The sequence below is a fragment of the Salmo salar genome, chromosome ssa03 (assembly GCF_905237065.1).
Source record: "Salmo salar chromosome ssa03, Ssal_v3.1, whole genome shotgun sequence".
NCBI classification, from domain to species: domain Eukaryota; kingdom Metazoa; phylum Chordata; class Actinopteri; order Salmoniformes; family Salmonidae; genus Salmo; species Salmo salar.
This window is the reverse complement of record NC_059444.1, coordinates 67,986,360-68,112,682: the sequence shown is the minus strand read 5'-3', so window position 1 is coordinate 68,112,682 and position 126,323 is coordinate 67,986,360. Positions and strand designations below refer to the sequence as shown.

Genomic DNA, 126,323 nt, shown 5'->3' with positions numbered 1-126,323 from the left:
TGCGTGTTTTTCCCTTATGTTGTATTTGAGTTCGGGACTACCATATTAAACGTTTTGTGTCACTGGAACTTCCTTGCTCTCCTGCTCCTGATTCCTGCACCCCCCTCCTACTAGGAGGCATTGTAACAACATCATCACTGATCAGCACCATTGTATACTGTATAAAACATAAAATACATCTGTTCCCAAGTATTCCCACGCATAATAGAGAGACACATGATCGTATACAAATGTAAGCAAGGTTTGAAGTAATCATGTTTGTGTCAAATATTATATCTGTTAGGAATTATTTTATGTTCCAGCCCCTCGATCATCTGTTCACGAAATAATCTGCTCACGGCTGAATCTAGTTCATGATCCCTGGTATAGACTATATTATTGAATATGCTCTGAGCTCACTGTGTCTGTCTGTGTGTGTGTGTAGGTGGCAGCATTGTAACCAGTCGGTGCTCTGAGACATATAAGACCGGTTCGGCCCGAGTGAGTTTCCTGGGGATTCCCCTGTGGTCTCCATCAGAGAGCCCCAGACTGTAATTCAGGTAAGTATCTCTCTCTCTCTCTCTCTCTCTCTCTCTCTCTCTCTCTCTCTCTCTCTCTCTCTCTTCCTCTCCCCTGTCTCACTCCTCTACTCACACTTTCTCTCTCTCCCTCCATCTGTCTCTCTCCTTCCTTTGTAAACTGTAATGTAATGTGACCATGATTGAATGCACTTTAAAGATCACTGTACAGCCTGACACTCCTCTGTCTTGCTTCCCCCCTACTTTTCCCTTTCTCTCCTCTCCAAAGGGCCAGCTGGTGCAGCCTGGTAAGTGTTGGTCGTTCCGCGGGGCCCAGGGCTCCATGACTGTGGTTCTGTCTCACCCTGTCCACAACACCCACGTTACCATGCAGCACATCTCCACCGCTGTCTCTCCCACCGGACACATAGACAGCGCTCCTAAGGACTTCGCCGTCTACGTGAGTCACCTCTGACCCCTGTATATTTCATCAGAACCACACAGGAATGTTTTTGGAGTGTTATGCTGAGTACCTTTAATTAACTCTCGCTCGCTCTCTCTCTCTCTCTCTCTCTCTCTCTCTCTCTCTCTCTCTCTCTCTCTCTCTCTCTCTCTCTCTCTCTCTCTCTCTCTCTCTCTCTCTCTCTCTGTGTAGGGCATGACTACTGACAGTGAAGAGGGAACCCTGCTCGGGACTTTCATGTTTAACCAGGCTGGGGATCTTATCCAAACATTTAAACTGCTTGTGAGTCAGACACAAAGAGATATTAGAGATACACATAGTAGAGACCCACTGGGCACAGACTGGTTGAATCAATGTTGTTTCCACATAATTTCAATAAAATGATGTTGAACCAAAGTGGAATAGACGTTGACTTGACGTCTGTGCCCTGTGTGGATACACATGGTAGAGATATACATGGTAGAGATACACATGGTAGAGATACACATGGTAGAGATATACATGGTAGAGATACACATGGTAGAGATACACATGGTAGAGATATACATGGTAGAGATACACATGGTAGAGATATACATGGTAGAGATACACATGGTAGAGATATACATGGTAGAGATACACATGGTAGAGATATACATGGTAGAGATACACATGGTAGAGATATACATGGTAGAGATACACATGGTAGAGATATACATGGTAGAGATACAGATAACATGATTCCAGACATTGACACAGATTATTCCAATTTCATTTGCCTTTAAGCAGTTTAACTTTTGGGGTGATTGTTTGTGCAACAGGCGGGCTGATATAATAAAAGTGTTACAATTATTATAACAGTGGACTTCTCTCTCTCAGAACCCTAACAGTGTGTATCACTATGTGGAGCTCCGTATCCTCAGCAACTGGGGTCACCAGGACTACACATGTGTGTATCGCTTCCGGGTTCACGGCAAGATGCCTTCTGCGTGAGACAGATCCTCTGTGTGTGTGTCATCCATCCCAACCCCAGTGTGTGTGTGTCATCCACCCCAACCCCAGTGTGTGTGTCATCCACCCCAACCCCAGTGTGTGTGTCATCCACCCCAACCCCAGTGTGTGTGTGTCATCCACCCCAACCCCAGTGTGTGTGTGTCATCCACCCCAACCCCAGTGTGTGTGTCATCCATCCCAACCCCAGTGTGTGTGTGTCATCCACCCCAACCCCAGTGTGTGTGTGTCATCCACCCCAACCCCAGTGTGTGTGTCATCCACCCCAACCCCAGTGTGTGTGTCATCCACCCCAACCCCAGTGTGTGTGTCATCCACCCCAACCCCAGTGTGTGTGTCATCCACCCCAACCCCAGTGTGTGTGTCATCCACCCCAACCCCAGTGTGTGTGTGTCATCCACCCCAACCCCAGTGTGTGTGTGTCATCCACCCCAACCCCAGTGTGTGTCATCCACCCCAACCCCAGTGTGTGTGTGTGTCATCCACCCCAACCCCAGTGTGTGTGTGTCATTCACCCCAACCCCAGTGTGTGTGTGTCATCCACCCCAACCCCAGTGTGTGTGTCATCCACCCCAACCCCAGTGTGTGTGTGTCATCCACCCCAACCCCAGTGTGTGTGTCATCCATCCCAACCCCAGTGTGCGTGTCATCCACCCCAACCCCAGTGTGTGTGTCATCCACCCCAACCCCAGTGTGTGTGTCATCCACCCCAACCCCAGTGTGTGTGTCATCCATCCCAACCCCAGTGTGTGTGTCATCCATCCCAACCCCAGTGTGTGTGTGTCATCCACCCCAACCCCAGTGTGTGTGTCATCCACCCCAACCCCAGTGTGTGTGTGTCATTCACCCCAACCCCAGTGTGTGTGTGTCATCCACCCCAACCCCAGTGTGTGTGTCATCCACCCCAACCCCAGTGTGTGTGTGTCATCCACCCCAACCCCAGTGTGTGTGTCATCCATCCCAACCCCAGTGTGCGTGTCATCCACCCCAACCCCAGTGTGTGTGTCATCCACCCCAACCCCAGTGTGTGTGTCATCCACCCCAACCCCAGTGTGTGTGTCATCCATCCCAACCCCAGTGTGTGTGTCATCCATCCCAACCCCAGTGTGTGTGTGTCATCCACCCCAACCCCAGTGTGTGTGTCATCCACCCCAACCCCAGTGTGTGTGTCATCCACCCCAACCCCAGTGTGTGTGTCATCCACCCCAACCCCAGTGTGTGTGTGTCATCCACCCCAACCCCAGTGTGTGTGTGTCATCCACCCCAACCCCAGTGTGTGTCATCCACCCCAACCCAATAATATCTTATTTTTCATACCGGAGTGTATATTTTGCCTCTAGCAAAGATGTCAATCTAAATAAAATCTCTATTTGGTCGATTCTGGGGTGATTTAATGTGTAAGAACTCACATGTATAGTGTTGACACACACGATAAGATGCATTGATGCTCCATATCCACCAGGGGTCATTGATGATGAGGCAAAGACTGCCAGAGTGTCACGCACCACCACTATAGGCTTCTATGTTGAAGAGTCACTAAATGAATGTGGGAGGAAATGTATTTCTTGGTCCATTGTCTTGTCCTGGGGATCACACATAGGTAGGCTACTGTGCAGTAATAGCATGGGATTGTGTTATTGGATTTGCCATTTGTTTTATGTTATTGAACTTCTATTTGTTCCATTTTGCAGGTGTGTGTGTGTGTGGTATCTGGGTCAGGTGGAGTTTTAGAATGCTTACAGTAACTACATGGAGGGAGATGGCCAATATGTAGCTATTGTACACTGCGGTCTGTTTCTTAGTGTGTATGTCTATTTGTGATGGCCTAGAGAGGTTAGAAAAAACAATGCTGGGACTGGATGGGTGCGACCTTGCTGTGATGGGAACCAGAGCGGATGTGAAAGGGATGTGTCAAGTCGAGAGAGAAAATCTCATGAGAGTGTGAATCGTAGCTGTAAGAGACAGAGGAGGATTGTGCAGATTATTCTGCCTCATATATGATAAGCAGGTGCTTCTAAATGCATGTCCAATTCACCTCTATCCTTATATGCAGATAACTGACAAAATAAAGTAAACACCAACATAAAGTGTCTTAACAGGGCGTTGGGCCACCACAAGCTGCCAGAACAGCTTTAATGAGCCTTGGCATAGATTCTACAAGTGTCTGGAACTCTACTGGAGGGATGAGACAACATTCTTTCATGAGAAATTCAATCATTTGGTGTTTTGTTGGTGGTAGAAAATGCTGTCTCAGGCACAGCTTCAAAATCTTTCATAAGTGTTCAATTGGGTTGAGATCTGGTAACTGAGACACACACACACACACACACCCTTTATTAAATCCCCTATGCTCCTTTGAGACCCCTCTTTTAAAGTCACTGAAATCTCTTCTTCTAGCCATGGTAGCCCAAACGTATTTGATTTTATTTAACCTTTATTTAACTAGGCAAGTCAGTTAAGAACAAATTCTTGTTTACAATGACAGCCTACCTCGGCCAAACCCTAACCCGGACAACGCTGAGCCAATTGTGCGCCGCCCTATGGGACTCCCAATTACGGCCGGTTGTGATACAGCCTGGAATCGAACCAGGGTCTGTAGTGACGCCTCTAGCACTGAGATGCAGTGCCTTAGACTGCCCGAGTGGCAACTGGGCAACATTTTTATACATGATAAGCATGGTTTTCACGTCCTGACCGTAGTAAGATGTCATTTTCTATAGTAGTGTAGGGCAGGGCGTGACAGAGGTGTTTTTGTGTTTGTTCTATGTTTTCTATTTCTATGTTGTAGTTCTAGTTTGTCTATTTCTAGGTTGGGGTTTATTGGGTTGACCTTCAATTGGAGGCAGCTGGTCCTCATTGCCTCTGATTGGAGGTCATATTTAGTAGGGGTGTTTCTGCATGTTGTTGGTGGGTTATTGTCTTTTGAGTAGTGTGTTGTCCTCTCTACGTCATGGTTTGTTTTCATATTTTCAAGCTATTAGTGTATTGCATTCAGTTTCACTTTTAATAAATATGTGGAACTACGAAAACGCTGCATCTTGGTCCGCTCCTTCAAACAGCCGTGACAATGGTGGGATGTTAATCACTTAAATAACTCAGGAACCGCACCTGTGTGGAAGCACCTGCTTTCAATATCCTCCTGAGACAACTTTTTGGGGTGAAAAAAAAACATTATCAAGAACATTTAAAAATATATATATATTGTTATTTATCTTTTATTGTAAATGCAAAATTGTCTTCTGTAGTGGTCATTAGGACATAAATATGAACATTACAGTCAATGGGTAGGTAAAAAACAGAGTTGCAGCATGCGGATGTTCACTACAGAGGACATTTCTTGATGAGCTCTTATTTAGCTCTTAATGTGACAAAATTATTAGAGTCCTGACAACTCACTTAACTATTCTTGAGATATTCACTTACTAGAAACAATTTTAATATCAAATTCACAATCTGATTTCCATAAAATGTGCAAATTTTGACGGCAGCCAGAACCAGTAAGATAACGTCAAGGTCCCACCCCCACACGTGATATAATTGAAAAGCCCAGAATGTCCTCTCAAAGTGACAACAGGACTTAATAGGGTGGCTTGTATGGCCTCAGATAAGGACCAAGAACTGAAGTCCACTAAAGAGGACAACATTTATTGCTGGGTCTCAGGAGGCTATACTTTGTATCCCTCATTTACTCAAGTGTTTGCTTTATTTTGGCAGTTACCTGCATATCCTTACATATTGGGCATAGTAGTTGAATGAACTATCACTATTCTGGATATTTCTGTTGTTGGTATTGTATCTCTATACAAACCTGCAAAGTCAGTTGAATACAAAATACTCTATTTGGTGTGTTGGCTATTTGTTTGTGTTTGCTTATTCATGTGTGTGGGTCAGAGAGACTGGTGTTTTGGGTGTGGTGTGTGTGACAGGCTTCACACGTCCACCCCGTGTGTTTGGGTGTGTGAGTGCCATAGTGCACTTGTGAGTATGAGTGTCAGTAACTCCAGAGTTTTTCTTTTTATATTTTTTATTTTAGAAGGAAATATATTACAATTCATACATATCACATTCAACATCAATGCGGGGTAGAGAGCAGAGACCTGAGCCACCGGGCCAAAACAACAGTCCCTTCATACACATAGAGATCCACTCCATCAGAGTTTAGAATACAGGGATACAGTGCCTTTTTCTTTTACATTTTGTTGTGTTACAAAGTGGGCTTAACATTTATTTAATTGTCATTTTTTGTTAACGATCTACACAAAATTCTGTGTAATTTCAAAGTGGAAGAAAAATAATAACTTTTTCAAAACAAATTATGGAAAACAAAAAACGAATAAATATATATCGATTAGATAAGTATTCAACCCCCTGAGTCAATACATGTTAGAATCTCCTTTGCCACGGTTACAACTGTGAGTATTTCTGGGTAAGTCTATACGAGCTTTGCACACCTGGATTGTACAATATTTGCCTATTATTCTTTTTAAAATACTTCACGCTCTGTCAAGTTCGTTGTTGATCATTGCTAGACAGCCATTTGCAAGTCTTGCCATAGATTTTCAAGTTGATTTAAGTCAAAACTGTAACTAGGTCACCCAGGAACATTCAATGTTGTCTTGGTAAGCAACTCCAGTGTATATTTGGCCTTGTGTTTTAGGTTATTGTCCTGCTGAAAGGTGAATTTGTCTCCCTGTGTCTGTTGGAATTTAGGCGGAACCAAGTTTTCCTCTAGGATTTTGCCTGTGCTTAGCTCTATTCCATTTCATTTTATCTAAAAAAATCCCTAGTCCTTGCCGATGACAAGCATTCTCATAACATGATGCAGCCACCACGATGCTTGAAACTATGGAGAGTGGTACTTAGTAATGTGTTGTGTTGTAGTTGCCCCAAACATAAGACTTTGTATTTGCCACATTGTTTGCAGTATTACTGTAGTGCCTTGTTGCAAACAGGATGCATGTCTTGGAATATATTCACTCTGTCATTTAGGTTAGTATTGTGGAGTAACTACAATATTGTTGATCCATCCTCAGTTTTCTCCTAGCACAGCCATTAAGCTCTGTAACTGTTTTAAAGTCACAATTGGCCTCATGGTGAAAGCCCTGAGCGGTTTCCTTCCTCTCCGGCAACTGAGTTGAGAAGGACGCCTGCATCTTTGTAGTGACTGGGTGTATTGATACACCATCCAAAGTGTAATTAATATCTTCACCATGCTCAAAGCGATATTCAGTGTCTGCTTTTTTTTATCCATCTACCAATAGGTGCCCTTCTTTGCAAAGCCATTGAAAAACCTCCCTGGTCTTTGTGGTTGAATCTGTCCTTGAAATTCATTGCTCGACTGAGGGACCTTACAGATAATTATATGTGTGGGGTACAGAGATGAGGTAGTCATAAAACAAATATGTTAAACACTATTATTGCACACAGACTGAATCTATGCAACTTGTTATTCCTGAACGTATGTAGGCTTGCCATAACAAAGGGGTTGAATACTTATTGACTCAAGACATTACAGCTTTTCATTTTAATTAATGTGTAAAAATATCAAACATAATTCCATTTTGACATTGTGGGGTATTGTGTGTAAATCAGAGACACAAAATACAAATGTAATCCATTTTATATGCAGGCTGTCACACAACAAAGGTTGAAAAAGTCAAGGGGTGTGAACACTTTCTGAAGGCAGTGTACATCATTTTACTACCATCAAGGCCCAAAATATAAGTGCCTTTTTAGGAACTCATAACACTTTTGCTGGATCAAGATTAGCGAGATTCGTGACAGTGACGCAAGTGCTTTTTAACACTATGACTGATATCTTAGCTGTGAATGAGGGGAAGTGTTAAGATGGGACCACACAGAGCAGTCACCTCCTCTTCACTCATCTACAGTATGACAGATGATAAATGCTAAATAAATAAGGATACATGAAATTTCCATGTGGTGGTGGTGTTAGGTTATTATACTGTAATGTAGTGTACAGGGAGGTATGACTGCCTTGGATACCATAGAGTTTCAGAGTTCTCACACCCCCTGACCTCCCATTATCCTTTCATAGTAAGAGAGAGACTAACATCACATGATAGGCTTCTAGGCCGTATACACAGGACTAGAAACAGAGTGAAATGCCATGAAGAAAGATTTAGAGAGAGCGAGAGAGTATAACAGGAAGGCAGAGCTTCAGAGCAGCCACAACACATGGATGTGTCAAGAGATGTCTGGTAGTAGGCATGGCCAGGAGACCTCTTCAACAAATGTCATCTATTATTACACCACGGGTTGCTTTTTTGTTGTTCTCCAAATCTAGAGTAGTCACAAGCTCCTGTCCTCTCACTCACCTTCTCACCCTTTGCCATGCAACGTGAGAGAGAGAAAGAGGGGAAATGAATTTGTGAGATGGGTGTGTGGGGGAGCGAGTACTGTTGGTGACAGAGAAAAAGAAGATGTGGACCATGAGAAAGTACACCCAGCCCCCTGACTGAAACCACAGCCACCAACAAACCACATATACAGAGATACAGTGTCACGGTCGTGTGTAGAGACGGACCAAGGCACAGCGATGTTGAGTTCCACATTATTTATTATAGTGAACAAAACAAATAAAGAAACAAACAAAACGTGACTAAGTGATGCACAAAACACAAAAGAATATCCCACAAACAGAGGTGGGAAAAACAGCTCCTTAAATAAATATAAAAACGATTACCAGCTGCCTCTAATTGGGAATCATACAAATCACCAACATAGAAATAATAACCTAGAGCCCCACATAGAAATAATAAACTAGAATACCCCCCAGTCACACCCTGACCTACTTCACCATAGAAAAACAATTGCTCTCTATGGTCAAGGCGTGACACACGGCCAGCTGTAACCATGGCCTATTGCTGACGGCAGCCCTCTGACCATCTCCATCTCTCTCCCTCTTACTCTCTTTGCATGTTCATTTGTTGGATATGTTTTATTGATTAGTGTGTGGTAATGTGTGATTAGTGAGGCAAATTTGGACTACTTGTTGCTATCAGCGATGGCCTTTTTTTCATTTGATAATTTCCTCCTGTGGTTGCCACATGCAGGGAAAATGTGCAAGTGTGAAAACGCCTATTGTTTGTCCTCTATTCTGTATCGGACGATTTTGTTTACAGAATTTGGATGTCTTTACTGTTTGTATGTCTTCAAGAGTGTGTCCTGAATGGTGTAGCCTGTGTGACTATATTCCTGTGCGTGACCATTCACGTTTGTGAGTGTGTGCACTGTATGCATGCACATGTGTATGTGACTTCGCCTGTTTGCATTGGATTTTGCCTGCTTGCAGATGCACAATAATGTGTGGTATCTGTGTGTGTGTGTATTCAGGTGTTTGTGTCTCTGGGAGAGCTTAAGATCATCTCTGGTTGATGTGTTAAAACCACAATAGTCAGTGACATTGGGCTGGGCCCAGCTCTCGCTTCTCTGGCCTCACACCCAGCTCTAGAAAAAAAAGACGGGTTCTTTTCTTGTTTATTAGATACAGACAAGTTGTTTTGCATCATATCTTTTTGCTTTTTTAGTTTTAATATAATCTTAATTTAGTATCTATTTTCAATCAATAATTAATACAATTCATGAGTTGACAATATTTTTAAATACACATTGCAAAATAGAAGGCACACATTTAAAAAATACTTCAATTTGTTGATCATTAGAGATAATCATAATAAATACTGATAATAAAAAGGTCCTGTAATTATTGATTAAGTTTTATTTGTATGCAGTCTATTTAATGGTACTCATTTAGAGCATTTTTTTAAAATTAGAGGTGGGTAGCCACCAGGGAGGGAGGTGGGAGGTGGCCGGAGTACTGGCATGGTTTGGTGGGTCGTCATCATGAGCTTCCATTTGAGTGGACCTGACTGCTGCAGGACCTGTGTCATCAAGGAGGGGAGAGTCTTGGGATGACTCGTCACTGACGGACTCAAAGCTGTCATCGTTCTCCTCGTCACTTGTTCTCTGGTGTGCTGTCAGACTGACTGCAAGACTGGCTGTTACTATCGGGTTCGTGTTGTTTCACCTCTCTCTGTTAACTTGTCCCCTTCTTCCTCACCTCTCTCCGCTCCCTTGTCCCCTTCTTCCTCAACTCTCTCTGCTCCCTTGTCCTCCTCCTCCTCACCGCTCTGCTGCTCAGCTTGTTAGGGGAGGGAGGGATCTGGGGGTCATCGGGCTTGTCTGCTGGCTGAGTTAGTTGTTGAGCTTCAGGTTCTGCTCCCCTTCCACCATTCTTTGCTCTGTTGCTGTAGGCTTGTGGACAGTTGAAGTAGGTGTGCCCATCACCATTGCAGAGTGTTCACTTGCTTTCATTCGTGCACTCTCTGGACTTGTAGCTGAACTCACTGCATCTCCAGCACTTGACAGTCTTGCAATCCTTCAACTGGTGGTCACTGGCTTTACAGACATAGCAGCGGGTGGTCTGTCCTGGGTAGAAGATTCTGCAGCTGTGTGGCCCCAGCATGATGTTGTTGGATATCTCTACAGCTTCACCATCTGTTCCTCTCTTGGTCTGGACCTTGTACCTCCTTAGGCCATACCATATCCCATTGTTGTCTATTGGTTTTAAGGCAAGCTGAAGGAGAGTGCAGTAATGTTGCGGATACAGTTCTATGTCATGGTCAGAGACTCTTCCTGTCCGAAAATTACCATTATAGTCTTCTCATCCATGTTGAATGGGGACTAAAAATAGAACTGTTTGGCAATAATGACCATCGTTATGTTTGGAGGAAAAAGGGGGAGGCTTGCAAGCCAAAGAACACCATCCCAACCGTGAAGCACAGGGGTGGCAGCATCATGTTGTGGGGGTGCTTTGCTGCAGGAGGGACTGGTGCACTTCACAAAATAGATGGCATCATGAGGGAAAATGATGTGGATATATTGAAGCAACATCTCAAGTCATCAGTCAGGAAGTTAAAGCTTGGTCGCAAATGGGTCTTCCAAATGGACAATGACCCCAAGCATACTTCCAAAGTTGTCAAAATGGCTTAAGGACAACAAAGTCAAGGTATTGGAGTGGCCATCACAAAGCCCTGACCTCAATCCTATAAAAAATGTGTGGGCAGAACTGAAAAAGCATGTGCGAGCAAGGAGGCCTACGAACCTGACTCTGTTACACCAGCTCTGTCAGGCGTAATGGGCCAAAATTCTCCCAACTTATTGTGGGAAGCTTGTGGAAGGCTACCCGAAACGTTTAACCCAAGTTAAACAATTTAAAGGCAATGCTACCAAGTACTAATTGAGTGTATGTAAACTTCTGACCCACTGGGAATGTGATGAAAGAAATAAAAGCTGAAATAAATCATTCTCTCTACTATTATTCTGACATTTCACATTCTTAAAATAAAGTGGTGATCCTAACTGACCTAAGACAGGGAATTTTTACTAGGATTAAATGTCAAGAATTGTGGAAAACTGAGTTATAATGTGTTTTAGCTAAGGTGTATGTAAACCTCCGACTTCAACTGTATGGAGGTTTGGATGGTCAACAAGAAAAGAGACTTTGTGAAGCTGCATTAAACCCCTATCCTCTGGGGCTTATATACCTCTGTAGGCCGAGCTAACTTCATCCACAGCCTCAAGTTTGGATTAGTAGAGAGAGACAGACAGACAGAGAGTGACAGAGAGTGACAGAGAGTGACAGAGAAAGAGGCGGCAGGTCAAGGAGACACAGGATGAGCAGTAGAGGGCGTGGCAGGAGCAGATGTAACAGTACCCCCCCTCTACGGATGGGGAAAGGCCAGTGACGAAGTCCAGAGCTATGTGTGACCAGGGGCGAGTGGGTATGGGAAGAGGGAGAAGCAGACCGGAAGTGGGTTTAATGGAGGTTTTGTTCCGGGCACAGACCGAGCAGGCTGAGACGAACTCCCGGACCTCTCTCTCCATGGTGGGCCACCAAAAGCACTGATGCAGGAAGGCGAGAGTCCGGTTCATACCAGGGTGAAGAACTTCAGAGCGAACTGAATTTGGAACAAACAGAGCCTTTCTAGGAACGTTACCTGGGTCAGGCTGGTTTTGCTGAGCCTGGCAAATACGGGATTAGATCTCCCAGGAGACGGTGGCAACGATGCAGGTGGATGGCACAATGGTCTCTGGCTCAGGAACCTGTGTCGTCGGCGGTGAACTGGCGGGAGAGGGCGTCAGGCTTGGTATTGCTAGATCCGGGGTGATAAGTTGAATCTCCCAAAGAACAATACCCACCTGGCTTGCCGGGATTTCAGACGTTTAGTGGTCTGGATGTAGGACAGGTTTTTGTAGTCCGTCCACACAATGAAAGGGAGAACCGAGCCCTCCAGCCACTGATGCCATTCCTCAAGAGCTAGTTTCACTGCCAGGAGTTCCCGGTTACCGATGTCAAAATGTGCAAACCCCAGGAAACGCTGTAGCTGTTTCAGATTCGAGGTCGCAGGCCACTCTGTGACTGCCCTGACCTTGGCAGGGTCCATCCTTAACTGTCCCTGTGCAATAATGTAACCCAGGAAGGACACAGAGGAAGCATGAAAATCACATTTCTCAGCTTTAACAAAAAGCTTATTCTCCAACAGCCATTGGAGAACTTGGCGAACGTATTGCTGGTGAGCCTCAGGGTCCTTAGAAAAAATTGGAATGTTGTCCACATAGACAAAAACAAAGGGTCCAATCACATCCCTCAGTACATCATTAACCAGGCTCTGGAAAAAGGCAGGAGCGTTAGTGAGACCAATAGGCATGACCAAATACTCAGTGTCCAAGTGGTGTGTTGAACGCCATTGTCCACTCGTCCCCCTCTCTGATGTGGACAAGGTGGTAGGCATTCCGGAGATCGAGTTTAGTGAAAGCTGTGGCACCATGGAGGGGGGCAAAAGCAGAACTGATGAGTGGCAAGGGATACTTGTTCTTCACAGTGATATTATTCAGCCCACGGAAGTCTGTGCACGTCCTCAGTGACCCATCCTTTTTCTTTACAAAGAAAAAGCCAGCCCCTACCAGAGAGGAAGAAGGCCTGACATGTCCTGCAGCCAGGGAATGCTGAATGTACCCCTCCATAGCCTCTTGCTCGGGGCGAGAGAGGTTATACAACAGGCTACAGTGGAGAGGAGCTCCAGGCTGGAGGTCAATAGCGCAGTCGTACGGCCGATGAGGCGGCAGCGAAAGGGCGTGGTGCTTGCTGAACACAGGAGCTAAATCGTGATACTCTGGAGGAACTGATGACAGGTCCGGAGGTTCTGGAATGGACTGGGGCACAGACAAGGCAGGGGCAAGGGCAGAATGTAGACAATTCAAGTGACAAAATGAACTCCAAGTGGTTACCTTTCCAGCGATCCAGTCGATCTGTGGATTGTGCAGCTTTAAATAAGGATGGCCAAGAACCAGGGGAGAGTGAGGGCAGTAGATTAAGTGGAGACTGATCCTTTCCTGGTGATTCCCAGAGACACATAGGATGACAGGGACGGTTCTCTCACAGACACGGGCGAGGAGCTGTCCATTGAGAGCGTTGGCATCGAGGAGTGAATTGAGTGGAACAGTGTCCAGGCCCAACTGGATAACAACACCTTGGTCCAGGAAACTCTCGTCGGCACCTGAGTCGATAAGGGCAGGCAGAGGAGAGTGCCGTCTAGCAAGGGTCTGGGGAGAGATGGACCAGCAATTTGGCTCAACAGTATATCCTCCACAACTGCTGAGCCACCCCCTTTTGCTTCGCTGCAGTGAACAAGTGGAGACAAAGTGACCAACCTGGCCACAGTATAGGCAGCCCCTACTGCTGATTCGCCGCTGCCTCTCTTCAGGAGAGAGACGGGCCCGGTCGGCTGCATGGGTTCGGGTTCTGCCCTTTCTCTCCGACGCTCAAGGGACGGTTGTCAATGCAGATGGTGAGAGAGATGAGCTCCTCGACTCCATCAGGCTCATCAGCCTTGACGGAGGGACAGGAGTCGCTTAGCGGCATCCTTACTGCAAACAGGGTGGTCGAAGACTCTCCTCATCACCTCCGTGAAGCTGGAGTAGGAGGAGCAGAAGTGGGATGTTTCTCCCACACAGTTGTGTCCCAAGAAAGCGCTGCTCCACAGAGGCTCCCAATCAGGAAGGAAATCTTGGCTTGTTCGCTAGCATAAGCGTAGGGCTGTTGTTCGTGTAACAGTGGACATTGTACCAAAAAGGCTCTGCAAGCAGCAAGGTTGTCATCGTAACACTCGGGGGCCGGAACAAACGGCTCACGGAGTAGAGGAGAACAACTAGGGGCTGGTTGCGAGCTGTGGGCGAAGGTTCAGCCCTGCAGGTCCGAAAGGCTCTGTGAAAACTCTGTGACGTGCTCCAGAAGGGTTTTCAGGGCTTGGTGATGTTGCTCGAGCAGGGCGCCTTGGCCGGCGAGGGTTTGGTGGAGACGATCTGAGTCTGTTGAGTTCATCTCTCTGGCCAGATCATACTGTTACACGGAGCGGAACAGGTGAACCCAAGAGCAGACTCAGACGAGGAGACTGGGATGAGGTAACCAAGGTATTTATTGAAACACAGGGGGAAGATGGAGCGCAGGCCAGGGGAAGCTCGGGCGGGTTGCAGGAAACCAGGTGCGGAGGCTGAGGCTGGAGCGAGAGGTGATGGGACAGGGTATGCAGGTCCGGAGGGGAATCCAAGGGAGCAGTAGAGTGGGAGATCCAGGACAGGGTAGCAGGATTGACATGGGACTGGAGACAGGGACCAGAGTCAGAGCGGGCAGAACTGTAGCGGAGACGAAAACCATGTCAGGCAAGGGAAAACAGGCATAACAGGATCTAAACAGGAACAAACGGCTAGAAACGCAGACTGACTGAGCAGAGATTACGATCTGGCAGCGTAGAAGTGGCAGGGCTGAGTATTTGTAGAGGTCTTGATTATGGAACAGGTTGCAGCTGGTGGGGATCTGCTCTGACTCCAGCACACCTGTCTCCGCCCACACAATCACACACACACACAGAGAGAGAGAGAGAGAGAGTGAGAGAGAGAGAGAGAGAGAGAGAGAGAGAGAGAGAGAGAGAGGGGGAATGGTGGCAGGTCAAGGAGACACAGGATGAGCAGTAGAGGGCGTGGCAGGAGCAGATGTAACACACTGGGAGTCGAGCAGTAGGTTTTCAGCCACGTACTCTCTACTAGGAGACAGGCTAAAGAAGTCCTTCCAACAAGATTGGGAGCCATGACGGAAAATTTGCTCAGTTGTGATAAACGAGGGGGACCACGGCACCTAGACCTAGATCCTAACATTGTGTATTCACTGGTTGAGTCCAACCCCAGGTCGCTCTCTGACCAGAGAGAGTCTTGTGTTTGCATCCTCACCTGTCGCTTCATTCGTGCTTGTGATGCTGGTTTCATAACCAAAGCCTTATACAGACTGCTTCATTGGAGCTCAGAGCCAGGAGCATACTTGAACGCAAGGGAACATATCACAGTGGAAAGCAGAACAGGTGAGACAAAAACAAAGAAAGGAAAAGTACACTAAATGCCAACCAGCCATAACCACCTTCCCCCTCCCCAAACCCCTCCACCCCAGACCCCCAAGATTCAGGTTCCTAGAAAGACAAGAGCAGCAGCAGGGGAGCAGAGGGACGGATGTAGGAAGAGAAGCCCCTGAACCCCCCCCCCATCAGAGATGAGACACAAACCCACCGAGCCTACCACCCCGTCTCAACAACCTGCCCCCCCCTCGCCTGCACTCCTTGAAACCCTGGGGAGAAGGCTGCCAGCCTCCCGCCACAGTAACCACAGCGCTCTGCCAAGCTCCACTCCAGAACATCAAGGCAGTCGCACACTCAACTCCACTGTCTGCTGCTCACAGAATACAATACAATGAGTGTACAAAACATTAAGAACACCTGCTCTTTCAATGACATAGACTGACCAGGTGAATCCAGGTGAAAGTTATGATTCCTTATTGATGTCACTTGTTAAATCCACTTCAATCAGTGTAGATGAAGAGGAGGAGACAGGTTAAAGAAGGATTTTTAAGTCTAGAGACAGGTGAGACATGGATTGTGTATGTGTGAAATTCAGAGAGTGAATGGGCAAGACTAAATATTTAAGTGCCTTTGAATGGGGTATGGTAGTAGGTGCCAGGTGCACCGGTTTCCGTCAAGAAGTGCAACGCTGCTGGGTTTTTGAAGCAGTTTCCCGTGTGTATCAAGAATGGTCCACATGGGAGTCAACATGGGCCAGCATCCCTGTGAAACACTTTCTACACCTTGTAGAGACCATGCCCCGATTAATTGAGGCTGTTCTGAGGACCTCTGACCTGTTTCAATCTAAGGTGTCGTGTGCTGAGTCATACAGTGATCTCCAATGTAGTTTCCACTGTAATTCAATGGACATCAGCTATAATACAGTTATCTTTGCCATCTCACTTCTTTACTTCACTTGTTTAGTAAAATCCTGTCATCTTCTAGCAGCTATTTTCATCTTTGTTCTAGTGTGGGAGAGTGTTTCTATTTCTGTGGTGGAGATCACTTAAATTACCTCAGTCACAGGAAGAAAGTTGTGTGGGTTGTGTATTATACACATGGCACACTGCATAGACACCAGTCATGTGTGTGTCAATAACCTCCCATAGCAAGATTACATGGTTAAAGTAAGGTCCCTATTTGTAGTGAGACTAAGGTATTTAAACACAATCAAGTGACCTTAATGTACACACTTCCTACCCTCAGTCAGACTGTTGCTACCGGTATCTCCAAATTACCTGTGACTCAGTAGCATAAAACATTGACTCTCAGATCAAGATGGACAGGTTTGAATGTGTGCTTGGTCCTTTCTTGTGTACGGTAGCAGGATCAGTCCTCTCTAGAGGTAAGACAACAGGCAAGGTGCAAACAACAAGTTGAACACCGAGCACGTGTTTCCATTACAGAAGTTGGTTAACAACTGGGAAAATCAGATTTGTTTTATTCAATCAAAAACTAAAACAAAGAAAAACAGTTTATCTAGCTGATAGACTATTTCTGATTAGAAAATCTCTGGTGTAGATTAGAATAAATCTTGAAAAATAACCAATATTATGCATCATTGTCACATACTGTAATTATGTGTGTAAGAGCCAAATTAATGTTACAGTATGAGCTTAATAGATTAACATTTTTAATTTCTAGCCTTTAGGTAAATGCTTTGAATTGTACGCTGAGAGGTATAGACTTTGAATGCACTGTAAAGGTTGGCTGGTGTTTTCTTTTTGTTGAGCTTTCCCACAATCCTTTGTTCAGCAACTGCTTCAAAATCAAACCAAATCAATTGTTTTCTGTCATGTCATCAGTTAATGGGGGAGAGGGTAAAGAAAAGGGGATGTTACTGACACCAAAGAGATAGCAACCACTCCAGATTCAACTGTACATACAAGTGGTAAGTTAAAGAATTCAGCCTTCCTCCAGATTTCAACTTTATAATGAGATTAGTGTTGTTTTGCATGATTTTTATAGAATTTGAGGATCAATTCAGTACAGATATTAATCATTTTAATACTTTTAACTGACGAGCAATAAAAAATATTAGATATTTTTATGATTGAGCTTGACTGGAAACTGACCAAAATAGGTTATTGTTTTTGCAAAAGTTTGTGTCGTTTATTAATATACAGCTAGGTGATCAATGGTAAAAAAATATATTCTGATAATGTGTAGAATTGTGAATATCATTAGGAGAATTGCAAAGGAAATATGTTACATTTGTAATTTGATTGCATTGTATGGTAGGATTGTATGCTATTTTATGTATGATTTGGTTACGTGTCATATTTAGAAACTTTTGAAAACTTATAGAGACGTAGATCTATTTAGTAAATAGCTCCAAATGTATTTATCACAACAGATCGTGAGATTTCAGTTTGAATTGCTTGACATTAAAACAATGCCGGAGTAGAGTAGTCCTCAGAGAAAGACCTGCTTTTGAAAGTTTTTTGTTTTAAACAGTGTGCAGGTGGCTTTGACGCATTTCTTACCCAAACCACAGGATTTGGCATTTTAACTGAATATTTATCAACAGGTGTGTGTGTGTTTCACATTTACATATGAAGATAAGGAATACTAACGCAGAGCAACATGAGTGACATTACAGTTCACTATAAGTGTGATGTGTGTAAATGTGTGCCAATCTGTAATTGTATATTTTCACAGAGCAATTTTTAGAGATAATACATTTTTCAAAAATTTGGTGAATGACTATGTTACATTACGTGGAAAATGCATTAATGAAAGTTAATGTTATCAAAAATTGTATTATCTCTAATTTCACTATCTCTTACAGTAGAAACACATATTTATATATCAAACTTTTTTATGTGCATTACTGTGCATTACTTAGTTGCAGCAAAATGTCATTACGATCCAAACACATTTCACATTCTCCAGAAATTCTGTAAGTGAGGTGAATGATTCTGTGGATAAATATACTGAGTGTACAAAACATTAGGAACAGGTTCTTTTTTCATGACATACAGTAGAGTGACCAGGTAAATCCAGGTGAAAGCTATGATCCCTTAACGATGTCACTTCAATCACTGTAGATGAAGGGGAGGAGACAGGTTAAAGAAGCCATGAGATAATTGAGACATGGATTGTTTATATGTGCCATTCAGAGGGTGAATGGACAAGACAAAACATTTAAGTGCCTTTGAACAGGGTATGGTAGTAGGTGACCGGTGCACCGGTTGTGTAAAGTACTGCAAGGCTACTGGGTTTTTCACACTCAACAGCTTCCCGTGTGTATCAAGAATGGTCCACTACCTAAAGGACACAACTGTGGGAAGCATTGGAGTCAACATGGGCCAGCATTCCTGTGGAACGCTTTTCACACCTTATAGAGTCCATGCCCCGACGAATTGAGTGCAACTCAATATTAGGAACGTGTTGTTGGTGTTGTTTGGTATACTCAATGTATGTCTTTAGGGCATTGGTATTTGTAGAAAAATGAAATTAAAAATCTATAAATAATATTAGTTCGTTGTTGTTCTTTAGTACAGAGGAACACTTTGTCAAATAATCTGTCATTAAGTTGTGAATGAATTTTGAATGACCCCTCGTCTCTTGTCTGTTCTGTAGGTATTTATCTCTCTTATGCTCTGCACCTTCCCCTTGCCTCAGCTCTGTCATGCCTCGCTCATTCCTGGTCAAGAGTAAGAGACCAGGATCTCATCCCCCTTGCTTCTCTAAAGGCACCAGACTCACAAACCCTGACCAGCCACAACCTCATACAAATCATCACGACAGGCAGAACAGGGCATGGCAGGAAGTAAGGTCCCCACATCGGAGCCCCTTCCAGGAGGACCAGGGCAACCTGTACTCAGGGTCAGAAGTCAAGGACACCCTGGACTACCCCTGTCCTAGCTGGGATGCCATGGCAACCAGACCACACAGCACCTCGCCAGCTGACCGCTGCACCAGCTGGTCTGCAGGTATCCGACGCATCCTGACTTTATGGCTCTACATTCTATTTATTGTAAATAATAAATAAGTAGATGTAGATATTTGTATTTATTTGTATTCCATTGCGTTAAACACCTCAAATTGCCTCAATTTGATTTTCATAACCATCTTTATCAAATCCAAATTTATCAAATTTCAAACTCAATCTACTAGTATGCCACTTACTCCGCAGAAACCCAAGGGTACGATGGTGTCGAGCCTTCCGAGTCTGCCCTGCCCTGGTCCCTACACTGGCCCCGGCGCCCTGACAGAGAGAGGGAGCTGGAGAAACTGGTCCATGTCTTACTGTGCCACAGGACACATATGGACCTCAATTCCACCAACCCATGCCCCCTCTGTGAAAAGGTAAGAAGAACCAGCAAGGGTCAGGAATTACAATATAATCAGAACAGCACATCCACCCTTATAGGGTGTATCGACCAAAAGTGTGTGGTTCCAAACCATGCAAACCACTTCAGGCATGACTAAAATAGAATAAATGAGATACTGTTTGGTGTTTGTGACCTGAGACAAGAGTGACAGTAGAGTGGTAGAAATTGTACTCGACAGGGCTCTGTGACATGTCAGAAAATGACATAACAGCAGATTAGTTTGATGTGAGAATAGAGGCTGTGAGGGGTAATTGTGTTGAATATGGTTGACATCTCTGGGAGTATGAGCTACAGCTGCTGTTACTCTTAGCTTTCTCTTTTCTCAGGTTTTGTCCTCAGGAGCTGTACTGAAGACTAATTTACTCAGGTCACATGCATGCGTGCATGCAGTCCCATTGGCCACATCAGCCAAAGCCCCAGAGCACCCATACGAGTTAAAACAAACTCTGGGCATGTACGGAAGACCAAAGGTATATCTGGCAGAAGTACATTGGTGGAGGTCTCTCCACTTCCCAACACAAACTATATAAAAATACTAAATGGTAAAATCCTAACCACATCTCTGTTAATGTGTGTGTTCCAGGAGCGTAGCTATAGCTGTAAGGTGTGTGGGAAGGTATTCAAGCGCTCCTCCACCCTGTCCACCCACCTGCTCATTCACTCTGACACCAGGCCCTACCCCTGCCAGTACTGTGGCAAGAGGTTCCACCAGAAGTCAGACATGAAGAAACACACCTTCATACACACTGGTATATGTATATACTGTATCTTATACCATCTATTGCATCTTGCCTATGCCGCTCGGCCATCGCTCATCCATATATTTATATGTACATATTCTTATTCCATCTCTTTAGATTTGTGTGTATTAGGTAGTTGTTGGGGAATTGTTAGATTACTTGTTAGATATTAGCGCACTGTTGGAACTAGAAGCACAAGCATTTCGTGACACTCGCATTAACATCTGCTAACCATGTGTATGTGACCAATACAAATATATTTTATTTGATTTTAGGTGCGGGGAGGTACACTGTAAGGACACATACACAAATGAGCATAGTGTGTGTTGAACATAGGTCAGCTGGTGTGTGTACATTATAGTACAACTGACATACACATTTTGCAAAGGTCGCTTACATCTGACGTTAGGATTCTGCCCTACACACTGGCTGCTGTCACAGAGTATCTCTCTTCTTGAATTCCATGTCATGTCCTGCTGTCTGTCCCTGTCTGTCCTGCTGTCTGTCCCTGTCTGTCTCAGGTGAGAAGCCTCATGTGTGCCAGGTGTGTGGCAAGGCCTTCAGCCAGAGCTCCAACCTCATCACCCACAGCCGTAAACACAGCAGCTACTGGCCCTTCAGCTGCACGCACTGCCAAAGCAGCTTCCAGCGCAGACTGGACCTACAGCGCCACCAGGAGACGCAATGTGTCCATAGCAGCATGTACACACAGAGCTGAGGCCACAGGTATAATGAAGATTTGTATTACACAAGTACTGTATGTAGCACAAGAATGAGTGCTTTGTATAGAGATTGTTGACCGGTATTTGCAGTACTGTTTTTATATGGTACTTTGATCAGTGACTGAGGCTAAGCACATTACTTGTGTTCAAGTTATTTGGGCATTTGTTTTTGTGGATTTGCTTTCGCTCACAGCTTTTCAGGTTGACCGTTTGGATAGTGCCTTGAGGGGACCTGATCACTTTGTTAACATCTCTAGCAATGTCATATATAGTGTACGAGCTGGATTCCATCCATAGCGCAGAAGTTCAGCATTTTAGCCGGTTGAAATGTAAAGGTAATTTTCGATTGAGCCAACATATGCAACGTTTACCATGAATGCTGTCTCCGCCAACACGGAAACTTTGCCTTTAAATGTCAGTCACACTTTAACGCTACGGATTGAATCCAGCCCTTTAGGCCCTGGTCTCTACTGTGCTGTATGTCTAAAAGACGCCTTATTAAAAACCGGTGGTTTGTAGAGTGACAAAGCAAACCCCTATTTCCCACTGTAATTATCAATTTTCCTCAGAGAGCCATTGCAATTGTAGCTCCCATTGTTGGTGTATGAATGAGGCTGCCATTTTCACTTCACTGTGGCAGCCCACCCAAGGGGATAATAATATACATTCAGGCCATGTGGAACATGACTGCAGTACGAGCAGAGAGAGACAATGATTATGTTGAAATGATGCTCCACAATTATGAGACAACGTGACTGTATATTTTCAGTGTCACAGCCTGGTCAGCATGAGTATATATTAAAAGAGATTTAGATATAAAAAATTAAATACTCTGTTTAAGTTTAGAATTTCTGGGGCGTCATTCATTGTTCTCACCCGCACTTTATTTGAAGATAAAACACAAAAACTCAGTCACAGATATTTAATTTAAATAGCAACAGCACAGATAATATCAAACAAAGGGTCACAGTTACAACATAGATATATACAATAAGGATCTGGATAATGACAATTCCCCTCACACATATTCTACTCATGACATATATTTGACTTCATGTGTTCCTCCTCTTTAAACTCTGTAGTGCTTATTTCTGTTTTAACATTAGACTAGGTTCAGATTGATGCTCGTCCTATAGCCAGTAATCACACCATTCCATTCTATGAGCCCAGGTTATGACATTGTAGATACAGTGTAATGGATCAGATGCACTGAATAGTATTTCTTCCAACACTTTGAGGAGTTGCTGAGGCCATGTACGTGTAGACATTCATGTAGTCTCAGTCTTTCAGACCTTTACACATCTCATTGCTACAAGCATGTGTACACCAAGTATACAAAACATTAAGGACACATTCCTAATATTGAGTTGCACCCCCCCCCCCCTTTTGCCCCCAGAACAGCCTTAATTAGTTGGGGCATGGACTGTACAAGGTATCGAAAGCGTTCTACAGGGATGCTAGCCCATGTTGACTCCAATGCTTCCCACAGTTGTGTCCTTTAGGTAGTGGACCATTCTTGATACACACGGGAAACTGCAGGGGGTGAAAAACTCAGCAGCGTTGCAATTCTTGACACAAACTGGTGTCCCTGGCACCTACTACCATTCCCCATTCAAAGGCACTTAAATATTTAGTCTTGCCCATTCACTCTCTGAATTTCACACATACACAATCCATGTCTCAATTGTCTCAATGCTTAAAAATCCTTCTTTAACCTGTCTCCTCCTCTTCATCTACACTGATTGAAGTGGATTTAACAAGGGACATCAATAAGGGATCATAACTTTCACTTGGATTCACCTGGTCAGTCTATGTCATGGAAAGAGCAGGTTTTCTCAATGTTTTGTATACTCAGTGTATATGTATTTACACACACCAGACATGGGTTCAAAAACTATTTAGGGTATTTCAATTACTTTCAAAGACATTTCGAAGTAAGTATCTGTATATTTTTCAGTACTTAAATATTGGAATGAATTTGGAAATGCTCAACTATTTTCAAATACAAATATTAAAATACTGCATGCATTTGAACCCAGGTCTGTTTGGTCCTTGGGTTTTTGAAATAATGTATTTGAAAATAATTTCTGCTATTTATAGGAAGTTATTTTTAAATACTTCAAGTAAAAATAGCTGATTATTTGAAAATACAAAAATACACAGAAAATAAGTATTTAAATAACAAATACTTAAATACGCATGTATTTCAACCCAGGTCTGACACACTCACAGACACACACCAGGTGTTTCATCTTCTGTCCCACTTTACCCTCCGTCTCAGATTTACCAGAGGAAACACTGAAAATGAGATAGAGAATGATAATATTGTATTTCTTACACATGATACGAGATATCACTATTGCAATCTGCAGGTGCTTGACTAATTCACAAAGGGCGCTAGTGACACCATGATAAGTCTATAGAATACTAGTCTAAATTTGACATTCTCTTTACTTTGTGGTCTCCCAGCTGCTGTGTGTGTTGTTCCACTCTTATCACGTTCCATCTCACCTCTACACAGAGCTGTTGGAAGAGTCTAATAAGGCAGGGTTAGTATTCTCGATCAGGCCCCCTCTTCTGGTTGGTGGAGGAGCCCCTGCAACCAATCACATGTCAAGTGTGTCACTAACATTTATACATGGTGAATAAACCCAGTATTTCTCTCAAATAGTAAGAAAGTTGTCATAGTATCTTCTCTTACACTAGGTTAAATAAAATCAAATGTTATTCGTCACATGCTTCGAAAAAACAACAGGTGTAGACTAACAGTGAAATGCTTACTTACGGGCCCTTCCCAACAATGCAGAGAGAAAGAAAATAGAGAAATAATAAAATGAGTAACGATAACTTGGCTTTATATAAGGGGAACCAGTACCGAGTCGATGTGCAGGGTTACGAGGTAATTGAGGTAGATATGTACATATAACTAGAAATAAAGTGACAGATAATAAACAGTAGCAGCAGGTATAGAATGTTCTCTGTTCATTTGTGAATATGGTGGTATAGCTCAGTATTTTGGCCTTTGGTCCAGGATAGACTTTAGGAACTGTCCTGTGTGGTTACCTGTGTGAGAGTAGATGTACCACAGCGCCCCCATCAGGCTGATGCCCAGAAGGAAAGCAACAAACACAATCCCCAACACTGAGCCTGTGTCTACCCCAGAGCCTGGGTGACAAAAACATGGGAGGGAAAAGTAGTAGTTAAGCCAAATCCCAGTTACTATCACTGTTGTGATATTACACACGTGTAGGAACATCCAGGAGTTGATATTATGGTTAGGGTTGAACCGGGTGTGGACATGAAGCTAGGGTTAGGGTTGAACCGCTAGGGTTAGGGTTGAACCGCTAGGGTTAGGGTTGAACTGCTAGGGTTAGGGTTGAACCGCTAGGGTTAGGGTTGAGGCTAGGGTTAGGAATGAGGCTAGGGTTAGGGTTGAACGGCTAGGGTTAGGGTTGAACCGCTAGGGTTAGGGTTGAACCGCTAGGGTTAGGGTTGAACCGCTAGGGTTAGGGTTGAGGCTAGGGTTAGAGTTGAGGCTAGGGTTAGGGTTGAGGCTAGGGTTAGGGTTGAGGCTAGGGTTAGAGTTGAACCGCTAGGGCTTGGAATGAACCGCTAGGGTTAGGGTTGAGGCTAGTGTTAGGGTTGAACCGCTAGGGTTAGGGTTGAGGCTAGGGTTAGATTGAACCGCTAGGGTTAGGGTTGAACCGCTAGGGTTAGGGTTGAGGCTAGGGTTAGATTGAACCGCTAGGGTTAGAGTTGAGGCTAGGGTTAGGGTTGAGGCTAGGGTTAGATTGAACCGCTAGGGTTAGGGTTGAGGCTAGGGTTAGATTGAACCGCTAGGGTTAGGACTGAGGCTAGGGTTAGGGTTGAACCGCTAGGGTTAGGGTTGAGGCTAGGGTTAGATTGAACCGCTAGGGTTAGGGTTGAGGCTAGGGTTAGATTGAACCGCTAGGGTTAGGGTTGAGGCTAGGGTTAGATTGAACCGCTAGGGTTAGGGTTGAACCGCTAGGGTTAGGGTTGAGGCTAGGGTTAGATTGAACCGCTAGGGTTAGGGTTGAGGCTAGGGTTAGGGTTGAGGCTAGGGTTAGATTGAACCGCTAGGGTTAGGGTTGAACCGCTAGGGTTAGGGTTGAGGCTAGGGTTAGGGTTGAACCGCTAGGGTTAGGAATGAACCGCTAGGGTTAGGGTTGAGGCTAGGGTTAGGGTTGAACCGCTAGGGTTAGGGTTGAGGCTAGGGTTAAAGTTACTTACTGCTGTGGGCTGGGATAGGCTTGGGTAGCTGAGACACACTGGGCATTTGACCTCTCTGACCTAGAGAGAGAAAAAGAGAGTTGGATAAGAAGAGAGAAACACCCTTTTACAGAGTGAAAGTGAATTACTTCAGGCCCATGTAATGAGGTGGACCACACCACCAATGACCATCTACTACTCACCAGCAGGTGGCGCCAGCTGTCTGGCCACACCAACAGGCTGATAGACCAGCATGGGTCTGGAGAAGTTTCTGTACTCACACTGACAGAGAGAAGAGAGGAATATAAGCAGTGGCGGATTTAGGTATAGGCGACATTGGCATCCGCCCAGGGCGGCATCTTGCCGTGAGCGGCACGGGGTGCCCGCGCAAAAAAAATCGAAATGGTGACATTTGCACGATCGGTTTTCTATCGCTCATTTGCACGTCACGTCAATAATATCATGTCACCGTGTGAGACTGTGGGTCAATTAACCTTGTCGGTGTGGGCGCCCTGATTCTAGTCTGTGAGCTAGGCAGGCTACTGCCTGGGAAGGTCTCCCACTCAGAAGTTCGAGATGTGGAGGGGGGTATGTTGATCTCAGGTCTCCCCACTGGAAGCCCGAGGTAGGGGGAGCGGGGGAATCTATCAAATAGTGCACCTCTAACTTTGTACAGTACTAACGCAATTATTAAAATCAGTCACACTACGAAATGCTACTAAATAAATCACAATTAATTCATAATACTGTGAATATATAGTTTCACAGACATTTTTCTGGTTTGTGCAAAATCATTAAGAATAATATAAAACCAGTCTGCACACCACCAAGGTGAATTGGTTTAGACTTGACTCTTTGTTGACAGTGTTGGGGGATGGGTAATGTATTGATGCACTGGTGCCAAATCAACACAAATTTGTTTCCATTTGTCTTTGTTACTTCATTTTGATATTAGTCTTATTTTTGTATACATTTTTTATACTTATATAGTTTTAAATGTTAGGATTATTTATTTGTGATGTGTTATTCCAAATGTCTGAATAAAAATGCCAGTGCAGAATGGTTCTTTTTTGTTGTTGCTGGGGGTGGGGGGTGCTGAAGGGAGCCATACAAGCTGGAACCGCCACTGAGGGTAAGTCATTACTATTAGTCATTAATACTACTAGCCATTCTGAATATAGAACATGTACTGCACCTGTTGGTTGGGTAGTCTAGATACGAGGGCAGGGATACGGAGGCCCCAGGGATTCAGACAGCCACTCTGTATTATGGCCGTTGGAGGCCCCTGGGTCACTGACTCAGGGCCACACAGACGGATGCGACAGTGCAGGAACTGGACAGAGTTGTTGTAGATGGGCCGAAGGACAAAACTGAACCTCAGCCTGTGTATCTGGTCCTCCTCTCCTCCCATTCCTCCATCGCTCTCCTTCCTTTTGGCTCGTCCTCCTCGTCCCCTCTTCCCACCGTGTTCTCTTTTTCTCAATCCTGCTTTGTTCCTCCAAGCCCTTCCTGGATGCCTGAATGATAGGACTGTAGGTACCTCCTCTTCCTCTTCATAAAATTCCTCCTCATCCTCCTCTTCCTCCTCATCCTCTTGGCCATGTGTCATGTTGCTGAGTGTCAGTGAGGAGTCAGTGGAGCAGCTGTCTCTAATGACTGACCAGCCAGGGGACACACGGGGGTCTGATAGGGGAGACACCATGCAGGACCGCACCTCCACACCCCCACCAAGAGCTCCCTTGGCGGAAAGCTTGGCAAAAACAGTCAGAGAAAATATGGGTAACACATTACTTTACCATGGTCTTATTACTGAGTTGATATTTAAGTATTGTAATTACACTAGTACTGTAATTTGTAGTACTCTGTTACAACCTGCTGTTACAAGCTCTAGTGCTGTAATAGCAGGGCTACAGAGTTCTTATAGAAAGGACTTATTGTGACATATCTAGATGTGATTATAATAGCCTTCTGGAGGAAGTCTTCTCTGGGCTTGAGGCAGCTGATACTGTAGAAGACTAGCAGAGGGAGAAACACAAGTAGCACTTGCAGCAGGAGCTACATCAGCAGCTAGACAGACAGACAGACAGACAGACAGACAGACAGACAGACAGACAGACAGACAGACAGACAGACAGACAGACAGACAGACAGACAGACAGACAGACAGACAGACAGACAGACAGACAGACAGACAGACAGACAGACAGACAGACAGACAGACAGACAGACAGACAGACAGACAGAATTAAACACACACACATAGCTAGGCAAACTGACCTCCACATAGACACGGTTGTCAGCGGTGATGGTACAAGGACCGGTCTGCCTCTGCTCATAGCCCTCTGTAACAAACAGCTGCAGTGAGACCAGTGGGCCGGCCCTGGCCCTTGGGAGGGGCTCCGGCCCCTGCAGAGTGGGCTGCTCCACAGGAAGGCTTGGGACACTGGGGACTGCAGCAAAACAGCTGAACTAAGAGGACAATGGAAAAGAGGGAGATGTATGGAATGATAAGGACAAGCATAGATATACATGTCTCTGTCTCACACACACAACAAACACACACTAATATGTGGTGAAAATGGACCACACACACACAAACACACAACCTGTATCATCTCACATGTATGACCAGTGGAGTCCACTCTGTGGGCTCCTCGTCTGTCTCATTGCCCACGGCAACCAGAGGCTTGTTTCTCCATAGCAAAACCTGAGAGGATGGATAGACACAAAACATGGCAAGTCATGTACTGTAAGAGTTGAAACACTAGAGCAGATAGGTCAGTGAGAGGTCAGTGAGAGGTCAGTAGATATATTAGCAGATCGTAGTTCATTCACATGCTACATGTCTGTCTCACTGCCTCCCTCCTCTCCTGCTCCCTTTCCTCCCAGACCTCCATCACTCCCACTACCCTCCCTCCCTCCCTCCCTCCCGCTCCCTTTCCTCCCAGACCTCCATCACTCCCACTTCCCTCCCTCCCTCCCTCCAGCCCCCTGCTCCCACACTCCCGTCCCCAGGCCTAGCTACACTCAGGTTGATCAGCAGTGTTCCGGACACTAGGTCACCCATGTGGCGCCTGGGGGAGATAAGACAGACTACTTACACAACCTCAGGGGCCCTTCAGATCACACTAACAAACAACAACACAATTACAGCACTGCTCTTCTACTCTCGTCCTCTGCCTTTCTACGGTGCATCTCTCGCCATCTCTCTCAATCTCACACACAGATACAGACACAGAGACACACACACACAGTGTGGGGCTCCATAGTGACCTCCATCTCCCCCTCCCCACCTAAAGAGAAGCCCATCCCTGCTCTATCTCCCCATCAGATCTGCCTCTCTGATGAGGCTGCCGGACGTCCCAATTACACAGCTCTTTCTCTTTCTGCTGACCTTGTTTAGCACAGAATCACTTGTAAACGACTGCACGCATGGTTCAATTACCATTTTGGACTCCATTTTGGTGAGACAAAAACATTGCAAAACATGGTGAGACAAACATTGCAGAAACATTTCACAAAACATGTTAAAATGTTCTCTGCAGATATTTTACCCCTTAAAACCACCTCTCTGTCTTACCGCGTTTTTGTACTGTACCCCTCTGGGCTCTCCCTGCAGCAGCCCTTCAGTCCCACAGGAAATGACCGGGAATGCCAACAAGAAATGGCTGCTGTTGGACTGGGCCAGGCACTGAGGATCCCGCAGTGTCACCTCTGACACCGGGAGAGACAGGGTCTGTGTGAAAGAGAGCATCACAAAAGCTACACTAAGTACCATCATAAGAACCTACAATACACTGTAGGTCTACATGCAGTATATTGGTATTTGTATGCCATAACCTCGCTAACAGGCTAACACACTAAACTACCAGTACAACCATAACCTCGCTAACACGCTAAACTACCAGTACAACCATAACCTCGCTAACACGCTAAACTACCAGTACAACCATAACCTCGCTAACACGCTAAACTACCAGTTCAACCATAACCTCGCTAACACACTAAACTACCAGTACAACCATAACCCCGCTAACACCTAACACGCTAAACTACCAGTACAACCATAACCTCGCTAACACGCTAAATTACCAGTACAACCACATAGTGAAAGTGACCTGCAGAATGTGTCTGTCCACGGCCACGTTGAGTCGTCCGTCCTGACACTGCACACTGACGGCCTCCCAGCCCCCACTGGTCCTTCCACCTCCCTCACTCAGCCACTGTCTCAGCCTGCGCTCCTGGACCCAAGGGGGCCTGCCATCCAGCATACGCACAGGGGGGCCACCTTCTGTGGGAAGGGAGAGAAAGAGAGAGAGGTGTGCTAACACACAGAACAGCACCTTTTTAGGGATAACATGACCTTCAATATAGGGAGACAACATAATTAATCAGGAGAAACACCAACACAAACACACTGTTAGGAAACACAAAATAAACCATCCAGTTCACTCACACAATGAGGGACACAAGAGACACACACAGGTCCTGACCTGTCCCTCCCCCAGCCAGTCTGATCACAAAGTGATTGGCCAGGTCAGCCTCTGTGTATGAGGCCACTTTGGGAAAGCCACTCTGATTGGCCCAGCTCAAAAGGTCATGGGTGGTAGAGAGGTCAGAGGTGAGCATGCTAGTCAGTGTCAGGCCAGGCTCTGGAGGGTAGAGTGGGGACACGCTGTTGGAGGACTGAGAGGAAAGAACAAGGGAGATAGAAAAATGGTCAGAAAATGCATAAATGGGATGTTTGTATTACAAGATAACCTGGCAAGCCCTGTCAAAGCCAAGTTGAATGTGTTTATTTAACAACAAGATAACCTGAGAGATATGTCCATTGATATTTTGAACTCACTTTGAGGTTTTGAAATCACGTTTAGCTTGGCCTTCACTCAATGATTGTATTGCTCCTTTCATTTATTTAGCTATTTTGTCCATTTCATCATTATTTTTTACTTATAACACTTTTATGACTTGTATACCAAACTCCAGAACAGGTGAAGGACCCATTCTAGCCCACATAATAAGAGAAATACCATAATGTGTCAAGTTTTACTGGATAGGGTCCTCACATAGACAGAGATGTGTCCCCGGAGCCCTGGGACTGTGAGAGCCCAGTTGACTGGAACGGCACTAGTGAGGATCAGCACCAACTTGTGCCACCCAGCATTGGCCACTGGGGGCACCAGAGAAATAGTCACCTCCACCTGCAGAGAGCTGGGATAGAGGAAGAGACAGGTCACTGAATAGCATAGACAGGGAGAAACTGCTTATAAAATGATTAAGGGATAACTCAATAGCTCAACATTATATTACTTGAACAGCTTCAGAGATTGATATACTCCACATGATTTTCTTCAAATGCTGGAGACGTCCTAAACTTACCCACAAAGCCCTGACCCTGCTGAATGGAGCTTGATGACATGTACTTCTGGGTCGCCTCCGCCAACTGGAGCACAGCCCTGTACTTCCTGTGGCTGCAGGTCAGAGGTCAGGTAGTTGTGTGACAGGAACAGAGACTGCAGCTGGCACACGCGGGGCATGGTGGTATCTGGAGGGCAGAGGGGAGACTTGGTTGTAGAGGGAGAGAGGTCAGAAAGACCAGGGTCGTGTATTAGTTGTATGTGTGTGTGTGTGTGTGTGTGGGGGGCTGGCTCACCCTCGCCCACGCGGACGTAGACGCGGTTGGCACTGGCTGTGTGTGTGAGGGAGGACAGGGAGCCATGGCGATACATTGCCCAGCGCAGCAAAGCCTGCGGACGGAAAGGCAGAGAGGGCACAGGCTGCACCTGCACAGCCAGACTGTAGGGCTGCACTGTAGAGTTAGGAGAGACCTGGGGCAAAGGGGGGGTACTGTGGTTACAGAGAGACACATGACAACACATAGTAATAGAAACATTCATTTGTGGGGGCCTATGTTTCTAAAACAACACACTTGCACAGACATACACACAAACACACGGGAGGGGTCAGTACTTTTATCCGTTCCTCACGGGAGGAAGCAAATACTCTCATCAAAACAGTTTTTTTGGGGGGTGAATGACAGATGAATGACTAAAAGAGGTACACACACACCACACGAGCATGTCATCACAGACTGACCTGCACCAGCACAGGCAGATCCGGGGGTAGTCTCTCAGCCTCCAGCCACCAGCGCACTGGTTGCTTGGAGCTCAGTACCAGGATGAGGGTTTGACGGGGGGGATGAGTCAGAGACAGGGGTCTCAGGAGCACAGTCACCTAGAAGGGAGGAGAGGGGGTCAGGGCAGGGAGGAACAGCGTATTGGGAGTGGGTGTGGGTGTGTCCTACTGTGAGGAACAGAGAGGGAGCACCTGTTTGTCAGGGCTGCGTGTCCCTCTCCCCACAGCGATCACATGGGTCTCTTTCTCCCCGCTCTCTCTGGCTGCACAGCCCGGGCCGGCCTCAAAGCGCTCCAACAGCCCCTGCACAGGGTGATGCTCCCCCGCTGGAGACAGAGAGCACTGCAGTTCCCCACAGTCAACTGCACAGTTGTAAAGACAACCAGAGGTCAGTCAAATGGAGCTACGGCTGTATACTCTGTTTACAGGGAACATTGAGGACAAACTAATATAGATTGGGTCTCTGGTGGGAGAGATAAAATGAAAAAGAAAACACTTGATGTCCCTGAAAAAGACATCACAGTGAGACCATCTGAACTTGGTATGAGGTTTGGTAATAGGCAGGATGGAAGGGGTCAGCAGCAGACTCTCTGCTCTCACTGACAAACAGGAGCAACACGTCTCTGTCAATCCACCACATAAACACACTAGTGCTCCACTCGACTGCTCTGGTCTCAGACAAGCCCTCTCACTCAGCCTCTCTGTCTACGTCTCAGTCTGTCTCTGGTTCTTGCTCTCTTCTTCCAGTCAGTGGCTGTTGGCCCACTATTACTAAAAGACAGCTTGTTGTTCTCGGACTGAACAGAGCTAACTGGGGAGTGCCCCCTGACTGAACTTTCAAAGTTTTATTTTTACGCCTCTGAATATTCCACTTTCACTTTGCTAAACCAAAATCTGACATTTGATACATAGCTCTTTGAAGGCAGAGTCACTCTGGGAGGTACTTTTGAGAGAAAGTAGTAAAGTTGTACTATTCAGTATGGAAACATCCCGTAGAATTAACAGTACCTCTATAACTGTCTGCTACCTCTTCAAAGAATATCTTAAAGAATCCCACAGCACCCCCCCCATTTAAAAAAATTAGAAATAAAAATGGCCTTTCATGAACCCCCCCCCTAAAATGTCAATGTAAATGTCTTGTTTCCCTTACGTGCTGTTCTCTCCCCCAGTAGCAAGAGGCAGAAGAGAATCCACCCTGTCGCTGACACCATCATGACTATTCTCCAGGAGTGAATTCAATGGGAGAGTCCCTCATGCGACATCCTGAGGGGGAAAAGAGAGTGATTAATGCAGTGGTCTAGACGGAGTCTTTAACAAGAGACCAAGTTCTCTGTGTCCATAATGTTATATTGGACAGGCTGAGAGAACGGATGGATAATATGTATCCAAATAGAGGAGGAACAAACACTAGAGCAAGGACAGAGTTTACAGAGGGAACAAACAACATAACAACGTCATCTGTCCCACTAGATTCTCATTATCACTGCATTATCAGAACTTCCTCATTCTTCTCCCATTCTGGACAGTATCACACTCTTGGTGAAATGTTTCTTCTCTGTGTTCTGCCAATTGCAACTCTCAAACATTTGTCAATAACATGCTTTAAAGGCAAATCTGTGATTTCAAAACTCCTGACTGATAAGATGAGGGAGGGGGCTGAGGAAAAGTAAGCACTCTCAAATTGATAGGAGCTTTGTATACCATGCAATCAGGTCTAACATTCAGTGAGATTGACACGATAGTATTAAACATATTTTTACTCCATTGTTTGTTTATATAGAATACAAATAGGTCTGTACATCTTTCCTTAGCCTTGTTGAGTACACAATGCAATATGATCAAAGGTCATATACCCACTTATCTCATAATTGTCATGTGCATATCTTTATTCTGCTTCTGATAGTGACACACATCATATAATGCTGTGAGACAGAATTGGAGGTCATTGTTCGGAACCAGAAGACCAGTTTATTGTCCTTGGGTGGGCTCCCGAATGGCGCAGTGGTCTAAGGCACTGCATCTCATTGCTAGAGGCGTCACTACAGACCCTGGTTCGATTGCAGGCTGTATCACAACTGGCTGTGATTGGGAGTCCCATAGGGAGACGCACAATTGGCCCAGCGTCGTCTGGGTTATGATTTGGCTAGGGTAGGCCGTCATTGTAATTAAGAATTTGTTCTTAACTGACTTGCCAAGTTAAATAAATACAAAAAATAAGGATCAGAGGACGTTCAGACAACAAACACCGACTCATTGAATAATGACATGTCATTAACTGGCGCGAAAAACGCATATCTCTTCTACTCAAACTTTCCCAGAAAGAACTCACCACGAACTGCAAAATAACGGCTAATGGGGCCGGAAACAATAATTGAACAATTGATTGGCCTTTATGGGTACTATGATGTTGCAGACGAATAAACTATATATTTTTCTCTAACAGTGTCATTCAAAACAGTTTTTATATTATTTGTCTCATGTTGCTGAATCCCTTGGCTAATTCATGACAAATATTTAGAACGTCATTCGAAGAGAAAATGCATTAGCCCAGTCAGAATTCACTAGAAATAATAATAATAAAAAAAAGAATAAAATAGTCAATAAACCTACAATGATTCAATTTAAACGGACCACAACTCACAGCACTTCGAAGATCTCTCCTGACTTCTGAATACAGGCTATAATAAAGTCGTAACTCACCGGTGACAGTTCCCGTGGAGCTGGACGTTGAAAGCAGACTGGAGATCAACTATTTATTATCAGGTTAAAACCATTCAATCATTGGTTAAGACCAGTGACCACAGGACTGTATTGGCGTATATCACAGTGGGCTACACACCCTCTGTCCCCTCTTTCAATACTAGAGAAAATAACAGAAAATTGCCTTTACCAAATCTATGTGCTGCTTCAGGCGTCCAGAGACGCACTGGATGGCATTTCAGATGGGGTATTGCCTTGACATCATACTTTCCGATAAGCCAAAGAAATCAAGAGTTAAGACAGTTTATTGTTTTTAGAGGTGGGATACGGAATTTAAAGAGATTGCCGCGAAATAGTATAAAAGACAGGGGAGGAGCAAGGAATGGGGCGATAGACGGGAGAGAGAAAAGAGAATAGGTTCTAAAAACGCACAGAAACGTAGAAGGCAACAGGAAGAAGAGAGTGACAGAGGACGAAGCGTAAAGGGGAAGAGGAGGGCTGGTGGGAGGGTAAATAAATAGGAACGGAAGGCTGGACTTGAGAAGTTGGAGAGGCAAAGTGAGAGAAATGCAGAGGAGGAGGGAAAGGAAAGAGAGATAAATGAGAGATGGAGAAAAATAATTTGACCATAAAGCACACTGTAATTATTTGTATTCATTGTACAATTTTAAGGCTTTCAGCTGCAACAGGATTGTGAGTTTGCGCAACAAAATAGCATTCCAGTTGATTCAACATAGAATTGTTTGCATATTTCCCAGTGTAAAATGAAACGCTTTATGACAATACATTACATATATCATAAGGATTTTCTTTGAGGGCCTAGTTACACCCTAGCACAGTGGTCTGAAACTCCTGGTTTATAGGCTGTATTAAGCCTGCAAGTCACATTCTGGCTTGCAAAGTTTTGTTTAATCCCTTTTAGAATCCAGCCAGAGTGAGGATATCCAACAATTGGAACATTTATTTACCTGCAAACTGCATTGAGAATGATGGCCAGGGTAGGCGTATGGAAGATGAATTATTAAGACTACTAACAGCTTGGATTAGATTAGAAAAATGTATGTTATTTATGTTTGTGTAGGATAAGATTAATGAACCAATCAATGCAAAAACACAGGTATTGAAACAAACAATATTTAAAATCAACCTGCGATAGAGCATGCTGGGAAATGGTTTTGAGTAGTTTTGAGAAAACATACATTTGTAATTTTACTCAACAAGCTTGTTCAAATTCAGCTCACTTTGAGCAGAGTTTGTTGATTCACCATACAACTGTAAGGCTGCAATAGCATTGTGTGTTTGCTCAACATTTGGGCATATAGCTGAACCAACATACAGTGTTGCCTTTCAAGGGCACACATGAATTAGTAATTCCACTCAACAAGTTTTTATACATTCATATCACTGTGAGTAAAGATTGTTGAGTGAATCAAAGTTCACACATTAGTTAAATTTCATGTCCTTCTGGGGTTTTTTCATTTTTTTACTGTGTAGGCTAACATATATTTTCTCTGAAGTGTGGGTGAAATTACACAGATTTCTATCCAAATTGAGAAAGTTCAGAAAGAATTCAAAAAGTACTCAATATGTATAATGTAATGATTGTGTTTAACATGCATTTTTAAGTCCTCTTTGCTCAATTCTGTTTCGCAGGGAAACTCTTATTTCATGCCATGAAATTGTTGTTGGATATGTTATCACTGATATGTTTTCTGGTTGATTTATATCCCAGATACACATTTTTTATCTGAAATAAATAACAATGTTTCCAGGCTGTCCAGTACAGTATTTCATATTCAATCTAAATGTAAATGTATCATGGGGAAATTAGTATGTTTGTTTTGTGGACGACAATTTCTAATGTTCGTTTTCTTTGGTCAAGTTGTACTCTACTCTCTCCAGATCAGTCTGAGAATAGACCAGTATTTTAAATCTTAAGCTACAAACTGGGGCCATTTTGACCCCAGGGGCATATTTTTGTTATTACGGCCCAAAGTTTGTTTATTAAATTCCTCAAATATTTTATGACTTTGTCAATCAACTTGTTCTTAATAAATCTAAATAATTGTTTAGTGTTTCTGTATCAATATGGACTATTTAAAAATGTAAGTAATTTGGGATAATTTTGACCTCAGCCAAAAACATATACTTCTGCCTATAGTAATTGGATAAATACCTTTATTTGAATCTAGGTTTCTCTGGAGACATAATAACAAGTTAACCATACCACCAGAGAGTGGAGGGGGACCTGTTAACCATACCACCAGAGAGTGGAGGGGGACCTGTTAACCATACCACCAGAGAGTGGAGGGGGACCTGTTAACCATACCACCAGAGGGTGGAGGGGGACCTGTTAACCATACCACCAGAGAGTGGAGGGGGACCTGTTAACCATACCACCAGAGAGTGGAGGGGGACCTGTTAACCATACCACCAGAGAGTGGAGGGGGACCTGTTAACCATACCACCAGAGAGTGGAGAGGGACCTGTTAACCATACCACCAGAGAGTGGAGGGGGACCTGTTAACCATACCACCAGAGAGTGGAGGGGGACCTGTTAACCATACCACCAGAGAGTGGAGGGGGACCTGTTAACCATACCACCAGAGAGTGGAGGGGGACCTGTTAACCATACCACCAGAGAGTGGAGGGGGACCTGTTAACCATACCACCAGAGAGTGGAGGGGGACCTGTTAACCATACCACCAGAGAGTGGAGGGGGACCTGTTAATCATACCACCAGAGAGTGGAGGGGGACCTGTTAACCATACCACCAGAGAGTGGAGGGGGACCTGTTAACCATACCACCAGAGGGTGGAGGGGGACCTGTGTCAGGGATTTTGACTAGATAGACAGATCATCTGCAGAGCTCCGCATGTACTCTCCTAAGATGTAACTTTTCTATACCATGCATCATATGACCGTGTTCAAAACCAAAATGACCTTATTTTTTATATATAACATTTGCCAAAGGTATACAAGGTCTGGCAATGGTATCAATACTTGATAGAACTGAAATACAGAACTCAGATAGGCTCTGAATCTACATAGAGAGCTGTATTGGTGTGTATATCCCCCGAAATGTAGTTATTTTAGGGCCTATGGTTATAAATGGTTATAACTAGGTAAGACCACATACATGCTTAGTTGTTGTTAAAACAGCTGATAAAAGTATGTCAATGCTATGAATACTTGGTAAAACTATAATACAGAAACCAGCTACCCTCTAAATGTACACATAGTGTTGTATTGGTGTGTATTCTCCAAAAAAATACTTATTCTACTGAAAATACGATATAAATACCAGAATTCCTATAATATCCTCCAATATTCTATATGTGCAACTTGGAAGTATATGTTTGGTGCTATATACTTTGGTTTGTAGTGACTTAGATGTGGGCATGCTTTTTGCTATAGTTTTGGTCATTGTCTCTCAGAATCACTTTTTGAAGTGAATTGAATCCTTTTTTGTCAATAAAATGAATTTAAAATGTTGCTTTACTGCCCCTTTAAAGTATGATAATTTTTACCACATGAATATGACACAATTAATATTTACTTAAAAATTCTGAAAACTAAATGATACTATAATTAAATTACGGTAAATTAGCTTTTTAGTACTAATGTGGATTGTACTATTGTGGAAAATTCTGAAAACTAAATGATACTATAATTAAATTACGGTAAATTAGCTTTTTAGTACTAATGTGGATTGTACTAATGTGGAAAAAGCTGCACATTTTATAAAGGAAAAATGCATATATATGTTTGACAGAATATGCTGATTAACTGTAATTTTGCTAAAATAACAGTCTATTCTGGTCATATTTTATTTCAGATAACATGTATCAAATGTTTTATGATGTTTTGATAAAACATAAGTTGATATTTTGCTGTGATTGATGCTTTTTCCAATAGTTTCTTCTTGGGGTCAAAATGACCCCAGTTGGTATACGATGTCTATCAAATATTATGCTGGTAGCTTGAGAATAAAATGAGCAGACATGCAATCTATCTATGAAAAGAAGTATGGCCACGGAAATTAAATGAAAATTCCAGTCTTGGCTGCAATTTATGTGAACATACACTATGTACTGTAGAACCTAAAAAGGTTATTCGGCTGTCCCGATAGGAGAACGCTTTGAAGAACCCTTTTTGGTTCCAGGTAGAACCCTTTTAGGATCCATGTAGAACCCTTTCCACAGAGGGAAAACATCACCATTGCTGACTTGTTTTCATCCTAACCAACTCACTTTTCAGTCTCAGTCAGGCCTTCTTTAATTTCCACCTTTCTATGAATAGAAAATGCATCTTTCCTTCCATAGCCGTCCTTTTCTTGTAGGCTAGGTTCTCTGTTCACTAGAAGCTCTCAGTACATCCTCAATCTCCTTTACACAGCTAGAGCCAAACCACCCCTGTCTAACTTGGTCACAACACTGTCCAGCTCATTCCCACCTACTGTACAGCTCTCAAGAACAGTAAACCCCTAGTGAAATCTGTGAATGTCTGGAATGAGGACAGTATAGAATCACTTAAGGGATGTTCTGTGTCCAGATTGGGACATTTTTCATGAGTTAGACATGCACAAGTTAGCAGAGGTTGTCACAGACTACATACATTTCTGTGTTGACTCTGATACCCCAAAAGACAAAAGGCATACCCAAACAACACACCCTACTTCACAAATGAGGTCAAGGACTGGAACAACTGCAAGAGGCAAGAAGCAAGAGGCAACCATTCAAAATCAAGGACAAACAACAACTGAAATGGGTGCAAAAGGAGCTCAACCAAATGCTCAGAGAGACAAGGAAACAACACATGGAATCAGTGGGAACAAATAGTTCCTTACAAAGAACAAAAAAAAATTGTGGGAATCGATGAGAACAATCACCAACATGAACCCTGCAAAATAAATCCTTGCACACACCAGATGAGCTGACCAAAGCCAATGAATTAAATGTTTTTTTTATACAAGGTTTGATGTACATGACTTCTCTGTTGAGTGTGATAATGTGATTGGCTCCATTGTTATTGATTATTGTGTTCATAGGTTGGAAATCAACCCTATAATTGTCACTAGAGTCTTCAAGCACACCTGTAAAAATAAGGCAAAAGATCATGGTGTGCGAGCTCCGTTCAGATGTGAACCCTGTGTTACATCCTTAGCAATTTGCCTATAAGAAAAGTTGTGAGACAAGATGATGCAATCAACACCATAGTGCATCTCATTGTTAAGCATCTGGAAAACCCCAAGGCCTATGCTACACTGTTATTTCATGATTTCAGTTCAGCGTTTAACACAATACAGCCACATGTCCTACTCAGACAGTTAAAGCAGACAGGTGTTAACCCCTGTATCATAAGGTGGAACCACTCATTCCTGACTAGCTGTACTCAACAGGTTAGTGTTAACAGTATCCTCTCTGAGGCTAGAGACATTAGCACAGGGGCCCGCAGGGTTGTGGGAGTTCACCCATCTTATTCATACTGTACACAATTGAATACACTAGCAGTAATCCTAATAACTATATTGTCACGTTTTCTGATGACACCGCCATCCTTGGTCTGATGTATAAAGATGCTGATACTATCGTGTACAGGTCAGAAATTCAAAGGTTTGTCAAGTGGTGTGATGAACACTATCGTATCCTCAATGTAAAGAAAACAGAGGAGATGGTGTTTGACCCCAAATCTGTTGCCAACCACCTGCCTGTGGTTGTCCACAATGCTAACATAGCACAGCTTAGTTCCTACAAGTAGCTGGGTGCACACATGGACAATGTACTGAACTGGAAGGTCCAAGTAAAGTGTCTGCTGCAGAGTGCAACAGTGCCTCCACTTCCTAAGAAGACTCAGGGTTTAGGGATTTGACCAGAAAATAATGTAAAACCTACTCTGGCAATAGAGTTATTTTTTCAGAGTTGTGTAAGCTCAATTTAGTGTTGATATTTAACTCTGCTTCATTGGGTTTCACTCTGTACAGTATTAATTCAAAATAATTATTTTTAATCTCTGCAGTGTTGTTCAGTATTCTAGAGTTAATTATTTAGAGTAATGTTTACTCTCAAATCAATCGCAAGAGTTAATTCAACTCCTATATAGTTAAACAACACTATTTTGGGGTTTATATGGTTCCATTTGAGGTGTAAGGGTGTAAAGTCTAATTTGCATATTTCCTAATGTGTCATATTATGGTGGCTAGCAAAAAGGGAGGATGTCCAGCAATTTTACATCACCTACAACTTACATTCAGAATCTATGTCAGCGCAAGGCAGAGCGTACTGTTGCTAGAGGCTACCTACATCATGTAATCTGAAACAGCCTTCTCAGTAATGGATGCCATAAACCCAAACACTTTCAGATTAGTTTAAGAAAATGCATGTTACATATCATTGAGTAGCATTAGATCAAAAACAATCAATGTACACGCGAAAACACATATTGAAACAAACCATTTGTAAAAATCTACCTGCAACAGAGCATGCTGAGAAATATGACAATGACGCCCCTCCCACATCTGTAGATACTCCGTAGTTTTAACTCCCTGTCTCTGGTTACTCTTAAAGGAGTTCAAAATATACAGTCCCAATTAACTCCAGTTATCAGCACTAACTCCAGGGAACGTATCACTCTGTTGAGGGTTAAGATAACTTCAGTAGAGTCAATTTAATTCTACATTTCACCTCTCCTTGATTTACTGTGTAAGTGTGTAGGTCTACTTCTACATTGTGGACTGACGCTTTGTGGACTTCTGCACTTTTGGATTGACGCTATTGGCCCAAAACTCTACTTAAAAATGTAATTTTGTGAGTGGGTGGTTTCTGAAAAGTGGACAGAGTTAACAAGTCTTGACAGAGTCCAGATATAATGGAACACCATTACCTCCTTGGATACAGGCCAGATTGTCCAATCCCAAATCAGAATTCTCCACTAAAAGCTAATATTTGTTCATTAAATGGCTCTAAATATTTTGAGTGAAGACTGATGTTTCGGTCAAGAGGTACTGCCAGTCACATTTTAAAATGTTTGCTTTACCACTAATGAACACAGCGCAAAGATGTTCAGAGAACCAGGAAAGAGCCAAATGGAAATGCAGACAAAGCGTATGAGGATGGTTAATGTGAGTGGGACTCTGAGGCAGACCAAGCCAGGGAAGATATCTATAATTGCATGCACTCGTCTCTCTACGCACCATTGCTAGTTAAAGGCCCACTATTGCTCCAACAACCACTTATCTGTCCTGGTTTCTTATGTAAAGAGATCAGAGTACATTGGACTGGCAGACTTGATAGACTGAAGAACATGCAGCAGGGGCATTTGAGCTGTAGAGCCTTCAGCAGACCACGTTGGTGACGTTGATGTGTAGCAACCTGATGCTCTTTATCTACACCTGTTTGTCATTGCGTTTAGCATATTTTCTGGATCGGTGACATTCATATTTTTCCACATTGGTTCTAACAATGACAATAAGGCAGTTATTGTTGGTCTGTTCCTTAAGGCCATGTTGGTCTTCACTGGCGATGGTGTCCTAGACTGCTACAGTGTGTCCGACAGACAGAGAGAGAGAGAGAGCGAGAGAGAGAAAATGGGAGACTCCTATCTCTTCCTGGTAATGGTTTCTTATATTGGCTTTGACCAGAAAAGTGCAGGAAAAAATGAAACCGCAGTCTCCTTTTAAACTAGGCTCCAGTGAAGATGGGAGGCAAGGAAGGAGTGAGGGAAAGAAGGACAGAACGAGGGAGGAGAGAAGTGTGTTCCAGGAACACCCTGACCCCCCCACTCCCACTGCTTGAGTGCCCCCTCTCCACACACACATCCACACGTTCATCTCTCCACACACACATCAACACGATCATCTCTCCTCATCTAACCCCATCCCCTCCACATCTTTTCTCCCTTTTTTTAATCTACAATGATGTTCCCTGTCTCTCTTTTTTTCCCTTTTCTGCATCAAAATGATAATCTGACACATTATTCCCCCTGTCTTTCATTCTCCTGTTCCTCTTCTCCAGGGCACAGTATTGTCATTAGCACATTGAATATTAACAATGGGACCACATCCTCTCCTGCTGTACAGTATCAGACTCAGCTCTGTTCTCAGGGTGCTAGTGTCGCTCCTCTTTCTTTGTCCATGCCATATGCCACCATCTCTACACCTACCTGCAGTGGTGGCCCACTGTGTCACAGTCTTTGTCTACTTTCTTGCTGGTACTCTCTGTTTCAGACATAGTTCCAGCCCCCTGAGATCACTGAGCACTGCTGTAACTATTGTTCTGTGATGACATAATATGATGACTTATTTTTAATTTGTTGTATTTTACCCCCTTATTTTCCCCAATTTCGATCTTGTCTCATTGCTGCAACTCCCCAACTGTCTCGGGGGGGCAAAGGTCGAGTCATGCGTCCTCCGAAACATGAACCGCCAAACTGTGCTTCTTAACACCGGCCCGCACCAATGTGTTGGAGGAAACCCCGTTCAACTGACGACCAAGGTCAACCTGCAAGCGTCCTGCCCGCCACAAAGAGTCGCTAAAGCGCGATGAGCCAAGTAAAGCCAAACCCTCCCCTAACCTGGATGACGCTGGGCCAATTGTGCGCCACCCAATGGGACTCCCGATCACGGCCGGTTGTGACACAGCCTGGGAACGAACCCGGGTCGGTAATGACGCCTCTAGCACTGCGATGCAGTGCCTCAGACCGCTGCACCACTATGGAGGCCCTGCTATGCTGACTGTTTCATTCTCATCCATTTCATTATATTGCATTACGTTGACCTTAGGCCTAGTCATTCATTGTTTATGTGAATCTACAGCAGAGAGACTCCAAATTCCACAGTGTGTTTCTGACCTGGAGAGAACACACACACACACACACACACACACACACACACGGAAAAGAAAAGGCCCTGCTGTAGACGTGTTTGGCCCATTAGGACTGATAGTGTCTTCATGGTATACCCACTACTGCTAACAGTGTCTGGTGATGTGCAGCACACTCTGCTCTGTTCTCCTATTACTCAGCATAATAAACAGAACGGAAGGCATTAACATTGCTTTAAAACGAGTTCAGACAATCCTGGATGACAAACAAATGTAGTTATATTAGTTTGGATTCTGTGAGACAATCCATTAACTATATACACTACTGTACTCATGTTGTAGGTTTTATATCACAAAAATAAAAAAAAATAAGTTCAAAGAATTCCTGCTAATGTGGCTGGCTGAATGGTAATTGGGCTGAAGAGTCACAAAGCTGTGAGTCAGTCCATTGGGTTCACATTTTTACTAAGTCACAATTCCAGACAGAACATCGGCTTGAATGACAAATCAAACACCAGAATGAAACGAAAATCACAGAAAACAATTCGAAAAATTATTTTAAATGATTGAGGATAAAACTCACTGCCGTACCGAGCGAGGAGAGTAGAGGAGTATCCCATTTGAAGACGAGGGGTAACATGACATGGTGAGGACCCAGCACAAACACAGAAAAACACCTCAACCTTCCACCCTCATCATCCTCACTAGCATCCCTTGACATTCGTCCTACACTGAATCTGCACCCCACTCATCTCCTCAATTTCTTTGGAACACTTGACCTTTTCTATGGCTCCACCCTGTGGTCATTTATGAGAGGTGCAGGACTCTAGACGACAGCAATGGGAACAGAATTTACACACAGAAACAGTAAGCAGCCTCAAACGATAAAGGGAGAGGAGAGATAGCAGGCAGAGAGGCAATAGAGAGAGGTCAATTTGAGAGTAATCATATCTGATGATCCCTGTACCAACTGTACTGTCTTCTACAGAGAATATCCTTTTCATCTTTTAAGTGGGCTCCATTCATTTCTATAGGGAAATAATATGTCACTCAGTTCCAGTGTTGCTATGCTGCACAGACACTGTGCCCCAGCACTCATCCACTGAGCGTTACATCATCCGGATTATCTTCATGTATCATCCGATAAAAGGCCCTCCAGAAATCCATAGAGGTCAGTAGATCCCTGACAATGTATCTCCGCAGCACGCATTCACATCCTCCGGTAACTTTCTTCTGCCTCTTCACAGTTCAGACAGGACAGAACAGCAGTAAGCCTCTCCTGGTAACATCCCTCTCGCAGTGCAGAGTCCCTCGTCAGCTCCACTCACAGTCTAAAGGGAGAGTCTGACCTTGACCCTTAGCAGAGGTCAGAGACGTAGTCAAAGTCTTTGAAGCAGTCCTGGTCCTTGCGGGAGAGGGTGCGGCGTTCGCGGGGCGGCGTGAGGGCGGGGGTCTCGGCGGTGAACTCCTCGTCAAAGTTGCTGACGTCCTCCCTCCCCCTGATGTTGGGGACGAACGGGGGCGGGAGCCGCCTCTGCAGCAGCGCTTCCCAGTCCATACTCTGAGAGGGGGAACAGAGAGACCGGATTGGTTCATAGAATCATCTATGCAGCTGAAAACAGCAGCCCGTGACGTGACAGTATCACATAGAGTTGGAGCAGATGCTGGAGCTATTTAACAGGCTCACTGATTACATAACAAGAGTTTAATCAGTGGTTTATAAGGAATGTTAACTAATGACATGTGTGTCTGTGTTTGAGGGAGAGAGAAAGAGAGAAAGAGAGCGAGAGAGAGGGAACTTGAGAGAGAGAAAGAGAGCGAGAGAGAGGGAACTTGAGAGAGAGAAAGAGAGCGAGAGAGAGGGAACTTGAGAGAGAGAAAGAGAGCGAGAGAGAGGGAACTTGAGAGAGAGAAAGAGAGCGAGAGAGAGGGAACTTGAGAGAGAGAAAGAGAGCGAGAGAGAGGGAACTTGAGAGAGAGAAAGAGAGCGAGAGAGAGGGAACTTGAGAGAGAGAAAGAGAGCGAGAGAGAGGGAACTTGAGAGAGAGAAAGAGAGCGAGAGAGAGGGAACTTGAGAGAGAGAAAGAGAGCGAGAGAGAGGGAACTTGAGAGAGAGAAAGAGAGCGAGAGAGAGGGAACTTGAGAGAGAGAAAGAGAGCGAGAGAGAGGGAACTTGAGAGAGAGAAAGAGAGCGAGAGAGAGGGAACTTGAGAGAGACTCACCCTAAAGAGAGGCTGTTTCTTGACCTCATCAGCATCTTTCTCACCAGAGCCTAGGCGCCGCTCCGGGTTCCTCCTCAACAACTGGCAACAGAAAACAACAAACACCTCAACCCAGACATAACAACTCACATCACAGACCCAACATCAGCTAGCAACACACACAGATGGCAAACAGCTGAAAAAACATCAGAAACACTTTCACAGAAAACCCACTGACTGAAAACTAGAAGCAAAATGGCTCCACCATTACAGTTACCAAACTGACCATGTCAATCAATGAGATTCTCTCTTGCTCCATTGGTGATTGGTGGGATGTGAATGTTGGGGGAGGAGCTTACCCGTCTCATGATGGCGATGGCCTCTGTGGAGAGGAAGCGAGGGTAGCGCACCTCGTCATTCACTATGCTGTCAAACACCTCCTCTTCATCATCACCTGGGAATGGAGACTGACACACACATAGACCACACTGTCACGCTCACAGCCACCCATTTAACCTATTATGGCGTCCCGGTGATGTGGCCGGGGAATGCCACTGTTTGGAGTGTAAGCCACACCCCACAACCAGCATGTTTAGGCTGCAGCAAGCTAGGCTGCAGTGCCAAGCCCCACACCTGAAGCCACTCAGCCTCGTTAGGCTGCAATACACCTGGGGCATATAAGGTGCACGTTCAGTTCAGCACGAGAAGAGGAGCTACTGGCTGAATGCTGCAGGCTGAGTGTTACAGACATTTGGGAAAAGCTCCTGGCTGGATGCTGACGGCTGAGCTCTATAGACATTTGTTTGAAGCCCATGGACATTGTGAAGCTGGGTAGCAGCCCAGCTAGTTTTAAGTTCAGTTAAGCCCTGTGTGGGAGAGTGTTGTGTTTTCAGTTACAGTTTGAGAACTATCTTTGTGACCATTTTATTTTGAATAAATATGCCAGCTTGGCTTAAGTTGTGCCTCTGTGTTGGACTTCTGTCATTATTACTCATCATTGCCATCCAACCAGCCATGCCTAGTGAGTCGTTACACTATATTAGTTCATGTAACATATGGCTCAAACACACACCACTTCATGTAATATAGACTAAAGTGCTGTATTACCATAAAGGCTTATAGTATATATTACTGGCTTAAAGTATATAGTTCTTTAAAGGTGAGGGCTTAACTCATTAAAGGGATTCTCTGGTACTTTTGTATACTTTTTAGCCAGTAGTTCTGAAAGTGGTCCCCTGAAATTGCCCCTCTCTCGCTCTGCTATGGGTGCATCTTGCTAGCTGTCACTCATATGGCGAGGGGCTGAAGCTCATTGGTTGAACTCGATTTTGCTAGGGGCTGGACCATGTGAGGGGAAAATGGTGTAGCACAGCTTCCAGAACTAGGGATTTCGTGGCTAATTGATTTAAGACAGTAATTCTCCTAATTAATTATGCATGTATGAACTACACATTGACACATCCAGCCCAAAGCTGGAGGTTTAAAATATACTTTAATAGTCGCCAAAGTTCCAGAGCATGTCTAAATAATAAGGCTAGATATGTATGAGGTCATATTTATATAATTCTCTGAAGAGGTTTTTAGAGTCAAGTCTCTTACCTCTCCCACCAGCATCTCATACACCAGTACTCCCAGGCCCCACCAGTCCACTGCCCTGGTGTAGGAGGTGTCTGTCAGAATCTCTGGAGCCAGGAACTCAGGAGTACCACAGAATGTACTGGTCCTGTCCCCATAGCCCATACCTGGGGAAGTAGAGAGAGATCAGGAATGAGAAGGGAAGAAAAGAGAAGCAGTGAGAGAGAGGTTGTTGTGAGAGAAAAACAGAGAGAGGAAGGAGAGCGAGAGACACAAACTGTGTCAGAAATATAGAAAAACATGAGCACATTAGCAAAAAGAGGCTTCAATAAAAAAGACTCAAAAGTACTCCAAACTACAACCGCTATGACCTTGCATCCTTACAGAGCTCTGGAGACATGATGAATAAGTTATAGAGAACATACCCTCTTTGCAGAGCCCGAAGTCTGCGATCTTCACATAGCCCTGTGTATCCAGCAACAAGTTATCGAGTTTAAGGTCCCTGAGGAGTAGGGATGAAGATTCATTCAAAATTGATGAGTACTCTGAGGATGAAGGGGTAGGAGGATGAGAGGGTGCCTGTCTTTCATGTCTACCCAGAATACTCACCGGTACACAATCTTATGGTCATGAAGAAACTGCAGGCCCAAAACCACACAGGCAGCGTAGAACCTGCAGGACGAACAGACAAACAGACTCACACACAAATAGTCAAGACATACACACACGACAGTAACAGCAGAGCGTGGATGTATATGAGTACGCATACAGTACACAACCATATGAACACAAATATACATATCTCAAAGCATGCCTGCTCCTCCCCCATGTTCCGTTACACATTCAGTAGAACACACCAACACACAGCGGTACCCACACGGCTCGGGGCTCTGTAAAGACGTCTGTGTGGATGTGCATCATGAGGTCACCCCCAGCTGTGTACTCCATGACGAAGCACACGTGTTCTGGGGTCTGGAAACATGCAAACAGGTTGACCAGGAAGGGATGGTGGGAGCTGTTCACCGTCTCAAAAATACGCTTCTCACACATCAGACTGAGGAGAGGGAGAGAGGAGAGGGAGAGAGGAGAAGGAGAGAGGAGAGGGAGAGAGGAGAAGGAGAGAGGAGAGGGAGAGAGGAGAGGGAGAGAGGAGAGAATGATAGAAGACAACAGGAAAGAGAGGCAATTGTCTAATGTCAAGTACAGTATGTAAACACACAGTTAACTTGTACAGTGTATATGTTTGCCATGGTTTGTTGCTGATCAGTTTTGTGTTGACAATCATTTTGTGGCACACTGTATATAAAACTAGACAATCCAGTCATAGTAATTTCACCATGATGGAGGTCATATATTGTCAGAGAGAGGCATGATATAGTTGGCCTTTGTTCTGTCTTGGCCTGTGTTGCATTCTAGTGTTGATCCATACCTGTCCACTTCGTCCCGCGCCACAATGTCTCCCTTCTTCAGGGCTTTGATAGCGTACACACTGCCTGTCCTCTTGTACTCTGACAACAACACCTGGAAAACACCAGTGGTTCATCTGAATCTCTACCTAAATCCTCTGGATGGACAACCTCCTAACAAAGGGAGGATATTTGAAATGTGAGGACACATACTTTGCCAAAGTGTCCCCTGCCCAGCACAGCGATCAGCTTGAAGTCCTGCAGACACAGAGGGCCTTTGCTCTGTCTAATACCAGGACACAAAGAAAATAATAATGATCACAATCACTGAAATAGCGTTTACTTTACCATGTTGAATGGTCATCTGCTAGCTGAAGAAACAGGATGCAGTATTATCTGTTTTGTGCCGACCTAGCACTTCTATAGAGAGCATGTTGCTGTGTTACATGTCTCCGTGGCTACAGTAACGTGTTATGGAGGAGGTCAGGTCATGTGGCCATATTGTGAGTGGGTGTGTTTCCCCAGCATCATACTGTGGGGGCCATATTGTGAGAGGATGTACTCAGGTGTGAGTGTGAAGACACACTGTGCCAACTCTGCATGGTGCTGTACCTGCGCAGGGAACTCGTGGATAGGGTTCTGGTTGGCCGCTCATGGGCGAGGTCCGGAGGGGACAAGGGCTCGATCACAGGCTGTTCCTGAGAGTGAGAGAAAGAGAGAGAGATATAAAGAGGGAAGAGGGATAGATAGAGAGAATGAGGAAGAAGGTGAGAGAGGGAGAAGGAAAAACAGAGACAGGGCAACAGTAATTTTGTCCCTCATCATTATTAGTAGCCAGTTGCCTGCTGGCTGGCTGCTCAATCCCCTCTCCTCTTCCTCGTTCCCTCGTTACTGTTAATTAGTTCTCTAAAAACACCAAAGTAACTAATCCAGTAATCCCCCAGCCCCACTGACCATACCATCTGTTACCAAGGCCCTCCCTTCCTCCGCATCTCTCTCCCTCTCCCTCCCTCTGTCCCTCTCTCTCTGTCCTCTCATGACAATCATGTTTTTTTTACACACTGGGAATCTAATACAGATTGGGCTTTGATCGAATTAAAGCTCCTTCAATCCAATTTGGTCTAATTAGTTTGGATTTCTCCCTTTCCCCTCTTATTGTTACCTCTCTCCTCTCCTTCCTCCCAGGCCCTGCTCTGTCTAGCTCCAGATTCATCCTAGGCTAATAGTCCAATATGACTGAACCACTGTTTTCTAGTCAAAGGCTTTCTGGAGGGAATGGCCAAAGGGAATGTGATACTACAGAGATGGCTATCAGATGATTATCACTCCATTGCCACATCCTCCCTCTCTCCTTCCCTCATCCTCCCATCCCTCTCTTCATCCCTTCCTTCTCTTCTTCTCACCAGGTGGGGTGTGTCAACAACGTCTCTCCTGATCTCAGGTCTCGGAGGAGAGTCGCTCTCCAGAGTCAGCTTCTCCACTGAGATCTCCCTACGACACACACAGAAACACCCGTCAACAGTTTCCCATGTACAGTATATGTTGTGCTTGCTGTCTGAAGCATTAAAGAGGTGTGAGAAAGGGTATCTCTGTGTGTGTGTGTGTACAGTACCCAGAATGTGAGCATGAGTGTGTGTGTGTACAGTACCCAGAATGTGAGCGTGAGTGTGTGTGTGTGTACAGTACCCAGAATGTGAGCGTGAGTGTGTGTGTGTACAGTACCCAGAATGTGAGCGTGAGTGTGTGTGTGTACAGTACCTAGAATGTGAGCGTGAGTGTGTGTGTGTACAGTACCCAGAATGTGAGCGTGAGTGTGTGTGTGTACAGTACCCAGAATGTGAGCGTGAGTGTGTGTGTGTACAGTACCCAGAATGTGAGCGTGAGTGTGTGTGTGTGTACAGTACCCAGAATGTGAGCGTGAGTGTGTGTGTGTGTGTACAGTACCCAGAATGTGAGCGTGAGTGTGTGTGTGTGTACAGTACCCAGAATGTGAGCGTGAGTGTGTGTGTGTGTACAGTACCCAGAATGTGAGCGTGAGTGTGTGTGTGTGTACAGTACCCAGAATGTGAGCGTGAGTGTGTGTGTGTACAGTACCCAGAATGTGAGCGTGAGTGTGTGTGTGTACAGTACCCAGAATGTGAGCGTGAGTGTGTGTGTGGGGTGTACCCAGAATGTGAGCGTGAGTGTGTGTGTGTGGGGTGTACCCAGAATGTGAGCGTGAGTGTGTGTGTGTACAGTACCCAGAATGTGAGCGTGAGTGTGTGTGTGGGGTGTACCCAGAATGTGAGCGTGAGTGTGTGTGTGTACAGTACCCAGAATGTGAGCGTGAGTGTGTGTGTGTACAGTACCCAGAATGTGAGCGTGAGTGTGTGTGTGTACAGTACCCAGAATGTGAGCGGGAGTGTGTGTGTGTACAGTACCCAGAATGTGAGCGTGAGTGTGTGTGTGTGTACAGTACCCAGAATGTGAGCGTGAGTGTGTGTGTACAGTACCCAGAATGTGAGCGTGAGTGTGTGTGTGTACAGTACCCAGAATGTGAGCGTGAGTGTGTGTGTACAGTACCCAGAATGTGAGCGTGAGTGTGTACAGTACCCAGAATGTGAGCGTGAGTGTGTGTGTGTGTACAGTACCCAGAATGTGAGCGTGAGTGTGTGTGTGTACAGTACCCAGAATGTGAGCGTGAGTGTGTGTGTGTACAGTACCCAGAATGTGAGCGTGAGTGTGTGTGTGTACAGTACCCAGAATGTGAGCGGGAGTGTGTGTGTGTGTACAGTACCCAGAATGTGAGCGTGAGTGTGTGTGTGTACAGTACCCAGAATGTGAGCGGGAGTGTGTGTGTGTACAGTACCCAGAATGTGAGCGTGAGTGTGTGTGTGTACAGTACCCAGAATGTGAGCGGGAGTGTGTGTGTGTACAGTACCCAGAATGTGAGCGGGAGTGTGTGTGTGTACAGTACCCAGAATGTGAGCGTGAGTGTGTGTGTGTACAGTACCCAGAATGTGAGCGTGAGTGTGTGTGTGTACAGTACCCAGAATGTGAGCGTGAGTGTGTGTGTGGGGTGTAGCTGGGAACGTTGTTTCCAGTAGGGATGGTGTTCCTCAGTAGGCGGACCCAGGTGGCGATGTCAACATTCATCTGACGAGCACGCAGGAACGATTTACCTGCAACATACCCAACACACACACACAACATAAACACAAGGCAATAAGATATACTGATAAACACAAATCCCCCTGAAATGCAATCTATCCTCTTCACGCAGAAACTTTTAACATGGTTTACTCAATCCATTAGGACTGCCCAGATTGCACTAAAGAAGTTTCAACCCTGACACACTCAAGTTGTCATACTCCAAAGCATTAAACCACCTAAACCCATCAGATGAATCCACAGCACTGCTAATTCCAACACTAGATGGCAATACAGAGCACAGAGATACAAAGTTACAAAGTGGGTTCTGGGTGGAGGTTGCATGTAGTCACATATCTAGGACCTCCCCCAATCCTAAAGTGACCCATTAGGGGTGAAACACTAAACTGACTGTAGATCAGTGTCTAGGGGGCAACTCCATGCTACTCAGTGGGGAAGCAGTGGGGCGTCAGTGAGATGATGCAGGTGTGAGCCCTATAGCGATGCTGGGATACATGGAGCCAGGCTTGGCAGCTGCTGACAACATAAAGAACAAGATGGGGCTTTATCTAAGAGTTTACACATACTAACACAACACACTGTTCTGAGAAAAACTTATCTTACCATGCTGTTTGGAGAAAACCTTTTGTCTCTGCAGTCTTGGGCCTCTCTCTATGACTGGGTTGAAGAACATTACCTGAAATACACATATCAGTGGAGACTCCTCAGAGGAGAAAGGGGGGGACCATCCTCCTCAGTGAATTTAATAAAAAGAAAAAAAAAGTGAAACATCTAAAAAAGTTATCCTTTTTAGAGAAAACTATACTACATATATTCACGTAACCACATAATTGATTAAAACACACTGCTTTCCAATGGTCTACAGTAGCTTCAACAGCACTCTGTAGGGTAGCACCATAGTCTAGCCGGTAGTTTCCACCCTCTGGGTACATTGACTTCAATATAAAACCTAGGAGGCTCATGGTTCTCACCACATTCCATAGACTTACACAGTAATTATGACAACATCCAGAGGACGTCCTCCAACCTATCAGAGCTCTTGCAACATGAACTGCAAGATAATTAATCTAGTAAAGCATAAACTTCAGCTAGCTAGCACTGCAGTGCTTAAAACAAATGTAATGAGTAGTTGACTCAGAGGGAAAAAAATTGAACAAATACATTTCTTAAAAAATGAAGAAGCAAGAAAGAGATATTTCATATTTTTTTCACTTTCACTTACTTAGCTAGCGAACGCAGCTAGCTAGTTTAGTCTACTTAAACACCCGGCTCAAACAGAGAGGGATGCCATGTTCGCTAGCTGGCTATGGAGATCCAACACTGGAACTCTTCCAAGTCAAGGTAAGCTTTTGGTTTTATTCATTTACTGCCACCGGTGCCCGCCGGTGTAACTGTTAAACTGCTTGCTGACTACACTGTATGTAGTGGGTTAACTAACGCGTTAGTTTTAGTAGCTATGTTGACTATGATGTTAGCTAATAATGGTGACAATGATGTAGGCTGTGTGTAGCGGTTATGATATGAAGGTTTGGCTCAGAAAATATATTTTATATTTGAGATTCTTCAAAGCAGCCACCCTTTGCCTTGAGGACAGCTTTGCACACTCTTGGCATCCTCTCAACCAGATTCACCTGGAATGCTTTTCCAACAGTCTTGAAGGAGTTCCCATATATGCTGAGCACTTGGCTGCTTTTCTTCACTCTGCGGTCCGACTCATCCCAAACCATCTCAATTTGGTTGAGGTCGGGGGATTGTGGAGGCCAGGTCATCTGATGCAGCACTCCATCACTCTCCTTGGTAAAATTTTGCCCTTACACTGCCTGGAGGTGTGTTGGTTCATTGTCCTGTTGAAAAAGAAATTATATTCCCACTAAGTGCAAACCATATGAGATGGCGTATTGCTGCAGAATGCTGTGGTAGCCATGCTGGTTAAGTGTGTTTAGAATTCTAAATAAATCACTGACAGTGTCACCAGCAAAGCACCCCCACACCATAAAACCTCCATGCTTTACGGTGGGAAATACACATGAGGAGATCATCCGTTCACCCACACCGAGTCTCACAAAGACACGGCGGTTGGAACCAAAAATGTCTAATTTGGACTCCAGACCAAAGGACAAATTTCCACCGGTCTAATGTCCATTGCTCATGTTTCTTAGTAAGCAAGACTCTTCTTCTTATTGGTGTTCTTTAGTAGTGGTTTCTTTGCAGCAATTCACCATGAAGGCCTGATCCACGTAGTCCCCTCTGAAGAGTTCATGTTGAGATGTGTCTGTTACTTGAACTCTGTGAAGCATTTATTTGGGCTGCAATTTCTGAGGCTGGTAACTCTAATGAACTTATCCTCTGCAGCAGAGGTAACTCTGGGTCTTCCTTTCCTGTGGCGGTCCTCATGAGAGCCAGTTTCATCATAGCGCTTTATGTTTTTTGCGACTGCACTTGAATAAACTTTCAAAGTTCTTGAAATTATCCATATTGACTGACCATGTCTTAAAGTTATGATGGACTGTCGTTTCTCTTTGCTTATTTGAGCTGTTCTTGACATAATTTGAACTTGGTCTTTTACCAAATAGGGCTATCTTCTGTATACCACCCCTACCTTGACACAACACAACTGATTGGCTCAAACGCATTAAGAAGGAAACAAATTCCACAACTTAACTTTTAACAAAATGCATTCCAGGTGCATTCCAGGTGACTACCTCATGAAGCTGGTTGAGAGAATTCCAAGAGTGTGCAAAGCTGTCATCGAGGCAAACGGTGGTTACTAAAAACTAAAATATATTTTTATTTGTTTAACCCTTTTTTGCTTACTACATGATTCCATATGTTATTTCATAGATTTGATGTCTTCATTATTATTCTACAATGTAGAAAATAGTCAAAATAAAGAAAAGCCCTTGAATGAGTAGGTGTATCAAAACTTTTGACTGGTACTGTATAGTTCAGTATTGAGCAGGGATGTATGTGTTGGTGCGTGTGTGTGCATGTTCGCATGTCTCTGTCTGTGTATGCGTGCATGTGTGTATGTGCGTGTGTATACACGTGTGTATTCATGGCGGGGTGTGTGTACCTCTGCCAGCAGCAGGCCCTGAGGCTCCAGCTCCAGCTGAACTTTGTGTCTCTGGTTGTCCAGGAAGTCCTCCAGCTTCAGGTACTTGAGAGCACACAGGGAGCGGTAGTCCCTCCAGTACACTGCTATCTCCATCTCCCTGGACTGGGACGAAACACAGGTCAACACACATACTGTTTCATCCATAGCTGTACATACACTTCTTTTCACGCTCTCTCAATTCTCAATGTGCCTCTCTCGCTCTCAATTCAATGCAAGGGGCTTTATTGGCATGGGAAACATATGTTAACATTCTCTCTCTGTGTGTGTTGTGTTAGTGTAATGTAATATCTTACTCTCTCCAGTTCTACAGTGAATGTCTGGTCCCAGGCCTGCTCTCCCACTGTCTTCCAGCACGTCTGTCCCACCACTGTGTTCTCCAGCTTCAACACCGCACTCACCGCCGCTGTTCAACACAATACCATAACACATGTTTAGAAACTCACTACACAACACAAATGGACAGATATATGAACCCCCTCCACACACACACACTTACAGGAGAGTTCGTCGGTCTTGCCGGGGATCCTGAGGCTCATGCTGCTGGTGCTGCGGCTGTAGAGACCACTGAGTTTGAAGGAGCGTCCGTCCCCTGGGCTGTAGCAAGGCAAGACCACCGGGGTTCCTCTACTGCGCCCCGGGACCACCTCCAACACCCCCACACAGCCCAGCAGACGCACCTGCAGGGTACCTAGGAGCGAGAGAGAGAGAGATGATATGTGATGTTTGAGTAGAAGTGAGAGAATCATACCTGGTCAGTGATAGGGTATAGAGAGGCTGTAAGAGTCAGTAATAAACTATAGAGAGGCTGTAAGAGTCAGTGATAGGGAATAGAGAGGCTGTAAGAGTCAGTGATAGGGTTTAGAGAGGCTGTAAGAGTCAGTAATAAACTATAGAGAGGCTGTAAGAGTCAGTGATAGGGAATAGAGACGCTGTAAGAGTCAGTGATAGGGTATAGAGAAGCTGTAAGAGTCAGTGATAGGGTATAGAGAGGCTGTAAGAGTCAGTGATAGGGTTTAGAGAGGCTGTAAGAGTCAGTGATAGGGTATAGAGAGACTGTAAGAGTCAGTGATAGGGTATAGAGAGGCTGTAAGAGTCAGTGATAGGGTATAGAGAGGCTGTAAGAGTCAGTGATAGGGTTTAGAGAGGCTGTAAGAGTCAGTGATAGGGTTTAGAGAGGCTGTAAGAGTCAGTGATAGGGTTTAGAGAGGCTGTAAGAGTCAGTGATAGGGTTTAGAGAGGCTGTAAGAGTCAGTGATAGGGTATAGAGAGGCTGTAAGAGTCAGTGATAAACTATAGAGAGGCTGTAAGAGTCAGTGATAGGGTTTAGAGAGGCTGTAAGAGTCAGTGATAGGGTATAGAGAGGCTGTAAGAGTCAGTGATAGGGTATAGAGAGGCTGTAAGAGTCAGTGATAGGGTTTAGAGAGGCTGTAAGAGTCAGTGATAGGGTTTAGAGAGGCTGTAAGAGTCAGTGATAGGGTATAGAGAGGCTGTAAGAGTCAGTGATAGGGTTTAGAGAGGCTGTAAGAGTCAGTGATAGGGTTTAGAGAGGCTGTAAGAGTCAGTGATAGGGTATAGAGAGGCTGTAAGAGTCAGTGATAAACTATAGAGAGGCTGTAAGAGTCAGTGATAAACTATAGAGAGGCTGTAAGAGTCAGTGATAGGGTTTAGAGAGGCTGTAAGAGTCAGTGATAGGGTATAGAGAGGCTGTAAGAGTCAGTGATAGGGTATAGAGAGGCTGTAAGAGTCAGTGATAGGGTATAGAGAGGCTGTAAGAGTCAGTGATAGGGTATAGAGAGGCTGTAAGAGTCAGTGATAGGGTTTAGAGAGGCTGTAAGAGTCAGTGATAGGGTATAGAGAGGCTGTAAGAGTCAGTGATAGGGTTTAGAGAGGCTGTAAGAGTCAGTGATAGGGTATAGAGAGGCTGTAAGAGTCAGTGATAGGGTATAGAGAGGCTGTAAGAGTCAGTGATAGGGTATAGAGAGGCTGTAAGAGTCAGTGATAGGGTTTAGAGAGGCTGTAAGAGTCAGTGATAGGGTTTAGAGAGGCTGTAAGAGTCAGTGATAGGGTATAGAGAGGCTGTAAGAGTCAGTGATAGGGTATAGAGAGGCTGTAAGAGTCAGTGATAGGGTTTAGAGAGGCTGTAAGAGTCAGTGATAGGGTTTAGAGAGGCTGTAAGAGTCAGTGATAGGGTTTAGAGAGGCTGTAAGAGTCAGTGATAGGGTATAGAGAGACTGTAAGAGTCAGTGATGGGGTTTAGAGAGGCTGTAAGAGTCAGTGATAGGGTTTAGAGAGGCTGTAAGAGTCAGTGATAGGGTATAGAGAGGCTGTAAGAGTCAGTGATAGGGTATAGAGAGACTGTAAGAGTCAGTGATAGGGTATAGAGAGGCTGTAAGAGTCAGTGATAATGTATAGAGAGGCTGTAAGAGTCAGTGATAGGGTATAGAGAGGCTGTAAGAGTCAGTGAGAGTCAGTGAGTGTTTAATTGCTATATTGTAATTACTTCGCCACCATGGCCTATTTATTGCCTTAACTTACCTCATTTGCACTCACTGTATATAGACTTTTTGTTTTATTTTGTTCTACTGTATTATTGACTGTATGTTTTGTTTATTCCATGTGTAACTCTATGTTGTTGTATGTGTCGAATTGCTATGCTTTATCTTGGCCAGGTCGCAGTTGCAAATGAGAACTTGTTCTCAACTAGCCTACCTGGTTAAATTAAGGTGAAATAAATACAAATAAATAAATAAAAATTGCAGACTGATTGGTGACTGATTGGCGACACCTGTGAATAGGGGAGAAGGAAAGAAAATACAGACAGGATACACACACAGGATACCTGTATCCGTAACAGTCAGTGATAGGGTTTAGAGAGGCTGTAAGAGTCAGTGATAGGGTTTAGAGAGGCTGTAAGAGTCAGTGATAGGGTTTAGAGAGGCTGTAAGAGTCAGTGATGGGGTTTAGAGAGGCTGTAAGAGTCAGTGATGGGGTTTAGAGAGGCTGTAAGAGTCAGTGATAGGGTTTAGAGAGGCTGTAAGAGTCAGTGATAGGGTATAGAGAGGCTGTAAGAGTCAGTGATAGGGTTTAGAGAGGCTGTAAGAGTCAGTGATAGGGTTTAGAGAGGCTGTAAGAGTCAGTGATAGGGTATAGAGAGGCTGTAAGAGTCAGTGATAGGGTATAGAGAGGCTGTAAGAGTCAGTGATAGGGTATAGAGAGGCTGTAAGAGTCAGTGATAGGGTTTAGAGAGGCTGTAAGAGTCAGTGATGGGGTATAGAGAGGCTGTAAGAGTCAGTGATAGGGTTTAGAGAGGCTGTAAGAGTCAGTGATAGGGTATAGAGAGGCTGTAAGAGTCAGTGATAGGGTATAGAGAGGCTGTAAGAGTCAGTGATAGGGTTTAGAGAGGCTGTAAGAGTCAGTGATAGGGTTTAGAGAGGCTGTAAGAGTCAGTGATAGGGTTTAGAGAGGCTGTAAGAGTCAGTGATAGGGTATAGAGAGGCTGTAAGAGTCAGTGATAGGGTTTAGAGAGGCTGTAAGAGTCAGTGATAGGGTATAGAGAGGCTGTAAGAGTCAGTGATATGGTATAGAGAGGCTGTAAGAGTCAGTGATGGGGTATAGAGAGGCTGTAAGAGTCAGTGATAGGGTTTAGAGAGGCTGTAAGAGTCAGTGATAGGGTTTAGAGAGGCTGTAAGAGTCAGTGATAGGGTATAGAGAGGCTGTAAGAGTCAGTGATGGGGTATAGAGAGGCTGTAAGAGTCAGTGATAGGGTTTAGAGAGGCTGTAAGAGTCAGTGATAGGGTATAGAGATGCTGTAAGAGTCAGTGATGGGCTTTAGAGAGGCTGTAAGAGTCAGTGATAGGGTTTAGAGAGGCTGTAAGAGTCAGTGATAGGGTATAGAGAGGCTGTAAGAGTCAGTGATAGGGTTTAGAGAGGCTGTAAGAGTCAGTGATAGGGTATAGAGAGGCTGTAAGAGTCAGTGATAGGGTATAGAGAGGCTGTAAGAGTCAGTGAAAGGGTATAGAGAAGCTGTAAGAGTCAGTGATAGGGTATAGAGAAGCTGTAGGAGTCAGTGATAGGGTATAGAGAAGCTGTAAGAGTCAGTGAAAGGGTATAGAGAAGCTGTAAGAGTCAGTGATAGGGTATAGAGAAGCTGTAAGAGTCAGTGATAGTGTATAGAGAGCCTGTAAGAGTCAGTGATAGACTATGAGTGTATGTACCAGTGAGTGGGGAGGGCTTGCAGAGGGTGCTGTACTGGTTGTGTACATAGGGGGTTCCGTGTCTGGAGCTGAAGGCTGAGGAGGAGGCCAGCACCAGCTCTTCCTTGATGAGGCAGGCCTTGGGGTGGTCGTCCGCCAACTCCAGCAGATGCTGCTCCAGAGAGCTTCTCAGCAGGTCACAGCGCTGGGACGACTCACTCAGACCACACTGGGCCTGGGGGGAGAGAGGAGAAAGGGGGGGTTACAATGGTGTGAGTGTTTGTGTGTGTGTGCATTTAAATGTGCCCTAAATGGTGTGTGTTTTTTGTGTGTTTGTGTGTGTGCATTAAATGTGCGTTCATGTGTGAGATCCATACAGTAGTCTTGTGTGTGAACTCTGACCTCTGACATGGCCTTCTTGTCCTGGACCTTCCCTACTCCCAGCAGCCTCAGCATGTTCTTGGCTCCCTCAGCCATGGCGTGCTCCACACGGTAATGATGCCACAGCTCCTCCACACGCAGCTCCACCCCACACGTGTCTGGCTTACCTGGGGAGAGTGATAACAAACCATTTACTGACCCCTTGGCTTTTTACATATTTTGTTGTTACAGCCTTATTCTAAAATTGATTAAATACATTTTTCCCTCATCAATCTACACACAATACCCCATAATGACAAAGCAAAAGCAGGTTTTAAGACATTTTTGCAAATGTAAAAAATATATATAATAATTAAACATGACATTTACGTAAGTATTCAGACTCAGTACTTTGTTGAAGCACCTTTGGCAGTGATTACAGCCTCTTGTCTATGACGCTACAAGCTTGGCACACCTGTATTTGGAAAGTTTCTCCCATTCTTCTCTGCAGATCCTCTCAAGCTCTGTCAGGTTGGATTGGGAGCCTCGCTGAACAGCTATTTTCAGGTCTCTCCAGAGATGTTCGATCGGGTTCAAGTCCGGGCTCTGGCTGGGCCACTCTGCGTTGTCTTGGCTGTGTGCTTAGGGTTGTTGTCCTGTTAGAAGGTGAACCTTCACCCCAGTCTGAAGTCCTGAGCGCTCTGGAGCAGGTTTTCATCAAGGATCTCTCTGTACTTTGCTCCGTTCATCTTTCCCTCGATCCTGACTAGTCTCCTAGTCCCTGCCGCTGAAAATCATCCCCACAGCATGATGCTGCCACCACCATGCTTCACCATATGGATGGTGCCAGGATTCCTCGAGACGTGACGCTTGGCATTCAGGCCAAATGTTCAATCTTGGTTTCATCAGACCAGAGAATCTTGTTTCTCATGGTCTGAGAGTCCTTTAGGTGCCTTTTGCCAAACTCCAAGCGGGCTGTCATGTGCCTCTTACTGAGGAGTGGCTTCCGTCTGGCCAATCTACCATAGAGGCCTGATTGGTGGAGTGCTGCAGAGATGGTTGTCCTTCTGGAAGGTTCCCCCATCTCCACAGAGGAACTCTGGAGCTCTGTCAGAGTGACCATCGGGATCTTGGTCACCTCCCTGACAAAGGCCCTTCTCCCCCAATTTCTCAGTTTGGCTGGGAGGCCAGCTCTAGGAAAAGTCTTGGTGGTTCCAAACTTCTTACATTTAAGAATGATGGAGGCCACTGTGTTCTTAGGGACCTTCAATGCTGCAGAAATGTTTTGGTACCCTTCCCCAGATCTGTGCCTCGACACAATCCTCTCTGAGCTCTACGGACAATTCCTTCGACCTAATGGCTTGGTTTCTGCTCTGACATGCACGGTCAACAGTGGGACCTTATATAGACTGGTGTGTGCCTTTCCAAATCATGTCCAATCAATTGAATTTACCACAGGTGGACTCCAATCAAGTTGTAGAAACATCAAGGATGATCAATGGAAACAGGATGCGCCTGAGCTAAATTTGGAGTCTCATAGCAAAGGGTCTGAATACTTACATAAACAAGGTATTTCTGTTTTTTATTTGTAATAAATTTGAAAACATTTCGAAGAACCTATTTTCGTCTTGTCATTATGGGGTATTGTGTAGATTGATGAGACATTTTTTTTAAATCAATTTTAGAATAAGGCTATAACATAACATTTGGAAAAAGTAATGGGGTCTGAATACTTTCCGAATGCACTGTATACAGTTATCTTTCATAATATGATAAAGTAATCTGAACTGAAAATCAAAATCAAGATAATGTGAGATTTTGATGGGGTTTTGATGGATTTGTGTGCGTCTGTGTGTGTCCTAAGTTAGGGATGGTTCATGACTTATGAGGCTAAATGCCCTGCAGCTCTGATCTATTCTTAAACCAAAGGAGGGAGGGAGGTAGAGAGAAGACGGTAGAGAGAGGGAAATAGACACAGCAATCCAAATAAAGATATGGGCCTAAATCTGTATCTTTACTTCCTGTGCTTTTCTCATCTTCTCACTCTCTTTCTCGTTCTCTCTTTCCGCTTTCTAATTCTTACTATTTGTTTCCTTATCTTTCTCTCTCTACCTTTTCCCTCTGTCTCTAACCTCGGGTAAATGAAGCATGACTTTTTGCTGTTGGACAACATCATGGGGATGCAGGAACATCAATAAGGCCTTAACCTGGGCTCTGTGTGGAAGTGAGCCTGAGTGTGAGTGTGGTGTATGGAGTGGAGCAGGTTATAATAATGTCCACTCTGCACTTCAGAGGAGGGCATTGATCTGTTACCCACACTTCATAAAACATTTAACGATAGATGTACAGATTAGAGACAGACAGACACAGGGGGATGAAAAGACAGACAGTCAGACAGGAAGACGGACAGACAAGCAGGCAGGCAAGCAGGCAGGTAAGCAGGCAGGCAAGCAGGCAGGCAGGCAGAGACAGACAGTCAGACAGACAGACAGATATTTACCCTGGATATCTTCAGTCTGCTCAGTGGCCTGCATGGCCTTGCGGATCTGCATGCGGATGATGTCGATCTTGGTCTTGCTGTCCTGCAGCATCTGCTGGGCCGTCTGATGCATCTTCTTGTCCTACAATCAACACCGTACAGTGAGGACAGTGAAATAGCAGACAGATCACAAATACACACCCCTGCTAACCTTCACTACTCAGAGAAGAATCAGGCTGGGAGAAGATCTGACTAAAGACATGAACTCAGAAGAGTGAGAAAGAGAGATTGTGGAGGGGCTGGCTGTATTGTACATAGGCTACAGTAGATGTATATATTAGAGGGGTTAGGTGGTCCAGTCAGATCCAGTACCTTGGTGACTCCATTGGCATAAATGGGGATCATGTTCTCTGCTCCCTGTTTGCACTTGAGCTCGATGTTGAGCTGGCGCTCCAGAGCCGTGATCCGTTCCTGATTGGCCGAACGGCTGCGCGCCCCGGGAGACTTGGGGGCATCTGAGGGTCAAAGGTCATGGTATTAACTGACAGTTATTATAATCATTAACAATGGCCAACATGTTTCTACATTCAACTTTTGTTTGAATCCATCCAATGGTATAAGGCTACGCTCCATTCGCTTCATAGTACCATCCCTGTCAGTGATACCTGTGTTGTTGTCGTCCCCTCCTTTGACCACAATGTAAGCGTCCAGCTCCTGTAACTTAGAGTGCAGGCTGTCCAGTCTGCGGTTGGAGCTGCGGAGCTGGCTGTCCACCTGCTGGGCATTCTTCTTGTCTGTGGTGGCTCTCCTCAGGTTATCTGCTCCTTCCTTGATCTTCAGCTCCTTCCTGATCCAGTCAAATCACAGGGACTTTTCATAAATTGTAGCATCACACAATGAGTAGTTAATCAATACATCATAGAAATGATTGAAAGGTAAATGAGTAATTAAATAGTAATGCTAACCTGATCTCCCGGCGGATGTGATCCCTCGCTTCGTCCAGCCGCTGCTGAATGCTGGAGTCAGAGAAGTCTGAGCTCTGGTCCAGACCCAGCTGCTCCAGCAGTAACAGCCCACCTGGGTCACTCTGAGAGGGGGAGAGGAAGAGGAGAGGGGGAGAGAGAATGGATAATAGATTAGCATCGGTCACATACATTGCGACATGTATTGTGCCAAGATGATATTGCGGTGATAGCAGAGAGACGATAGACAAAGGTCTGCTGTATTTCCAATTCAATGCAAAACCACTCTCTGGGAAAAGGGCCTAATTAGGGGTTTTGGAGGAGTGGAGGTGCAGGGGACTAGGTTGTGTTCACCTTTGACACCAGATGTCTCCCACACAGCCCTGTAGGTCAGAAGGTTTAACTGAGCAGCACTAAACTGGCAGCAAACATTAGGATAGACAGGAGCATTTATCTGTACATGGAAAAGAGAGAGAGAGAGAGAGAGAGAGAGAGAGAGAGAGAGAGAGAGAGCAGGCTAATGTGTTTCCAATGGGTCCCAGAGGCAGGTGCCCAAACCAAAGAGCCCAACATTTCAGCTCACATCCTGTGTGACTGCAGTGCAGCAAAGAGTAGAGGTAATGTAGATTCATGGCTAGAGTAGATATAACAGAGGCCAAGACAGCAACAGAAAGGGACAGACGGAGTCAGTGACGTAAAAAGGACTTGTGACAGAGAGAGGAGCAGTCAGTGCGAGGTGAGCGCTTCCCTTCAGAAAACTGAGTCTCTAAGAGCAGCGGAGTGAGACTGAGACGTTAAGTGAGTCAAGGCCTGAGCGCTCACGTCCCCTCCTGCTGGTAACCAGATCAGAGCAGATTAGGGCAGAATTAATCGAGACTAAAATCTATCAGGGCTTGTTCCTGCTCAGAGCCACTGATACACACAGACACGCTGTCAGCACGCCAGCTCTCAGCCAGCCACACAGAAACAGATACAGCGTGATAGACATTAGGCACAAATACACACATACATGCATGTAACGGCATTGCATGCACACACACACACACACACACACACACATACATACACACACACACAAAAACCGGCATGCAACACTATCACAGTAAATCCCCAACAGCAGACATTAGCAACAATCAAACAGAGACAGCTCATTATTAGAGTTGAACAGAGCCCAGATCCTACGACATGGAGACAGACAGACAGAGCAGTCCCTCCTCTCATAACGACTGACTGACTGCTGTAGGTCACTCAGAGACCTGGCCCTGGCTCCAGCCTGCAGATCTGATTACAGCAGCGTCCCTATTGGGTAAGTTCAGCACCACGCCAGGCATAACAGAGCAGAGCCCGGCTCCTACCAGGCAGACTCTCATTAGAACCATAATCCATCTGCAATACAATACAGGCTGCAGCCAAGCCAAGCCAGCCCTCATGGCCAAGCCCAGCTATTGGGCCTTCGAGGGCTACTTACACAGGCTATTAAACAGGAATCATTGCACAACAGCAGTGCAGAGTAGTCATGGTAATCTGGGAATATTACTCATAGCGGACCTGATGGCCTAATGTTGTGTCAAACGGCTCACTGAAATGTTTGGCTATTTGTTGTGAAGGAACACAGCGTTAGATATACAGGTGAAATAAACTCAGCAAAAAAAGAAACGTCCTGTCACTGTCAACTGCGTTTATTTTCAGCAAACTTAACAAGTGTAAATATTTGTATGAACATAACAAGATTCAACAACTGAGACATAAACTGAACAAGTTCCACAGACATGTGACTAACAGAAATGGAATAATGTGTCCCTGAACAAAGGGGGGAGTCAAAATCAAAAGTAACAGTCAGTATCTGGTTTGGCCACCAGCTGCATTAAGTACTGCAGTGCATCTCCTCCTCATGGACTACACCAGATTTGCCAGTACTTGCTGTGAGATGTTACCACACTCTTCCTCCAAGGCACCTGCAAGTTCCCGGACATTTCTGGGGGGAATGGCCTTAGCCCTCACCCTCCGATCCAACAGGTCCCAGACGTGCTCAATGGGATTGAGATCCGGACTCTTTGCTGTCCATGGCAGAACACTGACATTCCTTGCAGGAAATCACGCACAGAACGAGCAGTATGGCTGGTGGCATTGTCATGCTGGAGGGTCATGTCAGGATGAGCCTGTAGGAAGGGTACCACATGATGGAGGAGGATGTCTTCCCTGTAATGCACAGCGTTGAGATTGCCTGCAATGACAACAAGCTCAGTTTGATGATGCTGTGACACACCGCCCCAGACCATGACGGACCCTCCACCTCCAAATCGATCCCACTCCAGAGTACAGGCCTCGGTGTAACGCTCATTCCTTCGACGATAAACACGAATCCGACCATCACCCCTGCTCAGACAAAACTGTGACTCATCAGTGAAGAGCACTTTTTGCCAGTCCTGTCTGGTCCAGCGACGGTGGGTTTGTGCCCGTTGTTGCCGGTGATGTCTGGTGAGGACCTGCCTTACAACAGGCCTTCAAGCCCTCAGTCCAGCCTCTCTCAGCCTATTGCGGACAGTCTGAGCACTGATGGAGGGATTGTGCGTTCCTGGTGTAACTCGGGCAGTTGTTGCCATCCTGTACCTGTCCCGCAGGTGTGATGTTTGGATGTACCGATCCTGTGCAGGTGTTGTTACACGTGGTCTGCCACTGCGAGGATGATCAGCTGTCCGTCCTGTCTCCCTGTAGCGCTGTCTTAGGCGTCTCACAGTACGGACATTGCAATTTATTGCCCTGGCCACATATCCAGTCCTCATGCCTCCTTGCAGCATGCCTAAGGCACGTTCACGCAGATGAGCAGGGACCCTGGGCATCTTTCTTTTGGTGTTTTTCAGAGTCAGTAGAAAGGCCTCTTTAGTGTCCTAAGTTTTCATAACTGTGACCTTAATTGCCTACCGTCTGTAAGCTGTTAGTGTCTTAACGACCGTTCCACAGGTGCATGTTCCTTAATTGTGTATGGTTCATTGAACAAGCATGGGAAACAGTGTTTAAACCCTTTACAACAACGATCTGTGAAGTTATTTGGATTTTTACGAATTATCTTTGAAAGACAGGATCCTGAAAAAGGGACGTTTCTTTTTTTGCTAAGTTTAGTACTGTTGGTATCAACACGATCACAAGTTGTGGGCCAAATGGCCCTGTCAGCTGGAGCATGGTGTTACTGTCCTAACAATACCAAGGCTATAGCTTCATTGTGCTCCCAGCCCTGTCCTTCTCTGCAATAAAATCATCTAGAGATGGAGGTAGAGAACATACAAGGAGAGAGAAAGATGAGGGAGGAATAGAGCCTTGGTAGGACTAAGACAGGAAGAACACCCACTTGTTGAGCAGAACTGAGACACACACGACACACTAGTTTGACACACACACTCGTCTTAAAATGAACAGCCACTAATAGTGAGGCAGGAGGTGAGCAACAGTGGCACAGAGGAGAGAAGAATAGCAGAGACAACAACATAAGATGAAGGAGGAAAGGGCCGGACCATTAACCATGTGACTCACTACTATACAGTTGTAGCCATTTAGCAATGCCCTCCAGTGGAACAATACAGAGAAATTTAATAGAGGCAGTTCTCCACTCAGATGGGGCTGAAAACAATGTGACAATACTAAAAGCAGCCCTGGCATGAGTCATCAGAAATGGCATGGACTGAGAAGGAAGTGAACATGAAGCAGAAAGCGGAGAGGAAACTCACAAACACATTGTAGTGTGAAAGGCAGCCATGTTGTATGGTGCCCAGACAGAGTGTGCCTACCGAAGACTCGGCATCCCCCTGGTCCTGTTCAGTGTGAGTGGGGTGGTCTGCAGCTGTGTGCTCCCCTGGGCAGCCCGCCAAAGCTTCCTCGCTGGCCATGGCCCACCCTGGGTCTCTCTGTGTTGCCCAACCCCTCCCCTCTGCCCCGTTACACACTCTCACACCAGAACCGCCACTCAATGTACACAGAGCTATTCCTGCCTCCTCAAATCCGGGATGTGCTTCCTTCCCGCCAGGAATCAAAAGAGACTCAATCTGAAGCAAGTGAGCGAGGAAGAGGTAGGAAGAGAGAGAGCGACACAGCCCCAGCCCCACCCCACTGCTTCCTGTCCTGCTCTCTAGCCTAGAGAGAGAGAGAGCGAGAGACTAACAGTAACACTACAGAAACACACACATACAGAGGAGAGTGGTGTGGTTTTGTAAACGAGTGAGCAATGCCACTTTGCTTCCTGCTGTTGGCTGCTCTTAGCATAGCGACAGGCTGCTGTGATAGACACTGATCACATGAAACACACTGCCAGATGCTGTGTGTGTTTCAAGTTTCATTAGTTGGGATACACCTGGTGTACACCATCCAAAGAAATGCTTACTTGCAGGTTCAATCCGGACAATGCAACAACAATAAGAAATAATAAAAGATAAGAATAGGAATATAAAGTAAATGGCTCAGTAGAATAGAATAAACATTTTAGCATAAGTATAATACAGGAAGGTACAATTTAGAGTCCAATATTTATATATGTTTTGGGGAAGGGGGGATTCGGGGACAAGTGTTTCAATTGTGCAGTATGGAATCATAACAAGAGTCTGGTAGCAGCAGTTGTGAAGTGTGTGTAGAATTAATGTGTGTGTGTGTGTGTGTGTGTGTGTGTGTGTGTGTGTGTGTGTGTGTGTGTGTGTGTGTGTGTAAGTCAGTGCATGTGTGCTAAGGTGTGAAGAATCAGAGCAGGTCCAGTTCAAGTGTTCAACAGTCTGATGGCTTGTAGATAGAAACTGTCTCTGAGCCTGTTGGTATCAGATCTCATGCTCCGGTACGTCTGCCTGACGGTAAGGGAGTGAACAGCTCATGACTGGGGTGTGTGGGGTCCTTGATGATGCTGCGGGCCTTCCTCAGGCACTGTTTCGAGTAGATGTCCTGGATGGGTGGGAGCACGGGGATGTACAGTGCATTCAGAAAGTATTCAGAACCCCTTGACTTTTTCCACATTTTGTTGCGTTACAGCCTTATTCTAAAATGGATTACATTTATTTTCTCCTCATCAATCTACACACGATACCCCATAATGACTAAACGAAAACGGGTTTTTAGATTTTTTTTTATACCTTATTTACATAAGTATTCAGACCCTTTGCTATGAGACTCGAAATTGAGCTCAGGTGCATCCTGTTTCCATTGATCATCCTTGAGATGTTTCTACAACTTGATGAGGTCGAATTAGTTTTCTGTAGAACTAGACAGAATTGTGTCGAGGCACAGATCTGGGAAAGGGTACCAAAACATTTCTGCAGGATTGAGATCCCCAAGAACACAGAGGCCTCCATCATTATTAAATGGAAGAAGTTTGGAATCACCCAAGATTCTTCCTAGAGTTGGCAGCCCAGCCAAACTGAGCAATTGGGGGAGAAGGGCCTTGGTCAGGTAGGTGTTTCACTGTGGAGATGGGAGAACCTTCCAGAAGGACAACCATCTCTGCAGCCCTCCACCAATCAGGCCTTTATGGTAGAGTGGCCAGACGGAAGCCACTCCTCAGTAAAAGGCACATGACAGCCAGCTTGGATATTGCTAAAAAGCACCTAAAGGACTCTGACCATGAGAAATAAGATTCTCTGGTCTGATGAAACCAAGATTGAACTCTTTGGCCTGATTGCCAAGCAACACGTCTGGAGGAAACCTGGCACCATCCCTACGGTGAAGCATGGTGGTGGCAGCTCTTTGGCCTGAATGCCAAGCAACACGTCTGGAGGAAACCTGGCACCATCCCTACGGTGAAGCATGGTGGTGGCAGCATCATGCTATGGGGATGTTTTTCAGCGGCAGGGACTCGAAGACTAGTCAGGATCGAGGGAATGATGAACAGAGCAAAGTACAGAGAGATCTTTGATGAAAACCTGCTTTAGAGCGCTCAGGACCTCAGACTGGGGCGAAGGTTCACCTTCCAACAGGACAACAACCCCAAGCACACAGCCAAGACAACGCAGGAGTGGCTTCGAGTCTCTGACTGTCCTTGAATGGACCAGCCAGAGCCCGGAATTGAACCCAATCGAACATCTCTGGAGAGACCTGAAAATAGCTGTGCAGTGACGCTCCCCATCCAACCTGACAGAGCTTGAGAGGATCTGCAGAGAATGGGAGAAACTCCCCAAATACAGGTTTGCCAAGCTTGTAGCGTCATACCCAAGAAGACTCGAGGCTGTAGTAGTTGCCAAAGGTGCTTCAACAAAGTACTGAGTAAAAGGTCTGAATACTTATGTAAATGTAATATTTCCGTTTTTTATTTGTAATAAATTTGCTAACATTTCTAAAAACCTGCTTTTGCTTTGTCATTATGGGGTATTGTGTGTAGATTGATGAGGGGAAAAAATTATTTAATACATTTTAGAATAAGGCTGTAACATAACAAAATGTGTAAAAAGCCAAGGGGTCTGAATACTTTCCGAATGCACTGTACTGGGCCATCTTCACCACCCGCTGAAGGGCCTTGCAGTCATTGGACGGAGCTAATCCCGTAACAGGCCGTGATGCAACCTGTGTGTGTGTGTTCATTTGGGGGAGAGGTGAGAGGCACAGAAGGATGTAGAGAGCACAGCTGAGTGAAAACGGTCAAAGGCCAAGATATCACAACCAGGAAACCACAAAAAGCTTTCAAATCAGTCACTGAAAAAGCAGTCATACATAGTTAATTACACCTAATAATAAAAGCTAAGGGAATCAATAGCTATTCTTGTCTTTTGTCCAAACAGGGAACCATTGACGCACAGCAGTCGTTGTATGTATCATGTTACAACAGAAGCATGTTGGTCATAAATAGCATCAGGCCACATGGAGAAGAACACCCATGGAGAGAAACAGAGGCACAGCTGCTTCACAGAACAGGGAACAGGAAGTGGAACTAAACTATGTCACAGGCTTTGTATCATGAGAGTGAGAGGGAGGGAGGATTAGGGATGCAAAATGGGAACTTACAATAAATTCCCTGGTTTTCACGCAATCCCAGTTGGAGGATTCTGGAATCAGTAGGGAATAAGCAGGAAATCCAGAATCTTCCAAACAGGATTTCTGGAAAACCAGGGAATTTATTGACAGTTCCCGGAATTGTGCAACCCTAGGGAGTAAGGCTGGGCGATATGGGCTAAAAATCATATCTCAATTTTTTTCCCCAAATGTTTATATAATTGTGTTTTATGACTATTGCACATTTGATAAAACACAGACTAGATAGCTAATATAACAGTATTTGTCTAAAATGCTGATAGCGGTACGCGGTAATGACAAACTGAGCATGAATTTTCCAGAATCAATGTTAGAAGTGTCTGCTCTGTGCGTAATTTGAGTAGTTGAGACATACAAACGGTATCGCTAAAGGTTAACTTATCCCCTATTACAATAAAATAATGTCTCAATGTGTCATTATGACCAATTCTGTTGGACCAAAACTCAAATGCAAATAGCGAGATGAAACTGCATGTCAGAGAGGAAGATGTGATCTCTCAACTTTGTTGGTGTGAGTGGCAGGGGGAGGGTCTTGGTGTGTGTAAACAGAGAGGAAGATGCGACGTGAGAGGTTTCACTCTCGGCAAAATCTGTCCAAAATAAGCCCAATGCGTGTAAATGGGAAGGTGCACACAGCACAGAAGGCGCGAAGGAGACAAGATCAAAAACACAACATGAGAACAAGCGGACTTAAACAACATAAAAATGAAGCCCTGACTCAGAGGCTACCCTAGGTCACTTTCAGGATGGCTCACAGCCATGTCAGACCAGGCACACACTGTCAAAACACTTTCTCTCTCATAAACACACAGATGTGTACACACACACACACACACACACACACACACACACACACACACACACACACACACACACACACACACACACACACACACACACACACACACACACACACACACACACACAAGACAGCCTACTCAGTAACAGGGCAAATGCTGCCCATCACCAGAGGAAGTGAAAGAAAGTGTCCCATAGAATGGCTTCCTATAGAGAGGTCATGTATGTATGTATGTATGTATGTATGTATGTATGTATGTATGTATGTATGTATGTATGTAACACACAAGACAGCCATAGAGAGAAAGAAACAAGAAAATGGGAGTCACCCTCAACCCTCTCCTCTCTCACCCTCTTCCTCTCTCCCGTCATCCCTCAGGCAGTCTATCTGCCATGCTGTGGCTGGGCGCCAGTATGTAGTAGCTCCTCTAAGCTCGATGTAGCCATTGACTGAAAGCCATCCCTTTGATGAAGTTAATGGCCTGACTGCCGGTTTGCCTCGCCTGCCTCTATAAATAAACATAAAGCCCATCTCATTGACTTTAAGGGAAGTACTTTTGTCTATCTGCCCCACTTCCCTCCCAACTCCCTCCCTCACACCTGTGATGCTTGGTGATGCATAAGCAAATATCAATAATGACAATGACAGGGAAATGAGAAAGCATAGTGCTGCTGCTTAATTGATAGGCTATGAGGCACTAATGTATAAGTCATTATCATTTAATAACAATGTTCTTTCCAGCTCAGTCATGTGTGCTCTGATGGGATATTTTGGGGGAAGAGAAATGAGGGATGGGGGAACTGCTGGGGGATTGGCAGTTCCAGGAACAAGCTGGAGGATGACGATGACATGTTTTGGAGTTGGGGTCATGGATTAAACCAGAAGCAATGTGAAGCCACTGTGTGGGAGTGGATGTTCAGACAGGTGACAGACAGTGACCTGTAGATAACCCATCAAGGTCTTCCTAGAGAAAGCTGTCAAAAGCACAGAGAGGTGTGCCACAAGGGTCAGGTGTGCTGATAGAAGTTGCCCCTGAAGGAGAGAGAATGAACATCATGTTGTGCTATAAGTGTCAGAGGATGAGAAACAGTGACCTCTGGGGTCAGCAGAGAACATCGGTAATCATGAGCATCACCACAAGTTCCTAAAAAACAAAGCGATAGAGATAGTGAGACAGTAAAGGTGAGGAGAGAAAGTGTCACGTCCTGACCAGTAAAGGGGTTATTTGTTATTGTAGTTTGGTCAGGACGTGGCAGGGGGTGTTTGTTTAGAGTGTTTCGGGGTTTGTTGGGCTATGTTCTTATGTAAGAGGGGTGTTTGTTTTATGTGTTTCGGGGTTTGTGTTTAATGTTCTATGTTAGTATATTTCTATGTTCTTTCTAGTCTTTCTATTTCTATGTTTAGTTAATGGGGTTGACCTTCAATTGGAAGCAGCTGCTCCTCGTTGCTTCTAATTGAAGGTCCTATTTAAGAGAAGTGTGTTTTCTATGGGATGGTGTGGGTAGTTGTTTCTTGTTTAGCTGTGTGCCTGACAAGACTGTTATCGTCGTTGTTTTTGTATACGTGTGTTTTGTTTTGGTTTTCCTTCTTTCTGCCGAATAAAAGAAGATGATGAGTATACACATTCCCGCTGCATTTTGGTCTAATCCTTACGACACCCGTGACAGAACTACCCACCACCAACAAAGGACAAAGCAGCGGGGTAAGGAGCACGATGAAGAAGGATGGACATCAGCGGAGATGAGGATGAGCATATCCAGGGCTATGGAGGAGTTCCAAAAAAATTGGGGGGCACACGGGTAGTTTGGCTGGGCCAGGGTTGAGCCCTAAGCCAACTCCCCGTGCTTACCAAAGGCAGCGTGGTACTGGTCAAGCCCCGTGCTATGGGGTGATGCGCACGGCGTCGAGGCCGAGCATCCACAGGCCGGTGTGCTCGGTGCCAGCGTCCTGCATTTGCCGGGGGGGAAGCGGGCACCCAGCCAGTACGGGTGGTGCCAATCCTGCGCTCGAGACCGCCAGTGCACCTCCACGGCCCAGTGTATCCTGTTCCCGCTCCCCGCACTAGCCCTGAGGTGCGTGTCTCCAGTCTGGCGCCTCCACTACCAGCCCCACGCACCAGGCTTCCAGTGCGTCAGCCCAGTCCAGCTCGTCCTGCTCCTGCTCCTCTCACTAGCCCTGTGGTGCGTGTCCTTAGTCTGGCGCTTCCTAAGCCAGCCCCACGCATCAGGCCTTCAGTGCGCAGTCCCCGTCCAGAGTGTCCGGCAACAGTGCCTCGTCCAGAGTGTTTGGCGACAGTGCCCCGTAGAGAGACGGCCCACAGTCCGGAGCCGAGAGAGACGGCCCACAGTCAGGAGCCGAGAGAGACGGCCCACAGTCCGGAACCGAGAGAGACGGCCCACAGTCCGGAACCGAGAGAGACGGCCCACAGTCCGGAACCGAGAGAGTCGCCCTACAGTCTGGAATCGGCGCAGCCAGAGTCGCCCTCCAGTCCGGAGCTCCCAGAGTCGCCCTTCAGCCCGAGGTCTCCAGCGACGCGCATCAGCCCGAGGTCTCCAACGACGCGCATCAGCCCGAGGTCTCCAGCGACGCGCATCAGCCCGAGGTCTCCAGCGACGCGCATCAGCCCGAGGTCTCCAGCGACGCGCATCAGCCCGAGGTCTCCAGCGACACACATCAGCCCGAGGTCTTCAGCGATGCGCCATAGCCCAGAGACTTCGGGAGGGGTAATATTTAATAAGTATTTAGCGGGGGTGGACAGGTTAGGATGGGGAGTAAGGCTGGAGCCTGAGCCACCTCCGTAGGAGGAGGTTGGGGAGGGGGGGTGTAGCACAAGAACCGTCGGTGACGGTGGCCACCCTCCCTTCCCTCCCTTTAGGTTGGGATTATTTTTGTTTTGGGGTTTATTTTTGTGTTTTTTTGTTTGGGGTGCCTCCAGGGTTTGCACCTTTGGGGGGGGGTACTGTCACGTCCTGACCAGTAAAGGGGTTATTTGTTATTGTAGTTTGGTCAGGACGTGGCAGGGGGTGTTCGTTTAGAGTGTTTCAGGGTTTGTTGGGCTATGTTCTTATGTAAGAGGGGTGTTTGTTTTATGTGTTTCGGGGTTTGTGGTTAATGTTCTATGTTAGTATATTTCTATGTTCTTTCTAGTCTTTCTATTTCTATGTTTAGTTAATGGGGTTGACCTTCAATTGGAAGCAGCTGCTCCTCGTTGCTTCTAATTGAAGGTCCTATTTAAGAGGGGTGTGTTTTTTATGGGATTTTGTGAGTAGTTGTTCCTTGTTTAGTGTTTGTGCACCTGACAAGACTGTTATCGTCGTTGTTTTTGTATATGTGTGTTTTGTTTCGGTTTTCCTTCTTTCTGCCGAATAAAAGAAGATGAGTATACATATTCCCGCTGCATTTTGGTCAAAACCTTACGACAACCGTGACAGAAAGAGTGTTTAAAACAGTACAGAACTCTCTCAATATCACTATTATCCATCAATTTCATGGCCTAGTGACTACACTTTGTTGTGTAATCCCAAGTGATTTTGTTGCCAAAGTTATATCAGTGAGGTATTATGTCTAATAGTGTGTTCTCCCTTTGCACTGTCATCTAGAGACCCAGACAGTGACAGAATGAGGGAGCGAGAGAGAGAGAGCGAAAGGTTCCAGGGAAATAGGAGAGCTATGTGAGATTGTCTGAATTCCCCTCAGATCCTCTCATCTCCACACAGCCCAATTCAGCAGGCATGCAGTGGCTGGGATTTGGGTTAAGAGGGGGGGAGCAACAGTGAATTCCAATTACCACTCACTCCCCTCCTCCCTCCTCCCCTTGATGTGCTGCTTAACCACTGTCCACAGCAGACAAACACATCACATTGAGAGAGCTACCACTCAGATAATTAATATACACACCAACTGCAGAGTTATGAATAAAACAGCATGGAAGTCCATGTCAGTGGAAACGTAGAGAGTAGTGAGGCTGAGAGTGGAGAATCAATGCTACTAATTGTGACAACACGCTCCCAGGGGCAGATTTGGAGTACAGTGTACAAAACAGTTAGAGGGGTGTCATTACTGTAGTGTACAGAAAGGCTATGCTAGTGCACTGTATTTATGAAAGGGTGTGGCCCAGTGGCCTCCTAATCCTACAATACCATATACCAGTGGAAAGTTGCCCTAAGAAATTGTCCAAGACTCCAGCCACCCTAGTCATAGACTGTTCTCTTTGCTACCACACGGCAAGAGGTAACGGAGCGCCAAGTCGAGGTCCAAGAGGCTTCTAAACAGCTTCAACCCCCGAGCCATAAGACTCCTGAACATCTAATCAAATGGCTACCCAGACTATTTGCATTGCCCCCCCTCCCCTCTTTTACACCACTACTACTCTCTGTTGTTATCATCTATGCATAGTCACTTTAATAACTCTACCTACATGTACATATTACCTCAACTACCCAGTGCCCCGCACATTGACTCTGTACAGGTACCCCCTGTATATAGTCTCGCTATTGTTATTTTACTGCTGCTCTTTAATTAATTGTTATTTTATTTCTTATTCTTATCCATATTTTGTTTTAACTACATTGTTGGTTAGAGCCTGTAAGTAAGCATTTCACTGTAAGGTCTACACCTGAATATTCGGCGCATGTGACTAATACAATTTGAGTTGATTTGATTTGAAGGTTTAAGTGCGATTGTATAAGTAAGCCTCCGAATCAGCATATTGAACTTTGAACTTTGTATGTTTTGGACTTTTTCTGTGTGCTTTGTATAAAAAATACTGTATAATAGAGGATGTCCAAACTCTGAGTCAATAAATAGTCAACTTTAACCTGTAAGTATGGCGGGAGATTATGTGTGTGTGCGTGTGGGCATGTTTAACTATACTTATGAGGACCAGAAGTCCCCACAAGTATAGTAAACGAACAAAAAGCTAACCAACTGGGGACATTTTGTTAGTCCTCACTAGGTCAAATGCTATTTCTATGGGGTTTAGTGTTGAGGTTACAATTAGTGTTAGGGTTACAATTAGGTTTAGGATTAAGAGCTAGGGTTAGGGTTAGGAGCTAGGGTTAGGGTTAGGGTTATGGTTAAGGTTAGGTTTTGGGGTTAGGGTTAAGGTTAGAGTTTAAAGGTTAGAGTTAGAGGTTAGGGAAAATAGGATTTTGAATGGGATTGAATTTTGTGTCCCCACAAGGTTAGTTGTACAAGACTGTGTGTGTGTATGCCAGGAGTGCCCGGTCCACAGCTGGGGAAGAGTCTATCCCCATGAAAAGCAGCATTGTGGAGGGGTCCATCTTCTCAAGAGACTTCAATAAATGCTTGTGTTTGTGTTGCTGACTCCGTCCATTGTGAGCACCACCACAATCAGTCTCTCTGTTCAGGCCTCAGAGGGTTGAAGACTACCATTTCCAAACAACATCCAAAGGGAAGTACAAATGTGTCTCTCTGTGTCCCACTCATGTAGAGCAGTGGATGGAGAATCCTGATGTTACCAGGGAATCATTTATTAAAGTAGACTGTGTTGTTATCAAAGCTCTACTGAACCCACCTGCATAAAGCAGCACATTGCAAACACAGTTGGTGACCTACAACAGTCATCCTGAATATGGTCATGACACAGAGCAGAGGGAGAATTACTGAGGTGCTTTATGGGACGATAGATTCACAGCCATGTTAACTGATGCCATTCTTTTGATCCTATCTAGTCAGCAGCTTAGAACATGGCGAGAGACACAGAGAGTGAGAGACAGAGAGCGAGAGACAGAGACAGAGAGCGAGAGACAGAGACAGAGAGCGAGAGACAGAGACAGAGAGCGAGAGACAGAGAGCGAGAGACAGAGAGCGAGAGACAAACTCCTGGCCCATGGGGTTGTGTATGTCTCTGTGCTTTGACTCAGAGTGGGGATTTCCGCAGTGAGCTTGTCCAGGGTCGATAGCTACATACTCCCACTCACTAAGGTCCAGTGGGGGGTAGGGAAAGAAAGAGAGAGAGAGAGAGAAAGGAGGTCTGAATGACAGACTGAGAACCATGCTGTGTTAGACTGTGAACTCCACTCCACAGCCTCAGCCTCAGGACAGTGCTGCATGAAAAAGAAACAGGGAAGGGAGTGATTTTCCAGCAGACCGATTCAAATCTGCCACAGCTCAGCCGTGACTAATGCCCCACTCGGGGCGTCTGCCTGGGACTGCGCCCGAGTACCACGGAAATAACTCAAAATCTATGTTTGTTAGAGAGAGAGAGAGAGAGAGAGAGAGAGAGAGAGAAGCAATGCAGTGCTAAGATCTACTTAGATTTTTGTGTTGTGGCAAATCTTCTTTGAACACTTTGTTGGTCTAAGGTCTGAGCAGCAACAGTATTGGTTCTCTCTATATGCAGCCCTCTGTCCTCATCTCCCTGTCTCTCTGCCTGGCTCCTGACTCCACCGATGAGGGCTTCACTGACATGCTTTATAGGTGCTTAATGCTACAGCTCCCTCACCTAGAGGAGTCAGGGAAAGACGCTGCACACTGCACCGAAAGCTCTGAAAAAAGAAGGAATTGGAAACAGATTTTAATGGACACCGAGAGCAGATTAAAAATGATTATGGCAGAGGGGATAAGAGTGCGTCCTATAAAGCTGATGATTATCCATCTTTAGTTCAGCTGATGATTACGGCAGGCGTCCGCAAACAGGAAGGCAAAGACAGCACCAATATGTGTGGCTGTATGTTGTTGACTAATGTTCCCAACTGACTAATGAGCACAGTACTGTTGTGTGTTCTATAAAACAATAAAATAGTAGAGTATAGCAAAGTGCATCATTCATTACTCACAGTACACTAAGACAGATGCCTAGTCAACAGTGGGAACAGGAACACCACTTCAAAATACCCTAAGTTCCCCTAGTGTGATTGATGCAAGGTGGGGTACAATTGGGGAGCTAAAATAAGTGAAGGAGTAAACCGATCTATACAGCGCTATAGTGTGGTTGAGACCCCACAGGAAGCAGGAAGTAGAGATGGAGGGTGGTTACAACTGCCATACCACCGATGGGAAATCACAGCAATTATCAAGATGACAAGTTGCAACGTCAGCTCAATTAGGAATCTAACTCACAACCAAACAGTCATTTACTGTACCCTTCAACAGTCATGTATTTCCCCTCTCTCTACTTTCACCCCCCCTCCCCCTCTCAATTCAATTCAATTCAAGGGGCTTTATTGGCATGGGAAACACATGTTAACATTGCCAAAGCATGTGAGGTAGATAATATACAAAATTGAAATTAACAATAAAAATGAACAGTAAACATTACACATACAAAAGTTTCAAAAGAAAAGAAACATTACAAATGTCATAATATGTATAAATACAGTGTTGTAACGATGTATAAATGGTTAATGTACAAAAGGGAAAATAAATAAGCATAAATATGGGTCTCTCTCTCTCTGTCTCTCCAGGCAGTGACTTATTCTAAGCACCATGTTTCATGGCATGTGAAAAGGACTGCTGTTTGATCCTCACCATTTCTACCTGACCCAGTCTGAAAGTCTGTGTTTTAAGAGAATTATGAGAGGCACAGTTGGTCTTGTGCTCTTCTGTTGTTTTACAGCCAGGTCACGTCTCTCTACTTTTAGACAGACTGATAATAGATGTTTTTCTTCCTCGGCTCACATTAATGGCCCCTGGCCCCTGGGCAGACAGAACAGACAGTCCACTGTTGGGATGGCAGGGCTGTCGCTGCACCCATCATGCACTGCGTCTGTGCTCCTCTGACACCCTACACCACTCCCACAGAGCAGAAGCTATCACATGACCTCACCGGGAGGCTACCTCCTCACCATTACCCTAGGTAACCACAATCAGGTCACTGCATGGGCATGGCCTGGCCTTGCTCTTATCTTCCTAGTATAGACTGACTTGCTCACAGTCCCAGTGGTCACAGCACTGGGGAATGTCTCACCTTCACACCTCAAAATGGTGCCTCCCTCCCAGCCAAACAGCACACCAAAACAATGCTACTCAGCATAGCTTCCAGTTAAAGCTGGAATCCTTAATGGTGAAGCAGCCACATCCGTTTGCGATATTACAACAACAAAGACGTTCCTGCAAACTGTTTTTCCAGAAGAGCACAATATGTACTGCAATGTTTACCATGCTGCACAAATCAATAACAACGGTGGTGGGGCAGCCAGTGGCGCTGTTTCCCCCTACTGTAGATACTATCTTTAAGCATTGAATGTCAAAATCAACTAAATTCAAACAAAGTCCTTTAGCGACATTGTTTGGGGTTGATCTGTGATAGCCTCTGGTGGCTGTACCCAAGTAATGGAAGCATTTTTGTAGGTTGGTAGTGCCCCTTGACCCATGGAAAACTTCCAAAGTAAGTCAAAAAGCTTTATTTTTTTGACCTTGTATTTACTAAAATAAAGTATTACAGAAAAAGATTACTGAATTATGAATGCTGTCTCTGGCTGGGATTACAAAGCCACTGAATACTGCCCATTTCTGCAGAGATAAAACTTTGGCTCCAACATGACTCCAATCAGCAACCTCATTTCCCACTCACTCTAAAATGGTGCTTATGCTTGGCCAATTGGAGTAAAATATGATGCCCCCACATAACATTGTTTCAGGCCTTTCTTCGTTGTAACACATTCCTCAATCCTATAACACCACTGCAATCCCATGAGACCCCAGGCCTCAAAACACTCAAAACGTCACTCACAATAACCTGCACAACATCCATCACAACTGCACTGAGCAGTATAGTCACAAACAACAGGTGTGGCTGCCCCATACCACCGTGGAGGACAGTCTTTCATGATCCATCCATGAACAGGGTGGGTTGGCAGTAATCATAACTAATCCTGAGAGGCAAGCTAGTGGGTGTTTTGCCAGCATGGCAGAACAGAGCAGAACTATAGCTGGACTGACAAAGGAACAGCTCTTGTTAAGACTGACTGGATGGGCAAGGTAGGTTTGGCTTTGTGACATGCCCATGGGGACATGGGTTGGGATCATGTATACTAGCTTAACATAACCACTCCAGGGTTTTTGTTTAGGGCCACCTAAGTACAAACAGTTATATACTGAACAAAAATATAAACACAACATGTAAAATATTGGTCCCATGTTTCATGAGCTGAAATAAAAGATCCCAGAAATGTTCCATGTGCACAAAAAGCTTATTTCTCTCAAATTCTGTGCACAAATTTGTTAACATCCCTGTTAGTGAGCATTTCTCCTTTGCCAAGATAATCCATCCACCTGACAGGTGTGGCATATCAAGAAGCTGATTAAACAGCATGATTTTTACACAGGTGCACCTTGGGCTAGGGACAATAAAAGGCCACTCTAAAATGTGCAGTTTTGTCACAACACAATGCCACAGATGTCTGAAGTTTTGAGGAAGCGTGCAATTAGCATGCTGACTGCAGGAATGTCCACCAGAGAGGTTGCCAGAGAATTGAATGTTTAATTCTCTACCATAAGCCGCCTCCAACGTCATTTTAAAGAATTTGGCAGTACGTCCAACCGTCCTCACACCAAGTGTAGCCACGTCAGCCCAGGACCTGCACATCCGGCTTCTTCACCTGCGGGATCGTCTGAGACCAGCCAACTGATTAGCTGATGAAACTGAGGAGTATTTATGTCTGTAATAAAGCCCTTTTGTGGGGAAAAAACTAATTCTGATTGGCTGGGCCTGGCTCCCAAGTGAGTGGGCCTATGCCCTCCCAGGCCCATGCATGTGTGCGCCCCTGCCCAGTCATGTGAAATACATAGATTAGATGAATGAATTTAAATTGTCTGATTTCCTTATATGAACTGTAACTCAGTAAAAACGTTGAAATTGTTGAATGTAGCATTTATATTTTTGTTCAGTATTTATATAAAATAATACTTTTCGCAATGGTAAAACATTTCCAGTGTAAAATTCAACAACTAAAACCAGATATAATGTATGCAAAAAAGATAATGGACCTATATATTTGAAATAAGATCATCTTTGAGAACTAACAATCATCAAAATGAAAAACTAGTATGTAATGCCACCATGGGAGTGGGCCAAGACAGAAATGTCCAGGGTCTCCTAATCCTATCAATGGAGCTATCAGCAACGACAGCTGGAGCCAAAACAGGTTTTGTTTGCGTGATGAGGAGCTGGCCCTTCTAAAGTAGAACCATAGTGTTTTTTCTCTTTTTAAAATACAGCGCAACAGGTGTCTGGGGCTCAGTCGGCCTGAGTGCGGAGGAAGTCTTTGATGCCATTAAAGAAATGTACTGACAAAGGAAATGTTTCCACTCTCCGGCGTGATCAATAAAAAGCCATTTGGCAAAAAGCAAAAAAAGGCAGAGAATCGTTGAACATACATAATGACCAGCTGGCTGCAACCACTCACAGAGAGTTCACAGAGATCTTCTTGAGCTTTGATAAGGACGGCAGAAAACCAAAAGATATAAAAAATGCATGAGAGTATGGCTGCAATGTACATCTATAAGAGTGGTGTGTTATCAATGCACAAGACCCAAATACCCAGGGGGGATTCTTGCTGTACACTCAGTGAAACTGTCTGGAGAGCAGGGAGTAAGCAAATAAACAAACATCAAATCAATACATGAGAGAGAGAGAGAGAGACGGAGGACGACTAAGTGGGAGTGAGAGAGAGAGAGAGAGACGGAGGACGACTAAGTAGGAGTGAGAGAGAGAGAGACGGCGGACGACTAAGTGGGAGTGAGAGAGAGAGAGAGAGAGAGAGAGAGACGGAGGACGACTAAGTGGCAGTGAGAGAGAGAGAGAGACGGAGGACGACTAAGTGGGAGAGAGAGAGAGACCAATACACCCTGATGGACTAAGCCCTATTATGTGCACTGGATAATATGGATAATGTGTCCCTTTCAACAACAAAAAACATTCTGCCCCCCAGTAAAGCCTTGATGAGGTATTGAGAGGAAATAGAACAATCAAGCCCAATCACTATGCACAGTGTAGGTCTGCTCCGACAGGGACGTCTATCATTGCCATCGTGCCTGCTTGATCTCAATCAGCAATCTCTCAGTATCTATGTGTAGCCAATCTACTGCTCCTGGAGATAACATGCTACAATCTACACTGAACAAAAATATAAACGCAACATGTAAAGTGTTAGTCCCATGTTTCATTAGCTAAAATCCCAGATCCCAGAAATGTTCCATTCGCACAAGAAGCTTATTTCTCTCAAATATTGTGCACAAATGTGTTAACGTCCCTGTTAGTGAGCATTTCTCCTTTGCCAAGATAATCCATCCATCTGACAGGTTCGACATATCAAGAAGCTGATTAAACAGCATGATCATTACAAATGTGCAGTTTTGTCACTCAACACAATACCACAGATGATATTGAAGGAAGGAAGGCGAATGCAATTGGCATGTCGACTGCAGAAATGTCCACCAGAGCTGTTGCCAGAGAATTTAAGGTTAATTTCTCTACCATAAGCCGCCTCCAACGTTGTTTTAGATAATTTGGCAGTACGTCCAACCGGCCTCACAACCGTAGAACACGTGTAACTACGCCAGCCCAGGACCTCCACATCCGGCTTCTTCACCTGCAAGATCGTCTGAGACCAGCCACCCGGACAGCTGATGAAACTGTGGGTTTGCACAACCAAAGAATTTCGGCACAAACTGTCAAAAACCATCTCAGGGAAGCTCATCTGCGTGCTTGTCGTCCTCACCAGGGTCTTGACCTGATTGCAGTTTAGCGGCGTAACGTGGGCAAATTGTCATCTTTTTATGGCCACTGGCCCGCTGGAAAAGTGTGCTCTTCACGGATGAATCCCGGTTTCAACTGTACCGGGCAGATGGCAGACATGACGGCGTGTGGGCGAATGGTTTGCTGATGTCAACATTGTGAACAGAGTGCCCCATGGTGGCGGTGGGGTTATGGTAAGGGCAGGCACAAGCTATGGACAACGAACACAATTGCATTTTATCAACGGCAATTTGAATGCACAGACACACCGTGACGAGATCCTGAGACTCATTGTTGTGCCATTAATCTGCCGCAATCACCTCATGTCGCAAGGATCTGTACACAATTCCTGGAAGCTGAAAATGTCCCAGTTCTTCTATGGCCTGCATACTCACCAGACACATCACCCATTGAGCATGTTTGGGATACTCTGGATCGACATGTACAACAGCGTTTTCCAGTTCCCGCCAATATCCAGAAACTTCACACAGCCATTGAAGAGGAGTGGGACAAGATTCCACAGGCTACAATCAACAGTCTGATCAACTCTATGCCAAGGAAATGTGTTGTGCTACATGGGGCAAATGGTCACACCAGATACTGACTGGTTTTCTGATCCACGCCCCTATCTTTTTTTTAAAGGTATCTGTGACGAACAGATGCGTATCTGTATTCCCAGTCATGTGAAATCCATAGATTTGGGCCTAATGCATTTTTTTCAATTGACTGATTTCCTTGTATGAACTGTAACTCAGTAAAATCTTTGAAATCGTTGAATGTTGCGTTAATATTTTTAACCAGTGTAAAAACAGAAATTGAGGATTGTTTGCTGGATAAATTAAACCCCATTGAAATGCTTGTGGGTGTTTTTCAATAAGCTGAAAGGGCAGTAAAGATCCCTAAAAGATATGAAAGTCCTGCAGGGCCTATTATTATTTCCACAAAGTCAATGCATGTATCTTTTCCATCCAAAGCAATATTTTGTCTCTCATTGAAAAACGAGCTAAACATAACTGAAAAAGAAGAGAAGAATCTAGGCCTAGAGGTAGAACAAGAGAATACAAAACAGGAACAATTAACATTTAGGCCCTGTTTCCCTCCTCTGATGTGTGTTGCCCACAGTCAGTGCTAGCTTTCCAGGAATCAGGAAACCTTCTCTTTCATGGAAACACTAACTTGGCCTAGGTCAGTCAAGAGGCCATCCCCAATTTTATAGTCATAAGCATTATTATGTACATGCCATTTTATTGAGTACATTTAAAACAAACGATTGATCTAAAGTTTCTGGAGGAAAGAACTCTGACAGTGGCACCACTGGAAGGAACTTACTGTAGCTTACGTGTCCTTGATACCGGATGCTTACCTGACACTGACACCTAGTGATATAGGCTTAGGCTACTCGCTGACCCAGTGTTCAGTAGGTCATACTTCACATGATGTTGCACCGGCCCGCCCTGGGCATAAGCAACATAGGTGGTCGCTTAGGGCCTCCGGCCGCTAAGGGGCCCCGACCAAAAACATATATTTTTTTAAAGAACTCAGTCAGGGTCTCAACTTATTGTTGTGAGTTAGAATAGTATAAATCACATGGTGCATTTTAGAAATGTTGTTATGCATCAGCAGTTTTTCTCTTGCTATGTCAATCACTGACAGTCACTCAATTAGCCATGTCTAGCCAGCTATCTAAACTTGTAGTAATCATGGTCAAATTATAGACCAGGCACAAAGGGCACGTGCCCAGGGGCCCTGACCTCCAGGGGGCCCCCATTGATTTTATTAGTCACTCTCACTCAGATATCATATTAACATGGTATAAGTCATGAAAAATGTGTAGAGTTGCAGGATATTAGCTTTAAAACTGCAAAAATGTCCTTCCACCCTATGGTAACATTTTTGGAATTTCAAGAAATTAGCTGTAAAACTGGACATTTTTCCCTCCGCCCCATGGCAAATTAGTAGAATTGCATGAAATTTGTTAGAAAATTGCCAAATGTTCTCTCCTCTCCATGGCAAAATGTAAAAAATGCATGCAAACATGTTTCCCCATGGCAACATTTGTCATATTGCAGGAAATGATCTCAAAAACTTTTTTATTTACACATTCAAAAGGAGGGGCCATTAAAATGTTTTTCCGTGAGGTGGGGACCAACATCATTTTGCTTAAGGTCCTCAAAAGGCACAAATGCCTTGTAGTAACAGATGTGGTGAAATATATTGGCACCCTTGCACCCTTTTAATTTGTTGTTTTTTTCAAACAAATACATGAGTAAACACAAAGTTTTTTTCTATTTCAATTTAGTTTAGAAGAAAAAAGGCTGCATCTACACAGGCAGCCCAATTCGGATCTTTTGGTCATTAATTAGTAGTTTGACCAATCAGATCAGGTCTGAAAAAGAGTTGATCTGAAAAGATCTGATGTGACTGGTCAAAAGAACAATTAGTGGGAAAAATATCAAAACTATCGGGCTGCCTGTGTAAACATGTATATTTTACCACATCTGTACACTGAAAGTCGATTACATGTAATACACTAACTTAAAATAGAATGTGTAGTTTTATGTATCTTATTATTTGAACTTTGTACTGGACCACTGACTTTGGTCTGACACAAACTCAGTGGGTTACCTGCAAGGCTGCAGCAGACAGATATTGTGTTGTGTTCTGGCGTGAGTTCAACCTGGCCTCTAATTTGTAACAATTCCCTCCTATGCAGTTTCCTGAACTGAGATGACACCTGTGTAAGCAGCATAAGGTAACATGACCTGTTTAATTAGGTCCTTGACTCTGACACCCTCCACTGGAACTCACCTGAGTGGAACAACTGTGTACCACAAGAAATTGCCCTCTAATGCTCCATACCGGTCATTTCTCGTCCATCTGGCGGGTAAGGTATAAAAAGTACACATATGTGTGTACAGTATTTGTTGGTCTACACATCATCAATACGTCATTACTTGTGTCTACACCCGCACAAATATGTCAGACTGCTTTGGTAACACACTGTAAGCACCTGCCATTATTATGCACTGTTTGAGCATTGCAAACATGAGGGACAGAAAACACAGACCTAAAGTTTCAAGGTGATGGTGTGGGTGTGGACTAATGGCTCAGTAGGTTATAGTGGGCTACTACCTGTCTAAAACCACCATAGTACTTTGGCCCGATGTACTAGTAGGGTACCTGTCTACCATCAGTCCCTGTCGTGCAAAGACGTCACCACGACCTCAATTAGAAGAAATAGCCTACAAATATGACATGCACGCATCTCTTCGAATAGGACAAACACAGACTAACATTATATGTTAAATCAAGGAAAACCACTGTCCAATGCTAACTTGGAAAACTTACTTGCATCGAGTCGTTGTTAGCCATCTGGTGTCTTGTGTATCAATCACACAGGCTACCACAGCGGTGGGATGACAAAGTCTTCTTCAATGTAGCTGATGAATTCTTGACTATCAAATCATTTTAGTGATCTACGACACCATCAAATCAGTTCCTGTCGTTTGGAGTTATTTGAGGTCAAAGAGCAGGACAACATTGGCGAATACCCTCAGCGCTTTAAAACGACAGTGAACTGTACGGAGAGTTAACGGGCGTTTGTCTCTGCCCAGGTGAGCGAGAGCATCGACAAAATAAACATTGTAGGCCTATCATTCTCTTCTTTAGTCCATGTTCCCAAAGAGCAAGAAGTTACGTATCACCGGGTCCACCTTTCAACTATGTTGTGTAGTTTGAAGGCTGACGTTGACTGGTTCATCTGACATTCTACCCCATGTAATTGGAGAACATGACAGCTACAGAAATAATACTAAATGGACATCATTAAATGTTTCACTCACTCTCAAAATTATACATTATTATTAGGCTATTATTTCCATGCATTGCATCGTCAAGCCTATAATCGGGTTATGAACAAGAACCGTTATGTCTACATAACATAGCCTCCCGCTTACGTAGCCTACCTTGTCCTTTCCAGTTTAAATCCAGGCGAAATATCTATAAACCACAACAACAAAAAATACCTGACATTTTCTTACTCTGAGAAAATTAATGCTATCCTACGCCACTCCTCCCTTGCTGAGAGCTCTTTTGTGCGTGACTGGTCGTCAATCAACTGTATAAAAACGGTCTGATGCTCGTTGCTCGAGGGGGCAACTGAACAGTGAGGGTAGCAGAGCGCAAGTGAGGGGCGCGCGTCGTATTGGTCATGTGATCACTACAATTGCAATAAACCTGTTGACGATAAATCATAATTTCGCGCCTCTCTTTAGTAATTTCATAAAGCGAGCCCATCATCACCACTTGGCAACCCTAAAAACAACCTATTGGTGATATCGCCTTATTCATATGGGCCGAGTCTGCCTACCTACCCATTGTTCATTTGTTGTAGTGGAACTAAATGGATTAAGAGAGAGACTTAATGGTATGGACTTGATATTGTACAGGGTAGGCTTAGGCTAAGCGACTCTTTGTCCGACTCTGGCCATCACCGAAAGAGACTAGTGAAGCCTAGTGGTTAGTTGGCCAAACTGTTGCTCAAACTGTACATGATATTTAGTCTCGGAAAGGTTGCAACCTGGAATCAGGGGTAGACGTAACATAGTAAACGAAAATCCGTGACTCTCAAATTAGTATATTTTATGTTACGTATTATGTGTGGGTGTCCGTCGTCCATTTCATATGATATGCTACGAATTACAATTTGTATGATATGTTACAAATTGCAATTTGTTGTCACTAAAGTTAGCTAGGTGGCTAATGCTAAACATTAGCTAGGTTAGGAGTTAAGGTTAGGAGTTAGGTTAAAGGGCAAAAGTAGTTGCAAAGTTGCTAAATGCTACAGTTGTCTGTGATGAGATTTGAATACACAACCTTTGGATTGCTAGACATTCGCATTACACACCCACCGATCCACCTTCCTTTTATTGTTGCCTTCAGTAACATTCGGTCTTATGTAGCCATACCAAATGTAACAGATCATACTATTAGCCTACTGGTTAGAGCTTTGGGACAGTAACCAAAAGGTTGCTGGATCAAATCCCCAAGCTGACAAGGTAAAAATCTGTTGTTCTGCCTGAGTAAGGCAGTTACCCCACTGTTCCCCGGGCGCTGAAGACGTGGATGTCGATTAAGGCAGCCACCTGCACCTCTCTGATTCAGAGGTTGGGTTAAATACAGAAGACACATTTCAGTTGAAGGCATTCAGTTGTACAACTGACTAGGTATCCCCCTTTCCCTAATTTAAGTGTTCCGTTTACTATGTTACTTCTAGTATGAGGAAAGCCTGGAAACCCAGACCCTAGGAAGCCTGAACATTGGTACATTGTGGGAGGCAACCGATCATATATAGCCTACTTCAGTGGAGGCAACCCCTCTGACTAGACAAGAGGGACTACATGGCATCAGTCTTTCACAGTAGGTTATGCTGTCAGCATATCTATGTGTTTGTTGCCAATGCCAACCTGGTTACAAAATAGCAAAAAATAGGAAGAGCTAGTTGAAAGTCATTTTATTTCTAAATTATGGTTATATTAAAACGTACTTAATGATACATGTATCAGACACAAGCCTAAAAATGATCTTAAATAGTGAATTACCATACAGTAGGCCTATCACAGTCTACAAACACTACTCAAATATAAATCAACTTATTAATAGCAACAGTTTAATAATCAAATCCTTGTAGCAAAATTGATCAAGAGTCAATGAAGGATCTTGGAAATAATATTAGGTTTTCCAAACTCTGATTAGGCCTATAAATGTACTTAATAGTATGCCTCTGGTGATTATTTGAACTATAATGTTTGACGATGGCCAGTCATGTCTATACAAATGTAGGATTTTCATTTGAGACAGTTTGCTACAGCAGGAAAATAATCCTGCGGCAACAGGAAATGTGAATTATGTGGATTATAATTAAAATGGACATTTCACACAAGGGAAAATCTAATCTGACATTTCAAAGTGGAAATGACAAACTTCAGAAGTCTTTATAAAACCTCAAATACACTACGAGTATATTTTGGGTGGGGGAAAATAGTTTTTTTGAAAGGTCTAAAACCAAATCAAAACTGTGTAGAAATGATAATGTATACATGTATAGGCTTTTCACTCTGTCCAGTTTGATAACAGTAATTGAAACGAAAGCTAGACAGTGAAAAATGCAAGCATTTATGGACCCTGGACTATTTTTTGCAAGCAAATACTACATTTTTAACGCGTCCCTCCGGACCTCCGTGAAGCCCGAATGCGGCCCAAGGGCAAAATGAGTTGGACACCATCGGTTTAAAAGACAACGTATTACATAAATATCATTTTCACAAATGCTGCATTCAAACTGAAATAAGTTGTCATACACAGCATCACATACATTTATAATTTCACTATGTGGATACATACAGATATACTTTTTAAAATATTATGAAGCTGAGATTAGCCTAGCCTACCAGTCAAAATAGTTTCATAGATGTGCTTGTGCAATACTAATATTTTATATCCTACGGTACTGATAAAGACAGATTACATGGGTTACAGTATTTGTTTACAGTAGTCTAACTCAACCATTAGGTGGCAGTGTTCATCTACCTCTATTTACAAACAGAACTTAAAGGACATGCAGTATAATAGCCTTTAATCATTAATGCAAATAAAACATTTATAGATACTACATACCTGTATAGATGCTAAAATTAGAACAAACTTGCATAACAAAAATTCTCATTAAATCTAAACTAAATTATGTGCAACTGATATTGCACAATTCACCATACATTTGATTGCACATAACAGTAGAATTAATACATTTGATATAACATTGCTTCAAATTTTACATCCCGACTGAAACCCTACCCAGACATTGTGTAGCCTTGCCAAATAGGATGTACATACATGACATACGATCTTAGACCTGACACCAAAGTAATACAAGCAGGAATCAAAACTGCCTGAGCAGTCAAAACTCCAAAACAGAGACAGGTGGCTCACAGATTAAATCAATTTGTTGATAGATCAACTGTTGACATGACTGAGAAATGAATATCCTTCATCTGACAAATGTAGCCATCATGTATTCAAGCTTGAGGCTTCAGGAACCTAGTTTCCCCCTCCTTTAAGCCATTGGTCATACACAGCACTTCTTTAGTACAATGTTAAAGTCCTTCCAACACTTCATATCCAGTTTCCCATCTCACAACATTGCCTCATCACATCAGCAAATAACTCCCTCTCCTGGGGCATATTTACTAAAGGGCAATGTATGTTGATGTAATTCTCTGAACAGTTAGTTACATTTTTATCAGTGCTCCGAATGTTGTGCTCTCTCTGTGTGGTAGTGTCGCTGTCTCAGACTTCTGTTTCTCTCCTATCACGACATCATTTGTAACCTTGGAAACCCATTGAATAAAGGCCGACCCAAGAAATGAGGTTATAGCTTTGGAATGCAGGGTGAGACCCTCCCGCTTCCACCAATCCCCTCACCACCACTGTGAAAGGCAGAGCAGAACAAGGAAGTCCTACTCTCACCCTCCCTCTTTTCCTGTGTGATTGACAGCCCAATTATTTTGAGACATTGCGCTCTCCTTAAATGGGTGTTCTCCTACAAAGGATTGTGTCAATTCAAAGCAGTCCATTTGGTCCAGATCGTAGCTAGCAGCAGTATTTTCTCCACATACAAAACAGCTTCACTGAGGATTTGAAGCTGATGATAATTTAACACAACCAAGTCTAATCTAGTCCCACTTACCTGTAACATTTAAATTATTTAACAAGTGCACTGTCATAACTATCGCTCAGATTAAGGTTCATACTGTACAGTTAATCAAATTTGGGTTTTGGTTCAAAGCAATACAGAGAAAATGAATAAATAAATAAATATATAGTAATCCTATGCGTATTATTACAGTATATTAGATGCAGTACCAATGGGGGCTGTGCCATTCTTAATTCTCCACTGATGAAGAGTAATAATATATAGCCTTCTCTGAAGATTAGTTTTACAATACAGTGAATGTGTATTTCTATGTAGATATGAAGTTAGAATGTATAGCATGCTCTTTTTGTGAGGCTGTGTGGTTTTAATCAGTGTACCTCGCTGTTATGTCGGTCCATGTCATGAATTTGTAGTGTGGAGATGCAGTGCCAACTTGTGTCGTGTGAATACAGTATGCAGTGCATAGATATGACAGTGATGAGTGGTGTGTCCTCCTCCCTTCCTGGCTTTCAGTGCTGTGTCTCCAGCTCCACCACGGTCCAGTCTCCCTGGGGGGAGCTGCCCTGGCTGTCTGGGGAGTAGCTGCTGACAGAGGTGACAGTGGCAGAGGGGGGACTGAGCGGGGACAGCAGGTTGGGCCACATGCTACTCTCCAGGGGGCTCAGGGTGCCCCCGCTCACCACAGGCAGCAGGAGCAGAGGGGGGCAGCCCCTGTCCCCGGACAGCAGCAGGGTTTGGTTGATGAGCTGCTGGACGATGTCCACCTTCTTGCTCCAGTCCAGGTCTGTTGGAGGAATGGGACGCAGCCCCTGCTGGCGTGACTCTGGCCAGGTCTGCTTGGATGTCCACTTCTCCTGCTGCATCCTTGTTTCCCTCTCTCTGTTCTGCTTTCTTTCCTGACCTTCATCCTCCTCCTCGCTGGTTTCCATGGCCTCATAGATGGTGCAGAGCCCGGAGGATGGGGAGAGCATGACTGCAGACGGACTCCTCAACTGCTGCTGCTGTTTCTGCTGCTGTTGTTTCTGCTGCTGTCTGAGCTGTTGTTTGAGCTGTTGCTCCAGTTGCCACTGCAGCACCTGGCGGCGGTGTCTGTGCTCCTGCTGCTGCTGCTGGAGTTGGAGCTGGAGGAGCTCCCGACGCTGCCTTTCCAGCTGCATCTGCTGCTCCTGCCTCAGACACTCCTCCTCCAGCCACTGCCTCTTCTGCCTCTCCTGCTGTTCTCGCAGGTGCTTCTGGTGCTGCTCCAGCCTGCGCAGCTGACCGTTGGCTACAGCTGCAGACTGGAGGGACCTGGAGGTGGTGTCGGTGGGTCTCCTGTTGCACTGCTGCTCTGCGATGTAGTGGCCGTTCACTACGAGATGAGGAGGAAGCTGGATGTGGTCCTCCTCCCGTAGGCCCATGGTTGGCTCATCCTGTTTCTCCTCCCGTAGGCCCATGGTTGGCTCATCCTGTTTCTCCTCCCGTAGGCCCATGGTTGGCTCATCCTGTTTCTCCTCCCGTAGGCCCATGGTTGGCTCATCCTGTTTCTCCTCCCGTAGGCCCATGGTTGGCTCATCCTGTTTCTCCTCCCGTAGGCCCACGGGTGGCTCCCTCTGCTTCTGTTGTGACTGGTGGGACTCTTCTGTCTCCGCTTCATTACTCTTGGGCCCTCCTGCTAGACAGTCAAGATAACTTGGGATGTGCGTTAGAGACGCATGCACCAAAAAGGAGGGGTAGGACAGCATCCAGGGCCAGAGGATTCAAGGAGAAGAATCAAAAGGAGTGGAGGGAAGATGTAAAGCAAAATGAGAGGGAAGTGCTGAGGGATTGACGTCTTTACACAAAGGAATAAAGTAAACAAAAACCTCTGTCTCGATCAGTTGAAAAAGGACAAATAAATGAAGTGTTTGACCACACAGTCGTTTTCTACTATTCTGTTATATATTGGCTCATCTAAGTATTATAACAAACCTAACAGTCGTTGTATTCTGTTATTTTTGGGTATACATTTGTGGTGTGGAAGGACATATCAAATTCTTACTGATCTGACCGTCACATCGAATCTTTGTGGTCTGGCTTCAAATGTCCCCGAGGGTAATAGCGACTGAGTAGTGGAAAACGATTTGAGGATGGCATGCACCCTGGACTCATCCTAAATCATCCCTTAACTTATTGGAACATGCAATGACTCATTAACATGACATCTGTCTGATTGGAGGACTTGCCAACATCTAGGACCTAATCTAATACATATTACATAACCCATCTACGATATAGACGCAGTATTAGTCAAATGAGGTCTAGAGTTTGCTCTCAAATAAGTTGGAAAAAAGGTTATGAAGATGACATTGAACTACAATTGTTAAATTGTGGAGACACTTCATGGATTTATCCACAGATACTACAGTACATGTCTATACATTTAATATGACATTTCAGACAGTTCCTGACATGGGACGGGACATTAGCTAAACAGATGTAACAGCAGTGGCCAATCACATCTTAAATGTAATCGCTTTCCCACATTCGTCTGGAAATTGTAACCTCGGAAACCCACAACTAAAATCACACTGTAATTGCGTCAGAGTTCAGCTAATTTAGATTCATTTGCAACCCATTCATACAATGTAATAAAGTGGTGCACAACATTGTTGGTAATCATTTTGTCTTAAGTCTTTGCCCTCAAGATGCTGGCCTGAAACTCAGAACTATATGTAGCCATAATAAGGGATAAAGATCACATGACTAGGAGCAATTAATCTCCCCTGCCTCTATGATCTGGCATTTAACCACCATTAATCCAAATGTGAATTGACACATCTAAAAATGTCCCAGGAAAATATCCCCACATAAAAGGCAAGATTTTGATAACATGAAAATGAACATGCAAGACCTGACAAGCCGGGGACTAAACAAAGAAAACGTGGAACAAGGGATTAACCATTTTACTTAAGAACTAAATCAAACTACTCTGATAAAAAAAAAGTTTTGGACCAACCATATAGCTTCACCACATAGACCTGACTGCTTTGAAAAGCATTATATCCCACGTCAAAAATCAACTTGGCCAACACAAGGATGCCCCTGGGACCTGCTCGGCTAATTACAAAAACGTATACCTCAACACTGACCATGCCTTACTCAAGGGCAGCCATGGTGTCCCAACAGACACGTAGAGTACTGTACATGCAAAAGAGCATTCCCAAAGCAACATCATGAGAGACGCCTGTATGTTCATGATAGGTCTACTGGGCAAAACGCCAAATCTGGCTTTTAAAAAAAATATATATATTTTTTTAGGAAGACCATAATGGTGCAGAAGGTAGGAGAGGAGGAACAAGGGATGCTCTGATTTCAGTACCGACAAACATAGGGATCCAAGGGTTTTCCTTGTCTGGGTTGAGCAGGCGCAGACAGAATGGAGTCAGATCTCTAATCCACTTCAGCTTCTTCTTAAGACGCATTCAGGTAGGTGTGGGGTAATGACAGTGTGTGTGTGTGTGTGTGTTGGGTGGAGCATTCGGGAGGATACAGGCAGGTTTGAGCTGGCTTCACATCGCAGAGGATGTAAAACCTTCAGGACATACAGTAAAGGGACCCAGAAGCAGGAGTCTTCCCTGGTGTCTGTTTAGGGAGTACCACCTACCAAGGACGTTTACAAATGTAGTGTTGGTCTGTGTTGAATCCATGGAGGTTAGAGAGAAACATATACATGCTGGAAAACACGGTATGGGACACCAGGTGGATTGCCTCCTAACCAAAATTCCATTGCGCATCAACACCATTCCACAGATAAAAACGTCACTTCCTGATGGGAAGTGATTCCCATGGTGAGGACAGTGATGTCATTTAAATACATAAAACGGACCTAGACAACAATTGAGACATGCTACGCTAATGGGAAATAACAACAAACAGGAACAACTTGCCTTGCAATGATGTTTAATGGAATTTTGAAAAACCTACTTAGCGTGAACCATTCACTTATCAACATCCCTAGTGTATAATGGTTTAATCACATACAATTTCAATGTTAGTACATGCAAGTGGAAATATCCAATATCACTAAAAGCGTTTCAGTGAGAAAAGCGTTTTCAGTGAGCGTCATTCTAAATGCAGAGGAATGCAGGTTTTTTCCCCCCACAAATAGTTGTTAGTTGGTTCTGAAGCACAAATGATCAACTAAGAGGCATGAAGCCTGACCACTTAAAACAGATGCCTCAAAACACCGTACATGACAACGTTACTTGCCATGATAATCTATGCAGGGAGAGGCAAACTTCCTGTAGCGCAAATTAAAACTAGACAAACTTCAAATCAAACACTCTCATACCGACCTTAACAAAACTGTAAGGGGAGGAAAGCCATGTTAAATATCTAGCCTTTATTCGATACTAAAATAGTGTTGAAAACAAGAAGACAAACTTGTAAAAAAAGAGAGTAGGACTATCTCTATGGTGCAGGATAAAATGGAGTGTGTACATAGGGGAGGGAGGACCGGGTTCCAACAAAACAAGTACAAAAAAAATAATTGACATTTGTTTGGTAAAAACAGTAGGATAAATACACATGTAGGTAGAGTCCATTCTCGTTTTTTCCCTCCTTTTCTTTTAAGAGCTTTGTCCCAACGGACCAGTCAGTCAATGCCCCCTCAGGGGTTACGGAGTACGCAGTGTCACTTAAAAAGAACATTCTAATAGAAAAATGGTAGCTAGTAGCTATTGTACACAAAGTAGTGCCATACATTCATAACCATAATAGTAGTATGAAAGAGGGAGGCTTCACTAATCTACAGTCTTTTTCATTCCCCTTGCTTTTTTTGTTTCCTACCATCATTTGCTTGTTTTTCTAAACCATCTAACCCACTTCGAGAGAAAAACTAAGAACAACAAGGGGGGAGGGGTGCGAGGGAGAAGGTGCATTCCAGGGGTAGGGACTTATACGTTACCTGCCAGAAAGCTATCAGTCTTATCGCATATAGCAGAGTAGTAGGGTGGCTGGCCCTCGCTGGCCTCCCCGGCATGCTGGGGCCCCAGGCGGAGGGCGTCCTCCAGGGTGTTGGCCTCCTCCAGGTGGTCAGCATCCATCTTCCCCCCCAGCATGTAGTGGTGCTGGTCCCCAGGCTGGCCCAGGGGCAGCAGGTCTACAGGGCCTCCCAGCAGCTCCTCTGACTGGGCGGCCGCTGCAGGCAGGGTCAGCTCCTTGATGAGTGAGGGGTCCTTGGCCTCCTCGGGCAACTGGTCCTCGTTCTCCAGGGAGAAGATGCCGGGGCTCTTACCGCAGCTCTCGGCAGTGGAGTGGGCGTTGGAGTTGGACATGGTGCAGTCAAAGCCATAAGATGCCACCGAGTTGGCAGACTGGGGCGTGCCGCCACCCCCGTCCTCCTCTCCTTCTCCGGCCGGCGCCTCCACCACCTCCTCTTCCAGGGCAGGCAGGATACAGGCGGACGGTGGGCTGTCGAACTCAGCACTGTCAACCATGGTGACGGGGTCATCTGGGTCGTTGATCTGCATCTCACCCTCCATGTCGCTGGCCTCGTCTCCCGAGGTGGAGGGGGAGGAGGGGGCAGAGGCTGGGGCAGTAGGAGGGCCTGCTCCCAGGACCTCGTCAGCAGGGAGCGTCTCAGCCTCCTCTTCCTCGTCACCTCGTTCCAGATGGATGCCCAAGTCCTGCTCCAGGTCAGGCTGCACATTGGATGGCACGGGGGTCTGCTGCTTGTCAGAGCGTGACTCCACCCCGGAGCTGCTGTCATAGTCACGGAGCTCCTCGGGAGTGCTGGTTTCACTGCTGCTGTGGACGGCCAGGGCCGTGCCACTCAGAGTGCTGGACTGAGACATGCCCACAGCAGGGGGCCCTGGGGGGGCAGAGGCCTCCACTGGGGCGGAGCTCTCCATCTCCTCAGGGGCAGACTGGGGCTCTGAGGGCTGCTCTGACTGGAGCATCAGAGAGGGGGCGCTGAGATCCAACCAGGCCTGGGCAGAGGACTGGGTGGGCGTCTCAGGGTCATCAGCCCCGTGGTCAGACAGGGGGCTGGAGGCGGTGTGGGGGGAGGAGAGGTGGGGCTGAGCCCAGGGGTCAGTGAAGGGGTTTGTCTGACCCCAGGCTGAGGAAGGTGGGATGGGCGAACGGTTGAGGTTATCCAAGCGGTCCTCCTCTGTGTAGTCGTCGTCGTCTGCGTTCCCACAGCTCTCCAGTCCACTCTCCGTCACCCCTTCGCTGGGCATCTCCACATCTTCATCATCATCCTCCTCCTCATCCTCCTGCTGACACACCTTCCGGTGGTCCACTGCCCGCTCTGAGCTCAAGTCCATATCATCAACTCGCTCCTCCTCGTTGGCCAGGGTCTCCACATCGGGGGAGCACATGAAGGCCCCTTCTCCCTCGGAGCCCTTGAGGCTGGAGTCTACCAGGGCATCGGAGCTCTGGGTACCCTGCAGCAGGCCCGTATGCTGGGTGCTGCTAATCTCTGACGACCCCTGCAGGCGGCTGCTCACATCCTCAGAGTCCATCCCTGACAAGAGGTCATCCCCATGCCAACCGGTGGCAGCACCAAAGCCTGCTGGCTTGGCATCCTCAGAGGGCTGGGAGCTACTCATGTCAAACAGTGATGTCGGCTTGCACACTTTCCTTTCCTCTTCCTCATCTTCATCTTCCTCCTCCCTCATCTTCCTCCTCGTTGGCCAGGGTCTCCACATCGGGGGAGCACATGAAGGCCCCTTCTCCCTCGGAGCCCTTGAGGCTGGAGTCTACCAGGGCATCGGAGCTCTGGGTACCCTGCAGCAGGCCCGTATGCTGGGTGCTGCTAATCTCTGACGACCCCTGCAGGCGGCTGCTCACATCCTCAGAGTCCATCCCTGGTAAAACGTCATCCCCATGCCAACCGGTGGCACCACCGAAGCCTGCAGGCTTGGCATCCTCAGAGGGCTGGGAGCTACTCATGTCAAACAGTGATGTCGGCTTGCTCACCGTCCTCTCCTCTTCCTCCTCCTCATTGTCAACATCTTCGTTGATCTCCTCATCTGCCTTCTCCACTGCCTCTTCCTGGTCCTGATAGGGAGAGACCAGGACCCCTGAGGTGAACTCATCCATGGGCTGAGACATCATGCTGAACACAGGAGGGGCTGAAGAGGAGGGCATGAGGAGGTCCTCCTGCTGCTCATCTGGCTGGACCTTCACCTCCTCCTGGACTGGGCTCTGTGGAGCCATGGCAGACTGATTCTGGCCACAGGGGTCTGTCTGGAATATCACCTCCTCCTGGACTGGGCTCTGTGGAGCCATGGCAGACTGATTCTGGCCACAGGGGTCTGGCTGGAATATCACCTCCTCCTCCTGGACCGGGCTCTGTGGAGCCATGGCAGACTGGCTCTGGGCCCAGGAGTCTGGCTGGAATATCACCTCCTCCTGGACCGGGCTCTGTGGAGCCATGGCAGACTGATTCTGGGCCCAGGAGTCTGGCTGGAATATCACCTCCTCCTGGACCGGGCTCTGTGGAGCCATGGCAGACTGGCTCTGGGCCCAGGAGTCTGGCTGGAATATCACCTCCTCCTGGACCGGGCTCTGTGGAGCCATGGCAGACTGATTCTGGCCACGGGGGTCTGGCTGGAATATCACCTCCTCCTGGACCGGGCTCTGTGGAGCCATGGCAGACTGATTCTGGGCCCAGGAGTCTGGCTGGAATATCACCTCCTCCTGGACCGGGCTCTGTGGAGCCATGGCAGACTGATTCTGGGCCCAGGAGTCTGGCTGGAATATCACCTCCTCCTGGACCGGGCTCTGTGGAGCCATGGCAGACTGGTTCTGGCCACAGGGGTCTGTCTGGAATATCACCTCCTCCTGGACCGGGCTCTGTGGAGCAATGGCAGACTGGTTCTGGGACCTGGGTTCTGTCTGGACGTGCATGTCCAGCAGAGCAGAGGCATTCTGAGGCTCCCTGACCGGGGACATGGGCCCGGTGGGGGAGCATGGAGGAGACATGACCGTGGTGCCCAGGGGAGACACTATGTCTGCTGGCTCTTCCAGGGGGACCAGGTCCAGCTGAGCTGACAGCTGAGATATAAAGGCCTCTGGGGCCTCCTCTGGCTGGCTGGCCTGAGGGGGCAAGGTCTCCTTCTCCTCTGGGACTGCAGCCACCATTGCTTCTTCTGAGGTTGCCATGGAGACCACAGCAGCCGAGGAAGCTGCAGCTATGGCAGCAGCAACAGCAGCGTCCTGGGTCTCACCAGCTTCAGTTGCGGGCTTGGGGCCACGCTTCACTGCCATGGGGGTGTTGCTGCCCACAGTCTTCTTAGGGGTGGAAGCCTTCCCTGCTGGCTTGGTACTGGGGGTCTTGGGGCCAGCACTGACATCCTTTGAAGGCGTGGGCTTGCTTGGCGTCTTCTTGGTGTCTGCGGCCTTGCTGCTGGCAGCCGGCTTCTTGGGGGTGGAGTCTGGCTTGGACGCGGAGGCTGATTTGGGAGTCTCAGGTTTGGTGGTCTTGGCTGGTGAGGTGCGAGTGAGAGGAGCCGCTGCAGGCTTCTTGGTGGCTGATTTAGTAACATCTAGAGGAAAAGTATAACACAAGCAGACGTTTGTGAAGAGGAAAAAGGACAAGGGATGGAAACTTAATTATGATGAACAAATTATCTAAATATTTAATAAAGATATATTTTTTTAAATGTAAAAACGTGTAATGTTAGTAATAAAAAGCTAAAACTTTTGGAAATTAAACAAAACATTTTTTTTACCAAAACTGATGTCTCCTCTTACCTTTCTTGATGGGAGTTGCAGTTTTTGAGGGCTGTGATGTCGGGGTCCGTCCAGCAGAGGGTGTTGTAGAGCCGGCTTTGGCAGAGGCTGGTCTGGGGGTGGTGGAGGTGGTTTTAGCCGTGGGGGTGCCAGGCTTGGCTGTGGTTGTGGAGCTCTTGGCTGTGCTGGCTGTGGCTGGCCTGGCTGCAGCAGAGGCAGGGCGAGATCCTGGAGCACCAGCAGCAGGCCTGAGGGAGAACAGGAGAGCGGTGGGGTCAGAATCACTGAGCACGGCTTTCAAACCAGGGGGGACCTCTACCAGACACCATGAATCAGTATTCCTGTAGAGGTGATAAAATATCGAAATGGAGACTTGACTGCTAGTGCTATTTATATAAATACAAATAAAGTGACACCAAATTAACACCAATGTTTAAACAGCCTCATTTGCATTGTCAAGCGAACGTTAGGTCCCTCGAGTTCCACATGCTGGTAACACCTGGGCCATAAATCACAGAGCAAGAGGCCCTTCAATGCTTGGAGTGGCTGGCACTAATACAGTAACTCACCCAGTCAGCCCAGCAACCCCCCCCCACACACATCATCACAACACCCTGAGGCATCTGAAGCAGTGCAGTCTGGGAGATGAGTCACATCACACGTACAGAGTGGAGCCCCCCCCCACTGCCAAGCCCACCCCCATCTTCATCCTCCTCCCTGCTACATCCAGCCCACCTCTCCTGACATGAGGGTAATGTGCACTCTGGTCAAGTAGCTTCCACGTCAGGCCAGTGCAAAGTAACCGAGATGCAGTGACAGTGGTGAGATCTCGTTAGCCTACGCTGCACTGCACCACCGCCTCTAAATAAAGAACAGAGTTAGCGTCGGCGGCGGGGAGAGGCAAGATCGCTGGGGTCATGTTCATCTTTAATTCAGACGGAGCACAGAAATAACTTGTTCAAATCCCTGTTGGAACTATGGATGGAGTTAAAAGCATATTTCATTGTACAAGAGCAAACGCTGCCAGTTTTTACACGGCAAGGAAACCCGGAGTGCCACGCACACCTGTCAAGTGTAGGCCTAATGGAAAACACTGCTTGTCTGGTAACAGCTAGCCTCGACATGATGTCCACTAGCAATGGATTACAACCATCCATCCTTCCCTGTACAGGAAGAGTTGTCATAGGTAGAGAATGAAGAGGGGTGAAGATTGAGGGAAGCAGCGGATGATGAGCCTGTTGAACCAAAACAAGAGACTGCCTGTTATTACTCCAACGATGAGAGGGATTACAAGCTCATGTTAATGATACTGTTTGGTGTGGTGACGTCTAGACTAAGGCTTGTTTATGAAGCATTAACAGCCTAGGTCATGGTACAAAAAGGCCATTGTTTCTACCCAGAGTTGCATCACAAAAACTGTCCCTTTTCTCTATTAGAATGCGTGATATAACCTAGTCCAGGAGAAGAGCTTTTTCATTGGCTGACCCTTCAACTGATTAACTACGAGCGAGCAGAACGTGACATTCACTGTGGTTTCCTCAGGTATCAATCTGGACAGGTATCAATCTGGACAGGTATCAATCTGGACAGGTATCAATCTGACCAGGTATCAATCTGACCAGGTATCAATCTGACCAGGTATCAATCTGACCAGGTATCAATCTGACAGGTCTTGACATAAATGAGGACACACTAAAAAGAAAAGTAACGTGGTCAAATTCTAAGTTCATGAGATTTGTAAAAGTGTGTGCTGACAGAAAAAATGGAATTAAAGATTAGAAAATAATTACAGGACGAAGTGAATAGAAGGTAGAGAAAATGCAGGAGAGATGACGACAGTATTTATCTTAATCTGTGTGACAAAAGGAATATGGCTTATCAAAAATGACAGGATGACTTCGTTTAGGTAGGGAAGCAAGGCAGATTAGCGGGCCATCGTCAAAGGCAGTAGGAGGAAGGGAGCGAGAGAAAGTGCTAATCTGATTACACGTCGTCATTAACCTTCTATCATTGTCGCTTCTCAAAAAGGTCCAGTCACTGTAGTAGGAGCCGGCGCGGCCGCTACAGAATAACGGGGCATGGTCCAACAATTAAAAAAATTAAAAAGACAGGCAGGATGTGTTACAAAATGAATACATGCTTCTCGGCAGTTAGGCACAATGAAAAGGCTCCACTGAGGCATTACAGTGCAATGACGCTTGAATTGTTAGGCTTTTTTTATTTTTATTCTCTAATTAAGATCACTGTCACCCAAATGACTGAGGCAGTGTTGATCATGTTAGACTCGTGATCAGTCTAATGGCTTGCACACAATGAAGGAAAATTGCTGTGCATTGCTTCTCAAACTTGCCAAAGGCCTTGCCATTAGGAACATCACACCACATTGGGGTTAAAGAAAATGTAGAGAAAAAGCCTAGAAATTCACTGATGCTTAAAAAATGAGCGCAGAGACAATTAAAGTAGCCTGAGGTTTTTAAAATATAACATTTTAGTTTCATTACGCATTTTGGAACGATGTGGAACTTTGCGGTGATTAACATAAAAATCAGGTTGCCCGTGTGCCTTCGCGTGGCAAATCAAAGTGGGGCTACGATTAAGTCAATGAGATGCATAAGCAAGGCTAGTGCCTCCCCTGCAGCAGAGCTAACAGCAAAGAGCCAGCTACCATGGGGACGGACCTCCTCCCAGGGAGACAGCTGGCATATTAGAGATGCCATTTTAATTCTGCAGAAAGGCTGGGAGGGACACTTTACCCTGGTTAAAAGGAGGAGATTCTACCTCCAGGACATCCACACAGGGCTTCAGATATGAGTGCACCACAGGAATCTCACTCTAACCCAGGAACAAAAGGTATCAGTCCTTCGCTTGCAATTTCCCAGAGAAATTCACCAGGTAGTTAGTTGCCTTGGAGGTAGGGAGATCCTTATACTGCCGCAGCACTCAAGAGGGGCTTTGAGCGACAGGATAAGACATTACACAGGGTGCAGCCTTAACCTGATAAACCAGCTATAGCTGGCTTCTTGGTTGGTTCTGCTTGAGGAAAATAAAGTTTAAAAATAAGATATAAAAAAGGACAGTCAACCTACTGAAGATGGAGCTGAGGTGTCGAGTAAAAGTAAAATGGTTTCCATCTCCTAGCAGTTGAGGGACAAAGAGGAAACCAGTGAGAGAACAAAGAGCAGGTAGAGCCTGGAGGGTGACGATGCAGATCCCTGTATAACAGAATAGGGCTGTATGAGTGTGGTGAACCACTGCTTTCACAGAGAGCACTCTGCCACATCCATCACGTCTGCCACACTTCCAGAGCATGAGTTCACACCCACCGTTACCACCAGATCCTTTAAGTGATTAGGTCTGCTGCTGTACCTCCCATAAAACCATGGCTGGGGGAGACTGCGTCAGAGTGGTCTGCCTGTCACACCCACAGCCCAGCAGGAGAGGAGATTTACAGCCTACTGCTCTATTACACTGTACACGACTGGCAGCCTACTGCTCTATTACACTGTACACGACTGGCAGCCTACTGCTCTATTACACTGTACACGACTGGCAGCCTACTGCTCTATTACACTGAACACGACTGGCAGCCTACTGCTCTATTACACTGAACACGACTGGCAGCCTACTGCTCTATTACACTGTACACGACTGGCAGCCTACTGCTCTATTACACTGTACCACGACTGGCAGCCTACTGCTCTATTACACTGAACACGACTGGCAGCCTACTGCTCTATTACACTGTACACGACTGGCAGCCTACTGCTCTATTACACTGTACACGACTGGCAGCCTACTGCTCTATTACACTGAACACGACTGGCAGCCTACTGCTCTATTACACTGTACACGACTGGCAGCCTACTGCTCTATTACACTGTACACGACTGGCAGCCTACTGCTCTATTACACTGTACACGACTGGCAGCCTACTGCTCTATTACACTGAACACGACTGGCAGCCTACTGCTCTATTACACTGTACACGACTGGCAGCCTACTGCTCTATTACACTGTACACGACTGGCAGCCTACTGCTCTATTACACTGTACACGACTGGCAGCCTACTGCTCTATTACTGTTAAGTACAGCAGGACAAGGGAGAGAGAGCCACACCCCTACCCTCTTCTCCTAGCCTTCATGGCTTCCTCCAAATTCATAGACCTCCACCCCTACCCTCTTCTCCTAGCCTTCATGGCTTCCTCCAAATTCATAGACCACCACCCCTACCCTCTTCTCCTAGCCTTTCATGGCTTCCTCCAAATTCATAGACCTCCACCCCTACCCTCTTCTCCTAGCCTTCATGGCTTCCTCCAAATTCATAGACCTCCACCCCTACCCTCTTCTCCTAGCCTTCATGGCTTCCTCCAAATTCATAGACCACCACCCCTACCCTCTTCTCCTAGCCTTCATGGCTTCCTCCAAATTCATAGACCTCCACCCCTACCCTCTTCTCCTAGCCTTCATGGCTTCCTCCAAATTCATAGACCTCCACCCCTACCCTCTTCTCCTAGCCTTCATGGCTTCCTCCAAATTCATAGACCTCCACCCCTACCCTCTTCTCCTAGCCTTCATGGCTTCCTCCAAATTCATAGACCTCCACCCCTACCCTCTTCTCCTAGCCTTCATGGCTTCCTCCAAATTCATAGACCTCCACCCCTACCCTCTTCTCCTAGCCTTCATGGCTTCCTCCAAATTCATAGACCACCACCGACGCTCCTTACTTATAGGCCCAACAATGCACTGTTTTATTTCACCTTTATTTAACCAGGTAGGCCAGTTGAGAACAAGTTCTCATTTTCAACTGCGACCTGGCCAAGATAAAGCAAAGCAGTGCGACAAACAACAGAGTTACACATGGAATAAACAAACGTACAGTCAATAACACAATGGAAAAGTGTAAGCTGAAGCCATGACGTCTAACATGTTCAGCTCCACACTACACTCCTCCCCATCCCCACAGTCACACTGGTTAAACACCATCCAATAACATGTTCAGCTCCACACTACACTCCTCCCCATCCCCACAGCCACACTGGTTAAACACCATCCAATAACATGTTCAGCTCCACACTACACTCCTCCCCATCCCCACAGTCACACTGGTTAAACACCATCCAATAACATGTTCAGCTCCACACTACACTCCTCCCCATCCCCACAGCCACACTGGTTAAACACCATCCAATAACATGTTCAGCTCCACACTACACTCCTCCCCATCCCCACAGTCACACTGGTTAAACACCATCCAATAACATGTTCAGCTCCACACTACACTCCTCCCCATCCCCACAGCCACACTGGTTAAACACCATCCAATAACATGTTCAGCTCCACACTACACTCCTCCCCATCCCCACAGCCACACTGGTTAAACACCATCCAATAACATGTTCAGCTCCACACTACACTCCTCCCCATCCCCACAGTCACACTGGTTAAACACCATCCAATAACATGTTCAGCTCCACACTACACTCCTCCCCATCCCCACAGCCACACTGGTTAAACACCATCCAATAACATTGTATTTGTCAGTGTACAGCAGGTATAAAAGGTGCAGTGAAATGCTTATGTGCAGCTCCCTCAACAACACAGTACATTAATCAATAACAGAGTCAAGTCAAAAACATAAGTAATAATATCAGAAAACAATGGAGAAAAAAACAACACTAAAATAAGACTTGTTGGCAAGGCGCTAGCAACAGGGCAACGATCGTTGGGCAACATGTTGGTTAACATATACCGCCTCCCAGCAATACAGCCCTGCACAGCATACACACAACACCAGCATACACACAACACCAGCATACGCATGCACGCAAAGCCACACCCAATGAGCAATGACGGGAGCTGCATGATATCATCTCAACTATGACTCAAAAACATGCCTTCACACACATACCTTCCCCCACACCAGCCAGTGTCCAACACCACCTAATGACTTTCAGCACACACTAAATCAGACCCAGAGGTTTCCTGTCACAAGCTGTAGAGCTACCATTATACAGGCAATCAGTATCAAACAGCAGACATACCATTATACAGGCAATCAGTATCAAACAGCAGACATGCACACAGAGTACAAAACACAGAGTACAAAACACAGAGTACAAAACACAGAGTACAAAACACAGAGTACAAAACACAGCCCTACAACAGTGTTGGCTTGAGAAAATGTGTGAACACCTCATCACACAGCCAAATTGGTACTGCAAAAACAATGGCACACACACAACGGGTAAATAGTGTTCACACCTCTACTACACCCACCAACCAGGATGTAGTGGCAGGTATTAAGTGCTACTGTAAAGGGAGAGGTGGAATACTGAGAAATCGTGTGCTGCTGCAGACTATTCATTTCACACACATATTTTCAGCTGCCACCGACAAAGTCTGAGGTTGAAATTCAGAATCAATCTGAGGTGTGTCACCACCACAGAGGATCTAGTGTTTGGAGGGGTCACAGCAGTCAAACTAAAATAGAACAAAAAGTGTAACAGTTTCAGGACAAACAGAACACAGACCGGACTTGCTAAATGTCAACGGAACCAAAACAAAACAGCCATGATGCATAGGGCTGGTACAGTTATTGTAGAATTGTGTAACCGACAATTATGAGCAATATCCAGGAACAAAAAAAAAAAATCATAAATCGTCTTAATACCGTCATTTTAGGTGAAAGGGGATTCAACTTCATATTCCACGTATACAGGGAGTGTACAAAACATCAGGAACACCTTCCCTTTGCCCTCAGAACAGCCTCAATTCACCGGGCGTGGACTAGAAGGTGTGGAAAGCTTCCACAGGGATGGTGGCCTATGTTGACACCAATGCTTCCCACAGTCTTGCCCATTCACCCTCTGAATGACACACACACACAATCCATGTCTCAATCATATCAAGACTTAAGAATCCATCTTTAACCTGTCTCCTCCCCTTTATCTACACTGATTGAAAGGGAGGAGACAGGTGACCTCAATAAGGGATCACAGCTTTCACCTGGACAGTGCCATGGAAAGGCGTTCCTAATGTTTTGTACCCTACAGTTGACCCAATAGCAGTTTGTTATTTTGACATGAATTGGGTGAAGCTGGTAGCGTAATCATTTATAACCTTTAGAATGGACACCATGTTAATGCCTTTGAGCATTTCATTTATCCATTCATGATGAGAATTTGGAATCTTGTACATAGCATTGTTTAAATTCAGAAAGTTGTGTGAATTGCTATTGGTCAACGTTGCACATGAGGAGCTGTTACGGCTGCTATGGAACACAGGGTCATGTAAATGCATCATAATAAGCATAAACTTCAAATGTCCAAACTTTTCAAATATATGGCTCTGTTAAAAAAACATTTGTTTGTGAGACGGGAGTGTCATCAAAGCTGTGTCATATTCATTAAGTATCTCGTAGGACATTTTCAAAAATGCATCACAAGCGCAAAACATTTGTTCTATAAAAAAATCACAATTAAGACGACCATGACCATTTGCATGACATTTAGCCTACTGGTTATTCTAGAACTGTCACAGCCATAATGATGTGATTCAGCCAAATTAGATTTAGGCCATTTGTAGCTGTAGCATAGTAAAAAAAATAAAAATAAAAACTATATTTGCTGTCCAATCTTTTCAGTCTGATAAGAAAATCTAAGAGTGAACTTGAATAAATTGAGGGACAAAATGAGTATTGTGAGAGAGCGAGTCAGCGGTCTCAGTGAGCAGGGAGACAGGCGGTGTCTGATATGCCAGAAAGTATCCACTCTGCACCGATACGCTCATCTGATACAGACATGCATTAAAAAAAGGGAGCAGGGATAAATCTAATAACAGCAGAGATTTATGACACTGTCACAGTCTATTACCCCCCCAGTGCAGGCTGGCTGGGTACACAACGCTCACTGCATCCATCAGCCTCCACGCCATCTCCCTCAGCCATATGTTGTACAACGCAAAATTAGCAGTTTTGTTCCGTAATGCATGGATTAAATTTACCGCTTACCTCATAGTTTAACTTCACCAGAGATTGTCGCACTCGCAAAAAAATGCTAAATCGCTATCTGTTGACTAGTATGTACTCGCTAGATCCTGTTAGATTGTTGCAGGGGGAGCGATGAAAAGTAAGGAACTATGAAAGTAAGAGACCACAGTTCCCTTGGTACACAAACAACACAGAAGGGGAAAGGGGGTTGGGCGGGGGGAGTGAGGGAGTGAGGGCCTATTCAAAGAACAGCCAAACACCTTAGGACATCCCTGATCATCCTCCCCTCTTCACAGACAAAAGGCTTGTTGAGCCACCTCCCAGCAGCCCATGACTCTCTGGAGTTGCTCCCTGGGGTTACGCTCGTCTCTGCTGGAACGCCACACAGCGTGACTCAGGTACTGTCTGGGTCTAATCTGACCTGGTTCTACTTACTGCCAAACAGAGGTCCAAAACAGCCTGGTCTGTCTCCTACACTTGGTTATTTATTCTGAGGGGTGCAGACTAATCTCTGGATGTGATTTGCAAACCCAAAACAGCGCTGCGAGACCTGGCTCAGAGTGACTGCTGGCCTACTGCTGAGGACTTCTTAAAGCCCCTCTCTGTGTAGGGACATTGTGCCTGTTTCTCCAGAGTGTTTTTAACCTGTCCCTTTCAGCCTGCAACATTCCCAAATGAAGCAACTGGCTTCTCAGTCGCAACTGGAGCGTTACGCTGAATTTATGAAAACAATTAATTACTGCTGTTGTAGTTGCACATGTATTGCACAGTGAATTGAAGTCGGCATCAAACAAAAGGCTGCCCAGCTAGGTACAGACAGACAATCAGCTTTTGCCTGGAGGAAGCCTGAAGTGAGGACCAATTACATACAATTGCCTACTATGTTATCTACACACTCACAGTCTCTCCCCAGGGGAGGGGCTACGAGCTCTACACCAATGGTTGGCCTACCTGGTTGTCTTGGAAACAGGAGGCCTATCAGGCTTGGGAGCAGCGGCAGTGCTGGGCTTGGTGGTAGCTGTAGAGCCAGGCCGGGGAGCTGGGGAGATGAGATATGGGAAGGTGAGGAAGAGAGGGAAGGACAAAGAGATATATATACAAGATGAGTAAGATTATTTCATTTGAAAGACGCAGCCAATGATTTATATCATAACATTTATTTCCTGAGGAACCAGGCCAATGTATTTCTATATTTGTTGCAGTCATTCCAGCATGTCATACATCTTCAACTGAATCCATATGGATGTGATGTACGCCAACCTTCACAATACAAAACAGTACAATCTCATACTTTGCCTTAGGGAAAATGTACATTTGCTGTGTACAGAAGACAATTGGCAACTGAGGACAAATGCAAAGCTTCATCTAGCTTTCAGTGACTGGCTTTCAGTGACTGGCTTTCAGTGACTGGCTTTCAGTGACTGGCTTTCAGTGACTGACAATGACTGGTCCTAAATGTTAGCCTACCTGTGGGCTTCTTAGCAGCGGTGCTGGTGGCTTTCACACCATTAGTTGGCACCGCAGGTGTCTTCTTTGCAGCTGTTCCTGTGGTGGCCTTCACCCCGTTGGTGGCAGCAGGAGCAGAGGTAGGGCGGGTGGTGCCCGCTGGCTTCTTCTCACCAACCTTGGTGGTGGTCTTAGTGGAAGGGACAACGGCTGTGCCTACGGGCCTCTTGGGTGTGGTCTTCTCTGGGGCTCCAGTGGTGGTCTTCTTGGCCACTCCATTGGTATGTGGCTTGGAAACCCCATTGGTCAGTCGGCTCTGGGCGGTGTTGGGTCGAGACCCTGGTCCAGTCGTGGTCTTAATTGTGGCGGTGGTCCCAGGCTTTGTCTTAGCAGCGGGGGCCTTGGTCTTGGCTTTCGGGTCTGCTGCAGCCTTGCTGTTTCCCGTCTTGGTGGGGGCCACCTGGGCTGGTTCTGGTTGAGGCTCGCCCTGCCCCATCTCTCCCTGCTGGCCAACTCCCTCCGTCTGAGGTGCCGGCACAGCCTGGTTAGGCTCCTCTCCCATCGCAACTGGCTCGTTTACCGGATCGGCGTCCAGTGCTTCCATTGGCTCCATCGCTGTCGTGGCAACCCCATCCGGTTTCATCTCCCCTCAGTCCTGGCTGTCCGTCTCTGCAGAGGAGGGCTGGAGGAGGGCTGGTGACTGCACTCAGGCGATGGTGGAGTCTGATCTGGCAAAGAGAAGAGAATAGTATGGTCAGGCTGTGACACTGAGCCTTCATATCAGCAGACAGGCCACAGAGGGATCAGATAAAGGCTTTCCTACAGACAGATATACAGAAAAACACTACATACGGCGTATGCAGAAATATTGTTTTGAAAGTAGAGCAAATGTGTTTAAGGTGAATGATCCTAACAGATTAGGAGCAGACAGCACATGATGTGCCATTCTGCAGAGAGCTTCATTGCTAAACAACCCTGGAGGGAACTCTCTCACACACACACACACACACGATACATGTGTGACAATATATTCTTGGGGAAGAGATGGAAGACAACCATAAAAAAAATATAGACATTCTAAATCTAAGTACAAACTCGAGGCAAAACAGAGAGTTAGCAAATCTTGTTTTTAAACATTAACAAGCCAGAGAATGCACTTGAGTGCATTATATGCTAGGTCTACATACAGAAGAGGCATCAGACTCACTAGTGTGGAAGAAGCCTTCCTTCAACTGAAGCGAGGGGGAAATCGCAAAAATCCCTTCCACTCCGAACAAACTGAGTCAGAAGGCTCTCTCTCTACAACATGCTCTAGTTCATCAGACAAGACCGCAAAGCTAAGGAACCACTGGAGATGGAGATGTAACGTTCACGCTGAGGGGAAAAGACATGCATGTCAAGCATGTAAACAATGCCATAAGCACCGACTAGTAGGCAGTCGCGCTGGGGAAGTACCATAAACACAGATGCTTTGCTGTCAGGGTGGAGAGGTAAGGCCTGCAGTGTGGAGCAGAGGCCTAATGACAGGGAAACGTAGAGTCAGTTGTCTGACAGGACATTTGGCTCCACGGTGAAGCAACACTGAGGCAGAGGAAGTGGCTTGGCCTGAGGAGCGTGGGAACAGGAGAGGGGATACAGTCTGCAAAGCTTGGAACGACAGTGCGCTGCTCGGACTCTAGAAGGCTTCTCCACTTCCGCCCAGCCCCTCTCTCCCCCATAGCCAGATGCTGCTGCTCCCCCTCCTTCCTAGAGGAGAGAGTCTTTATACTGTCAGCTTCCTGGAACCACTCCCCACACAGCCCCCCTTTCTCTCTGCTCTCATCCCTTACTCATCCTCTAAAACTAAATAAGTTACTGTGCATTCCTTCGTTCCCCTGCCAAACCTCCCATTTTCTCCAAGCCTTATCCTCAACTTCCCCCACCCTCGCACTCTTTCTACCCCTCTGTTCTCTGTTTGCGTTCGCACAGATGGCCTGAGCAGCTGAGCAAGGCCAGAGGGGAAGAGAGAGAGAGAGGGAGGAGAGAGGGAAAAGCCCTGGGGAGAAAATCCATACTGCAAGCAGCACACACACACACACACACACACACCAGTGGCAGTGAGAGGGGGAGGAGAGAGCCCTGCCACAGCGCACAGGGCAATCAGCTTAATTGAGTGACACACCAGTCACATTTGGAGTGAGGTGTGTGTGTTGGATGCAAGTGAAAGCAACAGAAACCGTGTTTCACACATTTACATGTTAAGCTCAGTCCAACAGAGACGCTCTGTTCAAGAACACCTAGTCCTCACACCATGCTGCTCTGCCTATAACAGAGCTCTACACTAACATCAGACCCCAGCCCTGACTCCAACCCTTCAAAAAGAAAACCAACAACATCTAACTCCAGATTGACACCAGGGACTCACGTCAATAGCCCTGACAACTCAACTAGAAAAAATAAAGTCAAATCCAATCGTTGTCTTGCTCCCTCTACCTCCCCTTCCTGTGTTCTGAACGGTTGTATTCCTGCAGTTGCTGAACAGCCAGACAGCTTGACTGTGCTTTTCCCAGCTCTGCTCTGTTGTGGTGATAAATCTCCAGCCCTCAGCCACAGGAACACAGCTCTGCTCTTTTTCCTCCAGTTGGGAGATTACACAGCTCTAGTCTAAGGCCCTCACCCCGTCTACATCACCCTATGTAGTAGGGAACATACAACCACGCCCAATGATACATGTGTTGGCACTTGCAATATTTTGACTGACTTTGGACAACCCTGCAATGTTGTAGATGTCTTTGGTGAAATCATTTGGGATTGTCTTTGCAGTCATATGCTTGATTAGAGACGGATGGCGTTAGGATTCCCTGTTTGCAAAACATCTCAAGCTGATTCTCCACAGCTGGTAGTGTGTTAGATATACTTTATTTGTTGGAGTGGGATATCAGAAGCTGTCAGCTGTTAAACGGCTAGAGGATGTGGGCTGGTCAACCAGCTGCATCACAACCCCAAGGACGCTCGCCATCCTCCAAGAGGAGAGGAACAACTTCCTGTCCATGTCTGGAGGACTCATCGTTATTTAGGGAAGCAATAAAGAGAGGAAGATGAGTCCAGACATATGTTGTTGTCACTGTCATGTAGAGTTACATCGCTAGCTTAGGATCAGAAAGAGAAATAAGTTTACGTTTTTAAAATGTCCATGGACAGTGATGGTTTTGATATCTTCCCAAACAGCCGCCCCATCTTATCAAACTGCATCTCACATAACACTCTCTACAAGCCTCACCGATGAGCAACACACGCAGGTCATGAAATACTACACACACACACAGGTCATGAAATACTACACACACACCACGAAATACTACACACACCACGAAATACTACACACACACACACACACACACACACACAGGTCATGAAATACTACACACACACACACACACACACACACACCACGAAATACTACACACACACACACAAACGAAATACTACACACACACAACGAAATACTACACACACACAACGAAATACTACACACACAACGAAATACTACACACACACCACCAAGTGCAGGGGTTCACTGTCATGTCAAGGAGAAACCAAACAATAGGATGAAGGTGCGCGCGCGCGTGCGCACACACACACGCGCGCACACACACACACACACACCACGAAATACTACACACACACACACACACACACGAAATACTACACACAACGAAATACTACACACACACGAAATACTACACACACACACCACGAAATACTACACACACACCACGAAATACTACACACACACACCACGAAATACTACACACACACACCACGAAATACTACACACACACACAACGAAATACTACACACACACACACACACACACACACACCGAAATACTACACACACACGCACACACAACGAAATACTACACACACACAACAAAATACTACACACACACACAACAAAATACTACACACACACACATGAAATACTACACACACACACATGAAATACTACACACACACACACATGAAATACTACACACACACACGAAATACTACACACACACACACATGAAATACTACACACACACACATGAAATACTACACACACACACCACCAAGTGCAGGGGTTCACTGTCATGTCAAGGAGAAACCAAACAATAGGATGAAGTTGCGCGCACACACACACACACACACACACACACACACACACACACACACACACACCTTTATCTCATAATTGTTAATCAAATCATAGACAAGACGCTTAATGCACTTCAGCAGCTGACGATAGAACACCAGCTGGGCAAAGTATGATCATCCTCCAAGAGCCATATTCAATGTAATCTAACCTGCCTCCCATGTCTCACAGACACAGCAGACACTTACAGGCCTATACTGCATATACTGATATCTGGCAGGCCTCCAACAGCACTGGGAGATCCTAGCTTTTCTGATTGTCTAGACACACAAGCGTGAGGAGTCCTCAAATGTATTATGTAATGAGGCAAGTCAGTTAAGGACACATTTTTATTTACAATGACGGCCTACACCGGCCAAACCCGGACGATGCTGGGCCAAATTGTGCTCCGCCCTATGGGACTCCCAATCACAGCCGATAATCGGGTCATGAGTATATACTAACGGTAATCGCCACTTTGACCTTTTAAAAAAACTGTGCAGAGTCTCAGTGTGTACACCTATACAAGCCTTTGCATGTGTATGGCTGTGTTTTGGGGCATTAGGTCAATTTGTTTGATAAAGTGATCGACAAAAACCTATTGGCGTAAATGATACATGTTCAATTCCCAATTAACATCCCCAGCAGTAGAGGGTGGGCTAAACGCCAACTTAATGTCATCTCTCCTGGTGGCCTGTGTGTGCATGTCTAAACAGGGCCTCCCTTTGCCAGGAACAAGAGCCTGGCTACTGAAAATCACAGCGGTCAACGGCACTTATGAATAGCTAGCAATGGCAACCGCCACCGCTTTCCTAGTTCACTGCTGTGTGTACATACATTCTCTGTGCCTGCATGTCCCCCAGGGTCAGCTGTAAATAGCCCTCAATGGGAGGATTGTAGCGGAAGAAAGCCGGGGCAAGCGAACAGGACATCAGTTTAGTGTGGTTTTCCTAACGCTCCCGTAACCTTCCCTTAATGCCTAACGATAGAATTGATAACCCTGGAACCAGAGAGACGATTCAAGAGTTAACGGTCGGGAGTCTGGTTTGAAGAGGCCAGTTAAACAGCCTCTAAACCCATCAACACACATTCATCACCACATGCTGCAGACACTGGGATCCGTTGTCTTCACTCCTCAGCCAGTGTTAAGACGCCCTGGTGCCTGTGTTGACAGAACATCTCTCAGTTTAATGTTGACTCTGTGGCGTCTTCATCTAGAAACCACTGCTCTTATTTAACACTGCTGAGATAAGTTCCACAAGGTTTCTGTTCGAAGCGAACATGTTCATTTCAGTTCAACGATTTGAAATGAACATTCCAATATGTTAAGTGAACATTAATGTTTTAGGCACCACGCGCTGGCATAGGGCCAGAGGTAAACTCTAAAACAGACACCCTGCAGCATTCCACTATTCCTCTGAGGGAGGACAAGCATACACACCAGAAATGGTGCTTTGAGGATCAGAACACATGAAACACTTTGTTGAATGATGCAGCATTGAGTCTACAAGCAAGTCTGGGGAATTGAGAGTAGCAGCTGAAACCAGAATGGGTGGTACTACCAGTCTTACACAGACAAGACTACACAAAGAACGGAAGGTTAGACCCATGGCAACTTCATTTGGGGTTGATGCAGATGGTTCTGATACAAAAGAGAAGGGAAACAGAGGGGTGCTAGAGGGCGCTACAGAGAGGGCCTAAAACAGAAACAGCACCGCCTCCAAAAGCTAAAATTCCCCCCCATTAATACGCTCCATCATGTATCATCTCAGAGGGAAATCTTGGCACTAAACCCTGAACAGCTGCTGTGTATTACTAATATCCTCATTCATTTCAAAGTACAATTAATACATTGTGGAAAATGACAAATCTGCAAGTGTGATTAAATGTCATTCAGGAACTTACAATAGATCACACCCAAAAACACATGCTTTCCAAGGCTTCAAGAGACCTCATGAGCATCATCATCATAAAAGCATTACATAACACCATACTCATCATCATAGTCCCTTTCAGCGACTACCGTACACCCCAGTTCATCTCTCCACTCAATTAGCAGGAAGCTTTCCCTGCATGGTACCGTCCCTCTGTCTCTCTGCTTTAATAGAAACCATTATACACTTCTGGAGCCTTGAGGCGGCTATCTAAACAGAACCCAAGAGACTGTGGGACTGATTGTTGCTGTGTGCTGCCCAGCTAAGAAAGGGGAGCACAAAAGAAGCATGACACCGTCCCAGCTGAGTCAGTGTGCTGCCTTCATCACCCTGATACTAATCGCGGCTCGCACATTCCCAAACAGGCCCGGCCAAAGGTCAGGAAGCCGCCCCTGCCCCACGCACAAACAAACCGCTCCAAACAAAGTTGACTCCTGTCCACGGAATTCCTTCCCTGGACACGCTGTAGGAGGGAGACGAGAAGGGATTGTGAGGCCCTTCTCCGACGGTGACGTCAGGACATGCCCGACAAATGAGACTATGGACACTTAACTCCCCAGACAGGATCCAAATCAGCTGCTTTATCTCCTGGGCTATAGCCTACAATGCACCATGGTTTTAACCTTATGATTTCAATTGACAACTTAATGGTCTTGGTAACAGACAATGGACCAAGTAAACTCAGTTCAGGAATACGCTTCTCTCTTGTTCACTGGTCTGCTGCCTGTGTCAGTCAAGGCAACATCTTGTGTGACAGACACCTGAATCACAGAACCATGTGATGTGACAGACTAATCCCTGTGCTCTAAAGAAGTTTAGTAGGAGCCAAAAGCAGGTTTAGAGTCTGTACCGCCATGGCACGACTGGTAGAGACTTCAAGTGAGAGAAGGGTACTATCTACATCACATGCCTTCACACCCGGACCCATCCAGTGAATATGCTGGTCCCAAACACACACACACACACACACACACACACTACCCCCCCCCCTTCACCAGCGTGCGTCACCCATCCTCAGGAGACTCGGCCCCCCGGGGACAGGGAGATTAACACATGACAGAGCTTGTTAACCCTGGACAAAGAGATTTGCTAATCCTGTACGACTGTCCTCCAGCGCCGGCCCAGAGACTACCCACAGAGACAGAGAGCGCCCAGGACAGAGGCCTAGTGTGTCCCAGAAACCAAACAAAAAGACCTGGCTCCATCACAACAATGGAGAGACGGAGCCGACAACAAACAAGGTCCCAACAGCGCACGGTCTAGCTACAGTAGACCGCTGAGAGGAACGGCGGGGTGGGTGTGATCTTGACCATGCCGATATTGATCGTGGGGGAGAAAGTGAGGATGTGGGCTACTCAGATGGTGAGAAGCGTCTGTGCATTAGAGGCAGAGAGGGACCCGTTCCACTAATGGGGTCCCTTCCCTGGGGGTTACCCACCAGTGAGGCTGGTGTGGAGGGACTGAAGGAGAGTAATGTGGAACTTGAAGAGCAGGTCCTTCTCCATAATAGGCAGTGTGTCCACTGACAGACTCCACTCAGGGGGTAAATGACATTAGGCCAGATAGAGCCAGCTGGTGGGTTGGATCGATGACAACGGAGAGGAAGAAGGCAGGCATCTGGACAGCACAGCAAAACATACCCTTGAGGCTCCAGCTCTCTAGCAGCCACTCACTACTGGAACTGGCTGTAGCCATAAGAGGATTATGTCCTCCTGTTTGAAGCAGAGCAGGCACGTTCCAGATGGAATCTGATCCCTCGCAGGTTGTCCACACCACCAGGGCTAACCAGAGCTTTTCAACAAAATAACAGCTAGGCTAACGCCACATAAAACTGTACCTAGCCGTTACCCTGAAATGTACATGGTATTTGGGGCTTGGGTCAAAAGGCTTCTTAAATAGAAATCACAGGACAACAGCATTTCAAATTACTCAAAACATCTGACAAATCTCCCCCGTCAACTCTCATAACTGTAGCCATAATTCTGTCATCGGGAACTTTAGGCATCCATATCATGCCAGACTGGCCCATGGTGTAGACAGGCTGCCACAGCACTGGCATAATGCTGAATGCATTGGGCAGAAAAAAATGAAAACTGACAGTAAACAGCTGGAAACCATGGCAATACTTACAGTGCATTCGGAAAGTATTCAGACCCCTTTACTTCTTCCACATTTTGTTACGTTACAGCCTTATTATAAAGTTGATTAAATCGTTTTTTTTCACTCATGAATCTACACACAATACCCCATAATGACAAAGCGAAAACAGGTTTCGAAATTTTTGCAAATTACAAATACAAAACAGAAATACCTTATTTACATAAGTATTTAGACCCTCTGTTATAAGACTTGAAATTGAGCTCAGGTGCATCCTGTTTCCATTGATCATCCTTGAGATCTTTCTACAACTTTGAGTCCACCTGTGGTAAATGTAAATGTCTGGACATGATCTGGAAAGGCACACCTGTCTATAATAGGTCAGAGCAAAAACCAAGCAGGTCGAAGGAATTGTCCGTAGAGCTCCAAGACGGGATTGTGTTGAGGCGCAGATCTGCAGAAGGGTACCAAAAAATGTCTGAAGCATTGAAGGTTCAAGAACAGTGGCCTCAATCATTCTTAAAGAATTTCTTTCACTTACTTGCTGTGCCGTTTCATTGTTCATTTGTTCAGTCGTTTCATTCTCAACCATGATTTCTATGGAATGCCATTTGGGTCATTGCGTGTCAAAAAGACACAAAAAGATAACACTATTTCACGTGTCAAATAAGCTTGTTGACCAATCAGGACCTGAATATGACTGCACATCACATAATAATTTAACGCGTTCATTAATTTTTTACGTAGTTATTACACTATCACTCGTATTTCATGTCACAACAATTCATCGATACATATGCTACAAGTTGTCTTGCACACCTACAGTGCTGGCATAAAAAAAGATAGCTAGCTAACTATATAGCTAGGTGTCATCATCTATAATAACCCTAATTTATTAGACTGTTCTTTTTTGATTAATGAAGCTAGCCACATTAAGGATTAGCCACAATAGTGGACTTTGCGTAAGCCTTCAAAATAAAAGTATGTTATTGACAGTGATGCAAATGAATACAAATAGTAGAATTATGACAATTGAATAGATCATGCTAAATGAGGTTGGAATGTTGTATAAATTCAACAAAAGACAATGTTAATTTGACAAATCTGTTGAAATCACACTGGATGTATTATACTTTAGAATTGCATTGGGGGCATACTTATTTCACTGTACAGCCTTACCTATGGATTGTGGATCAATGACATGGGGTATCAGTCTACTCAGTGACACCCAGAGAACATTAGCGTCATAGCTCTTATTGTGGGACAACCGAATTGAGCCACATTCATTGTCAACCTATGTGTATTGAACACTATTCCCGAGGAAAAACAATACTGCGTGGATGTTTGAGTCTGATAACTCTGAGGAGGACGCTGGGAAAAAATATCTTGGGATCCCCAATCCTTAGGTAAAGCTGTACAGTGCAATATGAATGCCAATACACACAATAGGCTGACTGGGGAGGTGATTTCTCACAGTCCCACGATAAGAGATACAATGCTAATATTTGCATAAAATCTTCACAGTTGTGTTCTGTGGGTGTCACAGAGTAGACTGATAACCCATTTCATTGATTCACATTCCAACCTTATTTAACATTATCTAGTCTAAATATGGCATGATTCCACCAATTGTAACCTTATGCATCACTTCCAAAAGAGGTACTTTTATTTTGAAGGCAAACCAAATTCCACTATTGTGCCTAATCCTTATTGTGGCTTGCTTCACAATACATAACCTGGCCCGGTCAAGCCTCACTACCCAGATGAAGCTAGCTGGCTGTTTATAACCCTGTTGCCCAAAGCTAACGTTAAGTAGCTGGCTAGCTATTTATTTTCATGAACTGAAGTTCAATTTCAATAGGCGAACAACAAGTGGCTACCTAGCTAATACTGACAAGGATTCCTAAATCATTGCTAAGAACAATGAAAATGACTACAGTTTCTACTGGTCATTTAGTTCAGGCTGGTTGTATTGGTGCTAGGTACCAAGCTAAAGCTAGCTACCCCAGAAGTTGCGGTCGAACAAATAAATGCTTTATTACCAACGCGGTATTGTAAACACATCGTTCATGGCCAGTGTTTGCAGACTTTTTTGTACAGCTTTGACAGTGCTACTGATAGTAGTGGTGGTGCTTGGCTTGCATGTGCAAATTCAGAACACACAACATTCTATAATAGAACTGTGTTATTGGACGTGTATCTTTTTTGACACGCAAAGACCCAAATGGCGTTCCATAGTATGTCGTGATGCTATTACTGTGCAACTCCGATGGGGCAACATCTGAAAAATAGCGAACTTGGTAGTGTGTACTGGTGCTCAACCAGAGGGTGAAAGCCAACATCACGCACGACAGAGAACTGTTAATTGTCAAGGGCAATGAATTCCATTATCCTGACATTAATGGATTTCACCTTTGAGTTTACTCTTTCAAATGACTACTCGATCCAATCAGCATACATTGTGGGCTAGGTTGTTAGGAATGCTGTGTTGCACGTGTAGCGCAAAATTTTATGTGGCGTCATTATGTTATGTACCTACGTCAGCTTTGACATCGGTTTTGCACATCGGTGTTAAACTAGACATCTGGCCGATACCGATGTTGGCATTTTTAGCTAATATCGGCCGATTCTGATAGATTTACTTATATATCGTGCATCCCTACTAGAAACCAGCAAGCCTTAAGTTTCTGACAGTATTAAAGACAAGTTCCATGATGAGTAGAAGTTATGGCCATATCGCAGCCTTGCAGCAACCACAGCAATCCAGGCAAAATTCTGAAAGTGGTGAGGGAGGCATAGCAACAGGGCTCTGAACCATGTCCATTATCCAGCCTCCCACTGGAAGAATTCAGAGCCTCAACACAGAAAATTCATTACTGCAGCTGCTGGCATATATACCCTCAAAACTGCGCAGCAACTGTCATGACTGACAACTGTGATACCACCGAGGCAGCTATCTTGGCTGGACCAATGTCCGTAGCAGAATTATCTGAAAAGTACACATTACAGTAGTGACAACCATGGCAAACAATGGAGTGGCACTACAGAACCCACTACTACAGTCCCAAGTCTGTGGTTAAAATAATCTCAACTGCAGGCCAGTTGTCAGCTCTGACTTTACTCATAAGCGATGGTGACAGAAAGTGCCAAAGGTCATACAGTTCAGCCCACTGAGCAATAAAAGCAGTAGAGACAGCATCCATGATGGCCGATTCATGGACCGTCTATATCCGACTTTCATCCGGTTTAATCTGACTTCTATATGGGAATTGTCTTTCTGGGCCGGACATCAGTTAAACTGCAGGTGCAGTCGAAAGCGTGCTTCCAGACCGGAACCCTGGTCCTTGGTTCAGCCTGAGAGGGATCTGGTGAGTAGGGGACCAGACCAGGGAAGGCAGCGGCACACCAATTTGAATATGTACAGTTTGGGGACGTCACTTAATCAACCTATTTAGCCTACTACGCCTGAGGGCAAGCCGAGGCAAAAATTACTGCAGGCATCTCCCCGACAGCCCATGGCATAGGTCAGAGGAAGGGCAGCGCAAAGAGAACTGTCGGTCATAAAAATCACCCCAGAATGCTACGGTATGAATTCCGCATGGAATTGCATCTCTTCTGATTGTAGACATCTATGCCCTCCTTTGGCCAACTGTTTCAGCAGGCTTACTAAAACATGTGCATGGCATTAAAGGAGAGACTTAAAATAGGTGTGACAGACAATGTAATAACCAAAATGCCAGCGGAGACATGAGTGGAGGAGGAATCCATTTTCAGCCTATTGTGAAAGTGAGGTGGGCAAGGGGAATTTGGTACCAAATGTCACAATGCTGGCACATTGGTTGAAAGTACAAAAATAACACTCTTTCGCTAAAACAAGATAAAGGATATTGAACCCGAAATCTGTCTTATCATTCGATTCATAGACATGACCGATACATTTTTTTTTTTTTTAAACATAACAAGCCAGCAGCACTTGGGTAAAACAGGATCTACATTTAATTTCACATGAATGCATTAGTCCCATGTCTGAGCGTGTCTCTATCCCGCTGCCTCATTCACTTGCTTGCTTTGAGAGTCAGCCATCGCTTATTAATGCACCAGAGGGTTGACTAGCATGTTGGAGCCTCTCTGCCAGACAAGGCCATGCCTGAAAAGTGCTCACAATCACCCTGGGATGCAATTTATTCCCGAGTGGCATCAATACCTCATGGCAGATCCTTGCAGAATATTGACCTACTACCCCACCCTATATCGGTCATTGTCAGCCGAACATCAGGGGCAGAGGTTAGGCCTGAGGGCCATCTATAATGATTCGTTGTAAATGTATATGGTACCTGCACGTTGAGGGTTTTGGAGACTAACATTATTCACCATTGTTCTTTTGGAGAGAGGAGTGTGGTCTGGTTGCATAACATTAACACAAGCAAAAAATAGCTCCGAGTTCATGGCCCGAGGCCACAATGTTAGCCTATATGATACAGTTTGAACAAATTGTGTTTTATTGCATTGAGAGTACAGTACTTGTCATGTCTCACGTTCTAATAATCCTAAAAATTGGGTGAGCCTTCAAAGACCTCTCACCCTAACAAAGCATAGCACTTAAGCCATCCTACAAAAGTAGTCTATGCTATGTTCGCCGACTAACGCAAAAGACTAACAGAATTAGCCTAAATTACCCAACATTTCGCCTGGGGCAACGAACCAAGCCGTTCTCTATACTATAGACCACTTGGCCGCACAGAACAATAGGCGTCAGCCATGGAGGATGAGAGAAGAAAAGTTGATATAATGAAGTGAATACGTCGAATTGCTTTTGAAAAGGCAAATAATCCAAATGATTACACACCGATCCCTTCATAAAATGAAGGCTGTTATTTTAGCCAGTTCATTCGTCGGTTAGCTAAATAGCTGGTGATCAATTTCAGCCACCACCGCCCCATTCTTCCCCTCCCAATTGCAATCGGATTCCGAATCTAAACATCCCCTTTATGGCTTGAGCCGCTCAATGGCAGACGGAAAATGCAACGATTCCCTTACTCCTATTGTCGTTTTTGTGCGACCCAACAGACTCGCGTGGATAGTTCAGTTAGCTAGTAGCCCATTTATTTAGCTAGCATTTCAACAAGGCTTATTTGTATGGCGCCGTTTCCAATTCAAGTTGACGTTTATGTCATGAATCTTGCCCTCGAGGCATAACTGAGCGATTTCCGCTAGATGAGCCAGCTGCAAAGTCAAAATGTGTTTTATTTGAAACAATCACGAAAACAAAAAATGTGCTTTTTGGTCTTGATTTAAGGTTGGACATTAGGGTTAGCAGTGTGGTTAAGGTTAGGTTTAAAATGAGATTGTATGACTGGTTGTGCCAGCTAGTGACCACTCTGCAGACCTGCCTCCAGAACAAGATTCATGACGAAAAACGCTAACCTGCGTTTGCAATATGAATTCATGAATTGGACTTGCAATGTCGACAAAGACATTCACCCACTATCTATATTATTAGTATTAACCCATTCGACCCAGACTAACTACCAAAATATAAAAATCTAATATTTTATGAAACGAAAAACATTTGTTAAAGCATCACATCGTAACTTGGATTTGATATTTTCTAAGATTTAAGTGTACATTTAGTTACACAGCTAGCTAGCATGCTAACGCTCAACCAGTCTCTAGACTTACCAACACAGTGTAGCTAGCTATAGCTTGATCTCCAGCTACGCCCAGTGTTGGACAATATCCACCGACTCCTTTCAGAATCCTCGAATACAAAGTGTAACAAATTGGAAAATGAAACCGAACAAGATGAGAAACAGGCCAAAGTACAGCAGCCAGATTACCAAGAAACTTCTGTCGACCGCCGTTTTCAGAAGTGATGCACGTCCCTTCCAAAGAAAGGAAAAGCGATTTGCAGTCCACGCACACACTCTCTACTGGCCGGGACGGATGGACAGGCGGAGAGGGTTTTACCACGGCATTACGCGCGGGGGTGAAATTGAAAGGGATGAATAGCCAAGTACTCGACTTTCTCCATCTCACGACCAATCACTACCCCGGCTAGGATTTATTCAAATGAGGAATGATGTCATCTCTCAAGTCACCCTACTTTCTTTCTTCCCATCCTTCCCAAGTTGCACCGGTTGTCTCCCCCTTCCCGTATCCCTCCACCAGTTTTCCCGCGTCCCCTCCCTCCATGCCCGACTCCACGCTCATCCTGCACACACCTCCTGCCGTTTCTTTCAACGGTGCATTCTCTCCACACAATGGTGGCATGTTAGGATTCTCCATTGGTTCTGGACCACTGGATGCTGAGTTTTCAGCCACAAAGGGTACCACAGCATAGTCTGTCATATTTTGAATTTCTTTAGGTCTACTGCCATTTTAATTAAACAAACATCTTTATTGGTTCTACAAGGACTAAAATTGTCCTGCTGCACATACATAATCAATATTGATTTACACATTTTAACATGAGTGGTAAAGTTAAAGAATCAGGTAATATAATAATATCCATAAACACTATCTTGCAGAAATATTAATAACACTAGGTTTATTGCAGTGGCACATTCTTTATTGTAAGGACAATATATCTAATCTGTTGCAGACAAGCCCCCACACAGACGAGACCAAACATGTTTGACCTGTCAAAGAAGAGGCTGCCACAAGAATCACCAATGCATAAAGATACACCATTTTATGTCAGATTGTAACAGAGTCAGAGACATGGCGGAATGGATGGAGACAGAAACAAGATGAAGAGGGAATAGAAACAGAGGAAGGTTGAAGGAGCTGCCGCTGTCTGTAGTGTTTTTCCCCCAGACACAATTGTCTCCCTTTACTGATTGTGGGCGTTTTTTCATAGGCTTTGTCTGTGTGTGCCGCTCCTGTCTTCACACCAGACTTCTGAAAGTCTCGGTGGGCATGCTGCCTGTCCGTCTGCACTGCTGCTGTTCAGCTCTCCCAGTGCAGTCCGAGCTGTCTACATGAGCCAGGCCTTTGTGCCGGGGTCTGCACTGGCTAGGCACCATTGTGCTTCACATTGTGTCCCCTTCAGCTCTCACCCTATGGAATTCATCATAACACACATACAGACACACATTTCACTTCCCCAGGATGTTTACCTCGGTGAACAGTTGCTTAATGGTGCGCTGACCCGTGTGGTTGTGTTATGATTACACTGTCACTAGGCAATGTAAAGTAGCCTTGTGCTGCTACGCCTTTGTTGATATGCTAAGATTTATATCGCTTGTTTTGTATTCTATCATGCAATAACCCCAACTCCCTACAGCTCTTCTCACACTTCTCTCTCAAAATGATCAGCAAAGGTAAACCCTCTGGCCTACACCTACACAATTAGTTACAGGGCCTTGACTAACATGACTTTCAATAAAAACACACACACACACACACACACACACACACACACACACACACACACACACACACACACACACACACACACACACACACACACACACACACACACACACACACACACACACAGCAGTCAAACAGACCAAAGCAGACAGAAATGTAGTGAAGTAAATGTATTGTGAGGGAAGCAGAGAAGTAAAAACATAGAAAAAACACTAAACAGAGGTACCCCACACACACAAGAACTACCACACAAAGTAAAGAAAGGGAGAGGAAAAACAGAGAAAGGCAAGGAAAAGAGGGTGGGAGTTTGGGGGTCCTATACTAGGTTTGGCATGCCAGAGATGGACGTATTGGCTTGGTGAAACAGGCACAACAAAGAGAGGAAGTTTTTTTCCCACACAGGCTGTGGTGCGCTGCAGTGGAGACAGGAAGGGGCAGGGCAGTGTACTCGCCACCTAGTTCCCCTGTTATTTATCTCATTGTTGTTTCCCCTTGGCCAGCAGCCCAGCTGGGGCAACGCAGCACAAAAGAACTGGCGCACAGTCAGTCAAACAAAGCCAAGCCTCTGGATGTTGTTGTGCTAACTTTGACAAGGAATACACACTAACACCTGCGAGCAGACACACACACAAGCTTGAGTGCTGTAACACAGGCTGTTCTCATATCAGTCAAATCACACAAAGGAGGAAGCAGGTATTGTGCAAAAAAAAAAAAAAGGGAGACACCCATCTTATCAGACACAGTCAATATCCTCAAAGGAAATTCACAGACACGTGTTTCTGGTCGAGAAATGGACTTAGAATATCTAGGACGTAAACATTACAACACGGCACACAGTACATGGTAGCCTGTTCATCATTACATGCCTCTGAATACCATGTTCACAAGTTAGCACACGCCAGCAGTGCACCTGCTTCTGTTCTGCGTGAGCTTGGGCTCCCAGGAGAACAGAACGTGCCAACACAGCATTACATTAACATGCTGCATACTAACACACTTGAAGAACATGTAACACAAAATCAGCACTGACTATATACTTACTTACGACTACAGTCAATAATAACCTAATCTCACTGTGACATGCTGATTTGAACGTTTATGTTAAAACAAAATGTCATAATAGAACATTTCAGATAAACAAAGATTGCTGTATCATACAACTGTATTATGCACACAGCCTAGAAAAATCCACAACTCATGTTATCACCTAGTTTCACTCTAAACACTAAAATAGAGGAGACCTCGTGTCTCATGCGGCTAGCTTTAGAGGACTTTTTGTTTAATTGGTATTGTTACCCTGAAACCTGATGTCCAGGCAGGCCAGTTTCTGGTTGATGGGTTAGTGGGAGTACTTCCAGCCCTTTCTGGCTGCATCCTGCCGTTAATAATGCATGCTGCTACTAAGGGTATCGGACAGTGGCCCCTCTCCTCTATACCACTCAGATGAAGCTACATTATAAGCACTGACTGTGCAGATCTCTGCACTGATCTTCCCTCCCCATCTTGACACGTGAACTTTTTCAATTATGTGCATTTATCTAGACTCACATCGGCCATGTTATCTCCTTTCACTTATCTTTTGTTTTGCGATGTGCAAGTGTACTGGCGTGAGGTACATTTTGGACCCTTAAAAACAAGCTACTTTAAACTATTTACCTCTCATCCTATTTGTTTCTGTTTTCTCTCCTTTCTTTATGGCCTCAGACAGCTATTGATTTCCTTTGACTGGCTGACTGGTAGAGGTTATGTAGGAGTCAGACAAGAGGCTACTTTCTCCCTCTAGTGGTGCTATCATACCACCACAGTCACAGGGGCACTGTACTGGGCAGGCACTGGCATGAAAAGCAATGATGATCTGATCAAGTACAATTCACCATGAATCCATATACATAGAAAACTGTCTTAAAGCAAGTTTGTCACATTACCCTTTAAAAGTTCATAACAAGTCAAATTTTATTGGTCACATACACATGGTTAGCAGATGTTAATGTGAGTGTAGCGAAATGCTTGTGCTTCTAGTTCCGACAGTGCAGTAATATCTAACACGTAATCCAACAATTTCACAACTACCATATATATATATATATAGATATATATATATACACACGTACATACATGTAAAGGGATGAATAAGAACGTGTACATATAAATATATGGATGAGCGATGGCCGTGTGGCTTAGGCAAGATGCAGTAGATGGTATAGAGTACAGTATATACATATGATATGAGTAATGTAGGGTATGTAAACATATAAAGTGGCATTGTTTAAAGTGACTAGTGATACATTTATTACATCCAATTATTAAAGTAGCAAGAGATTTGAGTCTGTATGTTGGCAGCAGCCACTCAATGTTAGTGATGGCTGTTTAACAGTCTGATGGCCTTGAGATAGAAAAACAGCTCATCTCTCGGTCCCAGCTTTGATGCACCTGTACTGACCTCGCCTTCTGGATGATAGCAGGGTGAACAGGCAGTGGCTCGGGTGGTTGTTGTCCTTGATGATCTTTTTGGCCTTCCTGTGACATCGGGTGGTGTAGGTGTTCTGAAGGGCAGGTAGTTTGCCCCCGGTGATGCGTTGTGCAGACCTCACTACCCTCTGGAGAGCCTTACGGTTGTGGGCAGAACAGTTGCCGTACCAGGCCGTGATACACCCCACAGGATGCTCTCAATTGTGCATCTGTAAAAGTTTGTGAGTGTTTTTGGTGACAAGCCGAATTTCTTCTGCCTCCTGAGGTTGAAGAGGCGCTGTTGCGCCTTCTTCACCAAACTGTCTGTGTGGGTGGACCATTTCAGTTTGTCCGTGATGTGTACGCCGAGGAACTTAAAAACTTTACACCTCCACTACTGTCCCGTCGATGTGGATAGGGGGGTGCTCCCT

General features: G+C 45.3%; 4 protein-coding genes across 12 annotated transcripts; 1 reads left to right on the top strand and 3 right to left on the bottom strand.

Annotated features, from left to right (window-relative positions):
• Nucleotides 1-17,201: 17,201 nt before the first annotated feature.
• On the top strand, nt 17,202-22,063 carry gfi1b (Zinc finger protein Gfi-1b). Of its 2 annotated transcripts, XM_014193405.2 has the most exons (6): nt 17,202-17,307; nt 19,002-19,354; nt 19,558-19,730; nt 20,083-20,226; nt 20,340-20,505; nt 21,018-22,058. In XM_014193405.2, exons 2-6 carry the CDS (start codon nt 19,051-19,053, stop codon nt 21,212-21,214), a joined length of 984 nt encoding a protein of 327 aa, XP_014048880.1. In that variant the 5' UTR covers nt 17,202-17,307; nt 19,002-19,050; the 3' UTR covers nt 21,215-22,058.
• A 62-nt stretch (nt 22,064-22,125) lies between these two features.
• Nucleotides 22,126-34,904, bottom strand: LOC106601339 (transforming growth factor beta receptor type 3). 4 transcript variants are annotated; one of them, XM_045716131.1, is made up of 19 exons: nt 34,474-34,903; nt 34,284-34,332; nt 32,734-32,846; nt 31,776-31,945; nt 31,545-31,682; nt 31,102-31,276; nt 30,828-30,993; nt 30,515-30,659; nt 29,942-30,134; nt 29,567-29,739; nt 29,029-29,184; nt 28,069-28,155; nt 27,726-27,917; nt 26,644-27,198; nt 25,652-25,730; nt 25,470-25,529; nt 24,282-24,383; nt 23,730-23,814; nt 22,126-23,516 (listed from the first exon to the last, which is right to left on the bottom strand). In XM_045716131.1, the coding sequence occupies exons 3-18, from the start codon at nt 32,795-32,797 to the stop codon at nt 23,732-23,734; spliced, it is 2,538 nt and encodes an 845-aa protein (XP_045572087.1). In that variant the 5' UTR covers nt 32,798-32,846; nt 34,284-34,332; nt 34,474-34,903; the 3' UTR covers nt 22,126-23,516; nt 23,730-23,731. The 4 variants fall into 4 exon arrangements, 3 of the variants coding, with proteins under 3 accessions (XP_045572087.1, XP_045572085.1, XP_045572086.1); XR_006769401.1 differs by having other exon boundaries at nt 23,673-23,814; nt 34,284-34,904; XM_045716129.1 differs by lacking the exon at nt 34,284-34,332.
• Nucleotides 34,905-43,550: 8,646 nt separating this feature from the next.
• On the bottom strand, nt 43,551-86,207 carry LOC106601340 (serine/threonine-protein kinase N2). 4 transcript variants are annotated; one of them, XM_014193475.2, is made up of 23 exons: nt 85,385-86,207; nt 62,547-62,668; nt 62,247-62,428; nt 61,954-62,096; nt 61,603-61,723; nt 59,145-59,290; nt 58,764-58,977; nt 55,046-55,237; nt 54,843-54,952; nt 54,508-54,651; nt 52,038-52,110; nt 51,313-51,445; nt 49,688-49,775; nt 48,897-48,982; nt 48,498-48,570; nt 48,308-48,399; nt 47,756-47,932; nt 47,488-47,550; nt 47,304-47,380; nt 46,903-47,045; nt 45,663-45,770; nt 45,325-45,405; nt 43,551-44,663 (listed from the first exon to the last, which is right to left on the bottom strand). In XM_014193475.2, exons 1-23 carry the CDS (start codon nt 85,406-85,408, stop codon nt 44,460-44,462), a joined length of 2,796 nt encoding a protein of 931 aa, XP_014048950.1. In that variant the 5' UTR covers nt 85,409-86,207; the 3' UTR covers nt 43,551-44,459. The 4 variants fall into 4 exon arrangements, 3 of the variants coding, with proteins under 3 accessions (XP_014048950.1, XP_045572083.1, XP_014048948.1); XM_045716127.1 differs by lacking the exon at nt 85,385-86,207 and adding an exon at nt 66,266-66,660; XM_014193473.2 differs by lacking the exon at nt 85,385-86,207 and adding an exon at nt 66,326-66,659.
• Nucleotides 86,208-93,651: 7,444 nt separating this feature from the next.
• On the bottom strand, nt 93,652-122,177 carry prr36b (proline rich 36b). 2 transcript variants are annotated; one of them, XM_014193479.2, is made up of 6 exons: nt 121,750-122,177; nt 107,906-108,612; nt 107,390-107,477; nt 98,472-98,698; nt 96,399-98,263; nt 93,652-96,055 (listed from the first exon to the last, which is right to left on the bottom strand). In XM_014193479.2, the coding sequence occupies exons 2-6, from the start codon at nt 108,525-108,527 to the stop codon at nt 94,664-94,666; spliced, it is 4,194 nt and encodes a 1,397-aa protein (XP_014048954.2). In that variant the 5' UTR covers nt 108,528-108,612; nt 121,750-122,177; the 3' UTR covers nt 93,652-94,663. The 2 variants fall into 2 exon arrangements, with proteins under 2 accessions (XP_014048954.2, XP_014048955.2); XM_014193480.2 differs by having other exon boundaries at nt 93,652-96,068; nt 96,412-98,263.
• Nucleotides 122,178-126,323: the final 4,146 nt, after the last annotated feature.

Coding starts and splice junctions, on each gene's coding strand:
- prr36b (XM_014193479.2), bottom strand. CDS start 108,527: ATGAAACCGGATGGGGTTGCCACGACAGCGATGGAGCCAATGGAAGCA. Junction 98,699..107,389: donor CCTGTTTCCAAGACAACCAG/GTAGGCCAACCA, acceptor GTTCTCCCTCAG/GCCTGCTGCTGGTGCTCCAG. Junction 98,264..98,471: donor TGCAACTCCCATCAAGAAAG/GTAAGAGGAGAC, acceptor CTTTTCCTCTAG/ATGTTACTAAATCAGCCACC.
- gfi1b (XM_014193405.2), top strand. CDS start 19,051: ATGCCTCGCTCATTCCTGGTCAAGAGTAAGAGACCAGGATCTCATCCC. Junction 19,731..20,082: donor CATGCCCCCTCTGTGAAAAG/GTAAGAAGAACC, acceptor CTCTTTTCTCAG/GTTTTGTCCTCAGGAGCTGT. Junction 20,506..21,017: donor ACACACCTTCATACACACTG/GTATATGTATAT, acceptor TGTCTGTCTCAG/GTGAGAAGCCTCATGTGTGC.
- LOC106601340 (XM_045716127.1), bottom strand. CDS start 66,424: ATGGCCAGCGAGGAAGCTTTGGCGGGCTGCCCAGGGGAGCACACAGCT. Junction 59,291..61,602: donor GCAGACTGAAGATATCCAGG/GTAAATATCTGT, acceptor CACTCTCCCCAG/GTAAGCCAGACACGTGTGGG. Junction 48,400..48,497: donor GCAGGGGACACTTTGGCAAA/GTATGTGTCCTC, acceptor GGTGTTTTCCAG/GTGTTGTTGTCAGAGTACAA.
- LOC106601339 (XM_045716130.1), bottom strand. CDS start 32,797: ATGATGGTGTCAGCGACAGGGTGGATTCTCTTCTGCCTCTTGCTACTG. Junction 25,731..26,643: donor CTAGACTACCCAACCAACAG/GTGCAGTACATG, acceptor TCTCTCTGTCAG/TGTGAGTACAGAAACTTCTC. Junction 25,530..25,651: donor ACAGCTGGCGCCACCTGCTG/GTGAGTAGTAGA, acceptor TTCTCTCTCTAG/GTCAGAGAGGTCAAATGCCC.